Genomic DNA, 144,179 nt, shown 5'->3' with positions numbered 1-144,179 from the left:
AGATTTGTTATCATTGTTGATTTTATTGATGAAGTAGATTTGGATAGGGTTCCCCTTGATGTATGTGGAGTCGTGTTTGGGAGTCCATACATGTACACGCGTGATGCAATATTCATGAGGAGAGCTAACCAATACCGACTCATCAAGGATGGAAATTCATTCATCACCAATGCGCACAAAGGCAAGTTGAAAATTTCACTCGTAAGTGCCAACCAAGCTAAGAAATTGATCAGTTCCAGCAAGAAGTATGTTTTATTGTTTTAAAGAGAAAATCAGTTTGTAAATGAGTCAATAAGAGGCAAGGCATCCCTAGAGGGGTGTACTAAGAAACATAAAAAACAATTGGAGGAGTTGTTACAGGCATATAAGGATGTGTTCCGAGAGCCTAAAGGGCTACCCCTTAAGAGAGAAGTGAAGCAAGAGACTAGCTATTGCCAGACTCCCCATTGCCAAATATTGGGTTGTACAGGTAGTCTGTTATAAAAGCAAGTGAGGTAAAGAAACAGTTGCAGCAATTACTAGAACATGGTGTCATTCGACCAAGTACATCACTATGTGGGTCACCCATCATCACTGTGCCAAATAAGGATGGGACTTGTTGGATGTGTATAGATTACAGGGCGTTAAATAAAATCACGCTCAATAACAGATACCCCCTGCCCAGGATAGACGATCTGCTAGATTAGTTGCAACAAGCAAAATATTTCACCAAATTGTACTTGAAGTCTGGATATCACCAGGTTCGTGTCAAAGAAGAAGATACATGGAAAACCGCCTTCAAAACCATGCAATATTTGTATGAGTGGTTAGTTATGCCATTTGGCCTATGTAATGCACCAGCTACATTTATGCGAATAATGAATAATGTACTGCTCCCTTTTATAGATTCATTTTTTATTGTCTATTTGGATGATATATTGGTATATAGTGCTACCTGGGAGGAGCATATTTCACATTTGATGCATGTGCTGAAAACATTGAAGAAGCACCAGTTGATAGAAAATCTAAACAAGTGCGAGTTTGCGTAGCAGTCCTTGGTGTATTTAGGATATGTGATTGGCGGAGGAGAACTGAAGATAGATCCTTCCAATATGGAGGCCATTATGAAATGGTCGATGCCTCCTAATGTCACTAAGGTTAGGAGTTTCATTGTAGTAGTAGAGTACCTGAGGAAATTCACAGCCTTGTTTTCAGCGGTAGTAGTATCGCTCCATGCGATAACAACAAGTGGTAAGAGTTTCTAGTGGGGAAAAGGTTAGGAAAAGGCTTTCGATGAGTTAAAGAAGAAGATCAGTGAAGCACCAATTATAGCATTACCACACTTGCAATGACCCTTTGAAGTGGAGACAAATGCGAGTGGGTAGGTTATAGGTGCTATCTTGATGCAAGGAGGAAGGCTCGTTTGCTACCATTCTGAAGTATTTCATGGGGTAGTTCTTAACTACCTTGCCTACGATAAGGATCTCTATGTCATGGTACAAGCTGTGAAGAAGTGGAAGCACTATCTGATGGGAAAGGAGACAATAATCCACACGGATCATGAGCCATTACAGTGTCTGCAGGCCCAAAATAAGCTACAACATACCATGCATTACATTTGGATGGGGTTTTTACAACAGTTTCATTTGGTGGTCAAGTATAAGAATGGAAACACAAACAAGTTGGCTGATATGCTTTCAAGGCCACCCACATCAAAGATTATAGCTTTGGGTACTCTTATGCACATGGAGCCATACTCCCATGATGCATACAGAGAGGCATATTCAGAAGATGGGGACTTCAAGGAGGTGTATCAACAGTTATAGAGTTAGAGTCATGTGCACGATGGCGACAACACCGTTGACTACTATCTCCTAGATGGGTTACTCTATAGGATGGATAAGTTCTATGTTCCTAAAGGTAAGCGCTTGCAGCTGATTAGAGAGGCTCACACCTCCAAGATAGTAGGGCACTTTGGTGTAGGGAAGACCGTGGCTAAGTTACAGAGGTATGTGTATTAGCCCAAGATGCAAAAACAAGTAGCTAGGTTCATAAGAGGATGTATGCTTTGTTGTACTGGCAATCCTAGCAATAGGAAACAGGGTTTGTATCATCCCTTACCTATACCTACTCATCCTTGGGAAAGAATTTCCATGGAATTTGTGGGAGGTTTACCGACAACTAGGAAGGGGCATGACTACCTGTTCATGGTATATGACAAGTTCAACAAGATGTGTGTTCTGATGCCCTGTAAAAAGACCATGAGCGGACAAGAAGCAACAAACCTGTTCTTTGGGCAGGTCTGGGTACACTTTGGGATACCAAGGAGCATCATTTCAGATAGGGATACAAGATTTCTCAATGCATTCTTGACTACATTGTGGAAGAATATGGACACGAAGTTGAAGAGATCTACAACATTCCATCCACAAACAGATGGGCAGACATAAGTAGTCAATAGGACTTTGGTGCAACGTCTGAGGGGTTACAACCAGAAGCATCCGAAGGTCTGGGATGAAAATATGGCATATATACAACATTATTATAACATAAAGGTCCACACATCTACAGGAAAGTCCCCATTTGAAACTTGTTTTGGATATTTTCCACCTTCACCTTCGGATATTTCATATGGGCAATAAGGAGGAGTGAAGGAAGACCTTACAGGAGATGCTTTGAGGGCTGAAAAAATTATAGAGAAGATCAGGCATATCCATATACAGATATAGGAAACACTACAGAAGTCATAGGAGAAGTATAAGGCCAGACATTATCAACACAGAACAGAGAAATCATTCAAGGCGGGAGACAAAGTATGGCTACAATTGAACAAGTAGAGGCTGCAGGGGCCTGGTAAGAAAATCAAGGCTCTCAGGTATGGTCCCTTTGAGATACTAGAAAAGGTGGGATATAATTCCTATTGAATCAGTTTACCACCATATATGCACATTTACTCAGTTGTAAATGTGGAAAATTTGAAACTCTATGAGCCTTCCATGCTAGATCAGGAAAAGGAACATATCCTACCTTCTATGGAGGATTTGGTACCAGATGCTCGGGTAGAGTTGACAAAAGATATAGTTTTATAGAAGAGGTCTAGAACTAGAAGACAAGGGCAACAAGACCTTTGGCAGATTGGGTTGAAGAGACAACTTCTAGGCAAAGCTAAATGGTACACCAGAGAGAAGGTGGAGGAAAAATTTCCTCACCTCATTCAGTAAAATATTTTGGGGACCAAAAGCCTCCTAAAATGGGGAGGTGTATTCCAAATTGGATCATTATATTATTTTTCATCAATCTCGATGCATTTGGAGTGGAAAAAGTGGAGGAATAAGCTCATGAGACCATTTTTACTGGCGGGACCCAATTTGGCAAAACGGGGTCTAGAACCTTCCGGGAGTGTTTTGAGGCATCAAACGACATTTTTTGAGGGTAAAAATTTATATCTTAAGCGTGACACCTTTTCATGATATTGTACACACATAAATATTTCCAACGGCGCAAGAATCACGTCAATCAGAGTCTATATGCAAAAGTTATGCCACTCATAAGTTGACCTTCCTGTTTTCACACCTATAGTTGAGGAGGATGTCGCGTCAGCCCCCATTATTCATGGAAAAGGGGCTAGCCACGTGTTTTTGATGTATAAGACTCTAGAAGAGTCTATTTTGTAACTCTAGTTAAGAGTCTATGTAGTCAAACTTAACCACTAGTAGGCTAGCGGGATGTGTTATAACCGGGCCACTAGGAGGAAGAGGCATTCCATTCTTTCAAGAGAATGTGTTCCATAGATGAGCAAAGATAACCAGGAGAGATAGGAGGTATAGCACATAGAGAGGATATGTGCACTGCATCATCCCACGGGCCACAAACATTACTTCTTTGTATTTGCAGCCATATTTTCAGACAGAGAAAGAGAGTGAAGCGGCCTCACCTTCCAGCTGGGTTTTCTCCTAAAAGGGTTCCCAGAGAGAATATCTTGTGTCTTATGTTTGTGTGAGATTATTTTATTCGTTCACTACTTTTCTGAATTATTTACATTCACATGCATGCACTAATTACAGTAAAATATATAGATCTAGAAATTAAATGAAACTGTAATAGTGTAGAATCTCAAATTTTAATATAATATTATCAGATCTGTTGTGACGAACTGTCTAGTGGAATATCCATGGCAGTTTACAAATCACCCGAATTAGGTTTCCACCTTAAATCTTGGTTTTCGTGTGTGTTTCTTATGTGTGATGTTTTATTTTGTTCTCAATGCACATGGTTACTGTCTATCTAATTTTTAATAAAGTACTGATGCACTCACTCAAGATAAACAAATGAAGAATTAAATGAAACATAAGTTTACAGGATATACGCTTGTTGTCTTAAGAACAATCATGTACAGACGTGGGTTCCCTTCAGAAAAATGCATACAAAAATCAGAATATGAAGTGAAAAGTTAATGATTTGAAAATACTGATTCACCCTTCCCCCCCAAGTCTTTTTCCCAACATCCCTACTAGTTACGACCTCCATTTCTTAATTGCATGTAGTATGGCCAACATTTATTTTTCATATATGGGTCTAAGTACTTTCCTTTAAGTTCACTACTTCCAAAGGCAAGGAGCCTTCCTTCTTGTATCAAAATTGCACTAATGTCATGGTTTGAGGCATCACACTCCACAATGGGGTTTTTGTGAAGTCGGGTGTTACCAAGACAAGATTTGTACCCATAGCCTCTTTAAATTCTTGAGAATATTTGGTTGCTTCTTTAGTCCCAAAAAATGATTTCTTCTTCAATAATTTTATTAGAGGTGTTGTTATTTGACCATAATTCTTAACAAACTTGCAATAATATCCTTTCAATCCTATGAAACCTCTAATTTTCTTCAACATATTTGGGTTGGTCATTCCTTCATATATTTGATTTTGTTAAGATCTACCTTGACACCCCCATGTGATATAGTATAACCCAAATTTTGCACTTCTTGAACCCAAAAGGAACACTTGGAAGGATTTGCATATACTTTTTTCTCTTCCAATAATGTTAAGACCCTGTCAACATGTTGTACATGCTCTTCCTAAGATTTACTGTAGATTAGTATGTTATCAAAAAATACTGGTGCAAATTTTATAAGGGTTTTAAAATTTTCTAAGGGCATCAAGCTTTTAAATGTTAAACGTCAACCAAAAACTCATAATGATTTTCATGTGTTTCTAAATTTTGTTTGGGGAATGTCTTCTTGCCTCATTATGATATGATGACATCCAAAACAAAGATCCAACATAGTAAATACAATTTCTCCTTGTAATTTGTCTAATAATTCATCAAAGACAAGAATAGGAAACTTATCTTTGATTTTCATTTTCTCGAGCTATTTGTAATATGGAAACATAGGCCATGTGCCATCCATTTTGGTAACCTTCACCATTGGTGAAGAGACAACACTCTAGCTAGGTTGAATGATACCATCCTCTAACATTTATTGAACCATACACTCAATCTCACTCTTTTGTGCATCTGGATACATGTAAGGGCTAATGTTAGGTGGTACACTTCTAGGTTGTAGATGAATAACATGGTCATGATATCAGGAAAGGGGAAGACCCTTAGGCATCTCTCTAAATACCCTAGAATTATTGTTGATAACTTTTTGGAGATCCACTAGAGCAAAGGACATTTGTCTTAACATATAATGAACACAATTATGCAAATACATCTCAGTGTCCCTTTTTTATCAAATTTTTCATGCTATTAGAGTTTATCACTTTACTAGGTTTCTCTTAGATACCTCTAAGCTCAATTTCTTTTCCTTCTGAGGAAAATATTATTAAAATATCTTGAAAATTAAGGGCCATTGTTCCTAATGATTATAACCATTGGACCCTTGATACAACATCAACACCACCCATTTTGATTGCAATCATGGACTATTCAACAAATACTCCCCCATATTCAACTTAATAGTACGACACTTTCCTAAACAATTTATGGTACCTCCATCTGCAATCATTACTTGGATTTTTTTTTTGCTAGATATACAAAGCAATTAAGAAGTTTTTCCAAGTTGTAATCGATGAAGTTTTGTGTAGTACATGAATCAATCAATATTATTACCTTTTAATTTTTGATATATCCTTCTACCTTGAAGGTTAGTGGACTCTTGATAATGCCCAATGCATGACAAGAGATTTTTGGAGTAGTCTCTTCAATCTCTAAAACTTGTGGCAGTTTCACTTATTGATCTTCTTCATCTTCACAGTCTATGTAGAATAAATTCTTGTCACTACATTTATGCCCCTCACTGTACTTGCTATCACAAATTGAAACATAGTCCCTTTTCTCTTCTTTCATCCATTTGTCGAGGAGTCAACCTTGTATATTTAAGAGAGGGGGCATGATTTTCTCTATAGTTATTAATGACCAATTCTTTTAGTGGCCATATTTTTACTTTCACCTTGCCTTTCCAAAATGAAAACATGCTCTAGATATTTAGGTTCAAAGAGTCACACCTTATGTTGGATGCTTTAATTTAAAGTTCACATAAATAGTTATAACAAATTATCCTCTAAAAGATTCTTTACCTTAAGACTCAAATTTTGGAATTGGTAAATTTTCTTTGTATCGAGACATTTTTGTCAAAGTTTTACCAATTGACTAAATAATGTATTGATATTAATATCCCCATAATATGCTATCAGTTCCTCTCTAAAAATGGACCAAGATATAACCGAATCCTTTTTTCCTTTCACAAAGGCATTGATACCATATATGTTGGTCTTGTTCTAAAAACATGGATGGAATATTTACCTTTGTAAATCTACCACCTAGTGTAGATCAAAGTATTGCTCCATATGAAATATCCATGTTATAATATTATCTTTACCATCAAACTTCCTCATATTGATCTTCATAATGTAGTAATTCCTTGGTGGTGACTTGAAGCCCTAATGATGTGGATGTTGGATAGAAAATTCATGATTATGTTTTTGTGACTCAATATTTTTGCTCTCCAATTATGCCCATAGGTGATTGAGAGTCGAAGCAATAACAAGAATATTTCTCATAGAATCTTTCTCACCATCTCTAAATCTAAAGAGATTGTTCATTAATACACTAAGGAACAAGTCAGTGAAGCCAAAACCAAATAAATAGTTAGTTGCGTCATTTAAATTCAGTTCATGAATGTTTTGGAATCCATATTATGCAAGGAGGTGATTGAGTTTCAACAAAATGGTTCTCCTTGTTTTCATTATTTCCTTATATCTCAATATCTATTTAGGAAGCTTCTCTAAGAGAAGACCGTGGTAGTCATGGATTATTTGTTTTCTTCCTTATTTTCATTCATCTTATTTTCCATTTCTTCCTCATTTTTATTTATCTTCTTTTCTATTCCTTCCTTATTTTCATTCATCTTATTTTTCATTTCTCGTTTTATTTTTTCTTGAGAACCTGATAAATCCACATTTTTCAACATATTACCATCCATTTCATTTATTTTCTTCTCTAATTTAGATAGCCTAAATTCTAAGTCTTCAATTTATTCATGGGTATAGGATGTGCCTTCAATAGGTTTAATTGGTGTAGTAGCTTTATTTGGAGGCAAGTTGGAAAATAATAATAGTACTCCTCTTTATCACAAATTTTAGTCACAAAAAAGAAAGAAAGAATTGATCTTCTAATCAACAATTAGGTTGCTTGTCAATTACATACCTTTAAAACCTTAATTTGAAGAAAATCTAAATGGATAAAGTTTTTCTTCATATATCTATGATATTTGAGCCCTTCCAAATCTAAAAATTTGGTCTGTAATATTGTAATATGTATTTTCTACAATTCCTTAGGTATGACCAAAATTCATATCGCAAGCGAAAGTTATGGTAACTTTCCCAAAACTTGTTGATTTTTGGCCTCTTCCCATGAGCAAACTTGTATATCGTGATGTGTGTCCAATTCTTCAAATATAATTCTAAAATTTGTACACACGGTACTTTTTTATGTATCTTGATATCTTTGAAAATTTCAAAGTCTAAATAGTACCATAAAAGAAGACATAACAAAAATAGCAAGCTGACCTATTTCAAATTTATTTTAGGATTATTCACAAACCTTAACTTCCACAACATATAACTCCGAAAATATAGTGAACCAAATTCTAAAATTCGAACCATATGTTTCCTAATATTTATCCTTAATATGGTACAAGTTTCTCTATATGAAATGTCTTAGGAAAGAAAACTATTGTTAAAATTCTAAACTAACTTGTTTGAAACTAATTTCATGAGCATTCAAGAACCCCAACTTCCTTAGAAAATAGGTCGAAAACAATAGTGAACCAAGATTTGAAATTTGAACTAGATGGTGACCGAGGTTTATCTTCACTATGGTCCAAGTTTCTCTTTTGGAAACCTCCTAGAAAAAATGTTATAGTGAAAATTCTGAATTAACTTATTTGAAACTTATTTCAGGGTCATTTAGTAACCCTAACCTCCTTAGAGCATAGTTTAAAAAATATAGTGAAGCAAGATTTAAAATTTGAACTTGATGTTATTGATATTTATCCTAAATATTCTCCAAGATTCACCATTTGAAACCTTGCAGAAAAAAGTTTATAAAAAAATGTCATGATGATTTGTTTGAAGCAACAAAAACTTAGGGTCATTAGCTCTAATGCCAAATGTTATGAATCTTGCACCTTAAAAATGATAAGGAAACCAATAATTACGGTCCTTATTGAGGGGAAACCTCATTTTACAATGAATACAATGTACAAGATAATATTTGATACTAAGACTAGGTCTTGTTTATATATATATATATATATATATATATATATATATATACGAATGAGACAATGGGTACAATTATAATAAAATGGGACCATGTGATCCAGATTTATGAAGGAACTAAATGAAATGCATATTCAAACCCAAACACACAGATACAATGAAACATAACTTCAATTAATAAATAGAAATTGTTGAAAATTGTTTACATACATAAGAGAAACAAACTAGCTTTGACAATGGTAGCTTATCTCTAAGAAGATATGTGATAGCTATATGCCTTCTGAAATATGATATAATGAGGCTCAAAGGCCTTTTTATTATTGAGAAACAATGGAAAACCAAAAACATCCAAAAACCTAACCCTGTGAGATGAAGTGCCAAAATTTTGTGGAACATAACTTCAATTAATAAATAGAAATTGCTGAAAACTATTTACAAACATAAGAGAAACAAACTAGCTTTGACAATGGTAGCTTATCTCTAAGAAGATATGTGATAGATATATGCATTCTGAACTATGTTATAATGAGACTCAAAGGCTTTTTTATCATTGAGAAACAATGGAAAACCATAAACATCCAAAAACCTAACCCTGTGAGATAAAGTGCCAAAATTTTGTGGCCCTGTTTGGATTGGTTGGAACGTCAAATTCCTAGGGTCGTAATTTGGGCATATGACCTATGTTTGGCATGCATGATACTTCGTTTGAAATATCTATCTGAGAAAAGAAAAATCCTAGCAAGACCCTATCCTATGAGCTATGGGTCTGGAGTGTTTTCCAAAAAATTGTTGTTTAGGGCCTCAAAATGGCTGTAGAAGTTTAGGACCCAAAAAAATGCCAAAAACAAAAAGTTGTGCTACAATTAAAGAAATTGAAAGGAAACAATGTTGGGGGGCCAAGTGGAATAGGAGGGTGGCCACCAATATCCACTTGGATTAGTCCTGCCCCCTTAGGAAGCAATGGTCCCTGTTGCATTGAGTGCCTCCACGAGATAGGGAAACCTCTAGAAAACTTAGTCCCTGGCCAGCCACTTGCCTTGGTGTAGGAGCTAGCCAAATTTGATAACCTAACACAGTGAGATCCTCTATTGGAAATTTTTCTTGATCTGTGTGTCCATTACCTAATCAATTGTGGCCTATTCCATTAGTCTAGGTTGAGCTTTGTTGGTGTGATTTTCTCAACAATGTTTGATGTGTTCATCAATGGTGGAAAGTATGGCCAAAGGTAGACCACATTGAATATTGGGTGCAATCCAAGGAATGGGGGGATAATGAGCTTGAAAGCGTTGTATCCCACAACCTTGGTGATGGTGTAAGACCCGTATCAGAGGGGTCAAAGCTTCCAATGGGCTCTGGAAAGGTGTTCTTTTTGCAAATGCAACCAAACTTTGTCGCCCACTTGAAACTTGTGTGGCACTTAATGTTGATCATGTCCTTATTTGTTCTTGGAATTAGATTTATCCAAGATTTCATGAACCCATTGATGGATGTGTTGAATGTATTCAATAAACGTTGTGGCCTTATCAACTTCAGAATAAACATGTGCAAATTTTTCTTGTGTAGTTGTAAGAGGTAGTGTAACATCAATGGGACATAATGGTTTAAATACCAGGCCCACTTGAAAGGGGATGTGGCTAGTCAATTTATGGAGAGCTATGTTATAACTATGTTGCACATAGAGAATACTCTTATCCCATGTTTGTATATACTTGGAGTTGTACATGCATAATATGTGCACTATCATCCTATTTTAAGCTTCTGTCTGGCCATCAGTCTAGGGGTGGAATGCAATCAACTTGGTGAGCTTGGTGTCCAACAATTGCTAGAGGCTCGACCAGAATGCGCTTAGGAACCTGCTATCCCAATCTAATATAATGGTTTGCAGGATCCCGGAATGTACCCATACCTGTTCAAAGAAGAGTTTGGTAGTGGATTCTACTATGATGCTCTTCTTGTAGGAAGGAAATATGGTCATCTTAGAAAATATGTCAATGACCACAAATACATATTCATTTCCATGATTGGTAGAAGGAAGGCTAGACATATAATCCATGGATGTGGATTCCCAGGGCTGGCTAGGAGTATACAAACCTTGCTTCTTAATGGTTGGCTTGGCGATGGCACATGTAGTGTAGGATCTGATATATTTTTCAACATCCTATTGGAGATTTGGCCAATAAAAATACTTCTGCAATACTGCCACTGTCTTCTATATGCCAAAATGTCATGTGACCCAACTGTAGTGTGCCTCCCATATCATCTTGGCTCACTCGCTTGAGAGAACACAAAGGTGTCCTAGGTGGCATAACAGTGCATCATTAAGGTGGAAGTTTGGAACTTGCTTGCCATCCATTAACATCTAGTATGTGGTGGCAAAGTTTAGATAATTTTTGTAAATTTGCGGCCATCTAGAAGTATCATACCCATAAGAGTCGAGAACAATGGTCAATGTCACAACCGGTGGCTGACTGAGGCAATCTACAAAATTATTGGTGCTTCGCTTCTTGTACTTAATGGTCAGATGAAATTGTTACAGGTATGTGGACCATTTCTGATGGCGGTCATTATGAGACTTTCCTTATGTCTATATAAATTGTAGAGGTCAGTGATCTATGTGGATGATCATCTCCTTCCCCAGAATGTAATGTTTCCATTGCCGACAAGCTTGCATAATTGAATACATCTCTTTATCATAGCTGGGGTATTTATGAATTGTATCAGATATTGTCTCACTGTGATAGGCCACCATTTATCCTTGTTCGGTGAGAACTGCACCAATGGTGTAGTCGGAGGCATATATCTCACTTTCAAATGGTTGTTACAGGTTTGGATATGTGAGTACTGGTGCAAAGAAAATGTGATTCTTCAACTCAACGAATTCCTTGTATTGGGACTCAAACCATAATAACTTTACCTTCACTCCTCCCTTAGTAAATTGACTCAAAGGCTAAGTGATATGAGAGAATCCCAACATGAACTTTCGATAGAAATTGGCAAGGCCCGAAAAAGCTACAAAGCTTTGTTAGAGTGGTTGGGGCTCGCCAATCCTAAATGAACTGGATATTAGCCAGATCCAGATGCACACCTTTCGCATCAATGATGTAACCTAGATATTGGACCTGATTCATGCAAAAAGTGTAATTCTCCAAGTTGGCACATAGTTTGTGTTGTCGCAGGGTTTGAAGGACTTGTCAAATATGTTGAAAGTGCTCTTCCCAACTCTTTCTAAAGATGAGTATGTATTCAAAATATACAACCACAAAAGATTTGGTGAAGGTCGCAAGATCTCATCCATCAACCTCATAATAGTTGCGGGGGAATTTGGCAACCTGAAGGGAATGACCAACCACTAAAGGATTCCCTCCTTAGATTTTAAGGTGACCTTCCATACATCTGTTGGTTCTATTAGAACTCGGTGATAACCAAGCTTCAAATCAATATTTCCAAAGTAGTTTCCCCCCTTGAGTTGGTCAATAAGGTCATCAATGCATGGGATTGGATTCCTGTTCCTGACAATGATTTTATTTAGTGCCTGATAATCAATGCAGAGTCTCTAGGTCCCATTCTTATTCTGTATGAGTACAATTGGGCTCCAATAATGTGAGGAACTGGATCAAATGTGCTCTTTTGTAGCAACTCTTGGATCTGTTGCTTGATTTATTCATTTTCCAAAAGAGAGTGGGCGGTATATCGACCCATTGGGTATAGGTGCTCCAGGAGTCAAATCGATCAAATGATTATCCTGACAGTGCAAAGGTACCCCTATGGGTGAGGATAATATGTCTTTGTATTCTTCCATGACCTTATCCACATGCTTCTACTACGTGGAGGAAACCTTCCCAGGAGTCATGAATGTGGCCATGATCTTCCCCTTACTTTGACAACGAATCAGAAAGAAAATAAAATTCTCGGTCTGGGAGATGAACTTACTGCATTGCTTAGCAGAGATTAAAGAAATGGTGGTGAGCCGAGCTACCTCCGGTACCCTGTATATCTTATGCCAAAAGTAATAATAACAGTGTGAGGATTGGATTCATACACATCATGATGTTTCCATAAGTATGGTTGGCCTAATAATACATCACAAACATCAAGGGGAGAAACATCGCACAATACCTCATCCATGAAAGGCTTGATATTGTAGGGTAGGTGAGGTTGTTCATTGACTTGGAGATATCACCCTTGGTGGAGTGATTTGATGGTGTACAATTGTAGGTGTAGTGTCTTTGGTAGGCCCAACTGCTTCATGACCTCGACTAAGATGAGGTTATTTTGGCTTCCATTGTCGACAATGAACTACAACAACAAACCCTTCACCTACATTTGTGAGTGGAAGAGACAATCACCCTCCTTTAGATCTACAAGCTCAATTTTCTTGACCTTGGTGGTGGCAACAGTGACACTAGGTTTTGAATCAATAATCTATTTACCTTTGTCTTTCCCCTTGTCGGTTTCTTGCTTTGAGTCAGAATATTCATCTGACCCTAAATCTTTTAGCTCGGCCACCAGTGACTACTTAACACAACACTCATTTGTGTTGTGGGTGGGGGTCTTGTGGAACTCACACCACTTTCTTGTGTCCTTCTTCACCTTCGTGGTGTTATTATTTGCTTATGCCTTATATGGGTTGTCCTGGGTCGCTCGACCTTGGCTTTGTCCTTTTTTTGTGGTTTGGAGGTGCCTTTTCCATGCTCCGGATTCGCAGATCCAAAGTCCCACTTATTTTGTTTAAACTTTTCCTCGATCCTCATAAATTATCAATATGTTGTGCAAAGCGAGGATATGTCTAGGAACTCCATTTCTTCTTGGATGTATTTGTGCAGACAACCACGATACTTGAGTGTCAAATGGCGCTTAGAATCCTTGATACCCAACTTCGTGTGTAGGGTATGGAAAATGTTTCTGAACTCCGACACATCTTGGTTCCTTCCCTGTTGTAGTGAGGTCCACTTTATGTATTTATCTTCACAGCTTCTGAAGGGTAATATTGTTCCTTAACAACATCTTGGAAATAATTCCAAGAGGGTGCGACTGAAAATAGTAAGGGTTTCTCCTCGTCCATCTACTCACACTAAGTTTCCCAACAGTCCTTAACATGGGGGGCAACTTTGAGGAGAGAAAAAGTAATATTTTCCCTATCAGAAAAATTATGCACCAAAAAATATCATTCTAGCATATTTAACCATCTATTCCGAGCATCTGCATCTATTTGGCCTTCAAATATAGGAATTTGAAAGCTAATGTGTACCTTAAAGGGGGCGACGCCTCCGAAGTGACTACTAGATGAAGATGCTTTTCATGTTGATACTTGCCAAAGGATCTGGGAACAATTGTCCATCATCTTGTTCCTTTGTCACTCAACAACTTCTTTGAGCAACATTTTGAAAGGATCTCCTACTCCCTCGTCTTTATTTTCTTCCACCATGGGAGGCTGTCGGGGTCAATGAGGCCAATCTTGCAAGGGTTCAAACAGTTCAAGTCCCAATTCCTTATACCTCAACCTCATTGGGGACATGCACAGAAAAACAGAGAAAGAGTAGACTGCTTTAATACCACTAATCCATATTTATGAAGGAATAAAATGAAATGCAGATTCAAATCCAAACACAGAAATACAACGAAACAAAACTTCAATTAATAAATAACAACTGCTGAAAATTGTTTACATACATAAGAGATCCAAACTAGCTTGGGTGATAGTAGCTTATCTATGAGAAGAGATGTGACGACTACTTGCCTTTTGAACTATGTTAAAGTGAGGCTTGGGGGCCTAAACATCCAAAAATCTAACCCTAGGAGATGAAGTGCCAAATTTTTGTGGGCCCTGTCGGGATTAGTTGGAACACCAATTTCCTAGGGTTGTAATTTGGGCATATGATTTCTGCTTCGGGGCATGATACCTCATTACAAATATCTATCTAAGGACAACAAATTTTACCAACAAGTCCTTTCCCTATGGGCTACGAGCTCGGCACATTTTCCAGATAAATGTCGTTTAAGGCCTCAAAACAACTCAGAAAGTTTAGGACCCAAAAAAATTCCAAAAATAAAAAGTTGTGCTAGAGCTAAAGAAACTGAAAGGAAACAGTGTTGGGGGTCCAAGTGGAATAACCACGTGGCCACCAATATCCACCTGAATCACCATGTTAGGTTCTAACCTAGATATAAATAAAACAATAGAAATGTAATCACTCAATATCTAGGGCTTAATAAGGAGTTTTAGGGTTACATGGGCCTTATATAAAGCTTAATAGAGACCCCATTGTTTATGGTACAAGGGATCCCTCTCTGTGTAGCAATTTGATTGCTAAAGTCTACTAAGGTGTATCTGTTCTACCCCACTCTATATTTAAAACTATGACCTCTGACAAGGAAATACATATTCTTGACCATTAAGCTCACCCAAAACATAATTTAAAAAACTCTCACATTAATATTTAGAAAAAAAACAAACTAACAATATGTCATATTGAAATTTTTTATTATAAAATGCTTCATATTCACATAATTTTTTTCCTTCTTTTTATCATGACTAAAATATGGTATTGATGAAATATGCATCTAGGGGCATAGCATTACATCAAAGGTATAAAATTTGGATAGAGTGCTCATCAGCTACAAACGGTTCATAATTCCAAGAATATTGACATAGCTTTAAAACCCAAAGGACTACACTATAGATCTAGGTAGTAGATACACAACAAAATACCCGGATAATCAAGAAATCAAAACTTCCATATAGACAATACATTTAATAGAAGACTTCCCTTCCGCCTAGGAGGTAACTACTCCATTATAGGAGATGATATGTTTATACCTGGAAGGAAAAACCCAACAACATTAACAATGTTAGCTACAAAAATATAAGAATGATTATCCATAGTAGTAGCATGTTGTAGGTCTTCAATTTATAGTCTCAAGATATTACTCTTATCTTTTTGTTACTAAAGCTTTAATTTATGATCAATTAAGATGTTTGTAGTGAAGGTGATTGCAACAAATAGTTGGTTGTGCTTGATCCGGATTTAAACATGAACGCAACAAATTACAGAGATAACCATATACACAAAGATGCAGCGGAAATAATACTTCATTTCATTGATGGAAAATACTGAAATATGCTTACAACCAGAAATGGAAATAAACCAGCTAGGGCGATGGTAGCTTATCTCTGAGAAGAGATGTGATGGCTACATGCCTCTGAACTGTATTACAATGAGGCTCGAAGGCCTATTTATTGTTGAGAAACAATGGAAAACCCTTAACATTCCAAAACCTAACCCTAGGAGATGAAACGCCAAACTGTGGGCCCAGTTTGGGGTAAATTGGTACATCAACTTCCCGGGGTCGTAACTTTGGCATATGATATCCGTTTGACGCGTACAATAGCTCATTAGAAAGATCTATCCAAGCACTATCATTGTTGGAACGGGCAACATTGGTCCCCGGATTCCTCAAAAAACGTCGTTTAGGGCCTCAAAACGGCTCCGGAAGTTCAGGACCCGAAAAACTGCTAAAAATAGTAAGTTGTGCTACAATTAAGGAAACTGAAAATGCTGAGAAAGACAATGGTGGGGGTCCAGGTGGACTTGGCAGGTGGCCACCAATATCCACTTGGATCAGTGCTTGACTTACATTTGTATCATTTTATCCTAAAGATCCTTCATATATTATTCTTGGGAATAGGGAGAGAATATTCTAAACATATTGAAAGTAGAAGGTATCCACCCTATGGCTCTATTAGATAGGTCCACCCAAAGAGAATTCCCCAACCAATCGACTAAAACCATTAACAAAGTACCAGAATGGAACAACAAATTCAAAGTTCCTCTCTCAAAACTATTGAGGCCAATCCCTTATTCACAAGCCCCAAAAATATTGTGGAAATTTCTTCCACCCTTATCAATTCCCTATGACAACAACTCAGTGAAACCGTGTGAGGCTGCAATCAGGTCTCCATGTGGGGTCATAACATACATCCCTACTAGTTGTAGGGTGGTGATGACAACGACACTATAATGATAACACAACTAAATGGGAAAGACCAAAAATCGAGAAATCCTTATCATTCCCTCAATGTTGCCATTTCTCATTAAAAAAAATACCTTATCCATGCTCAATGGAGAGGTCGAAGCATAAAAACTAGCTCACAACCTCTAGACTAACATGTCAGGCAAAGGCCCTCTCTCCATTGCACAAACTGCAACCCAAGTCCATTACTATCCACCCATGGAGAATATATATATCCCCACTAGAGAACCCAAATTTGAAGCTTGTTTCCACATAGGAGGGGCTCCATCCAACTCACAACAACAAAATTGTTTAAATTTTTTGTAACGAATTCCACACAGATGAGAATCATGCCCTCATTCCACTGCAAATTTCACCACATGATTTAGATGGGAACTCACACGACTTGACACTTAGCTTGTCCCTTGGCACATATTTATCTTCAACGAAGTTATCTACTGCCCCAAAATTCTATTGCCACTTGTCACCATCATGTGATGGGGTGATGAGTCAACTTACCATTAAGAGAGAGGGTGGCCACTTCAAACATAACCACTTTATTTTCCAATTGATTCGCTTCAATGTTATTATGTGTGAGAAGATGCATCATTTTATGTTAGGCCCCTATACTACTAGTGTAACCCCTTATTGTTATTAGTATAACCCACTTATTATATTAATGTACCCATGTAGTGCCCATATTGTTACTATTGTGCACCATAGAAGCCCACTATTGTTATTATTGTGCCCTTACATTATTATTGTTATGTCGGCTCTGATTATGTTATAACCCCTTAGACTCCTATATATAGAAAGGAGGTATTTTCATTTGTATCATCCAAGAATTGTTCATTCATGTAATGTAAAGGAGGTTTCCCCCTCGAAGAGGCTGAATTCTAAGGCGTGGATTTATCTTTTCTATCTTTTCTTGGGCAGGTTTCATACCATTTGGTATCAGAGCTTTGGATTCTAGGGTTTCGCTGCTCCAAACAGGTCATCGTGGCATTTTCGCTATAATTTTTTTTTTGTGACGTTTCAGAAGTCGTAAAAAAAACCCATGTGAGAAGAAATCGCGCTGAACCTTGGGTCCGAATTTCAGAGCTTTTCGCGCGATATTTTCGGAGATACGATCTGAGGAAGTTGGTCTTTTTGCAGACTCCTGAATTACACTCAAAACAGGTGACCTAGGGAAAATCGTCATAACTTTCTTTCTGAGCATCGGATTGAAATTTTGTAAGAATGTACAGAAAGAGGACGGACCGTAGTTTCTTGTAAATGTGTTTCAGATCCAAAAGTTGAAACAGTGACTCGTAGCACATCATACAAGTTCGCTCTACTGAACTAGTCTATAATCAGGTCATCTTGGGAGATTGTGCATAACTCTTTCTTGGAGAATCCAATTTGGATCAGACTAGTGGCATTGGAAAGAGGACACAGAGGGCTACTATAGATCACAATTTCAGAACTTAAAGATCTGAAAGTACAGAGTTACAGTCATTTCAAGGTCGAGCTCCTAAAATCAAAAAAAAGCAAGATGAGGAAGTTTGATGGCAAGGATCCGGTAAATTGGATACTTCAGATGGAGCAATATTTTGATCTACATGGTGTACAACTATTACAAAAGGTATGTATTGCATCTTCATATTTAGAACCAGATCAATTTTTATGGTATGAAGGGCTTTGTTCTCGTAAAAAACTTGTTACGTGGTCAATTTTCACGGAGGAAATGATAGCACATTATGAGGATACAAAGAGCAACACCTTCTTTAGAGCAACACCACAACAATTGGAAAGAGTAAAAGGGCTTTGTGACATAATGGAAAGAATTATGGAAAACAGGAAGCATATCCCTCACAACTATAAAGATGGAAGTGTTGTTTCTCCCAGCCTTCCACAACCTACAAGGGTTACACCACAACAATTGGAAGAAAAAAGAGAAAAAGGGCTTTGTTACACTTGTGATAACAAATGCACTAAAGGTCATAGGTGTGCTGAGAAGAAATTATTTTACATAGAATATGAAGAGGAGGAAGAAAAGGATCAAGAAACATCAAAAGAAGATGATATACGCCAGGACACCACCCTAGAGAAAGAAGAAATGAATCAGACCATATCTTGTAAAGCATTGGCAAGAATTACCACTCCTCAAACTCTCAAGATAGAAGGACATATCAAGAATAAAAAGGTGCAAGAAGTGAAAGATCACATCGAGAAAGAAGAAATGAATCCAACCATATCTTGTAATTCAATGGACGAAATTACCACTCCTCAAACTATCAAGATAGAAGGACATATCAAGAAGAAAAAGGTTCAAGCAGAGAAAGATCACATTGAGCATCAACAGCAAGTTCTCCAACTTTTAAAGGATAACGCCACTTCGGTGCAAAATCAAACGAAACAACAGGTAGATCAACATCGTAGTGAAAAATGTTTTGATGTAGGTGATTGGGTATTTTTACTGCTACATCTCAAGCAAGCTATTTATGAGAAGGAAATGTTGGCAATACTACATGCACTTAAAAAATGGCGACCTTACCGAATGGGAAGACTCTTCAAGGATGAGGATGTGGAAGCATTGTTTTGTGCTATTTATATTATCCAACCAAATTGGATAAACGAAGCAAGGGATGAATGGAAGAAGGACGAAGAAGTATGGCCACTTATTCAAAAGTTGCAAAAGATCCCAATTCAAGCAATATTGCCAGAAATTGAAGAGGAAGGAAAAAATCATATTGGAACCTGGAGCAGTCACAGAAACAAGAACCCGACAGCTACGAAATCGATTAATTTCAGAGTATCTCATCAAGTGGAAGAACTTACCCGCTGAATATTCCACATGGGAGGACAAGAATTTTATACAGAAGCATCAAGAACTACTCAAGCGTTGAGGACAACGCTTTTTGAAGGAGAGGGGAATGTTAGGCCCCTATACTACTAGTGTAACCCCTTATTGTTATTAGTATAACCCACTTATTATATTAATGTACCCATGTAGTGTCCATATTGTTACTATTGTGCACCATAGAAGCCCACTATTGTTATTATTGTGCCCTTACATTATTATTGTTATGTCGGCTCTGATTATGTTATAACCCCTTAGACTCCTATATATAGAAAGGAGGTATTTTCATTTGTATCATCCAAGAATTGTTCATTCATGTAATGTAAAGGAGGTTGCCCCCTCGAAGAGGCTGAATTCTAAGGCGTGGATTTATCTTTTTTATCTTTTCTTGGGCAGGTTTCATAACATTTTAATCTCATACATTTTTTTCAAATTCATTCTAATCTAATTGAGGGAATTGAGTGAAATATTGGATGCGAAGGATCCATAAGTTTAATTATAATTTTCATATCCAAACTATAATTGACTTTTGGATGTGAAGTGAAGTAGCTAGGAGAACCCCTTGGAGAAGTGCACAACCAATTGCCTTATCGTTGTTGGCTTTACCCAAACTCAATGAGTAGAAAAATTCATTTTTTCTTCTAGTTAATCCTCCATATCATTAAGAAGTTGCAAAAATCAATATGACATTCCAACCCCTTCATATTCACAAATCTTACCAAGTGAAATCTCATTATGTAACCTTCATCCTCGAAAATTTAATTAAATACACCTTCATTCCTTTTACAATATACACTCTTTACATTTTATATATTTCTTCCATAAATTAATATTTTATAAAATAAAATAAAAATATATATATTTTTAATTTATTATATTTATCATATTTACACAAAATTAATTTATATAATTTTATTTAATCTTATACATACAATTTTATAAATTACAATAATTAAAAAAAGCAAAAACAAAAAAAACTCTTATTCATGAACTTAATAAAACTTAATAAATGAATCTTAATCTATCTTATCTATTGAAAATATATATATATATATATATAAACCACAATTTTATTAATCTTAATATTAAGAAGGAGTAATATTAACTATATTATATATTAAAAAAAAGGTCTGTGAAGTGTATATAAGGTGTTTAACGTAGGGGAGTTTGTTTTCCTCTATTAACATGTGTCTCCCATGTCTAATTGGAGTTAGCTTTAAAATAAAAATTAATAATAATAAAGCTTATAAAATGTATATATCTTTATAGAGAAGTTAAATATATCACATCTCGTAGGTGGGAAATACCATCACCATGTTTTATTCACAAACCAAGGAGGTTCTATTCTAAATTAAATATAAAATCTCATGAAAACATTTTCACCAGGGAAATTCTAGTTCATGATTATGCAAGTTGTTAATATAAAAATCCATGAAAGTTGGCTCCATCATTGTAGTAAGATGATTAGTTAACCTCCACATTTTTGACAATCAAAATTTTCCATCAGCGTTGTACAACAAACCATAGAAAATCTTTTCAATACCACATACATCGTCAATCAAAATTTTAAATCAATGCCATGGAAATCCTTTTCAACATCATAGATATTGCCATCACATCCCATCTAAAAAAGTATCAATCACGTAAAGTTAAACATACTATTATGATGAAAATAATGATGTCCTTAGGGATGAAATAATGGTATTCTCATTTGTGGATAAAAGTAACAACGTTATTAATATTTGATATTCAATTTGCTTTAAGAAAAAATTATTTTGCATATTTTTAAAATTATGTAAAATTTAAATGTGATATATGAATAATTGGAAAAATAAAAAATATATAAGAACAATATAATATTTTTTATTTTTTTTGGAAATATTTATTATATCTAATCTATATTCAATAGCCCCAAGGAAGAGCTTAATTGGTTGAGTTCCGTCGCTAAGTACCGTGTTAATTGAGAGGTCACGGGGTCAAATCTCCTCGACGCCCTTGGGGTTAGGCCCGATTAGATAAACCGATCGGTAGATCCCTTCGAGTGGATCTGCTCGGATTATTACCCGTTGATGTAGCGGCCACTTAGTGACCTTGAACCACAGTTGAAAAAAAAATCCAATCTATATTCGATTATACAATAAAATTTTATATTTTTAGTGATTAGATAACTTACTACAAGCTGAAATGATAATGATATACAAGTAGATACAACTCATATTTATTGGAAAATAATACTCTTTAAAACAATGCATTGGAACAATACATTTCTCTCATTAACTCTATCACTTCTCTTTAATGGAGAAATGTATTCTCTACATCACCTAACTTGTCTATATTTGGTCCAACCTGATATTTATAAGCATTAACAAAATGTTGACGTCCATATAAAGGAACAACGTCTGCTGAATTGCATGAGTAATCAATTGCTGCAATTTTGGTCTAGTAGGAATTCCTTCAAATTTGGTCTAGTAGGAATTCCTTCAAATACATGGTTCAATCAATCATTCTTCCATCACATGTCTTCAAACCTGTACCTTTAACTCCCCATGCATCATCATTATCCTAGATTTTGCTTGGCTTACCCATAACCACACTTTGGCATTATACCTATGGGTTTTTTTGGATGACCCTCAACCATCACACTTTAAGTGGTTTCTTTCCTACCACAAACACTACATCAAGTTTTTTTAGCTAACGATGATCCATACATTGCATTAGTGGTTTATGGTTGACCACAAACCTTTCTTTGTCATGTGGTTTATGGTTTACCATGAGCCTTCCTCTATAAAGTGGTTTCTAAATTACCACGAACTTTATGGGAATACACTTTGCCTCATCAAGGTTACATTTGACTTAGGTACACACAATTCTCATACTCCATCCTTGGAGATACCAGATACATGGTCAAATATTCTCTAGGACCAATACATCAATTCAAACATCACACAATATACTTGTTTACAAATACAATGCATGACTCACATCAACAACACTCATAAACTTTTAACTTTGATTGCCATCATCATTTGTTACCCTTTGTTGCCATCTTCATTGCTACTGCAAGACTTCCATGTGCACTATCGATGACGTTTTATTTTCTTCATTTGAGCTTCATTCTTGAAATTTCTTTTGTTTCATTATCTGTACCTGCATAAAAATGATTATTTATGTCTAGAAAAAGCAATCCATCTCACTTTCTAAGATTCTTCCATCTTACAATCCCCCTCCCCCCACCCCCACTTAATTAAAGACTTGATTTCTCTAATTCCACATCAATTTATCATACGATAGCCATCATACCTATCGAGTGGTTAATTCCATAACTTGATGTCACATCTTGTCTACTCAAAAGAGGAATATAAACTATTCACTAATTCATGTAGGTATAACTCAACAAGACTTACCAAAAACCTGGGGAAAATAACTTGCACTACTTAGACCAAAGCTCTAGGATATCGAGTTCAATTGCTTATACACCACCTGCACATCATTCCATCTAACGTGCAACAAATTACCATCAATCCTTTGTAGCAATTCATATGATGAAACATATAATCCCATCTCATCTCCACACATCACTTCTAAATTCTCCTTTCTATCTTTACTCAAACTTGACTCACTTGTCAATCCCTTTATAAAATGGTTTTTGGTTTACCACAAATCATTACAAGGAAATACTCATGACTCAAAGAAATGAATCAATAAAATGACAAATCTTTCCTTAATGACATTTGACTTTTGGAGGACCAAAAAACTCATAAGATTTGCACCAAATATATTTTTGTACATTGGAAAACTTAACCTTGTAGAATCCTTTCAACATAAAAATAATGTTCTTTCATTCATTTACTTCTATCCAAATATAATGTACCAGTATGTGAGGCTTTGATATGTCTCTATTCCAACACTTAGCTTGTACACATTCTTTTCTATTGTCATGATTGCAATATTATTCCTGCTTCTACTCTTGATTTCTTTCATTGCTACTTGTAGATGACTCACTTGTTATCAACGTTTTTTATTTTAGGAACTTGATAGCTTCATTAGTTGTTTGACCTTCATAATCAAATCCTTCTTTTCTTGGCCTTGCATGTATTAATATAGACTTATGGATACTTGATTTTTTCCTAAACCTTTCCCATCAAAACCCATTTTATTCAAAAGTTTGGAAACAATTCCTTTTGTGTGCTTTTCAAAACAAACTAGTTCATCATCTTCAATAAGAGATTCATCTTTATAAATATCACCAAGATCATCATTTTGAGCCTAATATCATGAGAGAGACACATTAATATTATTAAAGTAAGTGATAAGTATAACAAGTACTATCAATCTTCTAAATCAGGTCACGTATATCAAAAATTGCATCACACTTTACTTCATCATGTTTTAATTATTTTACTTCATTTTTGAGTGCTAACATCACATTTTCGTTTTCCAAAAATTCTTGCTACAACGATTTAATCAATTTGTTTTTTGATCTTGAATTTTAAAAAAATCACTTAGCTATTGATCTTGTGATACTAACCTTTCGTCTAATATGTTGATGCATTGAATAGCGAGACCAACAAATTTCTAATAAAGTTTATTATCTTGTGATCTCATTTTCATTATGAAATTAATTTTCTTATGTAACTTGTCTATTTCTTGCAAAGCATCGTCAATATTTTTTTGTAGTAGTTCAATTTCATGATTACTATTGTGGATTCTTTTTCCTCCTTTTTTCCATTTTTGAAGTTGAGATCTTGTAGAGTACTCTCGCATTCTACTTCATATCTCCATAGTTGTTTATCTCACTAGTGGACCAACTAAAACCATCCACATCGTGCCTTATTTGAGAGATATTCAAGGGAAACTGTTTCAACTAATGCATCTTTCAAATCTTTAGTTTTTAAATGTAGATCAAATCACTTTCTACAATTCATATCGGGATGTTCTACTTCAACTCTCTCTCTCTCTCAGAGATGTCTCTTGAAATATAGCTCCTCATGCTCCTTCAAATAGATCAACCTTTGACATTGTTATTATTCCTTTTACAAATAATGACACTTGCAAGGCACCTCCTTCTTTTCACCAAAATATTTGCATCTTCCAAATCTTCCTTCCAAAGGATTGGATGTATATGACTATTGGGGTTTTTGTGCTTATCCATGTGAGAAAACATGCACATGACTATTTATTAGGAGGACAAAATCCAATGCTGCTAATGCTTCCCTTCTGTTGACTGCTTCAAATGAAAAACAACGAGAGAAGATTAACAACATATTGATAATGATCTGCCATTACACTTTTTTTCTAGGGTGGAGGAACTTGAAAATTATGTTGGTATAATTGAGAAAAATATCAATTCTACAATAGAGGGGATAGTAATTGGCATTGAAGGACCTAGTGACTCTGCGAAGATAAAATAATGTTTCTCTTAAAAATCAAAGGCAAGGAGTCTACCAATGGTTGAATTACTGATGTGTCTATCTCAAATAGTATCAGTGATGTGGTTCAACCTCAAAGACAACAAATTTAATCCATAAAAGGTGTTTCTTTAGCACAAAACTAGGAATATCAAAGCATAACATTTCATGTTAGAGGCTCTCCATCAACATCCTTCAAATTGCATCAATGTCATGAACTTGATCACAATATTTGGACTCATCATTGACACTCTAATGGAGCTATTGGTGCAAATGAATGTCAACCATGTACTTCTTCCGAATACACACAAGTGGTATTAATCAAAATAAAAATAAAAAATTAAGACAACTTCAGTAAATTCAGAGAAAGTGGTATGAAGAAAGTCTTTGTGGATGATAGGGTTCAAATTGTGGACTGCTCGTTTGAGTCATGCCCTCATTTTATTGAACTTTTTCACCAAATGACCATGAAAGTTGTGCTCTCTTTGTAAATGCCACACTTTCTTTACACAATATTCTTTACATTAGTTTTATGGGCTCCTCTTTTTGGGATGAATGCACTCTACATTTTCAAGAAGGAAATCTGTTAACCATAGTGAAGTAATAACTTAGGGATTTTATGAAACCTATACACTATAGAGAGCCAAAAACTCAATCTCCATTTCACTCTTAATTATGTTCCATCCTCAGGGAGCGAACAAGACACATCAAGGAATGATGGGAGAAACTGCCAGCAACAATGTTCTTGACTAGATTCATATATGTTCAACAAAACTTTTCAACTCATGCAATTCCCATAGGAGCACATGCGGAGATTACTTATTTTTTTGTCTCTATATTTTCAAAAAGGAAAAATTCTCTCACCCCCTCAGGCATTTGATAACTTATTATAATTGACGATATTCAAATCCAATCAACTCTAGTGTGGCATTAGAAGCCTCTTCGTAAATCTTGCTCCAAATAAAAATATCATTCCATAATATTGATCAACACATACTCAAAAACATGCAGGCTTCTCTTCCTTCTCCCTTAGGGGTCTCACCTCTAATTTATACTATATATCTCCTTTAGGATGCTCACTAATAGATCTGATATATCTAACACCCAACATATTTTTTTCTTTGAAGATCCATGACCTCAACTCTCTTCTAGAGCTATGGATTCCTCATCCAACAACAACAACATAGTGTCAATGGTGGCTAGGGTTCAAATTTGTATCCTCTTCATACAACAATTGCCTACTTAGCTACAATAGGAATCTCGTTAGATGGATTGGCTATTAGTTTTTTATTTATCAAAATCTCTAACACAGATCTAAGCAAACAACCAAAATATCTCACTAAACCGCAATTGGCTACTCCCCAAGCTCTGATACCAAATCTAGAAAAGAAAAAACACTTAAGAACACCAAAATATTTCCAAATTATATGGAGAGATTTATTAGATCTAATACATATCCAATTGTACGATATAATCCCATATTTATACTTACTACAAGATGGAATTATAATGACACCTTTGTGGATACAAATCACCCTTATTGGAAAACAACACTTTCTAGAAGAATGCATTGGAACACTAATACAATGTAATCATACATTTTGTCTTTAACTCTAACATGAATCTATCTTATTCTAATGTGTGGTAGATTCATTTTAGGCTTTCCTATGGAAGAGGCATCATCAAAACTGATTGGGTTAAAATTTAAATGTTTTTCTTTATTATGCTTAATTTTCGGTATATATTTATTATTTAATAATTTGAAATGGATATGGGTTAGTATTAGTTTATTAAAAATTTTAAAGGATGATTTAGTGTGTTAAATTAATTGCAACTCATTAATTTATGTTAGTTACACATCACAACTTAGAGGAGATGTACCTCATGTTGAATTTTCTCTCTTAAAGTTCTCATAGAAAGATCCACCAACTTATTCACTAATATATTTTTCATTCTAAGACTCAACTTTTGAAAAATTCGAATGTTTTTTGCTATTAGACCTCTCTATCTAGAATCTATCAATTGGCTAAATAAGGTGTTTCTCATACTATGCCCATAATGTGTTATCATTATATTTGTGAAAATGGACAAAGAAACAATAAAAGCCTATTTTGGTTAGAAATATATCTATACCACACAAGCTAATTATGTTCTAAATATAAGAATGCAATAGTTAAATTTTGTAGAGTTGACACTTTGAATCAAATAATTGTTTCATTTGGAATATATTATTATAATATCATCACCATTAAATTTCGTCATTTCAATCTTTGCAATGAAATAGTTCTCAGGCCTTGAATTGAAACTGTGACAATGCGAATATTAGAGTGATGATTGATCATGCTTCTAGGAATCAATTGTCTTGTTTGCAAAATGTGATAAACTTTTCTATGTATATGGCTAGTACTTTATCCTATCATTCTCCATATAATCTTCTTGGAAAAATGAATTTAGGATGAGGAGGTTTATGAGATCATCTAGTTTGTTGAGCACCTATTTGAAAGCATCTTTGTTGGCCATCTCTTTCATATTGTCTTTGTTTTCCCTCTCTTTCATATTTTTTTTAGAGATAACCTTTAAAATTTTGTAGTTTTGATTACTTACCATATTTATGATATCAACCTTCTTGCCATTATAGAATCTAAGATCTCCATTCTCTCTTTAAACTTGGAAATTTTCTTATTGTGTTAAGGATGAACATTTGGAAACCTTTCAGGGACTCACAATTTATTTGTTATACGTAGACATGATGGGTGTGGGTTTTTTATTATCTTATTAGCTAAAATTCAACTTGCTATAAATTATTCAATTCAAATGTTTTTTCATTTCAATTTTTATAGAATATATATTGAGATTTCCTTTTTAATATGCCACCAATCCCATGCCATTCATATTTTTTTAAGAGAAATTTATGGTTGAATTACTATTTTTTTTTTTTCCATTTCAAGATAGTGAACTTGTACATATGAAAATGTTGCAAATATTTCACTCTAAGTTTTGAAATTTGGACATGAAATTGTCTAATATATCTCATTTCCAATTGCATTAGTGTCATGCGATATTGATCGTACAAGTTGTTGACAGTGCTGAACCCGCCAACATGTCAAGGGGATCTCCCCGGTAAGAAGTCCCAATTAGACCTCAGATCGTTTGGTGTAGGAGTCCCATCAGTGGGTCGTAAGGTAATGCCTTGACCGCGATGTCGCACAGAGGCAAGTAAGATAACTCTGTCAGTAGCAAGGGTGTGACTGCTCCAGTGAGTCAAGGAATGTGTATGAGAGGTTATAAGACATAAGGGGGGAGATAAGGGCAAAGGTGAGTTCCAAGTTGAAAGGGATCAATCCCAACTCGGCTAGGAATACACAACACAAAAGGACATACACAACTCTTGGCAGAGTAGTCCACTCGGATGTGGTAGTCACAACATACAAGGTAAGATAACATGTACAACACTCACAGATCAGTTCGAACGAGTGCAATGGTTGTTACATCAAGTTTCATGTGAAAGGTCCGTCTGGTGTCCGGCAGAGAAGTCGACACGGATGGGACAACATTAACAACATATACAACACATTTGCAACAAGATTCATATAATTGCATACGAATCAGTTCATACACAAATACGTAAGTTAAACAACATATATTATTAAGGCAACTGAAGCAGTCCAACTACAATAACAACATATGCATGAAAATGTCCTGGCTCTTATTATATAAAAGTGTAAGTTCCAATCATACAATACATCCATGTAAACCTTCTAGCCCCATCAGTGAAACATTACAACCACATCCGCCTGCTCCTCCAAAGAGATGTACTAGCTCGGTCAGTGGAGAAGCCAAGGCGCATTACAATATTGTCCAAGCTTTCTTCAATATAGTCTTAATAGAAGCTTGGCTAACCAAAAGCCCCTACAATGAGTTATGAGGGACTATTTATAGCAAAGAGTGGGGTGACACTTGACATTCCCCTTTGTGACCATTCAACTACCCTCATGACTCTTCACCTACTCTATGACTGTTACATCCACTATTGAGACTTGACTTACACTTGACATGGATCAACATTACAATGCACATGTACCTGTTGTATCTCTGAGATAATAATGGTCAACTAGTATGCTAGAGCATCTAAGATTATTGTTTTTTTTTTTTTGGGGGGGGGGGGTTTGTTTTAATTTGGAGGACCAATGGAATAGAACTGATATGCCTAACCTTTTGGATAATATTAATATCTCAGCAGAGGGTTGCTATAAATATTTACACAATGATATAGCTTGTATGATGGTGAGAAGGAAAAGAAAAACAATATGATTATCATAGTTTTCAAATTGAAAAATTAAATAACCACAAGTATGAAAACCTTTAAGCTATGTTTAAAGGTTTAAGAAAATATGCCGATGATTTATTAATTTAGAAGGAATTAACAGTCCATTAATTCATTCTCTTTATAGATTATCACTTCAAAAGTTTATAGGAATAGATTGAAATGCAATTATTCCTACCTAATTATCTCTGTAAGGCATAAGTATATGAAGAAAAACATAATGAGCAAAACTGGAAAAAATTATAGGAAACCCAAACTGTATAAAACAGAATTCAGAATCGTTTGCTTTGCATTAATGATCCAAGAAAATTAAGTACATCATATTTCTAGAAATGCTTCTTCAAGGGTGCAACCCTTAATAACTCGAGAAGAGAGTTATTTATACAATAGTGGAACAAGAAAATATTCTGAACTACTTTTACAAAAATAAATTATTACAAAATCAAAAATAAAAACTACATGTTGATCTGGCACTATTTTGGTGTTGGGCTGTTGATGACTATTGCTGAAAAAGTTGAAATGGTTGAAGCTCACTAACTGTCCCTTCAAAAGCCGAATGGTGTTCGATTATTCCTTAATCAAGTAAATCTATCAATTCTTCCCAGCGTTTCTTATCTGGGATAGAAATCTTGGTTACCCTCTTGTATATTTCACCCATATTTGTATATTTAGTAAAAGTAGGTTTTGTTAGCACTAAGAATGAACCTCAAGGCTGAGAAGAGGCAATTTTGAGGTAACCACAGACCAAGCTTTTAATCTTGCATCTAGCCCTGCCAGACCAGAGAGGGCTCTCTCTTTGCCAACAAAACGTGGCTACAATAACTAAATCTTAGGCTAGCTATGAAGTACGGGGATTTGATTGAAAGTTGTGGGTCGAAAACAACAAGAGAAGGGATCATTGGGCTATGGAATCGAGGCTAGTTTCTGCCGGAAAACTTGGGGCAAAGTAAGTGCAATGTTCAGCTAGATAAAAGATGTAAATGAGAGAAGGAAAGAGGAGAAAGCCCACTACCCTACATGAATCAATCAAGGGATGGATCTATAGTGGCAGCGTTAGAAGAAAAAGAAACACAGGGTTACTCAACAAAGCATCAAACAGAGGATGGATTCTGCAAAGATAACCACTACATTTAACAACAAAATCATTGCGAAAGGAGCATCATGCGTGGATGGATTCCTAACACTTCCCTTAGATAATGCTGTAACAATAATTAGCAGAAAAAACAAAGTATGTAAGTGATTTTACAAGGAACACATGTTGCACATTAAACATTGTGATAGATCCCAAATCTAAAAGGCAGAAACTGCTCCATCAAAAATAATATTCAGAAAAAGCTTTACACAGTCCAAAGCAACTTTCCTCTGCTAAAAAATTTGAACCTTTTACACTCTGAAATTCATAAAATATATACAATTAGTTCATCCCTATACTAAGGGAGTTGAGCTCAACCATCTCCCTCAAGATAGAATCAGTTACATTAAATTTGGACCGAATTTCTGAAAATAGGTGTCAAAGATGAACTCGTATCTCTTGAACCATAACACCTGTTACAAAACTGAAAGAGGTTTTTGTAGATAAAGTCATTCTTGAGAAAAACCTCTCTCAAAGTTTGGAAATTCATTTCGAGTTGCTCGGAATATGTGCCACAAAATAATCTCTAATACAGGAAATCATTAAATATTTAAATCTGTAATAATAGGCTGTAAATATCTAGTCAAATATTCCAATTCACGATATCTGTGAATAAAATGAAAGAGGTTTTTGTTATATGGCTCGTGGTTGAAAAAAATTTCCTTGGGTTTCTCAAAATTACTTTCCATCTGTTGTCAAATGGCACCGCACTACAATGACTAAAACAAATGCAAAATTTGTTTTGTTTTAATGTAGGCTTCAAATATCACTGTATATATCCCACATAGTAACACCTGTGCATAAATTGAAGGAGGTTTTTGTTAGTTGGTATGTTATTGACAAAAACCTCTTTCAATTTTGTAAAATTCATGTCCATTACTTCAGAAACTGATTTTGTAGTAAACTTGTCTCTGTGTGCAGCAAATGACCTCAAAACATGCATAACCAAGAATCAATCATTCATTTCGATCATATATTCTGATCCAAAAACCGGTTATGGGAGTGTGATATGCCATTGGAAATATTTTTTAGAGATTCTTCTGATGGACACACTTAGGATATGATTTGCACTGAAACTCATGTGCAAAACATCTCTGAAAACCAGACATAGTAAGAGCCCATTTTGATCCCTGGTAACAGGCTGCGAAGATTGGAACTAACATTGGCCTTATTGTGGATGGAATCTCCTTGGAGGTGTCAAGAACACCGTAGACCAAGTGCCTCATCCATTGGGAAATACAGTCACAAATTGCTGTAAACCCAAATAACTCATACCAATCCAAAAACATATACATACTGCAATATGTACATAAACAAATACCGAAAATTGAAATGTTGCCTTGGGAAGCTTATTTATTTACAAATCTACCCTACTCTGATGCAAAATTGATAGATCAAGTAATGTTGTAATGCCAGACCAACCAATCAAGCAGCTCTGGCAACAATGATGCTAGGGAGTGCTTGAACTAGGACACAATTGGAAATGCTGGCAACCATACATGCACAAAATGAGTCTAGCTGTGTAAAAGACAATCTGGTTTGTCATTCAAACTGAAAAAATATTCCATATATGCAAGAACAGGATCATAGGAACCAGACCATGTTTTCTACCCTAACTCCTTGACATATGCTTCCAGCTACAAACTGTTGATGCAAACATCCACGAGCAACCCTATTGTTTCGTGTTTTGAAGGAGGGAGAGTTTCCAAGAACTTTTTGGGATCTTGGAATTCATATGACTTAATTTGAACATCTATATACTCAATCTCCTTCTCAAATTTTTCAACCACTAACTCAAAGAAACCAGTTTTACCGTTAAGAGGAAACTTCGAAGATCTCAAACATTGAAGCACGGTAATGAAAAATACCTCATCTATTTCAATATCCACTAACTGATCTCTAACTTCTTTGAAAACTTCACAAAACATAGGGTTTTCCACATACCCTACCATCTTATTTTAGTACATGAATGGATCAATGAGCGCTGGAATCTCTGGATTGAGTTGGAGTCGCCAGGTGAATGTTTCAGCCTTCGTATGTATGATCGTTGTCCACCATTAGTAACCAGATCTTCTACTTGAATGATCTTTCCCGAGAAGATCTATCACCTCGTCCCCAGCAACGGTGCCAATATCTAAGCATTCAGAATGAACCTCAAGGCTGAGAAGAGGCAATTTCGAGGTAACCACAGACCAAGCTTTTGATCTGGAATCTAGCCCTGCCAGACCAGAGAGGGCTCTCTCTTTGCCAACAAAATGTGGTTGCAATAAATGAATCTTAGGCTAGCTATGAAGTACGGTGATTTGATTGAAAGCTGTGGTTCGAAAACAACAAGAGAAGGGGTCATTGGGCTATGGAATCGAAGCTAGTTTCTGTCGAAAAACTTGGGGCAAAGTAAATGTAATGTTTAGCTAGATAAAAGATGTAAATGAGAGAAGGAAAGAGGAGAAATCTCGCTGCCCTACAGGCATCAATCAAGGGATGGATCTACAGTGGCAGCGTTAGGAGAAAAAGAAACACAGGGTTACTCAACAAAGCATCAAACAGAGTATGGATTATGCAAAGATAACCACTGCATTTAACAACAAAATCATTGCGAAAGGAGCATCATGCGTGGATGGATTCCTAACAATTCCCTTTGATAATGTTGTAACAAGAATTAGCAGAAAAAACAAAGTATGTAAGTGATTTTACAAGGAACACAGGCTGCACATTAAACACCGTGATAAATCCCAAATCTAAAGGGCAGAAACTACTCCATCAAAAATAATATTCAGAAAAAGCTTTACACAGTCCAAAGAAGCTATCCTCTACTGAAAAATCCAAACCTTTTACACTCTGAAATTCATAAAATATATACAATTAGCTCATCCCTGTACTAAGGGAGTTGAGCTCAACCATCTCCCTCAAGATAGAATCAGTTACATTAAATTTGGACCGAATTTCTGAAAATAGGTGTCAAAGATGAACTCGTATCTCTTGAACCATAACACCTGTTACAAAACTGAAAGAGGTTTTTCTAGATAAGGTTTTTTTTTGAGAAAAACCTCTCTCAAATTTTGGAAATTCGTTTCCAGTTTCTCGGAATCTGTGCCACAAAATAATCTCTAAAACAGGAAATCATTAAATATTTAAATTTGTAAAAATAGGTTGTAAATATCTAGTCAAATATTCCAATTCATGACACCTGTGAATAAAATAAAAGAGAGTTTTGTTATATGACTCATGATTGACAAAAAGCTCCTTGGGTTTCTCAAAATTACTTTCCATCTGTTGTAAAATGGCGCCACACTACAATGACTAAAATAGTAAAACAAATGCAAAATTTGTTTTGTTTTAATGTAGGCTTCAAATATCACTGCATATCTCCCACATAGTAACACCTGTGCATAAACTGACAGAGGTTTTTGTTATTTGGTATGTATTGACAAAAACCTCTTTCACTTTTGTAAAATTTATATCCATTACTTCAGAAACTGATTTTGTAGTAAACTTGTCCCTGTGTGCAGCGAATGACCTCAAAACATGCATAACCAAGAATCAATCATTCATTTCAATCATATCTTTTGATCCAGAAACCGGTTACGGGAGTGTGATATACCGTTGGAAATATTTTTCTGAGCTGCTTCTGATGGACATACCTAGGATATGATTTGCAGAGAAACTCGTGTGCAAAACATCTATGAAACCAGACATAGTAAGAGCCCATTTTGATCCCTGGCGATAGGCTGCGAAGACTGGAACTAACAGGTTTTACTAAAAATATATGTTTAATTTCTTCTAGGATTAAAAAATTATCCCTGAGCATGTTTTCTATTAGTGCTGGTGTTGCTAACCCTCTGATATTTGAAACTGAAGCTGCATGGGTGGCCACCTCTGTTAGCTTCTTAACATAATCCTCGATTGGCATTAATTTATCATTAATAACCATCATGGAAGGTAAGCCATTGCTGACCAAGGGTTTTATCCTGTTGAAAACTCTCTGAATTATTGAGTTGACATTACTCCATTTTTCTTGTAGCTGGAGGGTAAGACTTTTCTTGGTGATAATTTTCTTTACCTCTAATATCGTTGTAGTTCTATCACTTATTCTTAATTCCTCAAGCTCATAGTCATCTTGGAATTTAGGAATTTGATTATATCAGAGGCAGTCTTTGGCATATCCTCTAGCTGCTTAGTTATGGTTTCTACTGATTCCTGAGCCCTTTCTAAGAGATCTTTCTGATTAAATACTATCTTGATTTAGGGCCAAATCTCCTTTCTTGCTTCTGTGATTTCTTCCCATGGAATTTCTTTAGCTAAACCCAATTTGTTTCCTATGAAGGACTCTTTGAGTTCTCTCTGTAATACCTCCACCTGGCCTTTGAGTCTGTTTGTTTCAATTACATGTGAACTGTCTGCTAAGGACTCCAGAAGCTGTAATTGTTTGAGTTCATCCTTCAATTTGTTAATTTCTCTAGTCTGGATAGACAAGTTCTAAACAGTTTCAGTAAGCTATTCAACTCCTTCTGCTGTACTTTTTGTCGATGTAGAAGCCCTTATGACAGGAATTACTGAAAGAGAGACTACATCCATTGAAGTTTGAGTCTTCTTGACAACTTCTTCCTTTTGGATTTAAGAGATCTGTGGTTTGTACTTTTCGAATCATTGACCGGAGAATCCACAGTATGCACATTTTTATACCAACGTTTCAAATCCTAAATGGGATCCATCATCAGGGTTAGAGAATGATGATAAAAGAAGAGCAGAATGGATAGAATAAATACTCATGAGGACACAATTTTTAAGGAACAGCACATGGTCGACTTGAAAGATTGCTGTCCCGACAGTTCTTAAGAAAATGTAGATCTGCAGCTCTTCTTGTTATCCTCACTCTAAAACTTTCGAGTAAAAGGATTTCACTCCAAGTATCCGCTCCGTACAGGGATAAGATTTTGGATTTAAGAGATCTGTGGTTTGTACTTTTCGAATCATTGACCGGAGAATCCACAGTATGCACATTTTTATACCAACGTTTCAAATCCCAAATGGGATCCATCATCAGGGTTAGAGAATGATGATAAAAGAAGAGCAGAATGGATAGAATAAATACTCATGAGGACACAATTTTTAAGGAACAGCACATGGTCGGCTTGAAAGATTGCTGTCCGGACAGTTCTTAAGAAAATGTATATCTGCAGCTCTTCTTGTTATCCTCACTCTAAAACTTTCGAGTAAAAGGATTTCACTCCAAGTATCCCCTCCGTACAGGGATAAGATTTTGGATTTAAGAGATCTGTGGTTTTTACTTTTCGAATCATTGACCGGAGAATCCACAGTATGCACATTTTTATACCAACGTTTCAAATCCAAAATGGGATCCATCATCAGGGTTAGAGAATGATGATAAAAGAAGAGCAGAATGGATAGAATAAATACTCATGAGGACACAATTTTTAAGGAATTGTTGTCCCGACAGTTCTTAAGAAAATGTAGATCTGCAGCTCTTCTTGTTATCCTCACTCTAAAACTTTCGAGTAAAAGGATTTCACTCCAAGTATCCCCTTCGTACAGGGATAAGATTTTGGATTTAAGAGATCTGTGGTTTGTACTTTTCGAATCATTGACCGGAGAATCCACAGTATGCACATTTTTATACCAACGTTTCAAATCCCAAATGGGATCCATCATCAGGGTTAGAGAATGATGATAAAAGAAGAGCAGAATGGATAGAATAAATACTCATGAGGACACAATTTTTAAGGAATTGCTGTCCCGACAGTTCTTAAGAAAATGTAGATCTGCAGCTCTTCTTGTTATCCTCACTCTAAAACTTTCGAGTAAAAGGATTTCACTCCAAGTATCCCCTCCGTACGGGCATAATATTTTGGAAAATACTCATGAGGACACAATTTTTAAGGAACAACACATGGTCGGCTTGAAAGATTGCTGTCCCAATACTTGGAGTGAAATCCTTTTACTCGAAAGTTTTAGAGTGAGGATAACAAGAAGAGCTGCAGATCTACATTTTCTTAAGAACTGTCGGGACAACAATCTTTCAAGCCGACCATGTACTGTTCCTTAAAAATTGTGTCCTCATGAGTATTTTCCAAAATCTTGTCCCTGTATGGAGGGGATACTTGGAGTGAAATCATTTTACTCGAAAGTTTTAGAGTGAGGATAACAAGAAGAGCTGCAGATCTACATTTTCTTAAGAACTGTCGGGACAACAATCTTTCAAGCCGACCATGTGCTGTTCCTTAAAAATTGTGTCCTCATGAGTATTTTCCAAAATATTATCCCTGTACGGAGGGGATACTAGGAGTGAAATCCTTTTACTCAAAAGTTTTAGAGTGAGGATAACAAGAAGAGCTGCAGATCTACATTTTCTTAAGAACTGTCGGGACAACAATCTTTCAAGCCGACCATGTGCTGTTCCTTAAAAATTGTGTCCTCATGAGTATTTTCAAAATATTATCCCTGTACGGAGGGGATACTTGGAGTGAAATCCTTTTACTCGAAAGTTTTAGAGTGAGGATAACAAGAAGAGCTGCAGATCTACATTTTCTTAAGAATTGTCGGGACAACAATCTTTCAAGCCGACCATGTGCTGTTCCTTAAAAATTGTGTCCTCATGAGTATTTTCCAAAATCTTATCCCTGTACGGAGGGGATACTTGGAGTGAAATCCTTTTACTCGAAAGTTTTAGAGTGAGGATAACAAGAAGAGCTGCAGATCTACATTTTCTTAAGAACCGTCGGCACAACAATCTTTCAAGCCGACCATGTGCTGTTCCTTAAAAATTGTGTCCTCATGAGTATTAGCCAAAATCTTATCCCTGTACAGAGGGGATACTTGGAGTGAAATCCTTTTACTCGAAAGTTTTAGAGTGAGGATAACAAGAAGAGCTGCAGATCTACATTTTCTTAAGAACTGTCGGGACAACAATCTTTCAAGCCGACCATGTGTTGTTCCTTAAAAATTGTGTCCTCATGAGTATTTTCCAAAATATTATCCCTGTACGGAGGGGATACTTGGAGTGAAATCCTTTTACTCGAAATTTTTAGAGTGAGGATAATAAGAAGAGTTGCAGATCTACATTTTCTTAAGAACTGTCGGGACAACAATCTTTCAAGCCGACCATGTGTTGTTCCTTAAAAATTGTGTCCTCATGAGTATTTATTCTATCCATTCTGCTCTTCTTTTATCATCATTCTCTAACCCTGATGATGGATCCCATTTGGGATTTGAAACGTTGGTATAAAAATGTGCATACTGTGGATTCTCCGGTCAATGATTCGAAAAGTACAAACCACAGATCTCTTAAATCCAAAATCTTATCCCTGTACGGAGGGGATACTTGGAGTGAAATCCTTTTACTCGAAAGTTTTAGAGTGAGGAGAACAAGAAGAGCTGAAGATCTACATTTTCTTAAGAACTGTCGGGACATCAATCTTTCAAGCCGACCATGTGTTGTTCCTTAAAAATTGTGTCCTCATGAGTATTTATTCTATCCATTCTGCTCTTCTTTTATCATCATTCTCTAACCCTGATGATGGATCCCATTTGGGATTTGAAACGTTGGTATAAAAATGTGCATACTGTGGATTCTCCGGTCAATGATTCGAAAAGTACAAACCACAGATCTCTTAAATCCAAAATCTTATCCCTGTACGGAGGGGATACTTGGAGTGAAATCCTTTTACTCGAAAGTTTTAGAGTGAGGATAACAAGAAGAGCTGCAGATCTACATTTTCTTAAGAACTGTCGGGACAGCAATCTTTCAAGCCGACCATGTGCTGTTCCTTAAAAATTGTGTCCTCATGAGTATTTATTCTATCCATTCTACTCTTCTTTTATTATCATTCTCTAACCCTGATGATGGATCCCATTTGGGATTTGAAACATTGGTATAAAAATGTGCATACTGTGGATTCTACGGTCAATGATTCGAAAAGTACAAACCACAGATCTCTTAAATCCAAAATCTTATCCCTGTACGGAGGGGATACTTGGAGTGAAATCCTTTTACTCGAAAGTTTTAGAGTGAGGATAACAAGAAGAGCTGCAGATCTACATTTTCTTAAGAACTGTCGGGACAGCAATCTTTCAAGCCGACCATGTGTTGTTCCTTAAAAATTGTGTCCTCATGAGTATTTATTCTATCAATTCTGCTCTTCTTTTATCATCATTCTCTAACCCTGATGATGAATCCCATTTGGGATTTGAAACGTTGGTATAAAAATGTGCATACTGTGGATTCTCTGGTCAATGATTCGAAAAGTACAAACCACAGATCTCTTAAATCCAAAATCTTATCCATGTACGGAGGGGATACTTGGAGTGAAATCCTTTTACTCGAAAGTTTTAGAGTGAGGATAACAAGAAGAGCTGCAGATCTACATTTTCTTAAGAACTATCGGGACAGCAATCTTTCAAGCCGACCATGTGCTGTTCCTTAAAAATTGTGTCCTCATGAGTATTTATTCTATCCATTCTGCTCTTCTTTTATCATCATTCTCTAACCCTGATGATGGATCCCATTTGGGATTTGAAACGTTGGTATAAAAATGTGCATACTGTGGATTCTCCGGCCAATGATTCGAAAACTTCCTCCTTTTCTTTGACCAATTTCTCCATTTGCTCTTCCATTTGTTTAATTTGCAAATTCTGCTCTATGATGAGCTTCATCATATCAGACTTTTGAGTCTCTGTCTCTTCGATTTCTTTGGCCATTGGATCTTTCAAGGCTGGCAATTTCAACTGTTTCTTTAATGCTTCAACTTCAGTGCTCTTCTTCTTTATGAGCTCCTTTGCAACGTTTATGTTTGAGGGATCATATCCCATTTTTAGCACTAGATTTTCCAAGGATTGAATCTTGGTATCCATTGCTAATGAAGAAATATTCTCTAACTTTAACTGTGACTGAGTGTTGGCTAATGTAACCTGCATTTTTGACAAACTCATAGCAGTGTTTGTCAAGGTTGAAGCAATCATCTGCCCAGTTTGTTTGTGCATCTCAATTTGGTCAATTGGATGCACATCTTTGACATTGAACTCAAAAGAAGTGTGTTTTTGATATTTTGCAGCAGTCCTAGGCTGAGGAACTTGAGCCTGCAAGAAAGCCATCTGCATCTTTCCCTTCTCAGAATCGAAGACTGAAAGAAGCCTGGCTTGAGAGCTGGAAGAATGCTTCCAGAACTGGGTGTAAGTATTCAATTTCAATTCTTCATTCTTTCTTTTGATTTCACTGAAGACATGGAAAATGTCTTCCTCCTTATTCTCTGGAATGTCTCTATTAATTTGAACTATCTGTTGTTCATGAGAAGTAGTGGAATGAGTTGGAGATTGTGTAAACTGTCCACCAGACTGTGCATCAATAGTTACAAATATCGTTGGTCTCTTTTTCCTGTGAAAAACCTTAAAGCCCTGGCTTGTTGCCTTTGTTGTAGGTGAGGATTGTTCTTCCCTCCCTCTCTTGGCTGTCTTTTCCTGTGCAAGTGGAGTTTGCACATTCGATGCAGAAACTACCTGTTCCTCAGCCTCTTGGAGGGTGTTCTCTGTCCATTTCAACCGATTTTTATACTTTTCTATCTCAGGCCTAGCTGTATGATGATATGGTGCAAATTTATTCTCCACCCTGAGTTTGGAGATGATTCCCAATGGGTCATATGACCAAGTGAAACTGAGAGAAAACTTCATCTCCTTTAACAATTTGTCTGCTTCCTCCCCTACTACCCTGGTATTACAAATGAATGGACCAACTTGAGCTTTGAGCTTGAATTGTGACTTCTTCTTGGCAGCCACAAAGTGTACTTCATCTGCATTTAAATTTTGTCTTAAGTACTCTAGTGCAAAGATTCTAATAGGGAGGTACTTTGGCAGTTTGCAGGGGGGAAGCTCATAGCCATAAACCTTGATTTCTGTGTAGTTTTGGTAACAATACCAATCCCCTGTTGCAGCTTGATCTATGAACTGTAATTCTTTGACAATCTCCTCACTGATCCTTGGTACTGGAGTGCTTCTCATAAGGGTGATAGCTGGATGTACAAACAGTTCTATGAACTGCTTATATGTGAATTCTTCTTTCTCCTTCATCCCCATTGAGGTCCAAAATATCACTGATTGTTGTTTTCCTTCTTCGTCAAGCTTCTGCAAAGAAAATGGGAATTTGTCTCCCTGAAAATATACAAAAAGATAAACAAGTACTGAAGCATACTTGAATAATTCTTCAGTATTAAATTTGAAAAATTGTTCATGTATGGCTTCAACTATGAAATGACTGAAATCATAAATAACAGTAGGCTTAGAATCAACAGAAAACATGGATAAGAAACCAAGGATGGCTTCATTGACAAACTGATCAGAGTTATAACCAAGCAAATAGGAAAGGATAGTGGTAATATGCTTGGTTCTATCAGGAAACATGGATGCATCATAAGGAGGATTTCTTTTTGGTAGAGGACTACCAATTGCTAAAAACAGTTCCAGGGTCTGGGATCTTTTGGAAAAGTCTAATTTCTGATAAGCTTCCATCAGGTTTTCATGGGAAAAAGGATGGGTTGGTGTAGTGGCAGGGGCCTGCAACATTTTCTCAATGGAATCAGAATTAATGGGACAGAGGATTTCTCCTGTGGGTGAGATGATCGCTCTCTGGCTGGGATCATAAGACTCATGGCATTTTCTTACAAATTCTGGTGCTCTGTGTATTTGTGGAAAAATGTAATGAGGTAATTGAGATTCCCAGAGCCCAATTTCATCAGTCTGGTCTATTAGCTGATCTTCCCACCAGCAATAGATTTCAAATAAATCGAATTGAGAAGAAGTCTCAACGATTTTACATTCTTTGTCGACCAATGGAACATGATGAAAGTCGAACTGTGGGTGAATTAAAGGATTTGGGACCTCTGCAATTGCTTTTCCCTTGGGAGGCATTTTTTCAAACAAAATTCAGACTGTAAATGACAAGAATGGTGTGAAAAGAGTTACCACAATGAAAACAAATAACTGACAAGTGAACCTGGATGATGTGTTTGCGAACATGATGAATAGTTGCTTTGATGTCGAACAGTGGCTGAGTTGTTGAGCAGGTAAGCTTGAAAGATTAATATGGTCGCAGAGGTTGACTGTGTAACCTTTCTGATGAATAATACAGTGTTTATGAACAAAAATGTGGAGCGGGGGTGGCGCTGAACGTTTGAATTTTCATTAATTACCCAACGGATTAATTAACGGATGTATGAGTTATAAATGCGTGGGAGCAGCAATGAATGGGCAACAAATAGGTGACAGTTGATTGGACGAGAGATGTGAGATGGAACGTGACGTGGAGTGCAACGTGGGGTGTGACGTGGGTGGCGGTAAACAATTATGTGACATACTGCATTCGGGGGTAAGATGGAGCGGTAAGTAGTTTTGGGATTTTAAGTCCCGAAACACTAAAAGGCGCAAAAAGATGTTTTGGTGGGTGGTATTGAAAACTGTCCATTCCCCCCAACGGTGATAAACTTCAGACAGTGAATGAGGGCCGAGGAGGACTGTGGGCCATCGGATTGTGGAAGAGTATGCGGGATGAGAGGTGAGATGGGGGGTTTTTAACATGCAAGTAGGAATGATGGTGGGGTCACAATATCGTAGGCGGATGTGACGGCTGTGGGTCTGGGTTTTTAATAAATGGACGATGATATATATGAAATAATGCTGGCTTATGAAAACTTTGGTTATTTGAAGTCCGTCGCCAAAATTTTTTTCCCAATGTTTTGAACTTTAGGAAATAATGACCCGATATTCCAAATTTTCACATTTCTACCTACCCTTTTACTCCTAACATTTTCACTTATCCTTTCAGGGTGCATTTGAGCTAGCGACCCAATTTTTCTTTTTATAAACAATCTAATCCTATACCTTATTTCTCCATTGGCTCAGATTAAACTGTTGAGCCAATTTTATTTTCTACCTATGACAAACCAATTCAAAACAAATCCAATTATGATTGAACAGTATAATTGGATTAAATAAACTAGTGTGGCATTTAAACAAAGTGCACACAACTATTATTTTCAAACTGAATTAAAGTAAAAGTAGTGGCATTTAGATTTGCAACACTTTCAGATTTTATTTATTTTTCTTTTCTCTCTAATCCTAACATTTTGTTTTTGCCTTCATTTTTTAGGGCATCTATCCTAACATTTTGTTTATTCAATATTCTTTTTGTCCATATCCTAACTTAACATTTTGTAAAATATATTTTCATTTTGTTTTCCTTTTTTATTTTTATTTTTTTTCTAATTGTTTCTAACTTACCAAAACCAAAAAATGCTACAACATTGGCTCCATCTGGGGACTGCTTTCTCCTGTAGAATGCAGAGAACCTGCAGATCCATGTGCCTTCTCCTCGGGCTATGGAGTCTTTTGCTGTAAAAAATCACACTGACAACTTGAAAAGTAAAAGAAACCGGAGTTTTTACAATGGTAGTAATGAAATCTATTCCAACTTCTCAGTACTGGATGTAATGTTTGAGAAACCTTCCATTTACAGGATAAGTGGAATATAGTCCCTCAAGATTTTGTAGCACAAAAGTATTGTTGCCCTTTACTTCAACAATTGCTAAAGGACCAAACCATAGGTTGTCAAACTTGCCATGCTTTCCCTTTTCTTCTCTCCTGGAATCCCATCTTAGAACTAGATCACCTTCCTTAAAGTCCCTTTCCCTGGCTCTTCTGTCAAACAGGCTCTTCATCTTATTCTGATATTTCTTCAATTTGTATTGAACTTCATCTCTGTTTTCATTCAGTTCAATAATTTGATTTATTCTTCTTGAAAAATCATCAGGTTCATCTGTTGAATCCTGCAGGAATTTTAACACTGGGAAAGCCAAATTGGTAGGGAAAATTGCATCCTTCCCATAGACTAATTGAAAAGGAGATTTTCCAGTAGATCTTTTTGGAGTAATTCTGTTTTCCCATATTACATAAATTAAACAAGAATCCCAACTCTTTTTATGATCTGCTAGAGTCTTTTTTATTACCTTTACTAGATTTTTATTTGAGGATTCTGCAAGGCCATTACCTTGAGGGTAATATGGAGTTGAATGATGTAACAAAATATGATATTTCTAGAAAAAATCAATCATTTTAACACTAGAAAATGCTGCTGCATTATCTGTGACAATTTGAGTTGGGCAACCAAACCTAGATAAGATATTTTCTTCAATGAATTTGATTACTACTGAATCAGTAGCATTTCTTACTGGAATTGCTTCCACCCATTTAGTGAAGTAGTCTGTTGCTGTGAGGATCCATCTATGCTGATTACTTGAAGTGGGATGGATCTCTCCAATAAAATCTAATCCCCATTGAAGAAAAGGTGCTGAGACTATTGATGGAACCAGTGGAAGAGTTGCTAGTTTTTGCTTACCAGCAAACATCTGGCAAGGAATACAACCTCTGACCTTTGCCCCTACTTGTAAGAACAATGTTGGCCAATAAAATCCTCCTCTTAAAATCTTATATGTTGTTGCTCTCCAAGCATAATGTCCTCCACAAAATCCTGTATGAAACTGATCAATGATTCCTTCAGTCTCTGATTCTATTAAACATAATAACAAAATATTCAATGGATCTTTCCAGTACAAATTTGCATTTATGATGCAGTACTTGACTGCTTTCAATTTAAGAGTTTTACACTGGGCTTTGGAGAAGGATGTTGGACATTCAAAATGTATCAAGAAATTTACAATGTCTTGATACCAATTTGACAACAAAAATTTGTCATCAATGTGTAAAGGGCTGATCTGATCTGAAGGCAAAGGTTCTTGTGGATTCTTTTCTCCAGGTTGAAGAGAAGGTTCTTGTGGATTCTTTTCTCCAAGTTGAAGAGAAGGTTTTTTTGGATTCTTTTCTCCAGGTTGAAGAGAAGGTTCTTGTGCATTCTTCCCTTGTATTTCTAAAACATAATTGATTCCAAGCACTTTACAGTTGGATTCAGCTAGAAGCTTAGCTAATCCTTGACCTTTTACTAGCTTTGTAGTTTTGATAGTTAGATCAAACTCCAGTATTTGAGTGATCCATCTACCTCTCTTCCCATCAGTGTCTGGTTGGGTTAAAATGATTTTCACAGCACTGTTAGGAACATAAGCAGTTCTATGTGAATGTAGGACATACATTCTGAATGATTTCAGCGCTTGAATGAGGGCATAAGCTTTCTTCTTGATTATGTCATACTTAAGCTCGACATCTCTCATAACCTTACTGAAAAAGGCTATGGGTTGGTCATGGGAATATTCATTTTTCTGTAATAGGACAATAACAAGGGTTGTTTCTAAAGAAAAAGAAAAGATATTAAATGGTTTCATATAATCAGGGCTAGCCAATGTGGGAGCTTCAGAGATAGCTTTCTTGATATGATCAAATGCATGCCTGGAAGAGCTTGTACATTTAACTTCATGATCCTTTCAGAGTACGTCAGTTATATCCTTTACAATCTCTACATAATTTGGGATGAATCTCCTTAAAAAATTAATCTTGCCTAGAAAGTCTTGAATCTCTTTCTTGTTTCTAGGTAAGGTCAATGTTTCAATGGCTGACACGTGCTTGGGATTAATCACTACTCCTTACTTTGAAATTATATGGCCCAATAGTTTTCCTTCTTTGATAGCAAACAAAGACTTTTAGGATTTAATGATATCCCAAATTTTCTACACCTGTCAAAAACCTTCATCAAATGTTTTAGATGTTTCTGATCAGATTTAGAAAAAATAGTAATGTCATCAAGATAAATAACTACAAATTTATTTACTTGACCCACAAAAGCTACGTCCATATCTCTTTGAAATGTTGCTCCATCATTGAATAAGCCAAATGGCATTCTAGTGTACATGAATGTACTCGAGGGTGTAGTAAAGGTTGTCTTTTGTCTATCTACTGGATCAACATTTACCTGATTATAACCTGAAAAGCCATCAAGCATTGAAAGTATTTGTGCTCCTAAAACCATTTGGAGTAACTGATCCATTTTGGGCAAAGGATAATTATCTTTTAATGATGCTTTGTTCAAATTTCTAAAGTCCACACAAAGTCTGATTTCTCCATTCTTCTTCCTAATAGGAACTAGATTTGTACCCAATTAGAATATCTAAGAGGGAGAATGATTTGGGCATCTAGAATTTTCTTAATTTCCTTTTCTACAGTTGGTAGAAGAGCTGGATTAATCCTCCTAAGTTTTTGTTGATAAGGTATTGCTTCTAGCTTCAAAGGAATCTTATGTTGTATTAATGAAGTGTCATAGGTTTTTAGATCAGCATAGGTCCATGCAAAAACATCCTTATAGTTTTGAAGTAACTTAAGATATTGAGCTTTGGTCTCAGAATCTAAAGATGCACAGATTTTAATGTTTTTAACATCATCTTTTGTTCCAATATTAATTTCTTCTATGTCATCTTCTGAAGAAATGGACTGAGGGTTTCGAAGAACATCATTTTGATCAAACAATTTTTCTAAAGGAATTAAGCCTTTGGGAATAAAATTGTTAGACAATTGTATAATATCATGATCAACAATTTTTGAACTGAAATCTGAAGTATCATTTCCACTTGTATTTTCATTTATTTCGGTTCTATCTTCATCAATTTGTAGAACAGAAAATTGATCTACAACCTGCAGAAAAGATTTCAAATGTTCATCATCTTCAAATATCTGCCAATGTTTTAGATTTTCTGGGATGGATGGCCTATATTTGACTTGTATTTGATAGAGTACATCAGTCTGATCAAGAATTTTAAATGAACTAGCAGAAACAGCTAAGGCATCTGCATGAATATTCTGATCTCTTGGAATATAAGTCAAATTAAAAGCATCAAAGAAATTTTCAACTGAATCCCAAACTTCATTTCGATAAGACCTGAGTCTAGGATGTTTAGTCTGACATATGTTTCTTACTTGCTTGAAAATAAGTTCTGAATCAGTAAAAACACTTAAGTTTTGAACCTTTAAGCTTTTGGCCAATTGTAGTCCTAATAGGAAAGCTTCATATTCAGCCACATTATTTGTAACTTCGAAGTCGAGTTTGCATGATTGGGTAATATTTTCTTTTTTCTGGTGAAATTAAAACTACCCTAGCTCCTGCTCCATCTTTTGTACAAGAACCATCAAAGAATAGTTTCCATATATCAGTTTGATTTGGTACAGGACTTTCAATTACATCTTCAATTTTAACTTGAGATTCATGTACTTGGTTTGAAGAGAGTTGAAAGCAACCAAAATCTTGATCAATTGCATAAATGGGATGGTTCCTTGGCTGGTCTGTCTTGCAAACAGTGTGCACAAATCTTACCTCTCTATATAATCTTAGTTGTTCTCCCCCATAAACTGGAATAGTAGCATAAGACATATCCATCTGAAGAGTTCCCCCTAATTTGGCACAACAAGACCTAGAAAGGAGCATTCCAAATTTGGGAGGGATATCTGTGACGACTATATCAAGTACTACACTTTTCACTGGTATTTGTGCAAGGGTGACTACTAAATCCTTAATCAATCCTAAGCAAGGCACCCTTTTGGAATCAAAGGTGTACAAGTCGTGATAGGATCTAGTTATGTCAAGTTTCAAATGGTCCATGATAGCTTTTGGCATGAGGTTATGTGATGCTCCAGAATCAAGCATACAATTATATAACATGGAATCATTTTTCTTAAGAGTTACATAGAAAGGAGACAATATTTCATCTATCATATCTGAGCTAGGGCCAAAGACAACTGCTGGTTTTTCATCTTGCAGACTAATGATATCACTCCGAGGATTTTTGTATCCATTTGGAGACTTGATTTTTATACCCAGGGTTTTTAGAAAGTTCTGAAAGTGAAATTGGGATTTTAACTCTTTCTAATTCTTTTTCAACATTAAATGTAGTCAAAGCGTTTTTATCATTTTGAGCAGTATCAGTTGACTGATTTAATTGTCGAATAACAGTTGTTTGAGTTTCAGCAGTTTTGGCATGAGGTTCAATTACTGGAGTTTCCTTAGGAGGTCTTCCAGGGCCAGGTCTAGGCCTAAGATCATATCTCTTGTTCAACTCTGCAATTAAAAATTCAGAGAAGGCATGGTATTTAGAAACCTGTGAAGATTCTTGATCTTCCTGAACCTGATTTTGTTGCGAGAGAGGAATAACAAGTGTTTGATTAGAAGTATCCATACTATTGATATCTTCAGTAATTGTCATAGTATTATCATCAGGTTGTTGGTCATCTATCAATAAAGGAGTGGGAACCTGCTGATCATTACTAGGCCTCTAAAGAATTTGTAATGGTGGATTTCTTTTATACTGACCTTGATTTTGATTTTGGGGTCTAGTAACTGTTTGTTGAATTGTCCTAGGTTGAGTCTCAATCTTGGAAATTATATTAGATAGATTTCTAAGAAGAGAAGTTATTTCATCTATTTTAGAATCTTCTATTTTAGTCTTAGAGGAACTAGAGGCCTCTTGAATCGATTTGAGTTTTCTTTGAGCCCTTTCCTCTTTATCTTTCAAAGAAGTTGAGGCAACCCTATTTGCTTCTACCTCTATAGCATTTGTTTGCATATCTTCAAGAGTTCTTGAAGTTCTCTCTCTTAGCATTACAACAAAATCATCGTCAAAGGCTTTAGAAAACCTAGACTTAGCTGCTGCTACAGGGGGTTTACAATCAGGGGGAATTTTATGATAAAGTTTATTAAATCTTTTGATAAAATTTGATACAGGTTCACCAAAATTTCTTTTAAGTTCATCAAACTCAGTCAGAAAGTAAAGAGGATCTTTCTTCACACCCCACTGATTTTTAAATATGTTTGTAAGTTCTTCCCAATTTCCAATGGAATTTTCAAGTAACTGCCTAAACCAAATTCTCACATTTCCTTCAAGTGATTGTACAAACAATCTCATATAGACATTTTCCTGTTCGATATTCATGTTGTCTGCAAAGTCAAGGAAGGCTTGAAGATGGTCCTCAGCTAAGGGACCAATTTCTCCATTATATCTGGGCAGGTATTTCAAGTATCCAGCTGGAAATGCATCGAGGTTAGGAGGTAAGACTAAAGCTGCATATCTAGCCTGTACAATAGGCTGGAAATCCATAATGGGAGGTGGTGTATGAGGTGTTTGTGTGGATGAAGAAGCTGAAGAAGTTGAAGAAGGTGATTGAAGGGGTGAAGAACTAATTGGAGGTGAAGGAGGAGGGGGAGATTTCCTGAATGATTTTAAAGGAGTCTTAAGAACTAACTTTTGGACCTGTGGATGAATACCCTCTTTTGTTTCAAAAAGAGGATTTGAATATACAACGAAGGTATCTTCAGGTTGTTCAGAAGTAGAAGCTTCAGGTCGTTCAGAAGTGGAAGGAAATGAATAAGTGGTAGGGGATATGAAATCTGTGGGTTTATATTCAGGTAAATTAACACCCAAATCAGACTCAGTTTTGGGTGATCTTGGTGGTAATGAGGGTTCTGGATGAGATTCAAATGAATGAATAAGGAAAGTTGATTTAAAATCAACTCCCCTATCTAAAAGTTCAGCAACCCTAGGTGATAAGTGGGAGTAATTTGGATGAGATGGAATATTACTATAAGGATCAAATGATACTAAATCTTCAGACTGTAAGACTGAAGAAGAAGAAGAAGATGGTTGATGTCCCCTTTGAGAACTGGCTTTTCTTAGAATTTTTTCAGGATCCGACAAAGGATTAACTAAGTCAGCCTCTGAACAAGATCTGGTGTGCTTAAAAGGTGCCAGTTGGGAGAGTGGAGTCACCAGGTGAAAGATTTTAAGCTTTCTAGACCTTTAATCACCTTAAAGAAATAGAATGAATATCGTTGTTGCAGGAAAACTTAATGAAATTCAGATCCCTGACAACGACACCAGTTTGATGTTGCATCTGTTGGAAATAATACTGAGGGGGGGGGGGTGTGAATAAGTATTAGTCAAATCAATAATATTTTTCTTTTCATACTCAAATTCATATACGCTACTTCAGTGAAGGTAACTCACGTGTATACGCAACTGTGTTTAAGGCAAACAACGTATATCCAATAATCTTATGATTCAGTTAATTCATCATATGTTGATCTTTAATCAGTGTATCAATACTTCATTAACCATATAAATAGTAACCATGTGCAGTAATATCAAAACAAACCATCACACATAAGAAACACACATGAACACCAAGATATAAGGTGGAAACCCAATGCGGGACAAAAACTACCTGCTGCTGTCTTCTTTTTAATATAAGAAAAACCTGTTTACAATCTTGTACTGGTGCAGACTCATACCAGTACACAGACACCCACCCGTAGAAGGCTACAACCTTCTCTCATTCTCCAGCTTCTACTGGAAGGGAGCTACAACCCCCTAGCTCTTGTACTAGTTGATCTGTTTACTAGTACGTAGGCGCTGACCTACTGAAGGCTCCAACCTTCACTCATTTTCCAGCTGCTACTGGAAGGGAGCTCCAACCCCCTAGCTCTTGTACTAGCTGATATGTTTACTAGTACGTAGGTGCCGACCTATAGAAGGATACAACCTTCTCTTTTCCTCCAGGGACCATGTTTCATAAATTTTCAGACTGGATACTCCTGGAACACAACACCATAATCTGAAGGCCACGTTTCATCAAATTTTCGTATTGGACCCATCAACAACATTGAAGCTCAAAATTAATTACCACTGCAATACAACCATTGCATTCACCAATCATTGAATACTCAATCACTAATCCCTAAATCGCCCAACAACTGAATCACTGAAGCCCTGTCATCAAAAAGCAGTCACTAGAACATAGAGTAGAACCTAGAACTCTGCAACAACCACTAGAACCAACTGCAAATTCAAATATCATATTTCATAATGTATACGCTACTCTGATGAGACGAACCGACATGTATATGCACTTTTATCAAAGTGAACCCGCGTACAGATTTGAAAATACTAACTTAAAAACTTCACAACTAATTCAGAATTCAGTCATACCCAAATCATAACATTTGCAGAATAAAAAATGCGTCAGTATTTAGATCTAGACTATCCATGATCAAACCACATAATGATAATACATTCCAAGCCTTAAGATTCCGATCCATCATCCATCATCATCCACATAGGTGCATCCTTGGTTCAGATCCAGCAAAGAATCACAAACCCATAACCTGCATACTGGATCTCACACTTCATCAGATATTCAATACTTGCACACCTTGGCCTAATGATCTTCTCCTCCTTATATAGTTTTAGGCCTTTCTCAATACCATGGACCAAAACCACTTAGGACCAATAGCTTGGACCAAATACCTATGGTCAATACCTCGGACCAGATACCTTTGACCAATACCACGGATCAAAATACCATGGACCAAATACCTTGGACCAAAACTTAGTTTTCCAAGATATATGTGCTTTTCCTTCTATGAAAGTGTGTGTGTACGTTATATGGTCCTTTTGGTCTGTTAACCCGCGTGTATACGCTCCTTTGTCAAGGTGAACCTGCGTATACCTCTCTTTATTCATTCTTTGTAGTCTAATCATTAATTCTTTGCTATTGACCCGTTGCACTATGATCTGTCATCTGAGTGAGTTGCCATCAAGGACAACACCTATATCATAATGCCAACAATATCTCTGAGATAATAATGGTGAACTATTATGCCAGAGAATCTAAGATTATTGTTTTGGGGGGGGGGGGGGTTTGTTTTAATTTGGAGGACCAATGGATGAAACATATATAAAACTGATATGCCTAACCTTTTGAATAATATTAATATCTCAGCAGAGGGCTGCTATAAATATTTACACAGTGATATAGCTTGTATGATGGTGAGAAGGAAAAGAAAAACAATATGATTATCATAGTTTTCAAATTGAAAAATTAAATAACCACAAGTATGAAAACCTTTAAACTATGTTTAAAGGTTTAAGAAAATATGCTTAAGCTTACAAAAGATGTTGATGATTTATTAATTTAGAGGGAATTAATTAAACAAACAGTCCATTAATTCATTCTCTTTATAGATTATCACTTCAGAAGTTTATAGGAATAGATTGAAATCCAATTATTCCTACCTAATTATCTCTGTAAGACATAAGTATATGAAGAAAAACATAATGAGCAACACTGGAAAAACTTACAGGAAACACAAACTGTATAAAACAGAATTCAGAATCCTTTGCTTTGCATTAATGATCCAAGAAAATTAAGTACATCAAATGTCTAGAAATGCTTCTTCAAGGGTGCAACCCTTAATAACTTGAGAAGAGAGTTATTTATACAACAGTGGAACAAGAAAATATCCTGAACTGCTTTTACAAAAATAGATTATTACAAAATCAAAAATAAAAATTACTTGTTGATCTGGCACTATTTTGGTGCTGGGCTGTTGATGACTATTGCTGAAAAAGTTGAAATGGTTGAAGCTGGCTAACTGTCCCTTCAAAAGTTGAATGTTGTTTGATTATTCCTTAATCAAGTAAATCTGTCAATTCTTCCCAGTGTTTCTTATCTGGGATAGAAATCTTGGTTACCCTCCTGTAGATTTCATCCATCTCTGTATATTTAGTAAAAGTAGGTTTTACTAAAAATATATGTTTAATTTCATCCAGGATGAAAAAAGTATCCCTGAGTGCGTTTGCTATGAGTGCTGGTGTTGTTAACCCTCTAATATTTGAAACTGAAGCTGCATGGGTGCCCACCTCTGTTAGCTTCTTAACATAATCCTCGATTGGCATTAATTTATCATTAATAACCATCATAGAAGGTAAGCCCTTGCTGACCAAGGGTTCTATCCTGTTGAAAAACCTCTGAACTATTGAGTTGACATTACTACATTTTTCTTGTAGCTGGAGGGTAAGATTTTTCTTGGTGATAATTTTCTTTACCTCTAATATCGTTGTAGTTCTGTCACTTATTCTTAATTCCTCAAGCTCATAGTCATCCTTGGAATTTAGGAATTTGATTATATCAGAGGCAGTCTCTGGCATATCCTCCAGCTGCTTAGTTATGGTTTCCACTGCTTCCTGAGCCCTTTCTAAGAGATCTTTCTGATTAAATACTATCTTGATGCAGGGCCAAATCTCCTTGATTGCTTTTGTGATATCTTCCCACATAATCTATTTAGCTAAACCCAATTTGTTTCTTATGAAGGACTCTTTGAGTTCTCTCTGTAATGCCTCCACCTGGCCTTTGACCCTGTTTGTTTCACATACATGTGAACTATCTACTAAGGAATTTAGAAGTTGTAATTGTTTGAGTTCATCCTTCAGTTTGTTAATTTTTCCTGTCTAGATAGACAAGTTCTGAACAGCTTCAATAAGCTGTTCAGCTCCTTCTCCTATACTTGTTGTTGATGTAGAAGCCCTTGTGACAGGAATTACTAAAAGATAGACTACATCCACTGAAGTTCGAGTCTTCTTCACAGCTTCCTCCTTTTCTTTGACCAATTTCTCCACCTACTCTTCCATTTGTTTAATTTGCAAATTTTTCTCTATGATGAGCTTCATCATATCAGACTTTTGAGTCTCCGTCTCTTCGATTTCTTTGGCCATTAGATCCTCCGAGGTTGGCAATTTCAATTGTTTCTTTAATGCTGCAATTTCAGTGTTCTTTTTCTTTATGAGCTCCTCTACAACGTTTAACTGTGACTGAGCATTGGCAAATGTAACCTGCATTTTTGACAAACTCATAGCAGTGTTTGTCAAGGTTGAAGCAACCATCTGCCCAGTTTGTTTGTGCATCTCAATTTGGTCAATTGGATGCACGTCTTTAACATTGAACTCAAATGAAGTGTGTTTTTGATATTGTGCAGCAATCCTAGGCTGAGGAACTTGAGTTTGCAAGAAAGCCATCTGCATCTTTCCATTCTCGGAATCAAAGATTGAAAGAAGCCTGGCTTGAGAGTTGGAAGAATGCTTCTAGAACTGGGTGTAAGTATTCAATTTCAATTCTTCATTCTTTCTTTTGATTTCACTGAAGACATGGAAAATTTCTTCCTCCTTATTCTCTGGAATGTCTCTATTAATTTGAACTATCTACTATTCATGAGAAGTAGTGGAATGAGTTGGAGATTGTGTAAATTGTCCACCAGACTGTGCATCAACAGTCACAGAGATCCTTGGTCTCTTTTTCCTGTGAAAAACCTTAAAGCCCTGGCTTGTTGCCTCCGTTGCAGGTGAGGATTGTTCTTCCCTCCCTCTCTTGGCTATCTTTTCCTGTGCAAGTGGAGTTTTCACATTCGATGCAGAAAATACCTATTTCTCAGCCTCTTGGAGGGTGTTCTCTGTCCATTCCAACCGATTTTTATACTGTTCTATCTCAGGCTTGGCTGTATGATGATATGGTGTAAATTTATTCTCGACCCTAAGTTTGGAGATGATTCCCAATGGGTCATATGACCAAGTGAAACTGAGAGCAAACTTCATCTCCTTTAACAATTTTTCTGCTTCCTCCCCTGCTGCCTTGGTATTACAAATGAATGGACCAACTTGAGCTTTGAGCTTGAATTGTGACTTCTTCTTGGCAGCCACAAAGTGTACTTCATTTGCATTTAACTTTTGTCTTAAGTACTCCAGTGCAAAGATTCTAACAGGGAGGTACTTTGGCAGTTTGTAGGGTGGAAGCTCACAACCATAAACCCTGATTTCTGTGTAGTTTTGGTAACAATACCAATCCCTTGTTGCAACTTGATCTATGAACTGTAATTCTTTGACAATCTCCTCACTGATCCTTGGTACTGGAGTGCTACTCATAAGGGTGATAGCTAGATGTACAAACAGTTCTATGAACTGATTATATGTGAATTCTTCTTTCTCCTTCGGGCCCATTGAGGTCCAGAATATCACTGATTGTTGTTTTCCTTCTTCATCAAGCTTCTGCAAAGAAAATGGGAAATTGTCTCCCTGAAAATATACAAAAAGATAAACAAGTATTGAAGCATACTTGAATACTTCTTTACTATTAAATTTGACAAATTGTTCATGTATGGCTTCAGCTATGAAATGAATGAAATCATAAATAACAGTAGGCTTAGAATCAACAGAAAACATGGATAAGAAACCAAGGATGGCTTCATTGACAAATTTATTAGAGTTATAACCAAGCAAATAGGAAAGGATAATGGTAATATGCTTGGTTCTATCAGGAAACATGGATGCATCATAAGGGGGATTTCTTTTTGGTAGAGGACTACCAATTGCTAAAAACAGTTCCAGGGTCTGGGATCTTTTGGAAAAGTCTAATTTCTAATAAGCTTCCATCAAGTTTTCGGGAAAAAGGATGGGTTGGTGTAGTGGCAGGGGCTTGCAACATTTTCTCAATGGAATAAGAATTAATGGGATAGAGGATTTCTCCTATGGGTGAGATGTTCACTCTCTGGTTGGGATCATAAGATTCATGGCATTTTCTTACAAATTCTGGTGTTTTGTGTATTTGTGAAAAAATGTAATGAGGTAATTGAGATTCATAGAGCCCAATTTCATCAGTCTGGTCTATTAGTTGATCTTCCCACCAGCAATAGATTTCAAATAAATCGAATTGAGAAGAAGTCTCAACGATTTTACATTCTTTGTTGACCAATGGAACATGATGAAAGTCAAACGATGGGTGAATTAAAGGATTTGGGACCTCTGCAATTGCTTTTCCCATGGGAGGCATTTTTTCAAAAAAAAATCAAACTGTAAATGACAAGAATGGTGTGAAAAGAGTTACCACAGTGAAAAAAGATAACTGACAAGTGAACCTGGATGATGTGTTTGCGAACAGGATGAATAGTTGCTTTGATGTCGGACAGTGGTTGAGTTGTTGAGAAGGTAAGCTTGAAAGATTAATCTGGTTGCAGAGGTTGACTATGTAACCTTTCTGATGAATAATACAGTGTTTATGAACAAAAATGTGGAGTGGGGGTGGCGCTGAACATTTGAATTTTCATTAATTACCCAACGGATTAATTAATGGATGTATGAGTTATAAATGCATGGGAGCGACAATGAATGGGCAATGGATAGGCGACAGTTGATTGGACGGGAGATGTGAGATGGAATGTGACGTGGAATGCAATGTGGGGCGTGACATGGGTGGTGGTAAACAGTTATGTGACATATCGCTTTCTGGGGCAAGATGGAGCAGTAAGTAGTTTCGGTATTTTATGTCTCGAAACACTAAAAGGTGAAAAAATATGTTTTGGTAGGCGGTATTGAAAACTATCCATTTCGATCCCCTGCTCCCGTCGATAAACTTCGGACGGTGAATGAGGGCCGAGGAGGACCGCGGGCCATTGGATTGTGGAAGAGTATGCGGGATGAGAGGTGAGATGGGGGGTTTTTAACATGCGAGCAAGAATGATGGTGGGGTCACAATATCGTAGGCGGATGTGACCACTGTGGGTTCGGTTTTTTAATAAATGGACGATGATATATATGAAATAATGTTGGCTTATGAAAAATTTGGTTATTTGAAGTACGTCGCCAAATTTTTTTTCCCAATGTTTTGAACTTTAGGAAATAATGACCTGATATTCCAAATTTTCACATTTCTACCTACCCTTTTACTCCTAACATTTTCACTTATCCTTTCAGGGTGCATTTGAGCTAGCAACCCAATTTTTCTTTTTATAAACAATCTAATCCTATACCTTATTTCTCCATTTGCTTAGATTAAACTGTTGAGCCAATTTTATTTTCTACCTATGAAAAACCAATTCAAAACAAATCCAATTATGATTGAACAGTATAATTGGATAAAATAAACTAGCGTGGCATTTAAACAAAGTGCACAAAACTATTATTCTCAAACTGAATTAAAGTAAAAGTTGCGGCATTTAGATTTGCAACACTTTCAGAGTTTATTTCTTTTTCTTTTCACTCTAATCCTAACATTTTGTTTTTGCCTTCATTTTTTAGGGCATCTATCCTAACATTTTCTCTGATATGGACATATAAATAAAATTACTTCCTAACATTTTTTATTCAATATTCTTTTTGTCCATATCCTAACTTGACATTCTGTAAAATGTATTTTCATTTCGTTTTCCTTTTATTTTTTGTCTAATTGTTTCTAACTTACCAAAGCCAGAAAATGCTACAACAGTACCCATGTGAACAATGGCTTGAACAAGCCAAACTAGACATCATTATGACTTAGACAACTATAGAAGTCCAATTGCTCGACATCCTCATGCTGATCAACAATAACGTATTGATGCCAATATTGGTAGTCCTTGATAGTGTCTATGTGTTCCATCGTGACATCTGTCTGAAACTTGAACCTTACCTCCACAGAATCTGGGTACACTGCTCGGGCCCCTCTGTCCAACTCGTCTGAGAGCATGCGCATCACTGTCTTCAATGTGGCCGGACCAGCAACGTACTTGCGCATGCTGTCTTCATTGATAGCCAATTCTGGGCTGGTGGTGGTGCGCATCAACTCGTTGAAGTATGACTCAAGCTCTTGTCAGACGTGCTTCTTTGTCTTCGCCTGGGTCAGAGACCCAAGTGATGGGATCGCATGAGTGTGCACTATAACATCCATGCTCTTGAATACTTGTGCATGTGAATCTTGTATGCTAGTGATGAGTTGTGGTAGGTCTTCATAGTTCTAGATTTGACTCCGGATACATGCTTGCAGCGCAACCGCATTGGCCCTCATCATCTTTGGCAAGTGAAGCAGGGCTCCCTTGTACTTCATCGTCCATGCTTGCATGTTATCAATGACAGCATGTATGTTCTTCAATATGCGTGATCTTCTCGCTCATCAGTGTTGCCATTAGTGGAGATGGATGACTTCTTGGTGCACGATACCAAAATTGGAATACAATGCTCGCATAACTGTATCAAGGGACAATACTTCATCTAGTATTGCCTTCTTCAGTTCAGCTTGGGTGGACATTGTCACCAAGTCTCCTCCTTTCTTGGCCACCTGTAGTTCCTTCTCCATTCACTCATTCTCAGCTATGAGGAAATGAACACTTGAGCTAGTGGCTTCGGCTTACACTCTAATTGCATCAACCAAAGTAGCTGGATGCTTGCGCACATCAGTCACGGTCACTTGTTCTTCAACTTGCGCAAGGGATGTTTGGTCCTCCGGAGTCGGTACTCTGTGAGACTGCACAACTCGGTGATGAGATTTGTCAAAGTAGATGTTGTGCACCTCTACTTTTGGCTGACCAGCAAGGATCTCAGTGCCTCCTTGGTCATTCGAGACTTGCTCATCATCTGGACGCATAGAAGCGAGTGAGACGACCTCTTTGTGGTGAGGCATGAGGTCGGTGTCCTGTTCCAACTCTTTTTGCTCCATGTCTGCATCCAACTGTTGAAGAACTTGTTCTATCTCATGAGCAAAGTCTTGCCCCTGCGATGGTTCAGCCTGTTCACCTGATGCTAGCTGTTCAGATGAATCAAATACTTGTATGGGAATTGCTTCATTTGTCTGCACGTGATGCACCCCCTGCTGTATATTCTACTGTTGCGCTTCCTTCTCCTATTGGAGCAGCTCCTGTTCTTTCCAGAGTTTCTCCCTCAGCTCATGCAACTCCTTCTCTGCTTCTTTCATCCTCTTCTTATCCCTCTGCCTTCATGCGATTTGCTTATCATGCTGCTGCTTCTTTGCCTGAATAGCGATAGTTACTTGTTCTACAAGTGGATTTACTTGAAACTTGCAACTTTTCTCCTCCTCCACATGGTCGAAAATATTCCTCTTCCCTTTGTCATGCACATGTATGCTTGGCTTTGCTGCCTCTGTTGGTGCTACTGCTAGTGCTCTCCATGATGCTACTTCATGTTTCTTTGCTAACCACTTTACGGCAAAGCCGACCTGTTCATTAGGTCCAGAAGAATTGTAGCAATACCTCCATGGTCTTCCTCGGCCCAATGAAATTCACCACGGATCTAGTTGAACTGAACTCTCATGTAGTGATCCTTCACAATGCAATGTGGGTCATATAGGTTAAAGCTTCGGAGGTCGAATGAGTACTTCTTCATCTGTTCTGATTCGACATACACTTGCGCAATACTCCGATGTCATATAACCCAATCCGCAATGGAGGAGTGGGCCAAGGTGCCTTCTTCTTCTGCTGCAGTCTAGCTGTCAATCCTGCTGAGATCTGATACACTACATGTTGCATGACAAGTACGTCCAAGGCAAACTTTGGCAGAACATGCGGAGGCTTCTCCGCATTGAACATTCGGATGAAAGTGTCGGATGTTGAGGTATACCAATCTACAATTCCTAATAACACCTCCATTGCTTCCTTTGACATGTAGGGTGGATCCTGTTTGAATATCAACCCGTACACTAGGGTGACAAAATGGTCGGACAGCCGTATGATTACTCCCCTAAATCTGCATTTAGACAACAACTTGAAATATGTGTTCACGATAGTATCTGCCAGTGACCATGCCCACTCCAAGCCTGAGAACTCATGTCGGGCACAAACTGCATCTAAGATGTAGGTGGACATGTAAATCTCTACTTGCATACACTCGGGTGACTATAGAGTCTTTGTGGCTTGTTCCTTCAGTTGGTGAGCCAGTATGCAGGACCAGTTACATGGTCTTTCTTCTTTAGCCATTTGGTCCAATGCGATCATCCAACTTTGAGGAAAGGCTTCAATGCTTGCTTGGCCACTCAGTTGACATGCGAATATGAACAAGTATTGGTACACCTTCCTCAATATCTTTGTCTTGTAGATCTAACTGGGTGTCATCCTAAAACGAGTTGGCTCCTTTACCCAATCCTTCAAAATGTCTCTAGAGTTACCTCTGCTACTGGGCAAGATGAATGGAGGACTCATGATAGTCGCAGGCTCTGACATCTGATACATCTCATCATAATCTCGTGCCCAAAAGGTTACAAGCTTCATCCCACTGACACTTCTCAAGGTCATCGTCTTGGGGTCAGTGTGAGAGACGATCCAGTGAATCATGTATGTGCATGGGAATGCTGGATATCTGCATGCAATCTGGTGCAAGCCGGACTTGTGAATGTTCACGTACACCTGGCGATCTTCAAGGTTTTCCCCAAAAGTGCCTGTGAATGTTTCATTAACCTCTTGCCACTTCAGTTTGATGTCCTTGTCTAGATGTAGTTTCGTATCTTCATAAATCGACAGACTAGAGGACACTTTCTCAGCTGCTGCTCTAGCTGCAACTCCATCAGTGTCCTGTGATCCTATTCTCTTGAAAGCCATTGAGACAAATGAACACTTGAAAGATCTGGAAACAAGTGGCATGAATGGCAAGAAATATGTTAGTGAAAACAAAGCAAATCTAAGGATGGACACAACACATACCTGGGAAACTAATGAGAAAGATTGCGCAAATTTTACTGGGAGGTTGGGTGACTGGCTGCCAGAACTGCGCAAAAGGCAGTCTGGGCTATCTGGGAGGTTGGACTGCCTGCTAGATCTACGAAATGCACAATCCAGTTAGGCAGTTGGCTGATGGGATTGTGTAATGCACAATTCTACCTGGGAAGGACTGCTGGCCCAGGGACAGATTTCCGCAATTTATTGGGCCAAGCAGCCACTATCCTCCAAAAATGTGCAAAACTGTCTTCGAGGCCAGTGTTGGGAAAAAATGCACATTTCCGGGGAGGAAGGTGAGCCTTCCTTCCCCATGTTGTGCAATGCATCCTTGGTGAAGGCAGAGCCCAGGCCAAGGTTGGCCCGACTCACCAACGGGAAACTGAAAGAAACTAAGACAGTAAATGCATGGAAACACTACATGATAGAAGAAGTTATTGAAAGTGCATGCAAAACATGAATGAAAGATTCAACAAACAGATCAACATGCATGTGGGTGAGGTAGTTCGCCAGTTGGGTGAATGTTCGTGCAAAATAGTTTCATGCATGCGACAATAGTGAGATAGCAACAAAAACTGAAACAAAGCTAGGGCAAGCTGGTATACATGTAAACGACATCAAGCGTTCAAATAAATCAAGAAAATATCACTCACACAAGCGAATACACAAAAAGCGATAGAAATGTTGAAAAATACAAGTTAAGGCCACTTACCCGTGAATAACTGAGCTAGATGTGTTGAAGAGTCCTAGATGTGTTGTGGGATGTCATAGCTCCAAGATCAATCTGAATTAATGAGCTCTGATGCGTCGAATAAATAAGTTTGGTCTCATGACGCGCATGCCACAAATCTAGGAAAAGGTGACACTTGGAGGGAAACTTCTAAAACAACTTTGCATGTAACCCCCGACTGCTAAAAATAGCTCCCTGAATCATGGGATGCCTTTTTCATGTTGTCTCTTGCTATTTCGGGAAGAGAAATTCATGCATGCAAGTCAAGTTTCCTCGGTCTCAAGTGGAACTGGTCAACCAGACTGTTCATGCATGCAGTTGCTCAACTGCTTGGGAACAATGCGTATTCTTGGTTGGGAGATGGGATGAATTCCCAGGAGGATTGCACAATTTCTGGGCAGAGCAGCTGATTGTTGCCCAGATTTTCCCAAATCCTGGGCTGAGCAACCTTGCTGGGGAAATATGCACAGATCCTGTTGGGAGTGTTGGCTGGCAGGATTGCGTAATCCTGGAGCTCAGTAGGCTTCCAAAGAGGATTGCACAATTTTTGAAGGGAAGGCTGGCTGCCCTACAGAAATGCACAATTTTCAAGGGGAAGATACTCAGCCTGCAACTGGACCAAGTTTGAGTGAACAACCCATGAGGGGAATGGATCGACAGGCTGCCTTTGTGCGAGGAAAACACTGAAGCTTGAGTACTTGACGAAGCAAGACAAAGTGTTGTGAAAGGTTGGTAGGGAGGCTCCAAAATAGGCTAGGGAAAAATTTTGGAGGGTGGTTGTAGCCGCTACAACACTTGGCGACACACTGGTAGAACTCCAGCTCTCTAAATGGATCTTGTTCGTGAAAAGCAAGTCACATAGGAACACAAGCATGGCTCCGCTTCCAGCAAGCCTGGTTAGTACCTCGACGGAGTTACTTGCATCACCTCCCTGCATAGGAAGCCTTTCTCTTCTTTTTCCTTATTCATTTTTCATTTTGAATTTTTTGACTTTTCATTTTTCATTTTCACTGTGCATAACACTTATTCATTTTAGAGGCAGAAGAGGGATCCCGACTTATTGAGATTAGAAGAGGTTGTTCCAGCAGGGAAGTAGTTTATTGTATCTCTGATGTGCCTATTAAGGATTCCCCCTCACCTTGCTCTACTCGACTGAGCTGACAAGGGTTAACTGAAGACAACCGACTATAGAAGGTGACACTAGTTAGTGTGCAAGCATTGTGTTTTCACCGAGGTTCACTTTGAACAGTACGTATTTTCCTTCGACGTATCATGGACTAAAAGTAACAAGCTCATCATACAGAGGCAAGATGATAGATAACCAAGTACTGATAGTTGTACAATCCCTCTTGTACTTTACCCAACTCATTTCAAGATTCATACATGCTTTCATGCAAAACTAACCTACGACGAAGCAAGCGAACTAACAAACAACAAAGCAAAGCAAGAGCAGAAGCAAACGTGAAAGAAAAGCAAGTAAGCAAACAAACCAGCAAACAAAGCATGTAAGCAAACAAGCATGCAATCAAACAACCGAAAGCAAACACTAATTGTACTCCTACACTAATGGTGCATGGGCCTGATCACGTGAAGTGATACTTCCAATGCAGCCACCTGTGCATTGGTAGACCCATGTTGGTGAAGGCTTGGTCCATGAGAAACCTAGTTGTGTAAACCAGCAAGCAAGAAAGATATAACAATGAAGATAGCCACACTTCGTGTTTTAAAGTGCCCACGGGAGATAAGTGAGTGCATGTGCATGACGGGCAGTCTAGGGACTTACCATGGTGCTGTGTGACACTATGTGAAACTTTTAAGTATAAGCACACTCTTGACTGTGACATGCAAGCAAACAAAAGAAACAAAGATAGCCTACATCGCGCACGAGTGCTTGCAATGTAAGACTCCTCCAATGCATGAGAAATTGGATTGTGCAGTTCAAGTGGAGGAAGTGTGATCTGTGAGTGAGATGGATCTTCAATGCATACAGATGAGTGATGAGGAGCCTTGGGCAATTGAACAATTTCATGATCAGAAGTGAGACTAACCCCAAGAGAGCGAGGACCTGAAATAACCATCAGCTTAGGTTGAAGTGCCTCAACAGTCTTGGGTGTTTCAACTTCATCATCAAATAGATCATCATAAACAAGTGGCTTCAAAAGATCAATTGCGATAGAGTCATGATTTTGATAAAAAATGGAAGTAAATGGATCATGACCGCCACGATAAGAAAGATGAATGAATTCTTTGGCATCCTCATGATCAGACGAATCAAATAGAAGGGTAGATGAAAATTGAACAAACTCATCTTCTATATCTTCGGAAAAGAAAAATGAAGGATCAAGTGGATCTTCAATGAATAACTTATCCTCTCCGTTGTTGAATGATGGACTAACATCCAGTGAGTCTTGTGGGTGATCAACAATGGGTGCATCCGTGGATGAAGACACACATGCAAAATCATGGATGGTAGGTTCACCAAAGAGGTTAGGAAAGAACGAAGGGGGCTCAGACAGAAGGGAGTCAGCCTTCGTTGAGTGTTGATGTTCAAGCTCCCACTCATACTCTTCATGAATGACAATGCATGTTGGTTGTGCAACACCAACTCCATCAATGGGTTTCTCCTCATTCACAACAAGTGAAGAGTCTAGAATGGATGAATACAAGACAACATCATTCAGAGGAACACTCGAGTGTGCAGACGGAGGTCGTAGACAAGAATGCATATGAGAACTCAAAGGACTCACAACCAAATCTGCACAAAAATTGAATGAAGTGATGTTGGGAGAGTGTGCAGGATGAAAAAGTGTGTGAGCATGATCTTCAACATCACTTGGCAGTGGTGGAGCTGTTGAATGAGAGGAAGGCAGACAATCAGTTGAGATGGTGTCCGCATCCACGTGAGATTGCACAACTCCATCAATGAAGAATGTTGAGCGAGGCCTGATTTCAAGATTTCTCTTGGGACGGACAGATTTCTTAAGGAAATACTCGAACTAGTCCCAAAGATAGGCAAATTTCATCTGGTTTGTCAGAGCTTGAAACTGCAAGTTATGGAAGTGCTGCCAAAAATCAATAACTAATTCATGCGGAGCCCTCTGTTGTTGTAACTATTTCTGGTCAAGATGGTCTGGATCAATGTGATAGAATGCATCTTCAATGAGATCATAGAAGTGCTCAAATGAGTGTGGTGTTAGCTGGTAGGTTGAGCACCCAACGAAATGGATATTCGCGAAGTGTGTATGCAAGCAGCAAACCAGCCTGTTCGTCAGAAAACTCATCTTCCTCATGAAGCATGGAAAGAAAGTTATATAAGTGCTCAGGCCAGGCCACTTCGCCTTCATCATCATACGTGTAAGTAGACAAGAGATTGAAAAGCTTACCCATGATGGAGACATCTTCACGATTTGAAAAACACTGTAGGGGAAGGAGAGTGCAAGACTCCATGAAAGATGTGCAAAGGTTCAAAACTGGATGAGAGGACACAAGTTGCCATCAGGCCCTCCTTCTAGCACCAAAAATGTTGACGGTGCTGGACCTGCCAACATGTTAAGGGTATCTCCCTAGTAATAAGTCCCAATTAGACCTCAGATCGTTTGGTGTAGGAGTCCCAGTAGTGGGTCGTAAGGTAATCCCTTGACCGCGATGTCGCATAGAGGCAAGTAAGATAACTCTGTCAGTAATAAGGGTGTGACTATTGCAGTGAGTCAAGGAAGGTGTATCAGAGGTTCTAACACATAAGGGAGGAGATAAGGGTGAAGGTGAGTTCCAGGTTGAAAGGGATCAGTCCCAACTCAGCAAGGAACACACAACACAAAAGGACATACACAACTTCCGGTGGAGCAGTTCACTCAGATGTGGTAGTCACAACATAAAAGGTAAGATAACATGTACAACAATCATGAATTAGTCCAAATGAGTGCAATAATTGTTACAAAAAGGTTCATGTGAAAGGTTTGTCTAGTGTCCGGTAGAGCAGTCGACATAGACGAGACATCATTAACAACATATACAACACATTTGAAACAAGATTCATGTAATTGCATACGAACCAGTTCATACACAAATACGTAAGTTAAACAACATATATCACTAAGGCAACTGAAGCAGTCCAGCTACAATAACAACATATGCATGAAAATGTCCTGGCTCTTATTATATAAAAGTGTAAGTTCCAATCATACAATACATCCATGTAAACCTGTTAGCCCCATCAGTGAAATGTTATAGCCACATCCACCTGCTCCTCCAAAGAGATGTACTAGCTCCGTGCAGTGGAGAAGCCAAGGCGCGTTACAATAATGTCCAAGCTTTCTTCAAGATAGTATTAATAGAAGCTTGGTTGACCAAAGGCCCCTACAATGAGTTATGAGGGACTATTTATAGCAAAGGGTGGGGTGACCCTTGACATTCCCCTTTTTGACCATTCAACTACCCTCATGACTCTTCACTTACTCTATGAATCTTACATCCACTATTGAGACTTTACTTACACTTGACATTACTAACATTACAATGCACATGTACCCATGTGAACAATGGCTTGAACAAGCCACACTAGACATCATTCTGACTTAGACAACTATAGAAGTCCAACTGCTCGACATCCTCATGCTGATCAACAGTAACATATTGATGCCAAGATTGGTAGTCCGTGATAGTGTCCGTGTGTTCCACCGTGACATCTATTTGAAACCTGAACCTTGCCTCCATAGCATCCGAGTACACTGCTCGGGCCCTTCTGTTCAACTCATCTGAGAGCATGCGCATCATTGTATTCAATGTGGCCGGACCAACAATGTACTCGCGCATGATGTCTGCACTGATCGGAAAGTTTGGGCTGGTAGCGATGTGCATCAACTTGTCGAAGTATGAGTCAAGCTCCTGTCGGACCTACTTCTTCGTCTTTTCCTGGGTGAGAGTCCCAAGTGATGGGATTGCATGAGTGCGCACTATAAAATCCATGCTCTTGAATACTCGTGCATGGGAAGCTTGTATGCTAGTGATGAGTTGCGATAGGTCTTCATAGTTCCGGATCTGACTCTAGATACGTGCTTGCAGCTCAACCGCATTGGTCCTCATCATCTTTGACAAGTGAAGCGGGGCTCCCTTGTACTTCATCATCCATGCTTGCATGTTATCAACGATAGCATGTATGTTATTCAAGATGCGTGATCTTCTCGCACATCGCTGCTAGCTGCTACCATCCATGGAGATGGAAGACTGCTTGGTGCACGGTACCAAACTTGGAATACAATGCTCGCATAATGATATCAAGGGACAATACTTCATCTAGTATTGCCTTCTTTGGTTCAGCTCGGGCAGACATTGTCACCAAGTTTCCTCCTTGCTTTGCCACCTACAGTTCCTTTGCCATTCGCTCATTCTCAACTATGAGGAAACAAACACTTGAGCTAGTGGCTTTGTCATACACTCTAGTTGCATCAGCCAAATAAGTTGGCTACTTGTGCACATCAATCGCAGTCACTTGTTCTTCAACTTGCGCAGGGGATGTTTGGTCCTCCAGAGTCAGTACTCTGTGAGACTGCACAACTCGGTGGTGAGATTCGTCAAAGGAGATGTTGTGCACCTCTGTTTCCAGCTAACCACCAAGGATATCAATGCCTCCTTGGTCATTTGGGACTTTCTCATCATTTGGATGCATCAAAGTGGGTGTGTCGACATCTTTGTGGTGAGGCATGAGATTGGTGTCCAATTCCAAATCCTACTGCTCCATGTGTGCATCTAACTGTTCAAGCGCCTGTTATATCTCATGAGCAAAGTCTTCCCCCTGCGATGGTTCACCCTGTTCACCTGATGCCAATTGTTCACATGAATCAAATACTTGTACGGGCATTGCTTCGTTTATCTGCACATGATGTGCCCCCTGCTGTATCTGCTACTACTGCACTTCCTTCTCCTGTTGGTGTAGCTCTTGTTCTTTTCGGAGGTTCTCCCTCAGCTCATGCAACTCCTCATGTGCTTCTTCCATTCTCTTCTTATCCCTCTGCCTTCGCACGATTTGCTTGTCGCGCTGCTACCTCTTTGCCTGAATAACCATAGTTGCTTGTTCTACAAGTGGATCTGCTAAAAAATTGCAGCTTTTCTCCTCCTCCATGCAGTAGAAAATCTTCCTCTTCCCTTTGTCGCGCATAGGTTTTCTTGGCTCTGCTGCCTCTGCTGTTGCTACTGCTAGTGCTCTTTGTGATGCTGCTTCATGCTGCTTTGCTAACCACTCTACGGCAAAGCTAACCTGTTCATTGGGACTGGAAGAATTGTAGCAATACCTCCATGAGTCTTCCTTGGCCCAATGAAATGCCCCATGGATCCAGTTGAATTGAACTCACATGTAGTGATCCTTCACAATGCACTGTGGGTCATACGGGTTGAAGCTTCGGAGGTCGAAGGGGTACTTCTTCATCTGTTTTGCTTCAACATTCACTTGCTTGATACTCCGGATCTCATATAACCCAATCCGCAACGGAAGAGTGGCAAAGGTGCCTTATTCTTCCGCTGCAGTGTAGTTGTAAATCCTGCTGAGATGTGATACGCTGCTTCCTGCATGACAAGTATGTCCAAGGAAAACTTTGGCATAACATGCAGAGGATTCTCTGCACTAAACATTAGGATGAAAGTGCCAAACGGTGAGGCATACCAATCTGCAATGCCTAACAATGCCTCCATTGCTTCCTTTGACATGCAGGGTGGATCCTATTCGAATATCAACCTGTACACTGGGGTGACAAAATGGTCGGACAGCCATATGATTACTGCCCTGAAGCTACATTCAGACAACAACTTGAAATATGTGTTCACAACAATCTCCGCCGGTGACCATGCCCACTCCAAGCCCGAGAACTCATGTCAAGCACAGACTGCATCTAGGATGTAGGCAGACATGTAAATCTCTGCATGCATACCCTCGGGTGACTTTCAAGCCTTCGTAACTTGTTCCTTCAGCTAGTGAGCCTGTATGTGAGAGCAATTGCATGGTCTTCCTTCTCTAGCCAGTTGGTCCAATGCAATCACCCAACTTTGAGGAAAGGTTTCAGTGCTTGCTTGGCCACTCAGTTAACATGCGAATATGACCAAGTATTGGTACGCTTTCCTCAATATCTTTGTCTTGTGTTCACAACAGTCTCTGTTAGTGACCATGCCCACTCCAAGCTCGAGAACTCATGTCGGGCACAGACTGCATCTAGGATGTAGGCGAAAATGTAAATCTCTACATGCATACCCTCGGGTGACTGCTAAGCCTTCGTAACTTGTTCCTTCAGCTGGTGAGCTAGTATGTTGGACCAATTGCATGGTCTTCCTTCTCTAGCCAGTTGGTCCAATGCGATCACCCAACTCTGAGGAAAGGTTTCAGTGCTTGCTTGGCCACTCAGTTGACATGCAAATATGACCAAGTATTGGTACGTCTTCCTCAATATCTTTGTCTTGTAGATCTGGTTGGGTGTCATCCTGAAACGAGCTGGTTCCTTTACCCAATCCTTCAAAATGTCTCTAGAGTTACCTCTGCTACTGGGCAAGCTGAATGGAGGACTCATGACAATTGCGAGCTCTGACATGTGATACATCTCATCATAATCTTGTGCCCAGAATGTTGCAATCTTCATCCCACTGACACTGCTCAAGGTCATTGTCTCGGGGTCAGTGTGAGAGATGATCCAATGAATCATGTCTGCGCATGGGAACGCAACAGATCTGCATGCAATCCGGTACAAGCCGGACTTGTGAATGTTCACATACACTTGGCGGTCTTCGAGGTCTTCCCCAAAAGTGTCTACGAATGTTTCATTAACCTCTTTCCACTTCAGTTTGATGTCCTTGTCTAGATGCAGCTTCGTATCTTCATAGATCGGAAGACTAGAGGATACTTTCTCAACTGCTACTCCAACTGCAACTCCATCAATGTCCTGTGATCCTATTCTCTTGGAAGCCATTGAGATAGATGAACACCTGAAAGATCTGGAAACAAGCGGCATGCATGGTAAGAAACATGTCGGGTGGAAACAAAGCAAATCCGGGGAGGGAAACAACACATACCTGGGAAATTGATGAGAAATATTGCGCAAATTTTACTGGGAGGCTAGGTGAGAGACGATCCAGTGAATCATGTTCGCGCATGGGAACGCGACATATTTGCATGCAATCTGGTACAATCTGGACTTGTGAATGTTCACGTACACCTGTCAATCTTCCCCAAAAGTGTCTACAAATGTTTCATTAACCTCTTGCCACTTCACTTTGATGTCCTTGTCTAGATGCAGCTTCGTATCTTCATAGGTCGGCAAACTAGAGGACACCTACTCAACTGCTACTCCAGCTGCAACTCCATCAATGTCCTGTGATCCTATTCTCTTGGAAGCCATTGAGACAGATGAACACTTGAAAGATCTAGAAACAAGCGCATGCATGGTAGGAAATATGTCGGTGGAAACAAAGCAAATCCAGGGAAGGACACAACACAGACCTGGGAAAATGATGAGAGAGATTGCTCAAAATTTCACTAGGAGGCTGGGTGACTGGCTGCTATAACTGCGCAAAAGGAATTTTGGGCTACCTGGTAGGCAGGATTGGCTACTAGATCCGTGAAATGCACAATCCAGTCAGGCAGTTGGCTACTGGGATTACACAATGCGCAATTCCAACTGGGAAGGATTGCTGGCCCAGGGACAGATTTGTGCAATTTCTTGGGCCAAGCAGCCACTGTCCTCCAGAAATGCGCAAAACAGTCTTGGAGGGCAGTCCTAGGCAAGAATGCACATTTCTGTGGAGGAAGGTGAGCCTTCCTTCCCCAAATTGCGCAATGTAGCGTTGGTGAAGGTAGAGCCTAGGCCAAGGTTGGCCCGAGTCCCCGACGGGAAACTTAAAGAAACTAAGACACTAAATGCATGGAGACACTAAGTGATAGCAGAAGTGATTGACAGTGCATGCAAAACATGAATGAAAGATTCAACAAATAGATAAACGGGCATGTGGGTGAGGAAGTTCGCAGGTTGGGCGAATGTCCGTGCAAAACAGTTTCATGCATGCAACAACAGTGAGATAGCAATGAAAACTGAAATAGAGCTAGGACAAGCTAGTATACATGTAAATGACAACAAGAGTTCAAAGAAATCAAACAAACAACACTCACACAAGCGAATACACAAAAAGCAACAGAAACGCTGAAAAAGACAAGTTGAGGCTACTTACCCATGAATAGCTGAGTCAGATGTGTCGAAGAGTCCTGTATGTGATGTTGGATGTCAGAGATCCAAGATCGATGTGAATGAATAAGCTCTGATGCATCGAATAAATAATTTTGGTCTAATGACGTGCATGCCACAAATTTAGGAAAAGCAACACTTGGAGGGAAACTTCTAAAACAACTTTGCATGTAACCCCTGATTGCTAAAAATAGCTCCCTGAATAATAGGATTCCTTTTACACATTGTCTCTTGCTATTCTGGGAAGAGAAAGTCATGCATGCAAGTCAAGTTTCCTCGATCCCGGGTGGAACTGGTCAACCAGACTGTTCATGCATGCAGTTTTTCAACTGCTTGGGAAAAATGCACATTCTTGGCTGGGAGCTAGGCTGACTACCCAAGAGGATTGCACAATTCCAGGGTAGAGCAGCTGACTACTGCCCAGATTTGCGCAATTATTGGGCTGAGTAGCCCTGCTGGGGAAATTTGCACAAATCCTGCTCGGAGTGTTGGCTAGCAGGATTATGCAATCCTGGAGCTCAACAGGCTGCTAGAGAGGATTGAGCAAGGCTAGCTACCCTCCAAAAATGTGCAATTTTCAAGGGAAAGCTTCTCAGCTTGTAGCTGGACCAAGTCCCGGTGAACAGCTTGTGAGGGGAATGGATCGACTGTGATCGATAGCCTGCCTTTGTGCGAGGAAAACACTGAAGCTTGAGTACTTCACAAAGCAAGACAAAGTGTTGTGAAAGGTTGGTAGGGAGGCTCCAAAACAGGCTAAGGAAAATTTTTGGAGGGTGGTTGTAACCCCTACAACACAAGCTTCAAATGCGACTATTTTATGATATCGAACCACCTATTTAATTATAGTTTGGGGACTAGCTAAAGCTTTAAATTGAATAGTTTGTAACTCTAAAATTATAACAAATTCAACTATGAATTTTAGTTTGTTATGTACTCTATCCACCCTTAAGATTTCTCTCTGAAAATAACCTAAATTTTTATAGTGAAAACAATAAGATAACTTGTTTGAAGTAGCCTAAACCTAGGATCATTAACTCTATTACCAACATTTAAAGACCAAATCCCCCAAACAATGTAAGAATAAGTAATTCCATATGTTGAGGATTATAAAAAGAAAGCGAATAATAATTTGATTAAGAGAGAGTAACCTTTTTTACTCTTATTAAAAATAAAAAAATAGCTTTATAACAACTTAGCCACGAGAGTTAGCTCAATTGGTCAAGTTCCTGTCGCTAAATACCTCACTGATTGAGAGGTCATGGAGTCAATTCTCCTCGACGCCCTTGGAGTTAGAATATGCTAGTTTAGCTTATAGGATGTGATCCCTTCGGGTTATCTGCCCAGATTTTCCATTAAAAAAAATAAAAATAAAACAAAAACTTAAAAAAACTTTTTAGTAATATAAAAAACTGAATCTCCTTTCCTTAATATATAAATAAATTGAACTAACATATAATAAAATAATAAAAATAAAATAATGCAATATGCAAATATACAACCCTACAAAACCAGCCATACATATATATATATATAATTTTAACAATATTTTTTTCTCCATAAATAAATTAACAATCTCTATCAAAATTTCATAATCAATTTTTCCCCAATAAATAAATTAATAATCTCTATAAAATTGAAAATTAATATTATAAAACGCTAGAAAATTCAAAATCTATATTATGAAATGCTTCATAATCACCAAATTCAATTTCATCTCATCATGTCTTCTCCATCTCAATAGATTTGATTAAACATGCATTCATTTTAATTTATATTATAAAATACTTTATAATTACCAAACTTATGCAGTGAAATTTATTAATAATTTTATTAAATCTTTTCCATTATTTATATAAAAAAAATCTTTTGTTTCGGTAATATTTAAACATAGTTTTCATATTATATATAAAAAAGAAAAAAGTACATATAATTAACCTGTTTCACTCGATACTGTCCTAGTCAAAAGACCAGAGTAGTACCAAAAAGCACTATTAAAAAAATAGTGATTGAGCAACATCACAGGACCAACCAAGAAATTCCACTTTAAAAACTATCATTGCCCTATAATACAAAGACCGTAAAAAGAAAAAACATTTCTAGCAATGCCTAGAATTTACACTTTCATTTCTATTATGTACATTGAGCAATGCCTCGAGTATGTATACTTTCATTTCTATTTGCAATATAAGCTATTTAAATCTCATATATTTATTCCTTAAGTTAAATAAATTATAATGTGTACTTTCATTTCTATTTGCAATATAAGCTATTTACATCTCATATATGTATTCCTTAACTTAAATAAATTATAATGTGTGTAATGATATTTGACTTTTAAGTTAAGAATTAGTCTTCCTTTATCATCGAAAGGGATAAACACACATTTTACCTGTTAAATTGGTTTATGACAATGTTAATTTAATATATTATACTGTTCAGTGGGAGAGAATGACATGGGATGTATTAAGTGGAGGGTTGCATGGCAACTATTTTATTTAGATGGAACTTGCACACAATCCTTAGTTGTTATAGAAATTTTTTTACTTTGGTTATAAATTGATGTTTTCATTTTCAGATGATGGTATAAATACTAAGGAAATTAGGTTGTAAAACATTTTAATGGAAAATAATATCTTATGCTAGCCACAGTGAGGAGATAAGGTTAGACTCATGGGTAGTTTTTTCAAAAACATTATGTTATTATGCACTTGTTTGGACTTGTTTCCTTGATTGTTTCACTTTGATTCTGAGCATCAACATTGACTCGCCAACACTGAAGTCTTTCTTTCAGATCTGAAGGCACAACAACAAATCTAGTTTCATTTCTCTGGATCTCACACTAGCTCTCTCCTCACTATTCCCTTCTACATTGCTTTGGGTACTTCCTGTTTATTCTTCTACTTTAAATTTATTCCCTCTCTCCCAGCTTTCATTCGTGAAGCCTAGATGCACTCCAGGTTGGCACCCTCCATATATGATTAATATATTTTCTTGAGGGAATTTGCATAGCTCTAAGTTTTATTTCAATCCTCCTTCTTGCATGATGACTCACCAAAAGCCCATTGTAGGATGGGTTTTGCGTACCATGCAACAAGGGGTGGCTCAAGGGCCCACTTTCAAGTAGAGTTATTGGCTTGAAATTATCAAGAGCAAACTCTAGTTTTTCTCCATAGAATGATTAATGACATCACATTAGATGAATTTTGAGATCTAAAATACACCTCCTAAGGAAAATAATAAAATAATCGTTAAAATAATAAAATAAGTTTGATGAATTTTTAAAGGAAAATAAAGAAAACATTTTTTTTTAGTATATACAACTTATCTCCTTATAGGTTACTCAAATGTCAAGTGTAGGCACCTATTGGATGCAAAATTAAATTCCGCATCCAATAAGTACTCACTCTACATATTTTTTAGTATAGCTACACCCAAAAAAGTTGAAAATTCATGGCAAACATGTTAAACTAAAGAAACACAATTTTTTCCATGTAGTCTCAATTATTTTAAAGTTTAGGTCTAGTCAAAAGTATGTAGAGTGGGTACTCATTAGATGTGGAATTTAATCCCACAAAGAAACTCATTTTTTCCATGTATTTTCAACTTTTTCTGTGTGGATTTACTCAAAAGTATGCTGAGTTGGTACTTGTTGGATGTGGAATTTAATTCTACACCCAACGAGCCCTACACTTGACATTTGAGTAAATCAATAAAGAGATAAGTAGGAAATACAATTATGAAAAATAGTTTAATTTCTTTTTTCCATCCAAAAATATTTATCCCTAAGAATGAAATCATCATTTTGAATGTTATTGGTTCTATTAAAATTGATTTTGTTATTACATTTTTTGTTTTAAAACCCATTTTTTACTCAAAATTCCCCTATTGGAATTGAATGTTATAAGAGTGGACCTACCTCTTAGGTTTTGAAATCGCTACAAACATTGCGACGTGGATGCCAAATATGAAAAACACAGAGAAAGTCAAAATCAATTTCTTTAAACTATTGATTTGAGATATGAAATCACTACTCAGAAAAGTGTTACTAAAAAAATGAAACCAAGGATGAAATTTGGATGGTGATGGATGAACTTCAACTCCAAGTAAAAGATCTAAGCTTTAGATGGAGGAAGATAAAAACACACCTAAACATCACATCAGATTTAAGAGGTTTGAATAAATACTACAAGGAGCCAATAGAAATGGTCCTTTTAGATTCTACACCTTTTTCATGATTTTTCTAGTTTCATATAAGTCTTAATTCATATCTAGTTTTTCAATCTACAGAGGTTATCTACCTCCTAATGATCGGTTTTTGTACTTTCAAAAAAATCCACACATTTCTATTGATCTGGTTTTCCCATTGGCAAATGAAGGCATGCCATGATTAAAAATGAAGGTATTGTCTTTTTTAATTATGAAATAACATTACTTTAATGTTTTAACAATGTTATATAAAAACCTATATTATAATTTTTAATTATATATTTATTGATCTGGTTTTCCCATTGGCAAATGAAGGCATGCTATGATTACAAAGGAAGGCATTGTCTTTTTTAATTATGAAATAGCATTACTTTAATGTTTTAACAATGTTATATAAAAATTATATTATAATTTTTAATTATATATTTATTGATCTGGTTTTCCCATTGGCAAATGAAGGCATGCCATGATTACAAAGGAAGGCATTGTCTTTTTTTAATTATGAGATAGCATTACTTTAATGTTTTAACAATGTTATATAAAAAACTATATTATAATTTTTAATTATATATTTATGTCTATACTCATTCAAGCTTTGTTGATTTAAATTCAAGAAGTATAGAATGTTTATATGAACGCTTGATTTGAGAAAGAATTTAAGAAAGATAAAAATATAAGAGATGCGAAGATACATAAAAGTTTGATTTGAGACGGAATTTAAGAACGACGAAAACAAAAAAAATAAAATGATATAACATTTAATTAGTTTAAAAATTTATAAAAAAATGGAAAAAGTGAATTATTATTATTATTTTTTTTTGAAAATTTGAAATTAAGAAAAAGTTAATTTTATGTAATTAGAAAATGAGGAACTTTTAAATTTTATTTTCCATAAATGATAAAATCAATATTTTTTAATATCAACTTAAATATATCTATTTGAACTATAAAATAGTAGGTAAATTTTTTAAAATAAAATTAGTTTTAAAATATGCAACACCTCTCTTTGAAATTAAGTTCGGTCTACCAAAAAAACCATAATATGGGTTTACATATAATATTACATAGTGTTAACCCATATTATGAGTTCACATATATTATATATAGTGTTAAGTTATTAATTAGAGTTACATTTTTATTATAATTTGTTTTTTAATTAATTATGTTATAAAATAATGTGAAATTTAACTTGTCCAAGACGAGTTAAATTATCTAAGTCAAGATTTTTTTGGAGAAATTACATAGAAAAATTAGGGTCGACGCGTTTCGAACCCTTATCAAGGTTCATCATCAGGACATGGTTGGAGAGAAAGATTAACAGATCACAATAAACATCAGAGATGCAACAGTAACTATTTAATGGCCAAAAAGAAAATTGAAACTAAAGGAAACATTAAGGGGTCAAACTTAAAATAAGCAATTATTTAAAATAGAAAGCTAAGCAAGAACCCCATTAAAAATGTTTCTAAAGTTGTTGCCATGGCTATTAAGTCTAATAAATCTGTGAGCTCAATAAGTCACAAGCTTATAGAGGTTAACCCTCTTACCTCGAGGATTTATGGGCTTCCTAAGATTCTCAAGGAAGCCCCCCCAGACCTATTGTCAATACCATAGGTAGGCCTACCTATCTCATTGCTAAATATTTGGCTCAAAAGCTTAAGCCTTTGGTAGGTAAGTCTAGTTCTTTTGTTAAGGATTCTCTCTCTTTTGTGGAGGAGTTGAAAGAGGTGAGATTTGAGCCTGAAGATTTTATGGTGAGTTTTGACGTTGTTTCTCTTTACACTAATATCCCTATTAAAGAAGCTATTGATGTAATCAATTGCATAACAGATCCTGATATGGCCAAGCTGATAGAGATTTGGCTTACCTCAAAATGATTTAGTTTCAAAGGTGAATTCTATGAGCAAACATGCGGGGTTGCGATGGGTTCTCTCCTCTCTCCTGTGGTTGCGAGCCTTTTTATGGAAGATTTCAAGTCTAGAGCTTTAGCTACTGCTCAATTTAAACCAAAAATTTGGAAAATGTTTGTTGACAATACCTTTAACTTGTGGCCCCATGTTCAGGAGAAATTAGAATCCTTTTTCGAGCATCTCAACAAGCAATCTGTTTCCATCAAATTTACCATGGAATTTGAGGTTAATGGTAGCTTACCCTTCCTCGATGTGCTCATATCCAAGACAAATGATGGTTCTTTCTCCCACTAGGTCTTTCACAAGAAAACCCACACTGAATAAAGACCATCCGACTGAAGAGAAAAGCCATCTCATGAGTGTTTTTAAGAAGAATGGTTATAATAAGTCCCAAGGCATCCGGGTCTTTATAAAAGATGGCCAAGGACCTAGGACTAAAAAAGAGCCTGGTGAGGTGGCCTCTAGTGTCCAGCTTCCCTTTATCCAAGGGACTACTGACAAGATTGCTAGGATTTTGAGGAAGCAAAAGGTAGTATCTACCTTTAGACCTTTAAAAACCATTCGTACTCTTTAAGATCTATCAAAGACCTAGTGGATCCCAAAAGCATGAAAGGTGTTTATTTGATTCCATGTTCTTGTGGAACCCCTACATTGGAGATACTGGTCGTCCCATTTCACAAAGAATTCAAGAACATGCTGCAAACCTTAGACATTATAGGACTCGATCCTCAACTCTTGGAAAGCATGCAGAAGTGTCTAAACACCATATTTGTTTAGCAGATTCTAAAGTCTCATTAGGGTTGACCATTTCCATCACCGTAAATTAAGAGAAGCCATCGAAATTGAGAAGACAGTTTGTACTCTTAATAGGGACGATGGATGGAAGATTAGTAGCTCGTGGGTCTCGTCCCTTTCCCTTTTTTCCTAATCCCTTATTTTTCTCCCCTTCCTCGTTTCCTTATCTTGTCCGGGTTTGTGTGTGGTTTTTGTTTTTGATCTCCTTTACTTTTTGTGTTTTGATTTTTTGATCTTTATTAAAATTTTTGTTTTTATGTTGACAATTTTATTATTTCGTTCAATTGTATATATTTTGTCTCTTTCTTAACAATTATATGAGTTTTTATCCTTCTATCTTTCAAGGTTATATAAATTTAATAATTAAAGTGACAATTGATTATTTAGTGTTATGGTATTTGAATAAAAAAATTAGAAAAATAAAAATAAAAATAAATAAATAGAGATTAAAATTATTAATAACAGTTTGAATGAATTGATTATTTATTTATTTTTAGAAAAATGAAAATAAAAATGAAATAAATGGAGGTAAAATTTAAAAATAACCTTTTAAAAAATTGCTTATTTTAAGTTTGACCCCTTAATGTTTCTTTTTAGTTTAAATAGTTACTGTTGGATCTCTTATGTTTATTGTGATCTGTTAATCTTGCTCTCCAACCATGTCTTGATTATGAATCTCGATAAGAGTTTGAAACGCATCAACCCTAATTTTTCTTTGTAATTTCTCCAAAAAAATCTTGACTTAAATCATGAATCACAAAAACATCCAATTTAAAAAAATTAAATTACTTTCATAATTTAATATTTAAATTATATATATATTATACCACACAATTTTTTAAAATATTAAAAAATATATTTTAAAATATTAAAAAATATATTTTAAAATAATAAAAAATAAATAAAAAATAAAATTTTATAATAAGTAAAATGTGATTTATTTATTTACTGGTTATTAATATCATCACCAACCATAATAAAGCCATTAAATTTGTCCACTAACATTTATGTCTCACTAACTCAATATAATCATAACGACTAAAGTGGACAATGATAAGGCCCATAAAATTGGACTACTATACGGTGATGTCTCACTAACTTATATAATCATAACAACTCTTGCAAGAAAAATCACTAACTTTTATAATCATAACAACTCTTGCAAGAAAAGTTAAACATATCACATCTCTCCCAACAAAATAAAACCTTGTTGGAAAATATGATCACCAATCTTTGACCCACAAATCAAGGAGATTCTAATTCTTGATCATTCAAGGTCATAAACTTTAGGCTTTCCAGATAATAGAGATTCAACCATCCATCAAGTTGGCTCCATGATGATGGTAAGATGGTTACTTTTAAAGTAGTGCTATACAACTAACCAAGGAAGGATTTTTCTATCATATATATTACCGTCACATCATGTTTCAAAGGTGTCTTTCTTATAAAAATTATAAACATTAAACATTTATGACATTGTTGCATATGAAATCATGTTTTTTCCCTAAAGCAACGTACTTAATATTTGAATATACATAGTTTTAAACAAATAATAATTTGTTTATTTTTAATAGTTGTTTTAAAATTCTCTTTGATTTAACATGGGAATCTATGTTATTTGGATTGGTGGTGTGTTGGATTCCTTTTGGACTTCAATCCCTGGGAAGAGCAACAATATGTTAGGTTTAGGTTTTTTCTTTTTAAGGTCAAGAGTGTTTTAATGTTTAATTTGAATTGATTTATAGAGTAATGCACGGGCAAAATAATATATTAAAATTTGTTTATTTATTTATTTTAAATATTTTTTTAGTTATATTTAATTTGAATTGATTTATAATTTAAATATTTAAATAGAATGTTAATTGTTTATTGCATTGAAAAATTATTTAAAATATTGTTTAGAAGAAATTTATTAAAGAGTGTTAGTTATAGTTCAAAATTCATAAGATACGATTAATATAACTGGCATTTGCATTGGAAAGGCGCAAAGACACTTCGATAGGACTACAAAATGGAATATCTTACTATCAATGATACATCAAACTGAATGTTCCTAGATAAAATATTGGAAAACATTGCGAGCACATATATGTATTATACGGCAGTGTTGGTCGGGAAAAATTTCTTGATCAACATTTGGGGAAACCCATGAAGTCAAGATTTATAACTTAGATCTATATTTGTTTGAGTGGTGGTTCCGACTAGTATAATGGGACTAGTTATCCTTTTACACATCAAGTGTATAATAGAGGAATAAATGAAAGATAAACTATAACTCTAAGGTATGTATTGCATACATATTACTCTAATATAATGTAAACTATAAGCATATAAAGTAAATGTACCTCAGTTTTATTGAGTTGACATCCTTTTGCAATTTTCCAATGTTACTTAGTAATATAGATTAATAAGTAAAACTGGAAGTAATCCCCTTAAATGATAAAAGTAATCTTGATTAAGTAGCTAATCCAAATTAGCTTTTAATGACAACAGACATGTAAAACCCAAGCAAGGAGTAAGTTCTTAGACTTTTGTGGCAAGTTGGTTACCAACTTTGATATAATATAAATGTTATATTTTTGTTCTCAAATAGAATTTCTGCAGGGTTTTGCATTTCATTGAGGGAACATGAATTTGACATACCTAAGAGCTGATATTACTTTGTATTCCATATGACTTTGCATTGAAGTTCTGTAACAACGATCTAATTTCATTTCCAGAGAATATCAATGAAATTAACTTGAATAACTAACTTTCCTGAAGATAAAAAGAAGAGTAATTCTCTAAGGAGTCCTCACCTCTACTTATTGGGAAGTAATAGAGGTTCTTTGAATCCTCACTTCAATTGTTCTTGGGGATTTCTAACTAACAACTTACCAACCATAAGAAGAGTATCTAAAAACATTCATTTGTTAATTTAGGGTTTTTTTTTTTTACAAGACCGTGGTGTGGTTAAAAAACAACCCCCTCTATTAATCACTTAATTCTCATTATGGGGACTCTTTACCTGAATGCTTGGTCATATTACTATTTGACTATTGAGAAATTGGATTGCTCCGATGAGTTCGATTTGTTTTTCTATCAAAATTCATTTGATCTCATTTGGACATTTGGTTTGCAAATAGTGACTAATTGAAGATTGGATGTTTTTCACTGCTTTGGTCATATATAATTTATTTTACCTTTTACGTTATAAATGTGTCTCTTTGTAAATAATTAGTTTTTTGTAAATATTTATGTTTGTAAATAATATTTTTTATTTCATATCATGCATTTCGTAGCCCCCGAGACCAAGCCTTTTATTATGTAATGGATTAATGTTTAAAAGCGGATTTAAACATTTCACATTTAAAAAGTGGTCATAGCCAAAGGCTTAAAACAAGTGGCACACACACACACACACACACACACACACACACACACACACACACACACATATATATTGATATAGTATCAGATCTATATTAAAAATATTCAAAGTCCGAACTCATATTTATATGCCTTATGGCATATATTAAAAATTAATCAAAACCTAAATTCCAACCATATAGTCGACAGGAGGACCCACCTACCACATCATTACTCCTGCTCTCAGCAGGGTCAACAGTTATCAGAGAGTTTCGACTGAACAAGCTTTCAAAAACTTCGATAAAACACTCCGTCTAATCTCTGATAGCGATATAACCTTCCTCTCTGATATGTCGATACACCTTGCCTCTCCGACTTCTAATATTCATATCCCTCCGATCATCGATACTATGATATGGAACTCCACCGATATTCCGACAATCAATCCTTTCGACCTCCAATATATGACATCCTTGATACTCTGATATCCTCATATCACCAATCTCTGATACTAGGTTCCGATATGTCGAACCCGATATGGTATTAATTTTGGTCTGTAAAGATATTGCGTCTACTGGATATCAGAGCTCCCATATGTAACCATGCTAGAAATTGTCGATATCGGAAAAATATCTGACATACTTTTGTGCCTGCCACTTGTCTGCCTACGTCATCACCTCCAATACCACTAAGCTCTTGCCACATATAAATAAAAAATCACTTAATTAATTTAAAAAGGGTCTCATGGCATAAATGATGTTTTATATGTATTATAGTGTTTTGACATGTTTTCACAATTTAATAAAAAATCCTCTATTTACAACTGATTTTATTTTCTGTTATAACAGAGATGTGTATAGAACCGGTGATAATCAATGCATCCAGTCAACATTCTAGAAGAAACTCCTCTAGGTGGAAAGATCACCATGCCTGTGATTTCCACCTATTAGTTCCAAGCAAGTTGTACAATATTATTATAGCGTTAACCAAGTTGGGCATTTTCTTAACCATGGAAATCTATATTACACCAGAGCTCCAACAGAAGCATAACCTCCAGATCTATATTCTTTTAATAAACTCTGATGTTGAGAGATATGGGGGGATTGCTATTATTTCTCCCTGTATAAATATGATTTTTTGGATGAGTCGGGGGGGGGGGGGGGGAGATGCATGAGATAGAGTAGAGAATAAAATATAGAGGAATTATTAGAATAGGAGATTATTTCATAGATCTGTGATTTATGTGACTGGGGTTTGGTCTCTTTGAATTCTGAGTTGTGTAAAGAGAATCAGGGAGTTGAATGGGATATCAGATCCACTCCATATCGGAGCCGCTCAATATCGCAACTATTTCGTTTTGTCTCATTTGAATTTTTTTTGATGAGCTTACCCCTGATACCACTCAATTCTTGCGATGTATAAGTAATACCACTAAGATCTTGCAACGGTGAAACTAGTGTGACAAATGGCAGACACAGATGGATATCAAAGGTTGGAACATATCGAAAGTCGGAGGGGGAGGCACATTGGTATATCGGCATGTAGAGAATATCAGAGGTTGGAGGGAGTGTTGTATTGCTTATTGGAGATTGAAATTTTTAAAAGCTTTCTTAGGTGAAAATCTCTGATTGCCGATACTAAGTAGCGGAAGAAATGATGTGGCAGGTGGGTCCAACAGATATCATAAATTTGGTTTATCACAAGTTTCATAATGTGACTCATAACAAAAACTCTGATATGGGTATTTCTCTAATAGTGTGTTATTATACGCGTTTTGTGTTATTTGTAGTAGTTTTCACTTTATATTCATCGAACTTTGGCTATAAAGGTTTTGAAAAGAATACTCTGATAGCCTAAAGCTCTGGTATTTGTTTATTAAAGAGTTATTACCACATGGTGTAACATGAGCTTGGTCTTGGGGGCTATTTATTAATTAATCCTAACAATTTAAGATTTAAAACAAAGTTTTATTAACAACAAAATTAGTAAGATTGAGGCAAACTAAATATTTAGCGTTGTAGTGGATCATCTATTGGACTGAGCTCGGAAGGAAAATATCTTTCATAATCGACATTGGGTTTATCTTGGAAATATAAATAACATAACTCATCAACCTTTTATTGGAAATAACCCAAATCACAACCAATCGCAAATAAAAACAACAACAGATACCTGAGAACCTTATAATAGTGACTTTATAGAAATTTATAGGAATGATCAAATAACAGTGAAATACGAGTGAAATGATTGAGAATCGAATTAGATACAACAAAGAAACATGCAACAACAATATAATGAACTGGAAATGAACATGTAACAATACTATAATGAAATTGGAAAGAGTATTTAATAATGAACCCTCAATTTCTATATCATAAAGACAGTACATAAGTTATTTTAAAGGGTTAACAATAATAGTAGGCCTTATCAAATTAAAATAAGTTATGACTTGATATTCAAATTAACAGAAGGAAGGATGATCCATTTATAATATTAAAAAGATTATAAAATTGGTTGTTTGAGTTCCAGATATATTTGTTTTATGTGTACTAAAATAGAGGAAGAGGTGTAAACAAAATTGCATAAATGATGGTGATAGAACATGTACAAAGAAAAGTGAAATATTTTGTGTCCACTACTATTCATATATACAATGCGAGAAACGACAATGGAAACATCAGTTTGTATCTACAACAATACTATGACGAGAATTACGGGACTATCAATCGATCAATTATTTATTTATTTATTTGAGAAAGGGAAAAAATATTGAAATTTCAAGTGAGTTTTACAGCAAATATTTGTAAACGAAAGCAAGTATATTGAAATTGAATCAAAATTATACTTACTGAAAGGGAATCATAAGGGACTAGATGAAATGATCAAACTGTAGATGGTTGAAAAGACTTTGATGCTAACATGGATTCCTCTTGTTGCCTACGTTTGATGTAAGAATTGTCTTGTATGCGGGAGTAGCGGCTGAAGGGAAATGGTGGAGAGATGCGACGATCAGCCAAGGTTCTAACTCTGGAGATGGCAGTGAATGTTAAGACTTGTCAGTCTGTGTTGCTAATGTCCACTGTTGCCTTTGGTGATGTCATGCCTTGTTATTTATGTATTGTCAAGCCCCATGCCATTCGAAGGGGAATTTTCCTGCAAGACCCTCGCGTTATTGGGGGAAGTGGAACATAAGATGGGTTGAAGGTATTCCATTGCAGGCCTTTGTATTGGAAGAAGTAAACAACAACAAAGGATGAAAACTGAGGGGATTTTGATCCAGGTGCATAGAAAATGGAAACTGCTTTTCCAAGTGCTCCGTTGACAAGACTTGCTTCAACCCACAAGCTGCATGTGAGTAAAACCTATTGTTCATTGCAAATAAGAACTTTTTCATCCAACTGTTCATCTTCTTCATGTGTACCAATAAGATGGTGGTTCATTTTCTCTACGTAGAATCATGCAATTGGCATGTTTTATTTTTTAGCATTTGTTTGTTATGCAATGTGACAGTTACGTTGGTTGGATATAGGTGCATTGCATTGCCGAAATTCTACTTCTCATTGCTTGACAAAAAGGAATTTGTCCTTGACATGAGAAGGTTCCAGTCCTCCATAGTTGGTGTTGCATTCTTGAGATTCATGAGCAATTGGCATGATGTAACTTGAGTAGGGTCGGTCCCCTGTTTACAAAAGATGGTAGATAGTGTGACGACCGTGTCAAAGCTGGGACAAAGGGAATTTTGTGTGAAGTGCCAACATACATGGGGATGTCCTTCATAGGAGGTAGTTGTCCAAGATCACCAACAAGTATGATAGACCGATTGCCGAAAGGCACATTCTGATATGAAGGGAATACCTCCCTTAAACGATCATCTATGCGTGAAAGAAGTTTAGGCCCAATAAAGCTCATTTCATCAATTAAAATGTATTTGACATGACTAAGTTTCTCTTGGAGATGTAGAAGTTCTTTGCCCTCAAGAGGATGCATTGAAACTAAAGGAATGCAAAGGGAAGAATGGATTGTAAGCGCCTTTATGTTAAATGCTGCAACACCTGTTGGAGTGATTAGGAGAAATGGGTTTGAATTGGGAGTAGATTCAACAAGGATTGTATCTTTTAGGCAATCAATTAAGTGAGACTTCCACGTGCCAACAATACCTTAGATGAGCATTCTAAGTGAAGGTATGGAGGAATTCTTCCTGAAGTGGGTGAGGACAATGTTGAAAGAAACTTGTTGGGTGAGCGATAGTGAGGCAAGGGAGCGGGGAACTAGAAAGGGGATAGAATGGATTTGGGTGGATGAGTAGCTAAAGTCTATGAAGCATATGGTTGTCTCTTGCAAAGTGGAAGGTATAGTAGTATGGGCCCAATTGCGGTTTGAGCCAAAGTTGCGATGGCCAAGCATGTCAAGGTCATCAATTTCCATGTTGTTTCTAGGGTGTAGTTGAGAAAGGAATTTCCATTCATCCATGTCTACGGATTTAGGGGTGTTCAACATAGCATTAGTGGAGGTGTCATCAGAGAAAGGGGAAAGGGGGTCTTCAGGGGCATGATGAACATGCCATGCAACATACACATTTCTTTTTTGTTCCCAATGTGAAATGATTGCTTCATTAGTGGAGCCAATGTTCGATGGGAGTGTGCGAAAAGGGAAGTATAGAAGTAGTTCACTCCAGCAGAAAGAAGAGTAGCATGCATCGGCAGGAGAAGAGATCAAGATATAGAAAGGAAAGGCATGAAAAATATTGGAAGGGTTTATTTGTTTCCATTGGATATGTTTTAGGTGATAAGAGAAGGACCAGGAAGATGCAGCCTCAAGAAGAGTTAGTGTTTCAAGAGAAGGAGGTCTATCCATGTATGCTACAATGAAGGGTGGTGTTGGGAAGGGGGAACCTAGACCATGAGAAACACATCTAAAAATAGTTGGACTAAAATTGAGGGAAACAAGTGAGAAGCTAAAAAGTGAAAGGGGAAGTTTTTGTAGTATGTGGCATGTTTCTTGTGTTTCAATGTCCTTATCGGAAATTGTTTCTGTTAAGATTTTTTGGACAACATTAAAAAATAGGTGCTTTAGGGTGGACATCCTGTGAGACACGTGACAAAATTTGATAATAGCTTTCTGATCTTGTCTCTAGTTTCACTGCATATTTCAAGATGTAGTGGAGAACAACATGGCGAGACAAAACCAGTTGGCAGTTGATGTTTTCACTCCATTTGGATAGCATGTCAAAGTTGTGTACATTTAACCTATCGTCATTACGAGCGAGGACATATTTATTTCATCCATTTTCATCAATCATCAAAGAAGACGTGGGATGAAAATCCCATGGAACTCCATAGCGGTAAGCAAGAGTAGGAATTTTTTGTGAAGATAGGAAGAGGGGTGGCATTTCGTATGCCGTTGAATGCAATTAACAAGGTCCTCATAGTCCTAAACATGAGAGGATGTAAATATCAATGATGATGGGAGGATACATGGGTCATGCTTTATAGAGCGATGTACATACGGTTCACATTGTTCAAGAGGCCGAGGATTCCAAGCAAAAATGTGTTGATCGAAATAGGACTTTGCTCTATCAACTACGGCTTGGTCATGCCAATCGAGGTTGTCCATATCAGGTGTGTTTTCTAGCCAGAGGAAACCATGTATGTGTGCGGAGCCCCTATGTTGCCACTCATACCTGCAAAGATGAGAAAGGAAAATTTGTGAGGCGAGTGTACATCTAGGGAAAAAAACAAAGAGGAGAAGGATGGTTAGACAAAAACTTGCACCATAAGTCCTTTGCATGGAAACCTTTTTGCAAGACCTCTTCGAGGAAGACTGTGAATCGACAATGAATGTACTGTGATGTAAGATGTGGATTCTTGATTATATTGTGGAATCTCCATCGAGACAACTCTGATGAATTCGGGGGGGGGCTGCCAGGCATGACCATGTGCAGGTCATGCCATTTGGTGTCAGTTGCACTAAGGGTGAAGAAGAAAGTAGGGCTACCTATTTGTGTGATCATATTAGTGAGTTCACCTCTACGTTTGTTCCAAAATGAGCATGTCCCCCTAAGGCTTGATCCGAAGCGCATAATCTGGTCAGGAAGCATGGAATCAGGCATGTCATGGAGGCGTGCACGAAGGTCTGCAATGGTCATTGGCAAGCCCTCTTCAAGGTTTCTTTTCATGAAAATGGAAACAGTTGTTTGACTACAATGCCACAACATAGCATTGCATAAGTAATACCAAAATATGGGATGCTAGCCAAAACGGTTATCATAGTAGCGTATGAGGTGCAAAGCATATTCTTGCATTTCAAATTTTCTAAGGCGTGGTTGACCAATCATGGAAACCCCTATGGGGAAGAGTGTGGGGAAGCCCATAAAAAATAGGCCTTCCATGGTGTATTCATTGATAGAAGAGAGGGAAATAGAGGACCAGGAAAGTGAAGTAGTGGAATCAAGATGGGGAAAGTGTAGGTAGTTGCATATTTTTTCAAGCTCAGTATGGGAATTTGGGAGTGCTAATACAAAAGAGGATGGTTGGAGGTTTGTTGGGGTGGGCTATGCAAGAATGTCATCATCCAAAGTAGGGAAGACAAGCATTGGTTAAGGAGAGGAGGGGGTGATGTGATAGAGGAGAGAAGAGGTATCGGTAGGGTGAGTTGACAAGGAAAATATGGCAGCTTGGTCCACATGGACATCCTTCTAGTAGGGATCATGGGCTAGTTTTTACTCCAAATATGCAACAACACGTGTCCTACATACAGTGAAATCATATGTTTTGTGGTTAGATCCATGTCTAGTAACAACTACGATGTCAAATTCGGAAACCAAGCGTGGCAATATGTTGGCAATAGTAGTTATGTCTTGGGGGAAACAAATAGTATGACCAGTGTACTTGTACTACCCACCTCGTGCATGGGTGACTTGTAAGATTGGGTTGACATGCACTATGAGAATTTCCTTTATTTGTGTTAGAGCAACAAGGACAAATGGTTGCTTTCCAAGGTCCATGTTGTTTGCAAGGGAGAAGCGGTGGGTGGAATTTGTAGTTACACATCGGGAGCAACATATGTTACTATGAAAGAATCTTTTTTTCATACTTGGGTATGATTCCTTGCATATGGAGTAGACATGCAAGGGAGAGAGGTCATCTATCCTTTCACGAAATTGGTGGTGTGCATGGTTAAGGGCAAGGTTGAACAAATTCTAGGGATGGGAGGGTGAAAGAAGCATGGGTCAATGGTGGGGTGTGCGATGTAGATGGGGAATAAGTGGAAGTGAATGGAGGAATCTGAAGGGAAGGTAGACTAGGATTAGGGAATGTTGAAGGAAATGGGTTTGCAAGCGAAGTTTCAAGATGTTGGGGAAGAGAAACATTATACGGGGGTATAACTGGAAAGGTTTGGGGGTTTAACCTAACTTTATATTGGAGACGTCTTTGTTTGTTGTAGGTGTATTTATTTTGTGCATAGAGGAGTCTCCTGCGAACATTTCTTGATGGGTTTCCAAAAGACTCTGGCATGTCCATTCTGATACAAACATGGGGATACGAATAATAGTGAATACAGGAGACGAGATAGAGTAGTATTGAGCGCAAAGAAAGAGTACATGGAGGAGTGTTCATAGGAGGCAGAATGTTTGATGGAATGGGAGGGAAGAAATCTAAATTCAAAAGGGAAGGAAATAGGAGCAAGTGTTTTTTTTTTTTTTGCAAATTGTCAAAGAGCGTATACATCCACATAGTATTGTTTTTTTATTTTTTTGTTTTATTTTGGAAATTTCAAAAGAGTGTGCACATCCACATATTAGCCATGTGACATGAAGACATGCACAAGGAAAGAAGTATAAAGATGCAATATGCAAGATAAGTAAAGACTGATTATACCTTTTTTTATTTTTATTTTTATTTTTGCAAATCGCGAAAGACTGTGTACATCCAAGGCAAGAAGTATAAAGATCCAAGGTGCAACATAACTAAAGATCAAATAGATTTAAGGTAAAGAAACAACAACCTTTTCTAACAAGTCAATGTTTGTATTTAATTGCACAAAACATACTTTAAAAGGATGCAAATATACTACCTTATTTAGAAGGAAGAACAAAAGAGCCTATATATTATATTTAAAGGTAAAAGATGCAACATTATCTAAAGGTGGAAGCTGCAACATGTAAAATAGGTGTATATACATAGAGGAGAGAAGTAGAATGATGAAGTGAACAAAATAAGAGGGTGGTAGTCACATTTCGGGAAGTCCCCACCACATTTTGTGCAGCGCCACATTCCATTTGAGTGGTGGAAAACTTTTTTCATGTACTGGATGCCATCAAATGAGAGAGGGCATGCAAATATACTACTTTGTTTAGAAGGAAGAACAAAAGAGCATATATATTATATTTAAAGGTAAAAGATGCAACACTATCTAAAGGTAGAAGCTGCAACATGTAACATATGTGTATATACATAGAGGAGAGAAGTATAATGATGAAGTGAACAAAAGAAGAGGGCGGTAGGGGAAGAAATGATAATGAATGGAGAAGCATATAGAATTTGTTGTCTACAGTTCAGTTTGACATGGGGGAAGAAAAGGGAGTTTCAAAGGCGGCGAACAAATAAAGCAATAAACATTTTTTTGATATCATAGAGGACAAGGGAAATGCAGATCCATAGTTGATTTCCTTTGAATTGATTAGTACAAGATTCAAGAAGTCGACACCATTGAAGTTATATGTTTTCACAGACAATGTGATGAGGAAACGATGACATGAAACCCTTGAACGAAACTCGTGGATAGCACCAGGATCAATGGAGAGTATGAACAAGTATTTTGCTTGGACACCCATGAGTTCAATTGCAACATCAGCAAAAGCCATGACATTTTTCAGTAGGCCTGTGTGGCCATGCATTTCAAATTTAAGCACATAGCGATAGTCACATTCCGAGAAGTCCCCACCATATTTTGTGCAACGCCACATTCCATTTGAGTGGTGGAACTTTTTTTTCATGCATTGGATGCCATTAGATGAGAGAGGGAATGTAAGGAAGTAGAAATATTGCATGTCAATAAATGTGATCATTGCATGAACAGAGAACCATGTTGTTTTTTCGAAGGGATGCAAGTCTATGATGTCAGAAATAGTACGTTTTGGGTGGGCTCGCTTGGAAGACCCAGAGAAATTTTTACTTAATGATGGTGAAGAACCCATGTATCTTTTTTCATGAAACCATGACTAAAGTTGGTGAGTCTCTGGAATATCAGTAACCAGTAGGAGGCTGCTGGTGGAGATAGTCCATATAGTTCTTCCATTAAATTCGGCTATGCGGCCCCCTTTGATTGCAAGCACGGTTGAAGCACCAGAAGAGTGGGGTTCAACGAGTTCCTAGCCTATAGTGTGGCAATACTCGCTCTGTAGGGTGATGTCGATACTATAACCAGACATGTCTTCAAAGCTGAGAATTTTTCTAGGTGTTTCAGACCCATCTCTTTGACAAATGGTGGATGTTGGAGAAGTGGACCTCACCATGCCAATGATGTCCACAATTGAGCCGAGGTTTGTAGATATGATTTCACTTATAGATTTGAAATGGAAACGGTGGAAAGGAATTGTCAGAACATCATCCAAGCAAGGTTCAACAATGGAAGTTGTAGAGAGGAAGACTTCCCATTTGCTATTGATATGGTTGTAATTTGTGTTTGTTGGTTTGATTATCCCATTTGAAACCATGTAAATCTTCCCACTTTGGACAAGTTCATGCAAGGAATCTGCTAACTCATCGAAGGTAGAGAGATGGATTACATCATTGGCACAATCAATGAGGTCAAATCCAAAAACCTTTCTGGAGGCTCGAGGATTTTTGTATCAGTGAAGGGTTGTTTTTGCAAGAACCCTACCCTAGATCGACCAATGTTTACGGTAGGGGATTAGTGCCATGAATGGCATGACAGCAAGCATAGCATAGGACAATTGAGTTGATGATAAAGCAGAACCTTCTATTGAAGCAGGAGTATGCGAGCAGGGGCCATGTGACGTTGAAGAGCCCACTTGGTATGTGGATGGTTGTACAATTTTAAGAAGGGTCGGGTCCCCAATCAAAGTTGCATGACGTTTGAGAACTTCAAGTTCAAGTACTTTTATAGTCTTGAAAAGAAGGAAAGGAGGAAAGAAATGTGGCATTAGTTGGGATGTCAATGGCGAAGAGAGGGAAGGAAAAGAAAAAAATAAAGGATGTGGTGAAGAGTGTGAACATACACATAGTTTTGCAAAAGTGTGCAAGTGGATTCTTTGAGAATGATAATTGATCCCAACTGTAGGCCACCAGAGACGACATGGGCATTGTAAGCAGATGGAAGCAAATTTATGCACTGAGAGGTAGTGTCAGAGAGGGAGATGCAGTAGCATTGGGACGATGTTTTTGTTGAAGGAAGAAGGTCGAGTTCAACTATTTGGAGCGATGGTTGGATCGTTGTAGAGCGAGATAGCAACAAAGTGATGGGATTCATTGTCCTAAAAGGTGAAAGTGAGTGAAATGTTGTTAACATTGAAAGGGAAGGGGAAATCAATTAGCCAATGATCTCTTGCTCACAGGATTACCATGTTTGTAGGCAAATGAAAGCAAAATGATTCACAATTTAGATTGCTACTAACATCGAAATGTAAGGGAAAATCAATCATGAGATGTTTAATCACAGAAAGATACCTCTCTATATATGACGTTTCAAAAACTCCACACCCCATTGTTATGTATGTCCAGGAAATGGAGATATTCTTCTTACAGTAGAAACATGCAAAAAAAAAGCTATATATGCAGCATGGAAACATTGATACTTGGCATCTGATTTCACAAGGTGATATGGTTATCAGGTTCTCGATTCTCACCTTCTTATTAATGTAATTCTGGGGTAGGTATCCATGCAAAGGAAGCAACAATAGGACATGAACCAACAATAGAAAGAGGGCAGAAACAACATAGCAGCAGCAACAAAAATTTCAACATGAAAAGCAACAGAATAGATGGAGGTGAAGATGCTAAATAAAGCACATGTTTGTCCACCTACTAAGAAGAGGGAGCAATAAATGAGAGTAATGACAGATGAAATAGAGCTTGGTGCCACTAATGACAAAGATCTTCATGTGAGCGAGAAAAAAGTGAGAATAAATGCACATAGTGGGTCCATTAATTAGATTAATGAATAAAATATCCCCTAAGAGCAAGATGTGTGCATAGGCTTTAAGCCTTAATCATTAAACAATGTGGCATATTGATTAACTATATATCAGATCTTTTGGGCATTGAGACTTTGACATTAAAAAACTCCTTTTGGAAATCTCTGAAACTAAAAGACCGATCCATCATATTAATGTGGCTCTTTTCAATAAACATATATTATGAAGTGGCTAGGGAATAAAACATATGATAATCAACTGTCGGAGTAAAGGACCCACATTCCACGTCATTGTCTCTGCTCCTACATATCAGAGGTAATGCATATCGGGGTTTTCATTTTGAGACACATTTAAAAAGTTGCGATATGCATAAAGTGCCGATAGCATTAAAAACCATCAGGGAGCACCATTAAATATTAACAAAGGAGTTCATCGGAAAACAAAAGGTTGATGGACCATTTTCTCTCTCCTTTAGTGGGACACATGGCAACATATGATTGGCTCTAATAAGTTACAAATTGCAGCATATGATTGGCTCTGATAAAGACACATGGCAACATATGATTGGTTCCAATAAAGATACAATGGTATTTGACGTCAACATGACGTGGCTGTACGACAAGATACATGGCAGGCAATTTTGACGTTTTAAGGGGCCTATGGGGTCAAATATGGGTTACACCCCACACCAATCATGATATGCCACATGGAATATGATGACGTCATATCGAAGGTTGAAGATTTCGTCATTTTATAACAGTTGGCGATTGGAAATTTGCGATAAGTGGGCTCCCATATTGGGCTGGCACATGGTTGAGAAGTGTTTAAAGGACCTAGGGCGTAAATCACTTAATAAAGGAGAAATATCCCCCAGCAGGAACAAAAAACCCTGACACTTTAAGGCTAAGCGGCAAGTCATAGGCAGTGGTCCTATGATGAGAAATGTGGGGAGGAGCTAAGTGAAGAAGGGACAAGGACATAAAAACTTCTTAAGTTGACAACCTTTAAAAAGTTGCGATATGCATAAAGTGACGATAGCCTTAAAAACCACCGGGAAGTATCGATAAAGATTAACAAAGGAATTAATTGCAAAACCAAAGGTTGACGGGCCCTTTTCTCTCTCCTCTAGTGGGACATGTGGCAACATATGATTAGTTCCGATAAGCTACAAATGGAAGCATATGATTGGCTCCAATAAAGACACATGGCAACATATGACGTCAACATGACGTGGCTGTGAGACAGGACATGTGGCAGGCAGTTTTGACGTTTTGAGGGGCTTAAGGTGTCAAATCTGGGTGACACCCAACACCACTCACGAGGTGCCACGTGGAATATGATGATTTCATATAAGAAGTTGACATATTGAAGGTTGAAGATCTTGACGCTTTATACTAGTTGGTGATTGGAAACTTGTGATAAGGGGGATCCTGTTATGCAACTAGCTCACAAAATAGAAGAAAAGATAGATTAACGACTTCAAAATTAGCCTCTTCAAGGGGGGTTCAAACAATATTGCCAGAAATTGACGAGGAAGGAAAAATCATATTGGAACTTAAAGAAGTCATAGAAACAAGAACTCGACAGCTACGAAATCGATCAATTTCGGAGTATCTCATCAAGTGGAAGAACTTACTCACTGAAGATTCCACATGGGAGGATGAGAATTTTATACAGAAGCATCTAGAACTACTCAAGCGTTGAGGACAACACTTTTTTGAAGGAAAGGGGCATGTTAGGTCCCTATAATACTAGTGATTCCCCAATTACTATTGTCATTGTAGCCCTTATTGTTATTGCTGTGCCCCTATTTTCCCCATATTGTTATTATTGTGCCCCACATAATCCCACTATTGTTATTGTTGTGCCCTTATATTATTATTGTTATGCCGACTTTGATTATATTGTGACCCGTTAGACTCCTATATATAGAAGGGAAGTTTTGTCATTTGTATCATTCAAAATTTTTTCATTTGTGTAATGTAAAGGAGGTTTCCCCCTCGAAGAGGCTGATTTTGAAGTCGTTGATCTATCTTTTATTCTATTTTGTGATTTGGTTGCATAACAACTCTGATATTGGGCTGGCACATGGTCGAGAAGTGCTTAAAGGATCAAGGGCATAAAGCACTTAACAAAGGAGAAATAGCCCCTAATAGGAAAAAAAATTCCCTGGAACCTTAAGGGTAAGCAACATGTCACAGGCAGTGGTCCTATGATGAGAAATGCGGGGAGGAGCTAAGCGCAAAAGGGCCAAGTACACTGGAACTCGGTGTTTTCGTAATGTCCTTGCGAATGAAGTTCTAATGAGTAAAAGCTATGATATAGCACTATGGTAATGTTACAAGACATATTGGGTTCCGATAGTGTAAAGCAGAAGAGTTAAGAGATGGATGAGTCGGCAGCTATAATTCTAGAACACCACTAAGGCCACCACAGTTGATCGCTACCAGCTGTAGAAAGTGGGGAATTCAAGTGATTAAGGGAAAGAAATACCGACTTCATCCCTGGGTTGTCGAAATACCCTGTCACCTTAAGGCTAAGAGCATGTGCATTTGGGTATTTGTTTAAACTGTGAGTCAATAACGACCATTGATAAACTGTGAGTCAATAACCACTGTCGAATTGGTATATTCTTTCTAGGCCGACGAATTTGCTACAGTGTCATGAGGATGAACCTCGTAATAAAAATTCTGTTGGCTAAATTAATCAATTAAGTTAATTGGATCAATAAAAAAAACACTAATAATTAATATCATTATTATCAAGTCAATACATGCATAAGTTAACTCGATTATCTTTGTTATAGTGAACGAGGTTGACTATTAGGTAGCACTATCCTTCATTAATGATTTGAACATTCAAATATTTTCTAATTGTGAAGGTTTCCTTGGACTTCTTGGCATAAGGTATTTTCACTCTCTTATCAATGTTTATGTCATTCATCCCTTCACATAACTAGGTTCATTTTCTACCTAGTTTTGCACATCTTTGTATATACAATATACTTTGTCTGATTAAGAGATCTTTGCATTTTTGGTTTACGTTGTTGTGGTGATTTGAATATAAGTAATTGATGAGTGATTATATATATAGGTTGCATGTTTAACTATTTAAAATAACAAAAGAAGAAAAGAAGAAACCAATATTCTTTTTAGCAAAATTTTAAAAAATAATTTTGAAAAAAATGAAATTATAAATATCTATGTTAACATTGCATAATCTAGTTATAATAAAGGTATTTAAAGATGTCAAATCCATTTTTACAATAAAACAACAATTTTATTGATTAAAATTAATAATTTCAATAAAAATATATAACCAAATTCAATAAAAATAAATTGAAAATATTATTGAATGTTCTTTTATTTCAATTAATTTTGGAATGTATTTTTTTTTTAATATTTAAATAATTTAATTCTCATATAAACTAATTTAAAAACGAAAAAAGGGCTAGTGTTTGAGCCTCAGAGTGATATGCATGTGTGCTTCATCCATGACCGAGATGGAGAGTACGACAACATCATCATTAGACATGATGTGTCCATTGCATGTATCTGCCACACTTGTATTTTGGTGTTCAGTGGGAAATTTAAGGGTTTCGTAGTTCGACCATCATATGTTCAATTTGTGGTAGGAGTGCACACACATAACCGAATGGTGGGCCAAGTTGTGCGAGCATGTGGTTGGGCACACGACCCATGTGCAAGATCACATGTCAATGGAGTATTGGGACCACACGGTGTCACAACATGGACATCACCTTGGGAAAGTGCACATGCATGGCATGATTAGGCATGTTAAGTTTAATTATTAGCACAAACATGTGAGCATTGGACCAGTGGACACGTCTAATTTTGGTTATTGGCATCGTGGGATTGCCTTGATGCATGGGAACCATGTGTTATCTTCAAGCAACCGAAGGTTCATGACCCTCAGTCATCCTATGTATCTCTCTCTCTCTCTATACATACATACATACATACATACATACATACATACATACATACATACATACATACATACATACATACATACATACATACATACATACATACATACATACATACATACATACATACATACATATATATATATATATATATATATATATATATATATATATATATATATATATATATATATATATATATATATATATACCAACCAAAGATGTGGAGATGACGAACAATGATTGGAACACATAGCACATAATATTTCAAGGTGAAAAGAGGAGGAGACACATGGTAGGACTAAGGAACCATAGAGGAAGTTTGTGTTAAGCAATTATATATTACATAGCAATGGAACACATAAAATATATTGCAGAAATATAAACACAGAAAACACATAAAACAAGAGAGAAATAGATATACGTGGTTCACCCAATTTGGGCTATGTCCACAGAGAAACAACTAGTCCTTCCTTTTATATTATCTAGCAAAATGAATAGATACAACCTACATCAAATCCGTTGTAATTCCCTCTTCGCTCTCAATCTTCTCTCTCTCCCTCACTCAGAATACCAGTCTACATAGACACAATACAATTCCCTCATATATAGTGAGGGGTTTCCTTCTAGGGCAAAAAACCCTAAATTAAACATAAATTCTACCATCAGATCTCCGCCTAATGACCGGCCCAGATTGACTACGAAATTACAACATTTTACAAGGCAATTTTACATCTATTTTTAGCTTCGGGGGCACTGTCCCCGATCCCTCGTTGGGGGGGGGAGGGGGGGCTCCTAAAGATCGCTTCCGCCCCCCCAGGACCCCCTTTGCAGCACACATATTACGGGTAGCTTTGCTGCCACATTTCCAACTGGGGTCCAATGTAGCGATACCTCTTAATAAAGAAGATAATCAGGTTCCACACCCAACAATCTCCCCCTTGGAGACTGATTATAACAACTCCACTGCTGCTTCATTTGTTGGACAATGACTCCACTTTGGACCTAGTTGTTTCTCATCTTCATCATCACACTTGAAGACTAATTGAAATTGAGCAGAATCTCAGTTTCTCCCTGGTTACATATTTTGTTAGCATATCTACAGGATTCTGGCTAGTGTGTATCTTTTCCAGCTTCAACTTTCCATCTTCCAACACCGATCATATGAAATGGTACTTAAGATGTATATGTTTAGTCTTGGAATGAAATGCAGAGTTCTTTGCAAGATGTATGGCACTCTCGCTGTCACTGTATAACCTACCCAACTCCTGCTTCTTACCCAGTTCATCCAAAAACCTTTGTAACCAAATCATTTCTTTACTAGCTTCCGTAGAAGGAACATACTCTGCTTCCGTTGTTGAGAGTGCAACAACACTTTGCAGTTTTGAGACCCAACTGACAGCTGTTCCACCTACAATAAACACATACCCTGTGGTGCTCCTCCTGTTATCTCTAACACCCACCATATTTGCATCAACATATCCATGTAAAGCAATGTTTGAACCACCAAAGCATAATGCTTGATTTGTGGTACCTCTCAAATACTTGAGAATCCACTTCACTTCCATCCAATGTTCTTTTCGTGGATTGTTCATGTACCTACCTACAACTCCCTCTTCATGTGAAATATCAGGCCTTGCGCAGACCATTGCATACATTAAGATTCCAACTGTTGATGCATATGGAACTTTAGACATATAAGCCATTTCTTCCTGAGTCTTAGGACACACCTCCTTAGTTTGAAATGGGTAGCCAAAGGTATACTAACTGGTTTTGCATTCTGCATATTAAATCTTTTCAACACCTTTTCTATGTACTCACTCTGGGACAATGTTAATTTTTTATTCTTCCTGTCTCTAGTTATTCTCATACCAAGGATTTGTTTTGCAACACCCAAATCCTTCATTTCAAATGAGTTCACCAATTTTCTTTTGAGCACATTTATTGCCTGGATGTTAGAACCTGCAACAAGCAAGTCATCTACATATAATAATAATAATATAATATAGTTGCCATCATTTCTCCTTTTGAGATAAACACAATGATCAAAATGACATCTAGTATAACCTTGTTCAGACATAAACCTGTCAAATTTTATATACCACTGCCTTGGAGCCTATTTTAAGCCATACAAGCTCTTCTTCAACCTGCACACTAGTTTCTCCTTCCCTTTTACCTCATATCCTTGTGGCTGCTGCATATATATCTCATCCTCCAAATCCCCATGGAGAAAGGTTGTATTTACATCTAACTGCTCAAGATGAAAATCTTCAGCTGCTACTAGACTTAAAATAGTTCTAATTGAAGTCATTTTAACAACAAGAGAAACTATTTCATCAAAGTCTATACCCTTTTTCTGTGCAAACCCCTTCACCACAAGTATAGCTTTATACCTTTTTCTACCTCCATCTTCTTCCTTCAACTTGTAAACCCATTTATTCTACAATGTTGTTTTACCTATAGGAAACCTGACTAAGTCCCAAGTCTGGTTATGTGCTAAGTAGTCCATCTCTTCTTTCATTTCTTTCTCCCACTTCTTCCTAGTGTTTACCTGCACTTCTTCTTCATAACATTTTTTTTCACCAGAATCAGTCAACAATACGTAATATAATGAAGGAGAGTATTGTTCAGGGGGTCTACTTATCTTGGTAGATCTTCTAACACCACTTTCAGGTGTTTGAGGTGCTTGTTGCTGTTGTGGTTGTTGTTGTTGTTTTGGCTATTGATCATTATGATTTTCAGGCACCTTCACTTTTTCTGTGATGTCATCAAGAATTGTGTATTCTATGTTTTCTTTTTCCTATTTCTTTTCCTGCATCTGATCCTTATACAAACCTTTTCATTGAATATCACATATGTGCTCCTGATGATTTTTTGTTTTTTATAATCATAAAAGAAATAACCAAAACCATTAACACCATATCCAATAAAGGTACATTTCTTTGATTGTGCCTCAAGCTTTGTTCTATTTTCTTTATTAATGTGGATAAATGCTTCACAACCAAAAGTCTTTAAAAATGATTAGTTTACCTTTTTACCTGTCCATACCCCCTCTAGAATACCACCAGACAAGGAACTTGAAGGCCCTCTATTTATTAGATAAACAATAGTCTATAGCATCTGCCCAAAATTGTAAAGGAAATCCTACATGAAATCTCATGCACCTTGCACGCTCCAATATTGTTCCGTTCATCCTTTCTGACACACAATTTTCTTGTGGTGTTCCTAGAATTGTCTTCTCTCTACAAATTCCATTCTTTGAAAAGTACCTATCAAACTCTTTGTTGCAATATTCACCTCCATTATCTGATCTGAGACACTTCAACCTTTTTCCTGTCTCATTTTCAACCAAATCTTTCCATTTCTTGAAAGTATCAAATACATCAGATTTATTTCGAATACAATAAATCCAAGTTTTTCTGGTTGCATCATTAATAAAAGTAACATAATAACGAGAGCCACCAAGAGATGATACCTGAGCAGGTCCCCATACATCTGTATGCACAAGCTCTAATTTTTCGCTCTTCTTTTATTTGCCAACTCTGAGGAATATGAATCTCTTCTGTTTTCCATAAACACAATTGTCACAGAATTTTAAATCAACATGCTTCAAACCTGGCAAAAAATTTCAGTATGAAGAATCTGCATCCCTTTCTCACTCATGTGCCTGAGCCTATGATGCCACAATGCTGTATCTTCTCGTATAGAGGTTAAAGAATTAACAAAATTAGAAATACCATTGCATAAATACAATGTACCAACCTTTTCTCCTTTTGCTATTACCAAGGCTCCTTTAGTGACCTTCTAGGTTTTATCTGTAAAAGTAGTTAAACAACCTTCACCTCCCAACTGCCCTGTTGAAATTAGATTTTTCTTCAGATCTAGAAGATGCCTTACCTCCTTCAATAGCCATTGATTTCCATTCTGCTGTTTTATGAAAACTGTACCCATTCCAATGATTTTATAGGGTTTATCATCACCCAATCGAAGCTGTCCAAAATCTCCTTAAACATAATCATGAAAAAGTTTCCTATCAGGTGTGGCATGGAATGAGGCCCGTAAATCTACCACCCAAGCATCAATAATATTTTCTAATGAAAGAATCAAAGCATATTGCAACACATCACCTATCATATTCACTTCATGATTGTTTTCTTGTTGCGCGTCTCCTTCTTTTCCCTTCTGAGACTTGCAGTATTTCTTCAAGTGTCCTTTCTTCCCACATTTCCAGCACACTATCCCCGATCTGGACTTGGATATGCCTTTCCTTGACTTACTGCGAAATGCTGGGCTCTTTCCTCTTTCCATTTTTCTTCCCCTAGTCTCTACAGTTAAAGCATTACCTGATGTCTCACCAGAGCTTTTCCGTCGCATTTCCTCGCTAAGGATTGCACTGAAAACATCATAAAACTTTAAAGTACTAGATCTAGAGACAGAGTTACTAATGGCCATAACTAAACCATTCCAACTTTCTGGAAATGAGCATAGAAATAACAGAGCGCTAACTTCATCATCAAAAGTTACTCCTACAGAACTTAACTGATTGGTAACTATATTAAATTCATTTAAATGATCAGCAACAAATCCACCTTCTAACATCTTCATTTTAAATAAACGCTTCATAAGAAATACATTATTCGACGCCGACGGTTTTTCATATACTTTGGCCAATGTCGACATTAAACCCTATGTTGTATTTTCCTTTGAAATATTAAAGGCTACAGACGCCATTAGGCATAGCCATATTGTTCGAAGTGCCTTTCTATCGAGAATATCCCATTCTGTGTCTGTCATACTCGTCGGCTTCTTTGTCTTTTTGCTCAATGGTAGGTACAAATCTTTTTGATATAGATAATCTTCCATCTGCATCTTCCATAGATGGTAGTTTTGGCCATTAAATTTTTTGACCCTAAACCTACCATCTTCCACCATTGGTCCCACTCGAACTAAGAACCCTTCTCTCCCGTGAGTTTATCAGCCAAATAGACCTTCGGCTCTGATACCAGTTGTTCGAAAATTATATATTACAGAGCAATGGAACACATAAAATATATTGTAGAAATATAAACACAGAAAACACATAAAACAAGAGAGAAACATATATACGTGGTTCACCCAATTTGGGCTATGTCCACGGAGAAACAACCAATCCTTCATTTTATATTATCCAACAAAATGAAAAGATACAACCTACAATAGATCCGCTGTAATTCCCTCTTCTCTCTCAATGTCCTCTCTCTTCCTCGCTCAAAATACCGATCTACATAGACGTAATAAAATTCCCTCATATATAACGACGGGTTGCCTTCTAGGGCAAAAAACCCTAAATTAAACATAACTTCTACCGTCAGATCTCCAGCTAATGAACGGCCTAGATTGACTACGAAATTACAATATTTTACAAGGAAATTTTACATCTATTTTTAGTTTCGTGGGTGCTGTCCTCGATCCCCCTCTAGGGGGGCTCCTAAATATCACTGCCAGCCCCACCTCAACCCACCTTGCAGTGCACATATTACGGGCGGCATTTCCACCACATTACGAACTAGTGCCCAATGCGGCGATACCTCTGAATAAAGAAGATAATTAGGCTCCACACCCAATAGTTTGGAATTTTTCTTGGCGTTTCTTCCATCTGAGTTTGGTCACTTTCCTAGTGAAGTGTACACTAGGGTGAGAAAAGAGCCGAAAGAAACTTGTTGAGTGTTGAGATAAGGGCGACACTCTGAGAACCTTGACATGATGGTAAAAGTTGTTCTGGAGACAATTAAGATGAGTGTAGGGCATCCAGTGGTGTGTTCTGTTGGGAGGTGTGATTGAGAGGGATGACCTGAGCTGCCACTCGAAGATTGTGCAATGACCCAAGATGGGGTTGGCAAGAGTTCCAATAGAGTTTGTGAGAGGGTAGCGATTGATCTAAGGGACAAGTGAAGTAGTCAGTGGGTAGGTAAAGGGGAAGTTAGAGTACCTCGAATTGAAGTTCTCAAGTGATGTGATGGTTGGGAGAATTGGTTGAAGAGAATTGTGGGGTTGGTGATTTAGGATATTTTAAAGTGACTTGGCTTGTAAAAATGTTCAAGCGTGAATGATAAAAATAAACCAAATTAATAATTAAATCAAGCATGAAAGACTTAAATGAAGCTTCAAATTAAAACAAAATGTAGAAGATCGAGAAGAGGAAAATAGGAACAAAACTAATTTATAACATAGTTCAGCTAGTGTGGACTACGTCTCTAGGTCCTATCCCCAAGGGAGTGGCCTCTTTATTAATTCATATGCTAAGAATTAAAATGATTTATTACATCGCCAAAATTCCTCTAGTTCTACTACCAAAACGAGCTCTATATTACTAGGAAGTGGCCTCCAAAATTCCACCAAAAGCCTCATTTTAGTTGTTTCAAAACTAAGCTCCAAAACTCTCTTGTATACAAAATACATAGGAATAAACAAGCAATAAGGGATATTGGCTTTGTCAAAATTTTAACACCCAAATCCTTCTGCCATAATGCTAAACCTTTTACATATAATAAAATTTGGGGCTCTGTAGCCCTGGGGTTAAGGTCGCAGAGGTTGTGGCCCCTTTCGTTGCAACATATATAGAACTTACATGTATTAAATTTTGGTGTTATAAAAAACCACGTAGCATAACCAAGCCATACCATATGTATCATAACAATAATATTCCTTTGCCCTCGTGAATATGGTGATAAATATATATTAGCCATGGTCTCGATCAAACTGTATTAAACATTAATATAATGTGCGGACATAATCTTCTATCGACATATAAACGATCTTGTATATACTATGTTGTCAACCCATTATATGACAATCCATACATAACCTGTCGCTTGGGCACGTCCGTTGAATGGTTGGTAAGTGTTGTTTGCTATGTGTTTGACAAAATGTTTGTTATGGACTAGGCATGTCTTGGGTCAGTTCTTGTTCAAGTTTTCTATGAAAATATTTTATGTTATGTCATTTATCATTCTGAGAAGTTATAGGCAGTTTTGGGTAGTGGTATGGAGGTTGGCCTGGAAAAGTGGCTCAGATCTCAGGACCAGACCCTATGAACTGGAGATTTTGGGCTATAACCATATGGACGCAATGTTGTACATGAGGTTAGAGGCCTATAACCACACCCATGCCTTGTCATGCATGCAGTTATGGGCCCAAGGCAATGAAAAAGAGCCATAACTCAGGGTTTTGTCGCCTGGGGTGGTCCTTTGGCCCTTGAGTGTCTTGTAGCCCTCAGGGATGTTGTGAGTTGTTAGTTTGTCGACCCTACTTCCATAACTAGAGCTTGGAGGTCAGGTAATGTCATAATAACTTTGCGTCTCATGTTTACCCTGGAAAACCGATGGATTTGGGTAAATGTGGTGTTATCGTTGCTACAACACCCTCAAAAAATTTCACTACATTCGAATTTTGGAGCCTACTATCACGTTGGATCTAATGTATCACCTTGATCATCAAATGTCATATCATGCAATTCTATGTGTTTCAAGTGTCCTTGAATGATCTCAAGTGTCGTCGCATTGATTAGAACATCTTTAGGTGCATTTCATGGTCATAACATCTTTGTTGTTGTAAAACGACACTTTTGGGTCGTAGTCGCACACACTTCACTCATGGTACTTGGGGAATGTGTACAAAGTGTCATTTTGATGTATGTTTATCATTTTTAAAGTTTGTATAAGTTTTCTTGATGAGTTATGATTTTCACATGGTTTTACTTTTAAACTCATCATGATCTCCCCTTGTCCTATCTCTTAGACTTGGACAAATTTTGGTTTCAAATTAAACCCATTGAGGTAAAGCGTGCATGAGTGGACTTTGAAGCCTTGATCGAGAATCCTTTGTTGTTCAAAAGTGCACCCTGAACCTTTTAAAAGCACTAAGCACACTCCTTAAGAACATTCCCCTTCCTTGTTTCGAATTGTGGCCTATTGAAAAGCTAAGTCTTCATTAACCCCACTTTTTTGACATAAAGAAGTGTGCCTTCCTTGAGTGCATGAGCACACCCTGAAGGGCTTAAGCTTCACCCTTTAGCCTCCCTTGATGTGCCATGCACTCTCCATACCCTTTGAGTGCACGAGTACAATTTGAAGGCATGAAGCTCTTCTCTTTAGCCTTCATACTTGCACCATGCACCCTCTTTGGTCTCTTGAGCACACTCGTTTGACTCGAAGGAATGCACCCTCCTTGAGTGTATGAGTGCATCAAAAAGGCACGAAGCTTCCTCCTTTAACCTTCAGTCTTGCACCATGTTCCATCCTTGGTTTCTTGAGCACATGAGTGCACTCCGAAGGCACGAAGCCTCATCCTTAAACCTTCAGAAGTGTGCTTCGCGCCCTCTTTCTCTCCCTTGAGTGCACGATGCACTTGGGAAAACCGAAGCCTTCCCCTTTGTCCTTTGGACTTCTTCCATGTGCCCTGTTTTGACTATCTCCCTCTCTTAAGCACATGAGTGCATACCGAAGCCTTTCCCCTTCAGCCCTTCAACCTTTCAAAGTGCGCCCATGTGCCCAAAATCCACTTTTGTCCCTCTTGAGCTCACTAAAAAGGAATGAAAAAAAAATGATTAAAACATGGTAGAATAGGAGATTTTCAAGCTGATGGTTGATTTTCATGAGTTATTGCAAATGAAAGTACTCCAAAAACATCATGGCAAGCACACACAAGGAAGATCGGGCAAAGAGAACAAATAAAGGAAGCAACTAAAGAAGGAATAACACACTTGAATCTTGATAATAAAAGCACCCTGAATACTCCATCACATCAAAGACCCTTTGGAGGATGAGGACAACAACAAATTGAAGCTACATGAATAAACGAAGACGCAAGTGGCATCCATGTCAGCACTAGAGAAATTCCATGTCATCAGTCACTATTAGTCCTGTTGAAGCCTCGAAAATCGTTGCTACAAATGGGGGGAAAACCACCTAGTCCGAACCTTGGTTAGCAACTGCTTTTCTGTTTGGTGTAGTGGCTCCGATTGGGGATAATAGGACCAATTTACCAAAAGAGATTTTGATAGTGTTGAGGGGGTGATATATGATGTAATGGGGGAATGATTAAGCTAAGTGTAATCTAATCTAAACTGTCAAAAACATGCATATATCCTAGTTTGAACACTCTTTAACTATAAATATGTCTGGGAATAAAGTAAAGTATGTGATCTACAATAATGTCCTATAGAAATTGGTAATAAAGATCATTCAACTACAACAAGAAGTGAAATCATTTAACATTAATTGTTTTGGATAAATAGTTAGCCAAAATGATTGTGAAATATATATTGCATATGGAATCGTTCGTGTATTCAGCATAAAATTTAAAGCCAACACCATACAAAAGCGCAATAATACTAACCGTAATTCAAACTTTCATACATAAAAAAATTTGAAGAAAAATTATTTCCTGATACATAAATAAAATAGAATCATAAGATAAAAGTACCATATATGATAAGTTTTGCTCATGTGTTTTAGCAATATCAACCTAATTCCAATCAATCCAACATCATCTAAGAGTACAAAAGTGAAATTTCAGTAGAGCATGCCAGATATTAAAAAAAATAGATCCGGTTCCATTCATTCCATCAGAACCTCTCAAAGTTACAAAAGTGCATGTTTTGAAGAATGTTTTTGAAAAAATTTCTGGACCCCTCTCTAAATGCATGAGGAGTTTAAATACTAAACTATAGGTCCTAAAATATATTATTACAAAAAAATAGATGAGGAGGTTTAAATGACCTTCCTCAGATTACGAGAAATAAAACTAAAATAGAAATAAAACAAAGTGACTAACTCCTTTGCATTTGATCCTTAAGATCGCAGATATTTGTCATTGGCTTCAGTTGTGTCAGTTGGCCAATCGTAGATTTCAATTGTCCATTAAATATAATGTCCATCAGTGCTGGCACCATTTTTTGTGTGGAGGTAGTTAGGCATCGCAAGGTCATCCACTGGCTGTATGGTTTGACGAAGAATTTCTAGGATGTTTCCCAGTTCAGCTTGCTTGTTTGTTTGATCACCTCCTCCCTTTCCTTTGCTGCTTGTCTCCACTATTGCTTTAGTTGTTTGGAATTTGGAAGAAATCCTGGTATAGATTCTGCAACCAGGTTAGCACCACGTAGATTTTCATTGATGGGTTCAATGATGTTGTTTTCTACTGCTACTGCAACCGTCGTTGCCCTTTCTGCTTGCTTGAGTCGAGAATCCTAGTCTGTGAACAAAATTTCTTTATGTGATTCCTCTAGTTTTGGCAAATCAACGTTCCTCCCATCTTCTGATTCTTTCCAGGTGATAAAGTCAGAAATACTTTTATGGATTTCGTCATACTCAAGCCTCATGTTGACAACTTGGTTTGTTAGCTTATCACTGATCTCGCAATAAGGACGTATTTGCAAGATTTTCTGGCATAAAACTTCCTTTTACTACATTAGTTGGGAGTTAAGGGTGAGTGCTTCTTTTCTGAATTGGTTGATTTACAGACTGTCTTTATACTTATCTGTCATAGCTTGTATCTGCACATCTCTTTCTGCTAGGTTGGATTGATGTTGTATTTGCATCTGTTCAAACTCCTGTTGAAGCTTCGCTACTTGTAACTATGCTTGTTGGTTAGATTTTTCCTGCTCTAATTGTTGTTCCAACAACATAATCTTTTGTTCCTTTTCTCTCAACAACATTTTGACCTTTTTCGCTTTATCAATAGTTGTTGTGGCATAGGCTCCTGCAAATTGCGACAGTCTCATAAGGTTTTCAGATGGGTCCATGGGTGAATCTTTCCAAATAATGTCCATTGGTTCATTTTTGCGAGTGGTAATAGCTGCATCATCTAAATTTCTTTTCTTCCTCCGCCTTTTGAGGAAAACTTTGTGGGTAGGGCTATAAAACACATCTAATGGAGGAATTTCCTCAATTCTCAAAATAATTTTAGAAGTGGGGATGGCAGGAATGAGCTCCACATCCTGAGTGCCTACAATTTTCTCCACTATAATTTCTTGAGTTGATTTATGTTGTGGAGTTTGTATCTTAGATGTTTGTTCCTCTATATGGAGCTTCTTATTAAAATTCTCCCATTCTTTTTCTAAATCAATAACTGGGGGTTTTGCCTACTGAGTGGAGGTAGAGTGAATTTCAGAGCATTTCTTTGCCGAGGTTTGCTCGACTGCTTTCTCTATAGTCCCGGCTGTGTCCCTTTCAGACTCTTTGTTTTTATTGCCCCCATTTTGAGACTGCTACTCTAAGTGCTCTGACTCATGAGTAGACTTCTCCTGGGACTCTGCTTCGGAATCTTCTTTGGAATTTTCTCTGGAGCTTTCCTCTAAGCTTACACTAGGAGTTGGCTCCCTTATTGGTTCAATCTGTAGTAGGTCCAATGGGACCTTTAATAATCTCCTCTCCCTATATTCATGGAAGGCTTCAAGATCATCTGGGGAAAAAAGTAGTGATGCCATATGCGTCACTTCTGAAAATGTTTCTTTTTGTAGGAAGAGGTCATCAAAGGCATCTTCCTCATGGGTGAATGGTTTCACTTTCACCATAGTAGTGAAGTCTTTGGCGGTGCCATTTGGGTCATACTATCTTCTTGGGAATGTAGTTAATTTCAGAGATTTCATAATCTCTACTTCTTTGCATGCATGTCCAAAATCGTGTAGTGCAAACACACCACATTGCAACGGAAATGTAGGCCAAATGGCCTTTTTCTGTTCCTTCAATCCTTTGCTCAACCCACCTTCCCCTGCTGTTTGGTAGGCTATCTCCCTGGCCATTAACTTGTCGGGGACATAGTATGGGAGGACATGCGGTGAAGCAATGCTCCCAAATACTCTGATATATGTAAATGTCTCCTCCCCAAACCATCTGGCTATAGGTAGGATATCTACTTTAGCTTCTCTAGAAAACCTAGGGGCATTTCTGTTGTAGACTTGTTTATGGATAGGCAGCATAACTCCTTGACAAATTTTGTAAAAATGGGGGTGAAACTGAGACTCCTACATACTCTTATGATATATATGGATAGGAAGCGGGTCTTGCATAGTCCACTTCCATCCCATGATAGGAAATTTGGAGCCAAAATAGATTGCATCCATTACATAGGTCCTCATGAAAAATGGAGGGTAAAGCCTTGAAGAGGGACTTCTCTTTCTCCTATAATACATAATAGATTTTGCCAAATTATCAGACAAAATTTGGGCCCAATTCATTATTTTTGTGTTACGGCTGCATCTATTGATGGTAGCCATTTTGGGGAAAATTTGGTACTATCAAGCTTTCCAAACAATCTACATAGCATGGCTGCTACAAAACTATGAGGGGGAGACATAGATGCTGTAGAATACATACCCGTCTTATCCTTTTTTATCTTGCCTTCGTTTTCTGTCCAGGTCTGCGTTACGTCTGCTGGGTCTTCATTCTCTTTAGTGAATGTTTCGAGGAACTATTTATTGTAGATATTTTGTGGCTCTGGTAGATTGTACATAAGCCGCAGGCTGTTTGGTGAAAAAGATCCCATAATCTCTTGCCTGCTATTCTTGAACTCTTTGTCTGAGACGTCCACCTGATCAATTATCCACTTAACCATATCTGTATATGGAATAATATTTGGTCTTGTGGCTATGCGGTGCAGAAATGAGCATGCTGTTTTGAAGAAGGAGGCATCAGAGGAAACATGACCATCAGTTGTGGCCTTTGTTACCAGAGGTCTTAGTTTCTCTTCCTCTAATAAATCATACATGGCTTCCCATGTTGAGGTTCCTCCATCTCTGCTGCATGTAGTATCAGAGAATAGAGGGATCATTTCTGATTTTTTAGACGCGGCTGCCTTTCCCCTCTTTGCCATTGCTCCCAGCGACTCTTGCTGTGGATTTTTCCTAAAAATGGAGCAAAGCAGAAGCTATTAGATAGACACAAGTAAGAATGAAAATAAGAATGAATGATACAGATAACTTTGAAAAGGTGACAAGAAAGGAGTTTTTATTAAACACAAGTGAGAAGATATCGTATCACGTCGAGCGGATTTTCAAACGTAAATGCCATTAACCTGTACTAAATGGCCACTAATGGTTCCTTATCCGTAGCTTTATTGCTGATTAATGTTTTGCATCGTAAGTCAGGAAATCAACTTTTTTAGGGTGGTGAGATTTTAATTGCAAAAATTTTGATTTTGCGATTGCGATGCAATATCATAAATCGCATTATCGCATTTCGTGTGTGCGCTTTCTTTAACATTCCTTTGTTTTCTGAGGGATGCGAAATGCAGTACATTCTTTATTGTTTTCAATGCACATCTTGTTCAATAGGATTTTCTTTATAAAGCCTTTTTTAATTGCACGACGGACTGAAGTTTTTTTTATAACATAGTTGGCAATTGGGTCTGGGCTTTTATCGCATTTCGCAATATCGCATGGTTGGTAAGGTTTCGGGCCTTTCTTAAGTGTTTCCAATGCGATTTGATAAGAGTGATTGTGTTATTGCAATATCACATATCGCATGGTTAAAGATACTTTGTGATGGTGCGCCCTTTGTAAGTGGCAATAAGAAATGCCTTAGGACTTAGTTTAAATGAAAAAGCCTAATAGTTTCGAGGTTAAGCGCGGTAATCCCTTTTGATCGCTTTTTGCGAGTTTTGTTGGTTAAAAAGGATTTTGACACGCTTGATCGTGCGATATGCGAAAAGGCGAGTATTTGCTAGCTTTATAAAGAGTTTTATCTTGATATCTTGCTTTATTCCAAAAATTAACAAGAAAATGCCTAAATGTTAAATTTTTTTTTTGGAAGTATTTTTTTTTAAGGGTCCCCATTTATTAACATAATATTAGCTATCATGCTAACAAATGTGGGGGGTTATTGAATAACACAACAAGTCCCAGTCATAAAAGATAGTGACATGTCAAGTCTCATCAGATGATGGTGTATTATTGTAATCATTGTAAAAGACGAACAAGTGGAAGTTCAAGAGTCATGTATGAAGTAAAGATTCACAGAATTCCAAAATACATGTAATATCAAAATTCATACGTAATTCTAGAGTCATTTGGAACTCCAAAGGTTGTAGATGTCCAAAGGTCACTAGAAGTTGGAAATTAAGAGTCATGAGGATGTGAAAAGCCATTCCTAAAGTTGTAAATAGATCCTCATTCCTCATGTGAAGGAATTAGAACCTTAACTTATCCCTCAAGGCAATAGAGAGACAAATTTAGTACTTTTGGAGAGAAAGTAGTGGCTCTAATGCTCCACTATTGGAGCTAGTGATGTTCAACGCATTTACGTGTCTTAGGAATTTTGCTTAATATTGAGGCCTTCTCGGCCAACACGTTTCAACACAGGGAATGTGAATGTTTCTAAGAATATTATTTGAATATTTATGGTTCATGTTTGCTTTCATTAGTACTAGATTAATTGAACTATATCAGTTACTCTCGTGCTCCTTGTTGTAAATGTGTTGTTATGCTATAATGATCATCACATCCTTGTGAACTATTTCGCTTGATTTTAGACGAACCTTTCTCTTTCATGTGTGTCTCCATTGGGATAGTACTATTAACTCTCTCTTAGAGGCTCACTTAATTCCCCCCTCGTAGTAGAAGAACCTTGATACATCAAAAATTGAACATTCACAAGGCATACTAGCTTGCTCATTCAAAAGGACAATTACGCTTCTTTCTCATGTTGACAACTAAAAGAAAGACATATATTTAAGCAAATGACAATTGGGCAATATTCTCGAATAATACTCCTACACCAAATGGTATGAGGTCTAGTTGGGACCTTATATCAGGGAGACCCCTTGTATGTTTGCAGTTTACAACACCGTCAACATTTTGGCGCTAGAAGGAGGGCCAGATGACAAGTTGTGTCGTTTGAGTTTGCGTTGAATCTCTTATATTAAATGGCTCTTTCCCAAATCATAATCTCAATATTTTTCTAACCTACCTCCTGGTAAATTTTCAATCTTAGTGGAACTCGTTCATTCCTCGTCTCAATTCAAGTTTGATGGTGAGGGTGGTACATTTCTATCCAAAACACATAAATGATTTTCTTGGGTTTTGTAAATCTCTTCAAGTCAATGATGATGATTTTATGTGTATTCTATTCACGCTCACTCTTCAAGTTCATTTTAATCGATGGTGTCATACCTTACCATCTGACTCCATACATTCCTTTCATCAAATTATTAGGAGCTTCATCAATCTTTTGATAGATATGATCATCGAGATGTTTACAAAAGAATTAATAATCTTAAATGAATCAATTCAAGATTTTTCTAATATATTCCTTTATTTATGTTGTGAGTTTCCTGGGGAAATTTTGGATTGGTATTTCCTTAAAAGAAAGTTTGATTTTTTGGTTCAATTTTTTTACATGGTGAATCTAAACTCCCAGATGTTCTTGTTTCCCCAACTTTAAAATGTCGTGAGACACCTCTAATTCTAGAGAAGGAACCTACTATCCCTTTTATTCCTTGTCCTCCTCCTTTTCCAGTACCAATTTGTGTGCCTCCTTGTGATAATTTTGAAGTTGGGAAATATAGAAATCAAACTCCTAATCTGTCTTCCCAACCTTCTCTCAATTTCCATGATTCAGATCCAATGGAGGAAACCTTGGAATGGTTCATGGAGACTAAGGTGAAGGATAATCCCTCGATTTATAAAGATGGTATTGACACTCATAACTCTAGTCTTGAATAAGATTTGGATTCTTGTCATCCTCTATCATATTTTTCTGATAACCCCTTGTCCCTTGGTCCACCTAATCAATCTCCTTCTGCATATTCTCTATTTTCAAATCTAAAAACTGATTAGGTGCAAGGTAGTAATTTTTCACAGGTAGAGGAGTAGGAAGGTGAGGATTCTTTCGATCTTTCTTATCTTTTTCAAAATCCTCCATGTCAAGATAATGTTCTTCCATCCTTGGTTGATTTTGAATCTAAGAATCTCGGTGATAAATCAAATGGAATTGATTTTCCTAATCAATATGAAGACTTGGATAACCTTCATTATGTTGATTTTGACTCCATTTTTGTATGTAATGATAGTTTCCCAAGTGCACCATTTAATCTTCCAATTTCACAAGAAGATTTTGATTTGAAATATTTAGATCTTGAATCTCTTTCGATTAAAGAATATTTTATTATGGAAACTTCATCTTCACCTCAATATCCCTTGTGTTCTACTATTTGCAATGCATCAACTTATGAAGAAGAAACTCCATTCTCTTTACGTTCACCATATAATGAGTTGGATTTTGAATTGACACAAGATAGTGAGGTCATCCATGATGAAGAAGAAGGTAAGCAACTTATCAATTATCATTTCTATTCCTTATCATTTCCAATTTTGCATGAAGAAAATTCTTCTATCCATGTTACTCATTAGATTTGTCTAATTTATCCATCTTTATATGTTCCATTAGAAGAATCTTTTTAATTTCATAATTTGTTTGTCGAAAATGTAAAATTTGATCAAATCGGTGACGTAGATGGCTGCCATTTGGATAATAGTGATCATGTTAAAATTATTGATGGTAGCTGTCCATACACCACACATGATCTGAGCCAATCTTCGATATCTCATTCTACAATCATGGAAAGTTACAGGACTTATCAGGAACTTGAGGCACTTCAACTTTTGTTGATGGTTATGTCAGGTTCTCCCAAATCTAGCAAGATCCCTGATCTCAATTAGATTTGTATTTTCTTTCCTGATTCTTTCCTTTGCATGATTTCATTGAATCCAAAGCCCTTCTTGAAATTTATGTGGTGTTTTATATATATCTCTCTTAACTTTCAAGATTTGGTATCTGATCAGATTGAATATTTTATTTTAGTTGATTCATCTTCATGTAAATCTCTTGTATCAAACTGGCGTTTGGAATGTTTGTCTCTCATGAATGAACAAAGCTATGAAGTTTATCATTTTGAAGATTACTATTGGTCGATTCATACTTATCTGATACTCTCGAAAGTAATCAACTCCTTGTCTCTCTTTTGAATGTATTGATGTTAATCATTTTCCTTTTGGCACCAGATCTCCTCTTGAGTATAGGTAAATGCTTAAGATATTTGGTGAATCAAGTTCCTCTTTTTCATCTGCTACATCTTGACTAGTTTCATGCATTTTATATGTTGGAATTCATTTTTAGCTCTTTCAATAATTGTGATGTTAACCAGTCACAAGGAAATAGTTTTCCACATTCAACATGTGAGGAACATGATTCTCTCATTCAAAAAATTTATAGAGTTGTTCAAATTAATCTATCTTTGGTAACTCCTAACTGAGAATCTTGTACCTTAATCAAACCATCTAATCATGGTTCTTGTTTTAACAATTGTCATTCAATTGATCATTTTCCCACTAGTGTATCTAATGATGGTTGTTTTACATCACTTGATCTTCATGGTTTATCATCTCAATATTTAGATACTTGTCAAGCAATTGAAGCACTTTAGCCTCCACTAATGGATATGTCAAACCCTCACTATTTGACAAGCTTTCTGAATATGATCAAATTTATTTTTCCTTGCAAGATTCTCATCCTGATTCCACACTATTAATTGAAAATTGTTTCCCCCAAGGATTTCAGGATTTCTAAGAGGATTTTTTAAAATTTCATGATCCAATCTATCATAAGTTAGAAGCATCTTACTTAGCAAGCCCATTTTCTAAGAGAAAGTTCTGATCTTTCTTGATGTTTTCTAAGAAAGACAATATAGATGCAGGTGCTTTCACAAGAAGTTTTCGAGGTTTGTTTGATTACTCTTCAAGTCGAGAAGGTAAGGTGGAAGGTTGGTTAGGGTTGGTTGCCATGACACATCTCTCTACATCTAGAAAAAACCTTTTATCTTTTGTTCAAGATAGTAAAGTTATTATATTTTATTTTTCATAATATATTACATTGGTTTTCATTGCTCATATCTTTGTGATTGCAGGTCAGAAGAAATTATGTTGGCCTCAATGAAAATATCATTACTCTTAGCCCTAGCCTTTTATCTAGTTAGGTTAGGAGTAGGTTTAGTTGCATTTAGTTCCTCTCGCATTGCATCTACCTTCTTTCCCACTCTCCTTCTAGTCTCTACATCTGTTTTGTTTTTGTATGATGTTTTTGGCTTCAACGTCCATTTGCTTTGTCTCCTGTTTCTACTTTTGGTTTTGTATGTCTTTTTTTGTGTTTTCTTAATAAGACATTTTGTGAAAAAGTGCATGGCTCAAAAGGGAATTTTTCGTGGAATAAAAGAGAAGCGTGACAACCACAACGCTTGGCTTTCTTTTTTTCTCCTTTTTTGTTTGGGAAAGTGCCATAGTTTGAGCTAATTCGAGATGGAAAACATGATTCATCCAAAAGAAGGACCTTGAGGAAACCTATTAGATCCAAGCCTATGCTAGTATCTAAACTACTCGACTTGGTGTAAATCTACTTTTGTGTTAATGGTAGTCCATTCTAGTAAAGAAGGGACAAGGGGAAAATCGAAAGCGAGAAAACCAATATCAGAGGTTTTAAAATACTTATTTGAAGGGGCAACCTCCTGTGCTCCCGATAAGTCAGGATCCCTCTTCCACCCATTGAAAATAATAAGTGTCGATGAACAACTCTATTAAATAAATAAATAAATGGTGAAGGAAGAGAAAGACTTCTTGTGTAGGGAGGTGGAAGAAGCGACTTCACCGGGTTACTAACCAAGCTCACTGGTAGAGAAGCAACATTTGTGCTCCTGAAGTGACTCCGCTAGGGTACTGTCCAGGCATGCTGGCAGTGAAGCAACACAAGAGATGAAAATTCATACTCTGAATATCATAAAATTGTCATGCACATTACCATTTCCTAGATTGAAACAATTGTGATATGGTGTACCTTTTTGTGTGTGTTCAACTAAGTAGAGGAAAGTGAGATGTTATGTATAAAATCGGGTCGAAAGGGGGAAATTGAGGCAATCAATACTTCCTAATGGTCTGAACCTTATCCAAAATTTATTCTTGGATAGAGAAGCTGAAGTTCGCCCAATGTGTCAACAAGTGTTGCCATTGCTACAACACCCTCCAAAAATTTCACTACATTCGAATTTTGGAGCCTACTATCACCGTCGTAGCTAATGTGTCACCTTGATCATCAAATGCCGTCTCATGCTATTCTATGTGTTTCAAGTGTCCTTGAATGATCTCAAGTGTCGTCGCATTGCTTAGAACATCTTTAGGTGTATTTCATGGTCATAATATCTTTGATGTTGTAAAATGACACTTTTGGGTCAAGTTGCACACACTTCACTTGTGGTACTTAGGGAATGTGTACAAAGTGGCATTTTGATGTGATTTTTTCATTGTTCAAGCTTGCCTAAGTTTTCTTGATGAGTTGTTTTAGCCTCCTGTTGCAACAGGTGTTCATTTTTCGTGATTGACATTTTTACATGCCAAATATGTCATACTTTGCAGGCTGCAGTGTTCCATATTTCCACAAGATGCCATGAAAGTGTGCTAGTCTAAGTGCCACTGCTGCATTCCATTTTTGAAGATTTATTTCAGTTAAGGGAAGGCCAAACAATTTAATCTTGGCCTCCCTAGGTTTCAATTTCCTGTTTTAGAATATAGAGAATGATATCTGTCCAAACAGTTTAATCTTGGCAGATTTGTAGATAGGTAGAGAATCAAAGGAGCCCAACTACTTAATCTGGGCCCTTGGAAGAAATAAGTGTAGACTTAGATAGGAGAATAGAGAAAAGAAAAATTGTAAAGCTGGATCTGCAAGTTCAAGTGCACCCAAACCAAAAAGAAGAAAAATGTTAGGAAAAGTAGACTGGGTAGGTAGTTTTTGAGGTTGCAGAATGATGATTCATGATCAATTATGTGTTTTAAAGTGGTATACCTTTTCAGATCACAGTCATGATGCAGTTTTTCACCTGGAGGATCTCAAGCCGGACATTACTAACTCCCCTTCTTCTTTCCCCAAATCACTTACTAACTCCCCTGAAGAGGTCAAGATCTGCTTGATTCCTCTTAGTTTCATCATGTTCCATAACATTGCCCTTGGTGAAGATCTGCTTCACTCAAGCATTTTCATTCTTCTTTTACAAAGTTATATTCCCCTAAATGGCCTAAGGTCCCCTACCTTAGCGCTTTCTGGTCACCTCCATATTAATTACTAACTATATTATTTAACTCCCTACATCATTTCCCCTTCCCTTACTAAAAGCACTATATAACTCCCCTATGTATATATTCCCATCCCTTGGCATTATAGCCATATTTATCAAGGTCTTGGAAATACTGAGTTCATCCGGAACCCAGCATTAGCCTTCTGTGTCCTGGGATTAGCCTAACATTTGGTTAGGCTAATAACCTTCCTCATTCACCTCTTTACCCCTCAAAACCTTCTATCTTTCCCCTTCGCAATCATTTCTAAAAAATTAATGTTTAAAAGTTTTATTAAACATTATTTAAAAGCATTTACCCCGCCCGAGCCTTATATAAAAACCCCAAAACCCACTTTCCTAAGTTCAAACCCCCTCACCGCATCACATTATTCATTAAATATTTGGGCGAGCCCCGTCCTTTAACCACCCGCCAGATAACCGTCCCATCAGCCCTCCGATCTGCCCCCTCCCCATCCGATGGCTCTCGCTGATTTCGGAGCGCCCCCTGCGTCCGGACGTTAGCCTTCGATATTGCAACGGTTTTCTCCCCATACACATGGACGCGCGTCCGCTTTCTATTGCGTCGGAGCCGCTCTGACAGAAACCGTCCTCGTACCAAAGGCGGTCCGATGAAAACCATAAACCGCTTGTCCCTCCCCTTGACGACTGCGCCAGGACCTCGCCACATTATTTGCACACGTCGTCCTCATGCCGAGTCACCCTTGCCACGTCACTGCCACCATGTCCCTGCCACGTCATCCACCGTACATGCTAACGTCATCTCGTTGACGTCATCATGCTGATGTCATCCGCTATACTAGGTCCCGCCCGCTTACGTCATGCTGATGTCATCATCAATTTTTGAGGCGAAAGGCGAAAATCGTGCTTAGGAAGCTCGGATTCAGTTTCTGAGGCAGTTTTTCATGCGCGATTAGCGACGCCTAGCACTAATCGTGCATGGCTACGGGAAATGAGCCGAAGTGGAAAACCCCTCATTGCGCAGCCCCCAGCAAGCCCAAAAGGTGCCAAATGACCCGTTTTTCTCTGCGAAGCATGCAGAAAGGATCAGAAGATGGTTTTAAAAGAAACAGAGGGCCGAATAACGGCCATTAATTTGTGATTTGACCCACAGCGAAGGAGAGACGCAACCCAATTCATTTGTCAAAGAGTATCAGAGGAGAGATGAAGCAGCAAAGTGTACCAGTTAAATTGTTTAATGGAAACCTTGAGTTCCCAAAGCAGGTCAGCATTGAATGGCCTCCAGCAAAGTCAAATCAGGAGGTATAAGCCCATCCCGGCTCTCAAATCACAGTTAAAGCATTTAAAGCCACCGAACTACAATGGAGCAGAAGCCCATGCACAGTTATTACAGAAACACTGCACCAAGCCACCGAGGACAACACATTTACTCAGTTTTGATACGGCTGCCCTCAGCGCAGCTCAAGATATTTTCTTACATTTATTTCTGGATAGGATTAGGTTAAAAGTAATCATTTCTCAGACCTGTTTAGGTCAGGTTGTAATAAAGGCAATTAGGAGAGTTTTCCCTATATATACCACCCTCTGTACTGTTTTAAGGGTTGGTCGATTGATAATTCTCACTAGAGACTCGCACTGTATACCTGAGACTGTTTCTGTAATCAAAGATTGCTGAAAGCCTAGAGAAGACACTGTCTGATGTGTTGTTAATGATTTCTAGAGACTGAAAGATGGAATTCCTACGCTGCAGCATGAAACAATAAGTGCATCTTACCTCTGTTCATTGTTTACCACTATCTAAATAGCAGAAAGAAAGATTAGCCTAGAACTTGTTTAAATACACTCTATGCTCAATTTCTGCTGTTTCTTTATGTTTTCATCTGAATGAATTGGTAATGAATATGAATTCCTTCTGGCTCATATTTACCCTAATTCACCTGTGTTTGCCAATTATCTAGGGATTCTTTACTGCCCCTAGGTAGGGCTCCGTTGTTTCCCTCTGTTAAGCTGATTGAGAGATTCTTAACTGCCTCTCATTACTTAGCATTCACTCCATCCTTTAAACCTGAAACATTGTTTCATGCGCAGTTACCTTGCTCCATACCTCTCTTGTGACCAAGAAAATGCACCAGCAGTCCTACTCTTTGACTCCATGCCCAATGGTTTGAAATTTTCACACTATACCTGCCTCTTTACCTGAAAACATCAATCTTCCCACCAAAATCAAAACAAAAACTCTCAAATTCAATAGCTAGCCTAAAATCCTTTCAAATAAAGCTAAATCATAAAGAGAGAGCCCTCTCTGATTGCAGGTGGGCTAGAACCTGTAGTCCAAAGTTGGTCTGTGGTTACCTCGGCCGTATCCCTTTATTACAACCTGAGGGACAACCTGAGTGATAACATAATGGCAACTTCGCTGGGGACCCTCCTCAGTTAATTTTATGAAGAAGGTTGTAAAAATCCACTGGAAAAGTTGATTTTCTAATTGTTGTATATCCCTTAAAGCTACAGATGAAGCCTGAATGTCAGCCAGGAAGCCTTTGAAACTGTTCTTGTTCTACATTTACAGGAGTAGATAAAAGCTGCTTCAGTCAATCTTCATGCTAGTTTTAAACTATACACAGCTATTCCAAAATCTGATCAGTCCCTTGTTAATTATAAAAACATTCCCAGAAAAACACCAAAACAGTTCGGAAGCTGGCTCCCAAGAAGAATCCACGATATACAAGGTCAAATCCAGATCCAGACCCACCAGCTGCTTTTGAAAATCCGAACTTAATCCCAAAGATCCTCAGGAAGCAAGAAAGACAGGAAGCTTTTGCTGATTTGAGTCCTGAAACAGCTCACCCAAGCTGTGTTCCAACCCCAGTCAAGGTTTTATTTCGTTCAACTCCTGCTTCCCCTGGTTCATCATCCACATCTCATAGCACTCCTTCCACACCTCCATTCACTGCACATACTACAACTACCGCTACTGCCGTTCCAGTTACCCCTGTTATCCCTGTTGTCCCAGTTGTTCCACTTATCCCAGCAAATATGGCTAATAGATATGCACCCCTGCAATTGCCTGCTAATCCTGGGGCCTTACCTCAGGAGTATCAATCCAAAATTACCTATTTTGACAGTACCGGTCCTTTCACAGCCCTTCAGCATACCAAAAAGATGCAAGACTATTTTGAAAACTACGAGATAGACGATGATAGCGTGAGAATGAGAATTTTTGTTCAAAGTTTAACCGGTGATGTAAGAACTTGGTTTAGATCACTTGCTGCAAACTCCATAACCACCCCAGATGAGCTTTACCAATCCTTTACCAACAGATGGGAGAAAAAGAAAGACCCCTTGCACATACTAGCTGAATATGATACAATTAAAAGAGGTCCTCAGGAGACTGTTTTGGAGTACTGTGCAAGATTCAATAATGTCTATAATGCAATACCACAAAACTTAAGACCCCCACCTGACCTTGCCTTGTATAAATTCCCTGATGGATTCGACCCAAACATTGCATACCAGTTAAAAGAAAGAGCTCCTCAGACCCTTGCAAACATGCAAAATGTTGCTGTTAGCATAGAGGCCAACCTAATTGCCAAAAGGAATAGAGCTATAATGGAAAGAAGAACCACCTTTAAGGAACAACCCTCAGCCTTTGATCAAAAGCTTGATGCTATTATCAATGGCCTGCAAAGGCTGGGAGAAAGAGTAGAAAGCATTGAGAGAAGATCATCATGGGAAGGACAACAACCCAATACCATAAGGAACCCAAATTTTAGGAAAACGCAGAACACAAATGCTGGCAGGTCTAGCCCCGACCATGACATAAGACCTCCTTTTCAAGATAACTATGTTGAAGGATCTACTTCTAGTGAACCCTTAGAAGATACTCATATGAACCTGATGGATCTAAAGGGTGAACAACAAACTTTTCTGAGCCAAGAAGACCAAGATGACCATAACTATAATCAGTTTCACACTAAGTCTGGTGAGTCTTTTGATTTTAAACAAGGTTATGATACTGTTGTGTATGAAGTACACAAACAATATAAGCTGAGAGCTAGGACCATTGACATTTCTGAACCTAGCAAAACAAAGGATGGCAAACAACACAACAAGATTAAGAGCAAGGCTGTCATAACAGAACCAGCTGATACAACTGCCCCAAACCCGCATCAAGTGACTGTAGAAGACATTACAGAAGCGCAGCCTTCTATAGATCAGCTTTTGCCACCTTCTTCCTCTGAGCAAAACTCGAACAACGTTCCAAAAAACTCTCCTGAAGTCGAAAAACCGCAGGCGATCACTTCCCATAACGCTGATAAACAAGAGAAAATACCAGATAATTCAAATGAAACAGAAAAAACTACCATTATCAACACCAAGACTCCATTAGAAAAGCCATTTAATTTAGAGGTAGAAATAGCTAAGTTGAAGATATCCATTCCCCTCTCAGAACTTGCCAAGCACGATGTATATAGGCAACAAATTCAAAGATCACTTCAAATACCAGAGAATAAGGATGATGTAAATGTTCTGGATGATACTCCTGAACTGCTGTTTGGCCCAGAAGTTAATGGAAAATCAACATATGGACCTATTCCACCCTTTTATGTCAGTTTGCATATACATGACAAAGTTTTGCACAACGCTATGTTTGATTCAGGAGCATCACATAATCTGATGCCCAAGACAGTTATGGAAAAGTTGAACCTTGATATTACCAGACCCTACAAAGATCTGTTTTCCTTTGACTCAAGCCAGGTCAAGTGTTTAGGCCTCATCAAAGACTTGTGTGTATCCCTAGTCCAATATCCCAACAAGACCATCCTCATGGATGTGGTGGTGGCTGACATCCCACCAAAATATGGTATGCTCCTGTCAAGATCATGGGGAGCAAAGCTCCAAGGATCCCTTCAACTAGACCTCTGCTATGCTACGATTTCAGTCTTTGGGAAACCAAAGAGACTATACAGAGAAACACTTATGAAATATGTGGTAAGTAGTGAGAGCAAGCCTGAAAATTTTCCCATTTACTCAATCCATTCTGATATGGATTCCTTTATTTTGTTTAATGATGATACAAATTCTCCAACTGATGATGAGCCTTTGGCTCTAGAACAACAAGCACACATCAATGAAGAATCGGTTGCACATACCCATGAGACTGTCACAACAATTAATGCAACCAGCATGCTAGAAGAAGCTCCCCAAACAGAAATTTCAAGTCTGCCCAATCCTAACATAGCTGAAACTCTTAGTGCTAACCACAGCCAAGAAATCACATGGTATTTAGAGTTTGATGGCTCTGTCAACAAGTTAGGAGCAGGGGCAGGTGTATGGATTCACAATACACATAACAATCATGCAGAAGGTCATGCCTATAGACTGAATTTCAAATGCACCAACAACATGGTAGAGTATGAGGCTCTGCTGTTAGGCCTTAAACTATTCAAAGCTCTAGGAGCTGCAAAGGTGTCTATTTTAGGTGACTCTGATTTAATCATACAACAGATGAAAGGTAACTTTGTAACCAATGACAATAGAATGAGGGCCTATAGGACTGCTGCCACTAACATACTCAATACATTTGCTGAATCCAAGCTCGACAAGATTTCAAGAGAGCATAATATTCATGCACACAGCCTAGCCACCTTTTCTAGTACATGCAAGCTTCCTTTTGACCCAAATCATCACTTCACAGCTGAAATAAAACATAGGCCTGCTGTCCCAACTAACGTTAAAGATTGACAAGTGTTCGAAAACGATGCCCAGATTAATAATTTCCTTACCCTTGAGCGTGAGTTTTCAAATATTAACATTGACTTGGATGCTATGAATGACTCCCAACAGAAAACAACTGAAAACCAGTAGGAAAATCAGCAGGCTGTAACAGCTGCAACAGCCAAACAAATCTTAAACCCAACTGTTTTTGACAAAACAAACATAGAACAGCTGAAACGAATGCATTTGGAAGAAATTGCCAAAACAGAGGCAGAGATCATTGACTTGAAAGACAATTTTCTGCCTGCTGGCCTAACCCCATTAGAAGACATGTTTGACGCTAATGATGTTCCCAGAAAGCCAAAATTGCAGCCCATAAACACTAATATAGAATAACACAACATTGGGACAGTAGAGAATCCTAAAATGATCAAATTGTCCAAGAATTTACCACCTGTTCAAAAGCCCAAGTACATTGATTTGTTCAAAGAGTTCCAAGATGTATTTGCTTGGAGTTATGAGGATTTGAAATCCTATGACACCTCGGTGATCCAACACACAATTCCCTTAAAACCAAACCAGAAACCCTTCAAACAGAAACTTAGAAGAATTAACCCTATGCTTCTTCCCATGATTGAGAAGGAAGTGAAGAGGATGTTTGAAGCAGGCATAATAGCACCCATCAGATTTTCTGAATGGGTATCCAACCTTGTTCCCACAAGAAAGAAGACAGGTGAGATTAGACTTTGTGTAGATCTGAGAAATTTAAACCAAGTCTCCCTAAAAGACCACTATCCTTTGCCCAAAATGGACCACATCCTACAAAGAGTAGTGGGGTCATCTAGAATCTCTTTGCTGGATGGCTTTTCAGGTTTCAACCAAATACTTGTTCACTCGGATGACCAAGACAAAACAACCTTTACCACACCGTGGGGAACATTTAAGTATGTTAAGATGCCATTCGGACTTAAAAACGCTGGTGCAACCTTTCAACGAGCAATGGATATTGCGTTTGCTAAAGAAATACATGACTTCCTAGTTGTCTATCTTGATGATCTTACCCCATTTTCCAAATCTGACGAAGAGCACCTCAAGCATCTTAGGCAAATATTCATGACATGCAGGAAATATGGCATTTCCTTGAACCCTAAGAAGTCTCTCTTTGGCCTTGAAGAAGGCAAATTACTTAGCCACATCATATCAAAAGATGGGATTAGAATTGATCCTGAAAGAATCCAAGCCATCCTCCAAATCCCATATCCAAGAAACATAAAAGAGCTGCAAGCATTCCTTGGAAAGATCAATTTCCTAAGAAGATTTATTCCAAATCTAGCTGAACTGATACGACTGTTAAGCAACATGTTAAAAAAGGATGCCAAGGTAAAATGGTCTCTTGAAACCAAGCAAGCATTTGAGAGCATCAAAACGGCCTTAACCCAAACCCCTGTCCTCACCAGCCCACAATTTGACAAAGACTTTATCATATTTTCGTTTGCATCTGATCATACTATAGCTGCTGTCCTTTTGCAAAAGGATGAACAGGGAGCTGAAAAGCCGATTGCATTTTTCAGCCGAGCCTTAAGAGACGCCCCTTTGAAGTACCCAATCATGGAAAAGCAGGCCTATGCACTCGTTAAGGCCATCAAGGATTTCAGAGTATACATTTTATATTCACATGTGATTGCCTATGTCCCACACGTTGCTGTAAAAGACATACTGACCCAAGAGGGATTAGAAGGCAAAAGAGGCAAGTGGATAGCAAATATCCTTGAGTATGACATAGAAATAAAACCAACCAAGCTAATAAAGGGACAAGGTTTAGCCAAACTGATGTCCGAAACAAACTTTCAGGCCCTAGACATTAACCAGCTGGACAATGAACCGGAGCTGGCGACTCCACAGATCAGTGAAATCTTTTTGCAATCCCCATGGTACGTTGATATATGCTTTGTATTGTTAAACCTGTGTGCTCCCCCAGGATTGTCCAGGACCAAGAAGAGATTTTTGAAAATGAAGGCTTTAAAGTTTTGTGTAATAGATGGTGCATTATTTTGGAGAAATCATGAGGGTATATTGCTGAATTGTTTAACCATGAATGAAACTAACAAAGTCATGAAATAATTCCATGCAGGTGACTGTGGAGGACATCTATATTGGAAGTCCACTGCTGATAAAATCTTAAGGGCCGGTTTCTATTGGCCCTCTATTTTTGCAGATGTAAAGAAATCCATCCCTCTTCCTCAGGCCAGTACAAATGGATCTTAACAAACACCGACTATTTCACTAAGTTGGTTGAAGCCATTCCCTGTAGGCAAGCCAATGACACCATCATTATCCAATTCCTTGAGTGCAATATCCTTTCTAGATTTGGCTGCCCTGAGAAAATCATCACTGACAATGCCGCTGCCTTTAAGTCCAAAATGATGATCAATTTTTGCCACCAATTCCATATTACCTTGGGCCACTCTACAGCTTATTACCCTCAAGGTAATGGCTTGGTCGAATCATCTAACAAAAGCCTCATCAACATCATAACGAAAGTGCTGGAAGAGAACAAGAAGAACTGGCACAAAAAGCTGGTAAATGCCCTATGGGCAGACAGACTTTCAACTAAGAGATCCATTGGGATGAACCCTTATGAGCTAGTATATGGCATGGAGGCCAGATTTCCTTCATCCCTGGTCATTCTTACTATCAAGCTGTTACAGGAGATTCAGGCTGAACCAAATGACATTCAAAGAAGAATTAATCAAACCATTCATCTTCAACAAACAAGAGAACAAGTTTATGACAGAGCTCAAATTCTGCAAGAAAAGCTCAAAAAGATGTTTGACAAGAGAGTTAAGGCTGAGGATTTCTACATTGGTGACAAAGTTCTAAGGTGGGACTCAAGAAGAGAAGACAAGGGCAAACATGCCAAGTTTGATTTTTTATGGAAAGGACCATTCGTTATTTCTGCTGTTCAGGGAAATAACACTTATTTCCTCAGATCTGTAGAGGATAGTTTTGCTGAAGAAGGCCCTGTTAATGGCCGTATGCTGAAACATTACCATGATCCCTTTTAAAAGGATACAACACAACTCTGTATATATCTCTTTGTACAGTAATATTTGTATATATCAGCACTTTATTTTCATTTTTGTATAAGCAGGCCGATTGTTTAAGGATCAGTAGTAAATTTTGTGAAGACACTGCCAATACAAGTGTTCCAGTTTCAAAAAGCTCTGTCCCTACACTGATCTCAACAAAAAAGCCAGAGAAGCACTGTCACATCACAAGCAATTCATGGTAAAAGCACTGTGTTCACAGTCTTCAGTCAAGAGATATCAAAACAGAGCAGCATTTTCAGTTTATATCAGCACCATTGCTCAAAGCAAAAACAAGGAAAACACATCAGTTTTGATCCATGTTCTGAGAGTGTCTCAAGGGGCATGCTCAGACAACACTTTATATAACATCAAGCATGCAGAAGAAAGTAGGCGATGCTATACAGTTCACAGCAATTCAGTAGAGAAAGAGTGTTGTTCTTATTCCAAAGTTTCAATTACCTAAATAGTCAGCACAAAGAAGTTTTCCAGTCTACAGCAACAAACAGAAGATCAAGGCAGTCTGACCTGCTATTCTTGGCTTTTCACAAGGAAAAGCCATCCCCAAGTGGAGCCACTGTTAGCCTCCTGTTGCAACAGGTGTTCATTTTTCATGATTGACATTTTTACATGCCAAATATGTCATACTTTGCAGGCTGCAGTGTTCCATATTTCCACAAGATGCCATGAAAGTGTGCTAGTCTAAGTGCCACTGCTGCATTCCATTTTTGAAGATTTCTTTCAGTTAAGGGAAGGCCAAACAGTTTAATCTTGGCCTCCCTAGGTTTCAATTTCCTGTTTTAGAATATAGAGAATGATATCTGTCCAAACAGTTTAATCTTGGCAGATTTGTAGATAGGTAGAGAATCAAAGGAGCCCAACTGCTTAATCTGGGCCCTTGGCAGAAATAAGTGTAGACTTAGATAGGAGAACAGAGAAAAGAAAAATTGTAAAGCTGGGTCTGCAAGTTTAAGTGCACCCAAACCAAAAAGAAGAAAAATGTTAGGAAAAGTAGACTAGGTAGGTAGTTTTTGAGGTTGCAGAATGATGATTCATGATCAATTATGTGTTTTAAAGTGGTATAACTTTTCAGATCACAGTCATGATGTAGTTTTTCACCTGGAGGATCTCAAGCCGGACATTACTAACTCCCCTTCTTCTTTCCCCAAATCACTTACTAACTCCCCTGAAGAGGTCAAGATCTGCTTGATTCCTCTTAGTTTCATCATGTTCCATAACATTGCCCTTGGTGAAGATCTGCTTCACTCAAGCATTTTCATTCTTCTTTTACAAAGTTCTATTCCCCTAAATGGCCTAAGGTCCCCCACCTTAGTGCTTTCTGGTCACCTCCATATTAATTACTAACTATATTATTTAACTCTCTACATCATTTCCCCTTCCCTTACTAAAAGCACTATATAACTCCCCTATGTATATATTCCCATCCCTTGGCATTATAGCCATATTTATCAAGGTCTTGGAAATACTGAGTTCATCCGGAACCCAACATTAGCCTTCTGTGTCCTGGGATTAGCCTAACATTTGGTTAGGCTAATAACCTTCCTCATTCACCCCTTTACCCCTCAAAACCTTCTATCTTTCCCCTCCGCAATCATTTCTCAAAAATTAATGTTTAAAAGTTTTATTAAACATTATTTAAAAGCATTTACCCTGCCCGAGCCTTATATAAAAACCCCAAAACCCACTTTCCTAAGTTCAAACCCCCCCGCCGCATCGCATTCTTCATTAAATATTTGGGCGGGCCCCGTCCTTTAACCACCCGCCAAATAACCGTCTCGTCAGCCCTCCAATCTGCCCCCTCCCCATCCGATGGCTCTCGCCGATTTCGGAGCGCCCCCTGCGTCCGGACGTTAGCCTCCGATATTGCAGCGGTTTTCTCCCCGTACAGGAGGACGCGCGTCCGCTTTCTATTGCGTCGGAGCCGCTCTGACAGAAACCGCCCCCGTACCAAAGGCGGTCCGACGAAAACCATAAACCGCCTGTCCCTCCCCTTGACGACTGCGCCAGGACCTCGCCACATCATCTGCACACATCGTCCTCATGCCGAGTCACCCTTGCCACATCACTGCCACCATGTCCCTGCCACGTCATCCACCGTACATGCTGACGTCATCCGCCGTACCAGGTCCCGCCCGCTTACGTCATGCTGACGTCATCATCAATTTTTGAGGCGAAAGGCGAAAATCGTGCTTAGGAAGCCCGGAATCAGTTTCTGAGGCAGTTTTTCATGCGCGATTAGCGCCTAGCGCTAATCGCGCATGGCTATGGGAAATGAGCCGAAGTGGAAAACCCCTCATCGCGCAGCCCCCAGCAAGCCCAAAAGGTGCCGAATGACCCGTTTTTCTCTGCGAAGCATGCAGAAAGGATCAGAAGACAGTTCTAAAAGAAACAGAGGGCCGAACAACGACCATTAATTTGTGATTTGACCCACAGCGAAGGAGAGACGCAACCCAATTCATTTGTCAAAGAGTATCAGAGGAGAGATGAAGCAGCAAAGTGTACTAGTTAAATTGTTTAATGGAAACCTTTAGTTCCCAAAGCAGGTCAGCATTGAATGGCCTCCAACAAAGTCAAATCAGGAGGTATAAGCCCATCCCGGCTCTCAAATCACAGTTAAAGCATTTAAAGCCACCGAACTACAATGGAGCAGAAGCCCATGCACAGTTATTACAGAAGCACTGCACCAAGCCACCGAGGACAACACATTTACTTAGTTTTGATACGGCTGCCCTCAGCGCAGCTCAAGATATTTTCTTACATTTATTTCTGGATAGGATTAGGTTAAAAGTAATCATTTCTCGGACCTGTTTAGGTCAGGTTGTAATAAATGCAATTAGGAGAGTTTTCCCTATATATACCACCCTCTGTACTGTTTTAAGGGTTGGTCAATTGATAATTCTCACTAGAGACTTGCACTGTATACCTGAGACTGTTTCTGTAATCAAAGATTGCTGAAAGCCTGGAGAAGACACTGTCTGATGTGTTGTTAATGATTTCTAGAGACTGAAAGATGGAATTCCTGCGCTGCAGCATGAAACAATAAGTGCATCTTACCTCTGTTCATTGTTTACCACTATCTAAATAGCAGAAAGAAAGATTAGCCTAGAACTTGTTTAAATACACTCTATGCTCAATTTCTGTTGTTTCTTTATGTTTTCATCTGAATGAATTGGTAATGAATATGAATTCCTTCTGGCTCATATTTACCCTAATTCACTTGTGTTTGCCAATTATCTAGGGATTCTTTACTGCCCCTAGGTAGGGCTCCGTTGTTTCCCTTTGTTAAGCTGATTGAGAGATTCTTAACTGCCTCTCATTACTTAGCATTCACTCCATCCTTTAAACCTGAAACATTGTTTCATGCGCAGTTACCTTGCTCCATACCTCTCTTGTGACCAAGAAAATACACCAGCAGTCCTACTCTTTGACTCCATGCCCAATGGTTTGAAATTTTCACACTATACCTGCCTCTTTACCTGAAAACATCAATCTTCCTACCAAAATCAAAACAAAAACTCCCGAATTCAATAGCTAGCCTAAAATCCTTTCAAATAAAGCTAAATCATAAAGAGAGAGCCCTCTCTGATTGCAGGTGGGCTAGAACCTGTAGTCCAAAGTCGGTCTGTGGTTACCTCGGCCGTATCCCTTTATTACAACCTGAGGGACAACCTGAGTGATAACAAGTTGGTATGAGTTTCACATGGTTTTATGTTTAAACTCATCATGATCACCCTTTGTCCTATCTCCTAGACTTAAATAAATTTTGGTTTCAAGTCAAACCCATTGAGGCAAAGAGTGCATGAGCGCACTCTGAAGCCTTGATCAAGAATCATTCATTGTTCATAAGTGCACCCTGTGGCCTTCAAAAGAATTGAGTGCACTCCTTAAGCACCTTCCGCTTCCTTATTTCGAATTGTTCCCTGTTGAAATTTAGCTAAGTCTTCCTTAAGAACACTTCTTCGACTCGAATAAATGCACCCTACTTGAGCGCATGCGTGCACCCTGGAGGCCTTAAGCTTCACGCTTCAACCTTCCCCGATGCGCCATGTGCCCTCCAAACTCGTTGAGCACACTCTAAAGGCACAAAGCTCTTCTCTTCAGCCTTTAGACTTGTGCCATGTACCCTCTTTGGTCTCTTGAGCGCACTCCTTCGACTTGAAGGAATACACCCTCCTTGAGTGCATGAGCGCATCACGAAGGCATGAAACTTCCTCCTTCAGCCTTCAGAATTGCACCATGCATCCTCCTTGTTTTCTTGAGTGCATGAGCACACTCTGAAAGCATGAAGCCTCATATTTCATCATTCAGGAGTGCGCCCTGCACCCTCTTTCTCCCCCTTGAGCACACAACACACTTGGGGAGCCTGAAGCCTTCCCCTTTTTCCTTGGGACTTGTGCCATGTGCCCTACCTTGACTATCTCCCTCTCTTGAGCACATGAGCTCATGTTGAAGCCATGAATCCTTCCCCCTTCACCCCTTTAGCCTTTCAAAGTGCACCCATGCACCCAAAATCCCCTTTTGTCCCTCTTGAGCTCACTGAAAATGCATGAAAAGAAAATATGCATAAAACATGGTAGAATAGGAGATTTCCAAGCTGATGGTTGCTTTTCATGAGTGATTGCAGATGCAGGGATTTCAGAAATATCATGGAAAGAAAAAAAGAGGAATATCAAGCAAAGAGAACAAACAAAAGAAGAATCTAAAGAACGAAGAACACACTTGAATCTTAATGATCAAAGCTCTCTGAAGACTCAATCACATCAAATACCCTTTGGAGGGTGAGGACATCAACGAATTGAAGTTACATGAACAAACAAAGACACAAGTGGCAGCAATGTCACCACTAGAGAAAGTCCATGTCATGAGTCACTATGAGTCCCAGTCATCAAATATAGTGACATGTAAAGTCTCATCATATGATGATGTGGAAGTCATGATGTATTATTGTAATCATTGTAAAAGATGAATAAGTGGAAGTCTCATGTATGAACTAAAGAGTCACGAAATTCCAAAAGACATGTAATATCAAACATCATACGTAATTCCAAAAGTCATTTGGAAGTCCAAAGGTCACTAGAAGTTGGAAAGTCAAGAGTCATGAGGATGTGAAATGTCATTCCTCAAGTTATAAGTAGATCCTCATTCCTCATGTAAAAAACATTGAACCTTGGCCTCTCCCACAAGGCATTAGAGAGACAAAGTTAGTACTTTTGGGGAGCAAGTAGTGGCTCTAACGCTCCACTATTGGAGCTAGTGATGTTCATTGCATTTATTTATCTTGGGACTTTTTATTAATATTGAAGTCTTCTGGGCCAACTCGTTTTCAAACACGGATTGTGAATGTTTCTAAGACTATTATTTGAATATTTATGGTTCGTGTTTGCTTTCAATAATACTAGATTAGTTGAACTATTTTAGTTACTCTGGTGCTCCTTGTTGTAAATGTGTTGTTATGCTATAATGATTGTCACATCCTTGTGAAATATTTCGCTTGATGTCAGATGAACCTTTCTCTTTCATGTGTGTCTCCATTAGGGTAATACTATTACTTCTCTATTAGAGGCTCACTTAAATCCCCCCCCCGCCCACCCACCCCGCAATAGAAGAACCTTGATACATTGACAATTGAACATTCACAAGGCATACTAGCATGCTCATTTGTAAGGACAATTACACTTCTCTCTCACGTTGATAGCTAAAATCAAGACATATCTTTAAGTAAATGACAATCAAACCATATTCTTGGATGAAACTCCTACACCAAATAGTATAAGATCTGGTTGAGACCTTATATCAGAGAACTTCCCTATATATTGATAGTTTCCAACACTATCAATATATATAAAAAATATAATAATCAAACCATATTCTCTATTCAATCTTGTGCTTATACACCATTATAATTCTCTACCACACTCATAACATCAAAAAAAAATAATAAAAAATAACATAAATTCATAAGTAAATAATCAATATAAAATCTATGCATGACAAATTATTCTATTATCAATAAATATCACGATCTAATCACAAATTCATTAGATTATTCTTTTTTTAAAGTCATTAGCATCCACATATCTAAACTTATTTTCATGTCTTATAAGATAAACCATTCAAGATGAGATTGGATTTAAACTTATTTAATAACTTTCACGAAACTAAATTAGTTTTAATATTTAATTAACATTTTCCTTTATAAAAATTAGAAATTAGGTTTTACATTTTAAAAATAAAAATATGATGATTTAAATTTAGTCAAAATTATAAATTTAAATTTAGTTTAAATGGATTGAATAATAAGTAAATAATAAACTTGTGTTTCTTTTAATATTGTTTGTAATATTTATAATTATTTATTAAAAAAATTACGTTATTAATTTTTTTTTCCCTGTATTTATTAGAATAATATCAAAATTATTAGGTTTTTTTTGTGAGTTAGTTATAAATGAAAGGTAGAATGAGCTAATTCAGTGTAAAGATTAAAAATAAAAATATGATGATTTATAAAGATTAAAAATAAAAATATGATGATTTAAAATTGTGGAAAATTATAAATTTAAATTTAGGTTAAATCATTGATTGAATACTGTATTAACCTATAAATATTTTTATTTTTTATTTTTTAATTTTAATTTTTATAATTATTTATTAAAAATTATTTTAATAATAATAATAATTATTATTATTTATTTTATAGCTAGTTATAAATGAAAGGTATAATGAGTTATCCTGGAGTTAGTTATATATGAAAATTATAGTTAGTTATTCTAGAGTTAATTATTATTCGATTTATTAAATTAATGAAAAGAATAATTCATTAAGATAAAATAAGTAATGATATTTCTTTACAAAAGTTTTGTTATTATAAAGTATGTGGTTTTATATTTTTATTAATCTATGAAAATTGTATATTACAATAAATATTACTCTTAATTTTAATACATAGGGATTTTATTGGGGGAGTAATTCTACCACATCCATTTATATTGGGGGATATGTTTTAATGAAAATTTGATATGCATATAATAGGGGTAAAAGGTTTTTATATTGGTAGGTATAACAAATGGAGTTCAAAGTTAATGAAACAATATAAAGTGGTATAACAATGTTAATGAAAAATAAATACCTACAATATTTAGTGAAAGTAGGAGTTTTTTAAATTGGGAAGGTGTATTGGATTTGTATTGGTAGGGGGTTAAATAATGTGATATTTAGAGGTATTTTCCAATATGTAGTAAAATTAGAGGTATTTGTTGGTCAGCAGAATTGTCATTTTTTAACCTCTATCTTACCTCGAACACACTACCTAAACCTCTATTTTAACCTTGGAGCCTATCTATTCCTGCACTTCTTTCATGGTTTTCGCATTAAGGGTTATATATGAACTTAATTATTAATTAAATAGATTTAATATCCTATTTTCCTTTGCAACTTATATGTTCTCTTTCCTAAGGTAATTCGATAAGGCGAAAGTATTAATCAATGTGGAAGATGGGTTGGTGCAGGAATGATTCTTGTACCATCCGTTGTTCTTGCACTTCTGAGGAAACTGTCAACTTCAACTTGGTTCACTACTTACGGCCGAGACAACTTGACAAACTATGTGGATTCTTTGCCAGAAGATCAGTCATCTTTGTTGGGCTCAGAGCGTAGAGGAATATGCGGGATGTGAAGACTAGGGCTTCGACTGAGAACCCTTGTTTAGTCTTTTGTTAACAACTGAGAGGCCCAAGATAAAATTTTGTTGTACTTTCTATTGCATCCTTGAGCCGAGAATGTATATTAAATAGAGTTTCTAGTGGAAGCTAGGTAGCGATTCTCTGAGGAACTTTTGACATATACTATGATCTTTTTATGTGTCGCCATACTTTCTGGGCTGGATCTGGGATCCATGATGTATATTTGCTACTTTTGAAGTTTAATACGAAGGACTGCACCAGTTATCTATCTTCCTATTCTAATATCTTTGTGATGTATTACTTGAATATTTGAAGCTCTAGATCTTGTAGCGGGGAAATGAGCTAGTTGGCTAGGGCTCAGCCAACCCAACTCATTCTCCCTTTTTTGTGAGGTGTGTTAAACTTATTTTTATGCAAGGTTTGAGTAGGTTATATTTTGTTTTTTTTGCACTTCTGAGGAAACTGTCAACTTCAACTTGGTTCACTACTTACGGCCGAGACAACTTGACAAACTATGCGGATTCTTTGCCAGATGATCAGTCATCTTTGTCGTGCTCGGAGCGTAGAGGAATATGCGGGATGTGAAGACTAGGGCTTCGACTGAGAACCCTTGTTTAGTCTTTTGTTAACAACTGAGAGGCCCAAGAAATTTTTTTTTTGTACTTTCTATTGCATCCTTGAGCCGAGAATATATATTAAATAGGGTTTCTAGTGGAAGCTAGGTAGCGATTCTCTGAGGAATTTTTGACATATACTATGATCTTTTTATGTGTCGCCATACTTTCTGGGCTCGGTCTGGGATCCATGATGCATATTTGCTACTTTTGAAGTTTAATACGAAGGACTGCACCAGTTATCTATCTTCCTATTCTAATATCTTTGTGATGTATTACTTGAATATTTGAAGCTCCAGATCTCGTAGTGGGGAAATGAGCTAGTTGGCTAGGGCCCAGCCAACCCAACTCATTCTCCCTTTTTTGTGAGGTGTGTTAAACTTATTTTTATGCAAGGTTTGAGCAGGTTATATTTTGTTCTTTCATAAGCTGTGTGATTCAAATCTGAAGTGTGCAGGCTTGGGTGTGTTTATTTCCTGCCTTTTGTGTTAACCCTGCTTTCCTTTGATGCATGTTTAATTTCCTTTCTGCAAAAGGAGTGCATTTTAGTTACTTGCACCAGTGCATTTTCATTTTTGCAAGTGAAGGTTGCTTAGTTTACTTCTGCAAGTCCTTTTATTTCTTGCAAGTTCATTTGCTTTCTTCTGCAAATCGTGTTTTATTTATGAGTGAAGTTTCCAAGAATTCTCAGTATGAAAGTTTAGTTTAGAATTAATTTATCTTTATGAGATTTAATGAAACATTGTTTGCATTATATAAATATGTTCTTTCACGCATTTCCCTTGTGGAAGTAACTCAATTTAACACTGAAATTATTGAAGGGGCCTCTAAGATAAAACTCCTATCTATGATAAGTGCATATATGATTTAAATAATAACAATCATCTCAGGAAGAAGCTTGCTTGTATTTGGATCAGATAGTTATTTTTCACATGCAAGAAGTTTCCTGTTCTAACAAGGATTTTTCTTTGACTTTCGAAGTACCTTTCATTTCTGAATGTATGATTAGTTAAAGAGTCTTTTTCTTATGAATGTTTATTTCATCAACTCTATTGCACCTTGCAATTTGTTCTTAGTTAACACCCTTTTCATTTTCTGCAAGTGGTTTGGAAACCCAGTACAAGAACGCTGATTTCTTGGTACAGAAACCTCTGTTTCGGTACAAGAACTGATATCCTGGTATAGGAACAGAGTGCTCTAGTATAGGAAACCAGAGCTCTTGTATGAAGGTCGAAATATTCAATACAGGCACAATACATACTTCTAGTGCAGGAACATCGCTTCAGTACAGGAATGTTGTTCTAGTACAGGAACGTCGTTGCGGTGCAGGAACGATGGTTCAATGTAGGAAGGAAAATATTTAATGAAGACAAATTTCCTTAACAGTTTAATTACTTCTTTGTTCTACGACTACACTGAACTTAGTCTCTGATATTTATCTTTTGTTGATAAGGATTGTTCATGACAATTTGAAGTTCCTTTTATTGAGTTTATGCAAAGTAATTTCTTTTTCATTCCAACACCAGAATTCTCTTGGCATTATTTTCCATGTGATCTTTTTGATTCTGCAAACTGTAATTAAGAAAGATAGGAACAGATTTAGTGAAGGTTCATATCATTTGTTGGCATTTCCCGTGCTACGCCTCTAAGCTTACGTAGCCCTGGGTTGACAAATTAAGTGTTGAAGGAGTTTGTTGAACTGCAATTCCTGCATCCAACATTTTGGTGCTGCTGTTTGAGAGGCATTTAAGATTGGTAAGAACTTTCCGATTTTTTTGCAGTAGGGGTAAGTCTGCTATTATTTTTTATGCATTGTGCTTCTATTTCTTGAAGGATTTCTTAATGTTGATCTTTTTATTCACAACATTTGGTTTGAGATTCTTTTTTCTTTTCTGTAATTTTAAAGTTTTGTCATTATTTTGGTTAATTATTTTAAGATGAATGCCTAAAAAGGGTAGGGGTTCGAAGCCCAATAAGGGCCAAAGAAACACTGATAAATCCAAATATTTTTCTCATTTTGGGCCTTCTTTTACAGGTAGAAAGTCCAAACAGACAAAAACCCACCATGCAGGAACTATCCACTTGGATTCTGGAAACAATAGTTTGGGTGTGACACAACCCAAAAAGGGGAAGAAGGAAACTAGTGGTGATCAAAAGACTAATTTAAACCATAGTCAATCTTCTGATTCTATTAGAAGTGGTACGATTGGAGGTATGAAAATGACAAAAAATGAGGATCATGCTGAAGGAACTGATGAGAATCAGGTAAATGAGGAACAATCCACCTTTGGGTTTCCAATCGTGAATTCAAGAACAACTGCACAAATGAAGAATATTCCACCATCAACTCTTTCTCATTTCCATGGTAAGATACATGAGGATCCAGATTCTTTTCTATTTGAATTTGATATCTTATGCAGAAGCTATGATTACTCTACAGATGCCTAGAAATTTAAGTTATTTCTTGCAACCATCAAGGATTCATCCTTACGCTGGTTCATGGGATTAGGAGGAGATACTATAAATTATTGGGATCAAATGAAGAGAGTCTTTTTGACCAAATATCAGGAATATTATAAAACTAGAGAAATGCAGGACGAGACCTTCACTATTGTGCAAGGTGATGATGAGACCTTGGAAGATTATTTAGAGAGGTTTCTGTACATCCTCCAAAGGTCAAAACATAAATTTGATATAAGTACTATTAGAACCTTTTCTTACGTGGGATTACTAAAGATTCTAGACATAATTTGAATTTGTTAGGACAAGGGGATATCACTCAAAAAAAATTTGATCAAATTTGTGACTTGTGCAGGAAGATCTCACGAAATCAATCTAGATCCAGTAGAGGAAGTCAAAGTAGAAATAATAAACTTGGATCTATAGATGTTGTGATCATTGGTTTGGAAAATAAAATGGACAACATGAAAATTGAAATCATGAATATCGTTAGCAAACAAATATAGTCTTTGAAATTTCAACAGAAATTAGTAGAAGAATAAGGGAGTTTGTTTATTTATTGTCCAAAGTGTAGGAAAAAACATCTTTTAAGAGAATGTCCTGCTGATGTTAAAGGTGCTAATAAATGTGTAATTTGTGCAAGAAAACATGCTACCGAGGAGTGCCCTTCTATACCAGGATTGAAAGCAGCATTCGAAGGAGAGCAATCCGAACCTGAGCCATTACATGCCATGGGAGCACGAAGAAATTAGCCTCAGGTAGGTACAAGTATGGTTCATGAACCTCCACCACATTTTTATCATTATAATGCATCACCATATTCCTGCCATAATACAAATCACTCTCAACCTTTGCAGCATGGGAATCACTTTCAATATGGACAACCTCCTCAACCTTGTTAGCAAGGATGGAGGAGGTCAAATCATTCTCATTATTCCTATCCTACAGTGATGCAATCATATCCTACTGCATATACACCGTATCCCATGTCACAACCATGTTTACGCTCCTTACCTAAACAAAGTCAACCAATGCCATCATAACCTTTACCACCACCCTTTCGACCACCCCAACTACCTGCTCAATTGGTACCAAATCCTAATAATAAAATGATACAATTGATTCATTCCATTGGACCACTACCTTCTCCCATTTATTAGACCTTGCTGGTTGGGATCCATGAGCTTCAATTGAGATCGAGAAGGGTAATAAAACCAGAAAAACAAAAACAATCCACGGTGATTATCGAGGACAGAAATGAGGAGGAAATCCTGATTGTTCAAAACAACCTCCTATCTAGAGAGGCTAGTTATGGAGAAAAATGATGCCACTCCTGAGTCTAGTCTGGCTTCCGAGCTTAGGAATCTTTTCATAAAGGTCTCTTTGCTACAAGCTATTAAAGAGATCCCCATTTATACAAAATTCATTAGGGAACTCTATCTTAATAATCCAGGAAGGAAAAGAGTGGAACCCTAGACCATTCAGTTTGTTGCCAGAGCAGCCGAGTTGATGACAGGATGTGCACAGATGGAGAAATATATTGATCCTGGAAACTCGGTTGTTTCTATCCAGATAGGTGATATCCTTGTCCCGAATATGTTAATAGACCTGGGGGTGGCCATTAATGTTAGTACTATGAAAACCATGGATTAAATTAGGTTGACAAATATTCGTCCTACCCTGGTTGTGCTGAACTTGCAAGCAAATCTAAAATCAATCTAGAAGGTGTGTTGGATGATGTGGTTGTTTCAATTGATTCTTAGGAATACTCTATAGATTTTATTGTACTTCAGCCAAAAAATCATGTTGGTGGACATCCCTTGATTTTGGGGCGACCATGGCTTGCCATAGCTGATGCTTTGTTATGAAACCATCTCACAAAAAGATATAAAATATAGTTCAATGACTTCAAAATTAGCCTCTTCCTTCGAGGGGGAAACCTCCTTTAGATTACATAAATGAACAATTCTTGGATGATACAAATGAAAAAACCTCCTTTCTATATATAGGAGTCTAAGGGGTCACAATGTAATCAAATTCGACATAACAATTATAATACAAGGGCATAACAATAACCATAGTGGGCTTCTATGGGGCACAATAATAACAATATGAGGACAATAGGGGCACAATAATAACAATAAGGGCTACAATGACAATAGTAATGGGGGAATCACTAGTATTATAGGGACCTAACATGCCCCTCTCCTTCAAAAAAGTGTTGTCCTCAATGCTTGAGTAGTTCTAGATGCTTCTGTATAAAATTATCATCCTCCCATGTGGAATATTCAACGGGTAAGTTCTTCCACTTGATGAGATATTCCGAAATTGATCGATTTCAGAGCTGTCGAGTTCTTGTTTCTGTGACTGCTTCAGGTTCCAATATGATTTTTCTTTCCTCGTCAAGTTCTAGAAATATTGTTTGAACTAGGAGATTGTCACCTCTAACCTTCTTTAAGCATGAAACATGGAAAATTGGGTGCACTCGGGAAGTTGCAGGAAGCTCCAATTTGTATGCCATAATACCAATCTTTTGCAACACCTTGTATGGACCATAATACTTTGGTGATGATTTATTATCCTTCTTTGCTTGCTTGAGGGACATTTGTTTATATGGTTGTAGCTGTAGGAATACCCAGTCACCTCCATCAAAACTTCTTTCGCTGTGATGTTGATTTGTCTGTTGTTTCATCTATTCTGTGCCAAAGTGGGGTTATCCTTTAAGAGTTGGAGAACTTGTTGTTGATGCTCTATGTGATCTTCCACTGCTTGAACCTTAGAACTTTCTCTTAAACATGATGTGATGGATGGTGGATGATATTCACAAAGTGCCATAAATGGGGTCATTTTTGCTGCAGTATGGAAGGAAGTGTTATACCACCATTCAGCCAGAGGCTACCATTTCACCCATTGTGTCTATTTATCAGAGACAAAGCAACGAAGATATCCTTCCAAACATTTTTTTACTATCTCAGTTTTCCCATGAGATTGAGGATGATAAGATGAGCTATGAACTAACTAAGTACCAAGGCAAGAAAATAATTATGTCCAAAAAATTCTAGTGAAAATGGGATCTATGTCGCTTACAATAATCTTGGGTTTCCATGTATCTTTTGAATTGTTTCCACAAATGCAGTAGAAATTGTACTATATTTAAATGGATGAGATAATGCACAAAAGTGTGCATACTTGGTAAGTCTATCAACTACCACCATGATTATAGTCTTTCCTTCGGACTTGGGTAAACTTGTGATAAAATCCATTGAAACCTCCTCCTAATGTTGGCTTGGAATGGATAAATGTTGTAATAGACCTGGGATATTAATTGTTTCAACTTTATTTTTTTGGTAATCCAAACATTCTGCCACAAACTTTTGAATATTTGATTTAAGGTCATCCCAAAAAAATTCCTTCTTAACCTTGTGGTAAGTTTTTAAAAATCCTGACTGCCCTCCTAAGGGAGAAGTGTGCAATTCCAAAAGGATCTTTTGTTTGAGTTCAGAATTCTTACCTAGGTATAAGCGATATTTGTACCATAACGAATCATTTTTCCAGATAAATGTATCAGATGTAATGGGATCTTGTTGTATCTTTTGAATGAGTTCCCACACTTCTTCGTCATTCTTCCATTCATCCCTTGCTTCGTTTATCCAATCTGGTTGGATAATAGAAATGGCACAAAGCAATGCTTCCACATCCTCATCCTTTCTTGAGAGTGCATCTGCCACAACATTTTGCTTCCCTTTTTTGTAGATGATTTCAAAGTCATAACGCAACATCTTTGTGACCCATTTTTTTTTCTCTTCTGAAGATAATATTTGTTCTAAAAAGTATTTAAGACTATCATGATATGTTTTTACCTTGAAGTGTCTTCCCATTAGGTACGATCACCATTTCTTAAGTGCATGTAGTATTGCCAACATTTCCTTCTCATAAATAGCTTTGTGTAAATATTTTCCTTTGATTGGACGACTTTTGAAAGCAATGAATCTTTCTTCTTGCATTAAAACAACACCAATTCCATTTCCTAAGGCATCACATTCCACAATATAGGTTTTTATGAAATCCGGTGTAGCTAAGACCGGTGCTTGGCATATTTCCCCTTTAAGATGTTCAAAGGCCTTTGTTGCTTCTGGAGTCCATGAAAATGCATCTTTCTTCAATAATGTTGTTAGAGGTGCTGCTATTCTCCCATAATTCTTAAAAAACTTGCTATAATACCCTATCAACCCGAGAAAACCTCGCAGATTCTTTATGGATGTGGGGATTTTCCATTCCTTAACGGCTTTAATTTTGCTAGGGTCTACCTTAACACCTTCATGAGATACAATATTACCTAGATATTCCACCTCTTGTACTCCAAAGAAACATTTGGAGCTTTTTGCATATAATTGTATCTCCTCCAATAGTTTGAGCATGCTGTCAACATGTTGAACATGATCCTTCCAAGACTTGTTGTAGATTAGTATATCATCAAAAAATACCAACACAAATTTTCTAAGGAAGGGTTTGAAAATGGAATTCATCAAACCTTGAAATGTATAAGGTGCATTGGTAAGGCCAAAAGGCATGAACAAACATTCATAATGACCCTAATGAGTTCTAAATGCTGTTTTCAGAATGTCTTCAATCTTCATTCTGATTTGATGATATCCTAAACAAAGATCCAACTTGGTGAAGTAAATTTATCCGTGCAATTCATCCAATAATTCATCAATGTTAGGAATGGGAAATTTATATTTAATTGTGAGCTTGTTGAGCTCCCTATAATCCAGACACATGCGCCATGACCCATCCTTCTTTTCCACCAATACTACTGGAGCAGAGAAAGAACTTTGACTAGGTTGAATTATACCAACCTCTAGCATTTCTACAACCATATGTTCAATTTCACTCTTTTGGGCATAGGGATATCTTTAAGGCCTGATGTTTGGAGGAACAATTCCTGGAATCAAATGAATAGCATGATCATGATCACGAATAGGTGGGAAGCATTTGGGAGTCTCAAATACCTTAGAATGATTGTTCAAGACTTTTTGGAGATCTGGAGAAACAAATGATTTCAATGTGAGAACCTCTGGCCAACATAATTGTGCAATTACGCCTCATTTTTCTTTATTTAGAAGATTTTTCATTCCATTAGAGATGATTATCTTTCCCGGTTTCCCTGTGATACCCCTTAATTCAACTTCCTTTCCTTCCGAAGAAAATTTCATGAAAAGTTCTTGAAAATTAAAAGCTATTGTACCCAAAGATTGTAGCCATTGGACTCCTAGTACAACATCAACACCACCCATTGGAATGGAAAGCATTGGTCTATTCAATACATATTCCCCCATGGATAGCTTGATATTATGGCACTTTCCATAGCAATTTATGGTTCCTCCACTTGCAACCATCACTTGAAACTCTATTGCTGGATATAGGAAGCAATTCAATTCCTTGGCTATCTTACAATGAAAAAAATTATGGGTACTTCCTGAATCAATCAACAATATTACCTTTTTCTTCTTGATATGTCCTTCTATCTTGATAGTCTAAGGAGTGGTAATTCCGACCAATGCATTACAAGATATGGTAGAATTAATTTCTTCTTTCTCTAGGGTTTGTTCTTGGTGTATATCCTCTTCTTTTGACATTTATTGTTCCTTTTATTCCTCCTCTTCACAATCTATGTAAAATAATTTATTCTCAGCACACTTATGACCTTCAGTGTATTTGCTATCACAATTATAACAAAGCCCTTTTGCTCTTTTTTCTTCCAATTGTTGTGGTGCCAACTTTGCAGGTTGTGGAAGGCTAGGGGCAACAACACTTCCATATTTATAGTTGTGAGTGGTAGGCTTCCTTGTTGCCATAATTTTTCTTGCCAACCTGAATGCCTTCTCCAATTAATCAGGTTCCCAAAGGCAAACATCATGTTGGATGTTATCCTTTAAAGTCCCCATGAACACATAAATCCTATGCTCCTTTGGAATATCTTTTACCCTTATATTCAATTTTTGGAAGTCCTCAATGTACTCCATCATTGAACCCTTTTATTTGAGATTTATCAATTGGCTAAAAAAAGTTTTACTTTTTGTATCCTCATAACGTGCTATCATTTCTTCCGTAAAAATTGCCCAAGTGACAATTTATTTACGAGAGAAAAGCCATTGATACCATACAAACAGATTTGGTTCCAAATATAAAGTTGCAATACGTAGCTTTTGTGTTTTTTGCACATTATGGCGATCAAAATATTGCTCCATTTGTAGTATCCATGTTACGAGATCCTTGCCATCAAACTTCCTCATGTCGATATTTGGAACGTGGTGGGTCTTAAATCCACCATTAGAGTCTATGAAATCATGATTAACTTTTATTTTGTGCTCATCATGAGTTTTCTCTATTACCTTTACGCCATTAGCAAGCCTTTCTTGTAGCAACTTTGTCAAACCTTCCTTCCAACCTTCCACGTCCTTCTTCCAATATTTGATGTTGTCTTTCATACCATCCATGTCTTTATTTAAACCATCCATCTTATCTTCCATGCCTTTCTTTAAACCATCCATCTTAGCTACTTTTACTTTTTGTAAGAGTGAAATTTGTTGCACTTGGTCTCGTAATTTTGAAATATCATGTTTCATTTCTTCCTCTTCTTCATGATTCATGCTAGAGATTTGAGGTTGCTTACTAGTGTTTCCATTTTATTTCTTTGGGGCATCAATTAATGATAATTATTCTTCACTATGCCCTTTGAATTCCTTCAAACTAAATTTTCAAACCAAACTTATGCAAAATTGTAAAAAAAACTACACACCTTTTTTCACTTTGTAGGAGCTCAATATTGAATCTGAGTTATATCTGAAATTTCGGATCTCCAATGTCTGAAATTGTGAACTATGGTAGCCCTCTGAGTCCACTTTCCAGTGCCACTAGTCTGATCGAAATTGGATTCAAGAAAGTGTTATGCCCAATCTCCCAAGATGGCCTGATTATACACTTTTTCAGTAGAGCGAACTTGTATGAAGAGCTACATATCACTTTTTCAACCTTCGACGCTGAAAACAATGCAAAAAAAACTATAGTCCATCCCATTTTTTTAACTTCTTGCAAAAGTTCAATCTGATACTCAGAGAGAGAGTTATTACGATTTTCCCAAGGTCATCTGGTTGGGATGTAATTCAGGAGCATGCAAAAACCCTAACTTCCTTGGATCGTATCTCTGAAAACATAGCGAGACAAGATCTGAAATTCGGACCCAAGCTTCATCAAGATTTCAAATCAAATGAGTTTTAATTTTAGATTCTGAACCTTTGTGGACAAAACATTATAGTGAAAATTCCACGATGACTTGTTTGAGATGAAATTCTGGAGCTTGCAAAAACCCTAACTTCCTTAGATCCTATCTTCGAAAATATAGTGAGACGGCATATGAAATTCGGACCCGACATTAAAAATTATTGCGACTCAAATGGGTTTTTTTTTACCTTTTGAAACTTCGTAGCAAAAAATTTATAGCGAAAAATTCCATGATGCCCTATTTGGAGCAGAGAAACCCTAGAATCCAAAGCTCTGATACCAAATGTTATGAAACCAACTCACAAAAAGATAGAAAATATAGATCAATGACTTCAAAATCAACCTCTTTGAGGGGGAAACCTCCTTTACATTACACAAATGAACAATTCTTGGATGATACAAATGAAAAACCTCCTTTATATATATAGGAGTCTAAGGGGTCACAATATAATCAAATTCGACAGAACAATAATAATATAAGGGCACAACAATAACCATAATGGGCTTCTATGGGGCACAATAATAAAAAATATGGGGACAATAGGGGCACAATAATAACAATAAGGGCTACAATGACAATATTATTGGGGAATCACTAATATTGTAGGGACCTAACATGCTTATATTGGATGTCGCTCTAGTGATATGTATATTTCCCTTGGAGACAATAGGAAGAAAGTCACCTTGTATCCACCTGCTAGATCCATTCAGGAGCTCAAAGATACCTTATGGCTAGATTATGACAGTAGTGATGAGGAGACTAGATCTTTTTCTTTGATCCATCATCATACCAAGTCTACCAAGAAGGGTGAGTTACGAGACTTCTCGAACAATATAGACACAATGCAAAATTTTGACATGCTTCATCAAATCTTTAGCCTAGATTTTCAAGAAAGCTATAGTTCTCAACCTCCCTCATCACAGACTCTAGTGGCATCTTCCTGTACTCTTGAGCTTGAGACCACTCTTGTTGAGATTAGTCCAGACAAAGCTTTACACATCAACGCATACTTGGATTCATCCCAACAAGAGCAGATTGTTAGTTTGTTGCGAGACCATCTTGATGCCTTTGCATGGATTTATGAGGACATGAAAGGCATACCCCCTGAAACTTTTACTCACCATATTTATATTTAGGAGGGATCCCGACCTATTCGACAACCCCAAAAGCGCATGAATCTTGCGCTAAGAGAAGTTGTGAAAGAAGAATTACAAAGACTCTTAGATGCTAATTTTATTTATCCTATATCTGATAGCCAATGGGTATCTCCATTGGTGATAGTCCCAAAAAAATATGGGAGATGGCGCATTTTCATTGATTACAGAGAACTGAATAAAGCCACTCTCAAGGACTATTTTCCCCTTCCTTTTATCAATCAGGTGCTAGATACCCTTGTTGGTAAAAATTACTTTTCATTTTTAGATGGCTTTAACGGATATAACCAAATCCAAATCGCAACAGAGGATTAGGACAAGAACACCTTCACACCCATGGGGGACATTCGCCTAACGAGTGCTTCCCTTTGGGTTCTGTAATGCCCCAGCTACCTTTCAAAGGGTAGTGCTGCCTATTTTTTCTGACCTCGAGTGTGTAGAGATTTACATGGATGATTTTTCAGTATTTGGTAACTCATTCCAGGAAGCCCTCAAAAACTTAGAAAAAGTGCTTTTTCGTTGTCAAGAAGCCCACCTTGATTTGAGTGATAAAAAATGCAGATTGATGTGCAAATGAGGGGTAGTTCTTGGTCATTTTATTTTTGAAAAAGGTATCCAGGTAGACCCAAATAAAATAGAAGTTGTTTTGCGTCTTCTTGCACCCAAAACACAAAGGGAAGTGAGGGGATTCTTGGGACATGTGGGCTAATACTGGATATTCATTGACAAATTTTCTAGGATAACTACCCCTCGATTATTAGCTAAGAATAGTGAGTTCTCTTGGTCCACAACTTGCCAACAGCCTTTTGAGACATTAAAGGAAAATATAGTATAGGCACTAGTTTTGAGAGGGCCTAACTAGTCCCTTCCATTTCATATTTCCTCTAATGCCTCATATACTTCTATTGGCACAAATTTAGGGCAAGAAGAGAACCAACAATCCTATGCTATTTACTTCATCAATAAAAAATTGTCACCTGCCGAG

This window comes from Pinus tabuliformis, chromosome Q (genome assembly GCF_031772625.1).
Source record: "Pinus tabuliformis cultivar Carrire ecotype Pingquan chromosome Q, CPIR1, whole genome shotgun sequence".
Lineage (NCBI taxonomy): Eukaryota > Viridiplantae > Streptophyta > Pinopsida > Pinales > Pinaceae > Pinus > Pinus tabuliformis.
This window is presented reverse-complemented; position numbering follows the sequence as displayed.